The sequence below is a fragment of the Eschrichtius robustus genome, chromosome 17 (assembly GCF_028021215.1).
Source record: "Eschrichtius robustus isolate mEscRob2 chromosome 17, mEscRob2.pri, whole genome shotgun sequence".
NCBI classification, from domain to species: domain Eukaryota; kingdom Metazoa; phylum Chordata; class Mammalia; order Artiodactyla; family Eschrichtiidae; genus Eschrichtius; species Eschrichtius robustus.
In genome coordinates this window covers 70736510-70876368 of record NC_090840.1, presented here as the reverse complement: position 1 = coordinate 70876368, position 139859 = coordinate 70736510, and the positions used below count along the sequence as shown (strand labels likewise).

The 139859-nt window shown below is 44.5% G+C and overlaps 2 protein-coding genes across 3 annotated transcripts; both read left to right on the top strand.

Moving 5' to 3' along the window:
• The first annotated feature begins 19595 nt into the window (after positions 1-19595).
• ANXA13 (annexin A13) lies at positions 19596-73996 on the top strand. Its single transcript, XM_068525651.1, has 12 exons — positions 19596-19627; positions 20978-21100; positions 41838-41913; positions 53827-53921; positions 57010-57180; positions 59900-59933; positions 60032-60111; positions 61741-61809; positions 62221-62322; positions 66760-66835; positions 70517-70629; positions 73576-73996. Exons 1-12 carry the CDS (start codon positions 19613-19615, stop codon positions 73693-73695), a joined length of 1074 nt encoding a protein of 357 aa, XP_068381752.1. The 5' UTR covers positions 19596-19612; the 3' UTR covers positions 73696-73996.
• Positions 73997-104391: 30395 nt separating this feature from the next.
• Positions 104392-113883, top strand: KLHL38 (kelch like family member 38). 2 transcript variants are annotated; one of them, XM_068525728.1, is made up of 4 exons: positions 104392-104514; positions 104978-106570; positions 111411-111516; positions 112864-113883. In XM_068525728.1, the coding sequence occupies exons 2-4, from the start codon at positions 105218-105220 to the stop codon at positions 113151-113153; spliced, it is 1749 nt and encodes a 582-aa protein (XP_068381829.1). In that variant the 5' UTR covers positions 104392-104514; positions 104978-105217; the 3' UTR covers positions 113154-113883. The 2 variants fall into 2 exon arrangements, with proteins under 2 accessions (XP_068381829.1, XP_068381830.1); XM_068525729.1 differs by lacking the exon at positions 104392-104514 and having other exon boundaries at positions 104743-106570.
• Positions 113884-139859: the final 25976 nt, after the last annotated feature.

Below are 139859 nucleotides of genomic sequence, written 5' to 3'. Positions count from 1 at the left end.
TGATTTCTTGTTTATTATCTGTCTCCCCAGCAAAAATACAATCTCCATGGAAGAAAGAACTTTGTCTCATCATCAGTCTATCCCCAGTACCTAGAATCATGCCTCACACATAGTAAGTGCTCAATAAATGCCATTGAATGTATTGAATGAGTGAATCAGTTATGTGACACCTGAGCTCTTCCATGTCACCTTCTTGGTTAAGTCTTCCCCAACCACGTTATTTAAAATTGTAACACATCTCCAGTCCTTCTCAGCCACCTCCCCTACATTACTTTTCTTTATAACACTTATTAGCATCTAATATATTTAATAATTTGCTTAGTTTTAAAATTGTCTCCCCTATCAGACGTGAAGCACCCCAAAAGTAGGAACTTCTGTCTGCTCTGTTCTCAGCCTTGCCCTCAGGCTTAGAACAACACATAGTATTGAATGAATGAATAGATGTTGCATAGGGAGCAGAATTCTCCTAAAAATCCAGATTTGGGGATCTTCTTGAAAATGTGGGAAATCCCACAGCATTGGACCCCCTTCCCCACACCAGTCAGTGGAGCTGATGACAGGCTACCCGGCTTAGACAGAACGTGGGCTTTCTCAGGGCCACGTTCTCCACCACCCCTACCTCTGTTAAGAAGCTGTCAGTTGCAAAACCCATCTCACTTGTACTTTGTTTATCTCAGGGTAGAGAAATATTTCTCTAACCTCGTCTCTGTCGAAACTGAAGGAAATGAACGCTAGACTGGAAGGCCCAGCCGTCTATTCTCACTCACATTATAGACTTCAGAAATACCAAGACATTTAGAATTCCCTAAACGTGCCACACTCCTTAATCCCTTTGGGTCTTTGCATGCAGAATGCCCTTGTCTGGAATGCTTTTCCTCCTTCTCCACCTGAAAACCTTCTCATCCTGACACTGTGAATGGAACACTGAAGAATCGGGAGGTGACAATGGAGAGGTGAGAAGAAGCACGAACATATGGGACCATTGTCCTCTACATTAGGGAGTTTCTAGGATTTTCTTCTACAAGTGATAGAAAACAACATAAGAGCTGTCTGTTTTAGAGAGAAGCTGAGAGATCCTTTGCCACGTAGCCTGGGAAATATGAATATTATATATTTATATAATAAAGAGAATGTTATGTTTCTGCCATCTGAAGTCAGTCTGTGTTTAGAACATTTGTGGTCTGACGTGGCAATGAATACTGTTCCAATAGCAAGCCACGTCACCTCAACACAAAGGCTGAACAATTGTAATCGTTACAGTGCCCACTAGGGGCTGATCTCACACAACATTTCTATACCTACAACCTAAGTTCTACACTTCCTCATTTATTGACTTTTATCCAAACCATTCTCTGAAGCCTCAAAGTCCTTGAAATTCTTTCTCTAATTTGTCTCCAGTATCTGATAGCACCAAATACTTCCTTGGAAACTGATGGAGTTAGGACTGCTGAGCAGTGGTCCAACTGAGGTTTGTACAATCTCAAGGTCACCATTAAGCCTCGAGTTTTGTGCTCCTTGGTAGCTCTGGTAGACAGGATAAGTCAGTCAGCTACAAGGCATGGTTTATCCTTAACTGAACATATTTTCACAATAGCCATCATGGGGAGTAAAATCACATTTTGAGTGAATAGGATTTGTGAATTCTACAGTAGGTATGCAACTTAATTTTTTAAAAAGAGGTTGGACTAGCTGGAAAAATAACTATAGAGGTAAAAGGGACAAGGTTATGAAAGCCCAGAGAAGTGAGGAGGTATCTGGAGAGTTTCTCTCATTTCTCCCCCTTTACCTCATCAAATCAGTTAATTTAAGTAAGTGGATAAGATACAGAATAAAAATTTTAATGCCATTTTTTTTTACTGGGGGGAGAGGGTAGTTCTAGGAGCATGAGAATCACCTGAGAAGTTTTTTAAACTTACCAACATCCAAACCTCACACCAGAGCAATTATATCAGAATTCTTCAGTTGGAGCCCAGGTAATGCATGTTTTTAAAATATTCCCAGGTGGCTCAAAGCACAGCGCTGGCAACCATTTCTCAGGCCTCTTTGGGCCTCAGGTACTCAATGAGCACTTGTTGAAATGAATTTGTAAAATGAGGAGGTTAGCAAAGATGACTGCTACTGTCCATTCTAACTCTACAGCTCAATAATTCCATGGCCAACTATAATATAATTTTTTTCATATTAAAAATAATCCCCCCAATCTAGACTTTTCTGTACGAGAAATAAGCAGGCATTTATTCAACACTGGTGTAGACCGAGGAAGTAATTTCTCTACCTCTTGGTAACCGTTGGGAGAGCCATGAGATAAATGAAGAATTACATGCTATTGGACTAATATGCAAATTATCTGAGTTTGTGTTACACATATGGTATGGGTCCATCTCAGATCTTTTTAGCTCATTTGGGTATATTGTCACAGTGGCTTAGAACTTGGCTGAAATGAAATATTTTTTGTCTCCTTCTACACTGTGTCACTCAAACTTTACACCTTTAGCAACAGGTAATCTAACTGTCCAACAAGAAATACGAGTTTGTCTACTAGTATAATCTGTGATCAAGGATTAAATGAAGTATAATAGGACTGTTTCATGACCTCTGTAAATGAGATCTCAGTGAGAGACAGGATATTTTCTTGGCTCCCATTACAACTGATTCCAGGAAAATGGAAATTGGCTCTTTCTTGGCCCAGGTCTATGTAAGCATTTGTTCTCTCACTTTACAGAAGTAAATTCTCTTTCTTTTAGAATTTGCAAAGATTGAATTCAATGTCATTAGTGACCATATCTTTTTAGAATTTGTATAGCCTCAATGCACAGTAATTTCTTTCTTTCTTTCTTCCTTGCTTCCTTTCTCTTTCTTCCTTCCTTCTTTTCTCCTTCTTCCTTCCTTCCTTCCTTCCTTCCTTTCTTTCTTTCTTTCTCTCTCTCTCTTTCTTTCTTTCTTTCTTTCCTTTCTTTCTCTTTTAAAGGATATTAAAAGCCAACTGAATCATGTACCTGGTAAAAGGTAAGCCCAGGAAAGCAAAAGTCAGGAAAAATTAATTAAAAAGCCACTATCATCCACTTGCCTTTGAGCAGATAAGGATTATTACAGAGAAAGACAAAGTCAAGGTTCATCTTTTGAAATAAAAAAATAGGATTTTTGAGTCTAAGACAGTAGTCTTGAAAGCCAGGCTTTGTTGAGAAACAGTTTTCTGAATTAGTTTATTTTAGTTCCCACTGGCATATCTTGAGGAGAAACAGGGGAGAAAGATGAAATCTTCAAGGTGAAGCATAGCTGAGTAGAAACCATTGCCCCAATGAGATGGCTGTATTTAAACAGGAAGAGACCGAATTAAGAGTAATGTATACCTGAAATTAACACTATTATAAACCAACTCTAATTTTTTTAAAGAAGAGTGTCTTAACTGGTAGATTTAAGGCCACACCCCCTGCACACACACTACCCTGTGGGGTGAGAGTGTGAGGACAAACTGATCCACCTTCAAAAATAAAGCAGCTATAATATTATTTGTCAATGTGAATGGTCATGTATGAACATTCTCAACCCCAAAACAACTGCCAGCTTTAATCGGAGCTAAGACTTCTTTTCTGCACAGAAAAGATAAGGAGCAAGACTGAACTGGAGGGCTAGTCCCTGACTTAATTCGATGCAATACAAAGAGGAATACAAGGATGGGTACAAGATGATAAGTGGGTCCAGTGGAAAGAAGTGGTTCTTCTGATTATGACTTCTGGAAGCAATCGTGAAGGAGGTGACTTTTTTGTTGGGCTTTAATGCTCAGATAGATCTGAAGGGATTGGAGGGAAGGTTTTGGCAGGCAAAGAATGGTATGGGAGATGCCATGAAGGCCAGGGCACACTAAAATAAAAAGGATTAGGTGATGCTCTTGCTAGACTCTGGTGTCTAGTAAAATTTAATGATTTAATGACCAGAAAGCCCTACCTGAGAGAGGATTTGTCCTTTCATAGCTCTTCAATGTTTTATGATGTATTAATACATCATGAACATAATATTGATCACTGTATTGAAAATCCTAACAACCATATTCAAATATAGAGAATGGACATAATTTATAATCTGTCCTATTTTTACATAGAACACCACCCACAAAAAAAAAAAAAAGAAAAGAAAAGAAAAAAAAATTCTTGATGTGATCAAACACCAAGTCAGGGAAAGAAACATGTACTGGCTTAAAAATCTAAAGAGACTGAGGTCACCTGTCATTTCTTGCCAAGTGTACAGCCACTGGATTCTAGAAAAATGAGACACTGGTTGTTCATTTTATAAGTAAGCCACAAAGTTAAAGATTCACCACATACTGCATTAAAAACCAATAGCTGGTACAAGCTGGTACTGTGTATTTATCTGTGATATGAGAAACGAGACACACCTGCTATTAACGAATAATGACATGATACTGTGGAAGACTACCTAGGAAAGCATACCAGAGCGGCTTAGTCATATCATTTACTCTTGCTGGGCTTCTCACTGAGAGACTTCAGAATTCTCTAGGCCAGGAGTTCTCAACTGGGGGCAATGTTGTCTCCAGGGGACATCTGACAATGTCTGGAGACATGTTTGGTTGTCACAACTGGAGAAGATATACTGGCATCCAGTGGGTAGAAGCCAGAAAGGCTGCCCTAAAATGCATAGGATAGTCCAACACATACACACAAAAAAGAATCACCTGCTCAAAATATCAATAGTGCCGAAGTTGAGAACTCTCCTTGGCACGAAAATGAGTACTCGAAAAGCATTCACCCCCAAATTTCTGACACCAAATCCTAAATCAGTTCTGCAGATTTTTGGTGCAATCATTGTACAGGAATCCATATCCACCCTAATATATGCAGTTGTCAGGTAGAGAGTAGTGGCATGAATTCAAATCCTCACTTGACTATTTATTGAGTGAACTCTCGTTTAACCCCTTTGGGCCTTAGGTCCCTATCTGTAAAATGGGGGAAATAATAGTAACTATCTCATAAAGTTGATGGGATGTTTAAGTAAATAAACAAATGTAACATTCTTAGAACACGGTCTTGCCCATAACACTAAATAAATGTAAAATTTTGTATTATTAGTGTTAATTTTATCATCATTATCATCATCATCATCATTACTTGGCATAAAGAGAAATGTAAAGATTTTCATTTACCTAGACTAATTTCCAAAAATTCAATTTGAATAATAATTTTATTATTTCCAATATCATCTAAACTACTATTTACTTAAGATTTTTCTTTAAATTGTCACACTTCGCACTCTTCATAAACTTTTCCTGTCCTTTGCAGGTTTGATATCTTAACTGTATCTTCCTAATGCACATAAAATAACGCCATGCTATCAAAGCAAAGATTTTGTGTTTGACATAAGATCATCTCATGTGTCCTGTGCCCCACTGGTAAACATGCCACAGTTAGACAGCCAACCCCTTTCTAATGGACTTCTGTCATTCATTTGGCTGCTCACCAGCAAAACATTTTATTAATCTTGCTGGAGGCAGAGTCCACCTCCCATCAAAGAAGTTATAAATGCCAATATTCCCTTTCCCAGCTGCCTTTGCAGCCGAGGCATGAGCACGTGACCTCAGCCTCACCAATCAGACGTGCTCGGGCCGGAGTGTGAATCAGGAGCTGCTGACGAAAAGAAGCAGGCATGTGTCAATCTTCTCAGTCTCAGCAAGATGAGCTTAAGTGGCTATAGTGGCATGCAGCCCTGGGAGACTGAGGTGGCAGAGATTCTCTCGCTGACCCAAGATTACGCAGTATTGAGTGAATTCCCAGAACTGCAAACTCAAATGCTAGAGGGACCAAGGCAAGTAAATGAGCAACACGAGCCAGGTCAGGGGGTAGGGGGGACGGTGCAATCTTGAGGTCTCATATCCTCTTCTAACATGGGTATCTACTGCTCGGTTCCAGCCATTGGTTTACAAGTGGAGCTAGAAGCCCGGTACTACTAAAAAATCAGGTCTGATTTTTTGAGAGAAACAGGAACTCTGAATTTTATGTGGACTTGATGGGCAACCAATTCAAACACACAAATAAACACTCACCATGTAGGGCATCATTGATGGGCACGTGCCTGTGAGCCGGCCGGGGTATTCCTAAATCCTCTCACTTCTAATCTCGCCTTCAGTGGAAGGGTTAATGAAGAGAGAAGTTAAAGCAGCCTCTCTATATCCCTGTAATATTTGTAAGACTTCAAGTAGCTGATAATATTAAGTAAAAATATTAGTAATAATACTAATAAGTAGTAGTATCACTTATTACTTATTAATATTATTAAGCAGTAATAATAACTGTAATATTAGTAAGACTTCAAGACTTCCATATTTTCTACTAGTCTTCCACGCAGAAGCCTTATTCCCTGAATACAACACAGTTCCATGTCTGTATTTTGTTCATGTGGTTTCATCTTCCTTTAACAGCCCCACTTTGCCTGACTCCTTTTCCTTCTAGACCCTATTCAAGGCTCACCTCCTCCTGGAAGCCTCCCCTGGTTTCCTCTCCCACTTCTTCCTCCCCCACTCATCCACCTTAGGTTAGGTAACCCATAATAGGAACAAGGATAATGTTCCAAACATTTAAAAAAAACAATGTCTTTGTACCAATTCTCTAGAAAACAGCTAGACAAAGCTTACCTCCTAACAGTCTATCAGAGGGTATAATCCCAGGGCAGCAAGAGTAAGGGGGAAATAATCGGAGTTGGGAAAGGACAAAAAACAAATATAAGATACTATGTTCCTAAGCAGGCCACCACTTCTCAAGAAAACACAGTTGGTTGCTAAGTCCTGTGTGGTACCTCTCAGATGCAGTATGAAACTGCTGTACCTCAAAGCAGTTATTTGGGTGATAGCAGGGGTGAGGAATCCATATTTTAGCTCCTTCCTGTCTTCAGCCTCCCATTGGTCAAAATGTGAGCCGTGGGCTGGTGACGTCCCCACACCAGAATGAGTGTCCACGTGCACACAGATCTAACAGTGGTCCTGCCTCGCCCGTGGCACTTCCCCATCATATGAAATGATGTGTATGTGCTTTTTTCAACAATTACATGACCAAATGACACCAACAGCATCCTTATCACTTACGTCTTTAGCATTTACATATTGCCCAGCACACAGGAGGGAGGGAGGTGAGTTTGGTTTAGGTCGGCAGATATCTGTAGAATATCTAGAGGTTGTCAAGTGGAATGAAACCCAGAGGTGGGTGATAACCATGCTGAAATACAAAAATCCATTTTTTTGGCTGTGTGGCTTATGGGATCCTGGTGCCCTGACCAGGGATCAAACCCCGGCCCTCAGCAGTGAAAGCTCGGAGTCCTAACCGGCCGGCTGCCAGGGAATTCCCAATACCGCAGCTTTAACGGGCCTTGTATTAGTCAGGGTTCTCCAGAGAAACAGAACCAATAGGATATATAGATAGTTATATATGAGAGGAGATTTATTATAAAAATTGGATCACTATATATACGAGGAGATTTATTATAGGAATTGGTTCACACGGTTACGGAGGCCAAGATGTCCCACAATCTGCCATCTGCAAGTAGGAGAAGCAGGAAAGCCCGTGGTATAATTCAGTCTGAGTCCAAAGGCCTGAGAACCAGGAGCTCCGAAATCCCAGGGCCGGAGGAGATGAAGGAGAGCAGGAATTGGTTCTTCCTTCACCTTTTTTGTTCTATTAGGGCCTCCGGAGGATTGGATGATGCCTGCCCACATTGGCGAGATTGGATCTTCTCTACTCAGTCTACTGAACCAAACACTGATCTCTTCCTAAAACACCCTCACAGACACACCCAGAAATAATGTTTTACCAGCTATCTGGGCATCCCTTTCCCCAGTCAAGTTGACACAGAATTAACCAGCACACCTAGCAATCCAAGATGCATGGGCTTCTGGCCTTGCTCTCCGTTCCTACACCTCCCCCCCCTGCCTCTCCCACCCCCTCTGGCCTCTCAGGCATCTAGATTCTCTTCAGGTACCACATGACAATCTTACCTTGGGTGGTGGCTCTGGATAAAATGCCACCAAATTTTAAAAATCTGCAGTGTATATAATACCTACCATTAGGCGCCTGAGGTTTTACTCTTGTTGATGTTGAGTGATGTTCACACGCCTATACAATGCAGTTGACTTTTCTACAAGAAGGTTTTTGTGTATTTTTTCAACCAAATAAAAATGTTCCTTTTAATGGTCTCTATTGTACTAATTAGTTTTAAACACTTGCCCTCAGTAGAGTTTCTCTCCACCCCCAGAATTCCCCTGATGACACAGAACCAACAGCAAATGAGCATTTTTACATAGAAAAGGAGTCTCCACCCGTATGGAATTTTTGTATTTATTAGGGGGTAAAAAGTGCCTTTTGCAATTCTCTTCACATTTCATTTTGTGCATCCACTTAGCACATAATTATTCTTTGTGTGTTTGTTTGTTTTCTCAGCTATTTACTAGACATCTGGCTATATAGCACCTGGCTAGATCTCTTCACTCACTGATACTTTAAAAGGCTTCATGTTTTCTAGCCATTTAACATGTACCCCAAAAGTAAACTGCAAAATTTTCAATTTTCTCTTCTCCAGGGGCTAATAAATATACAAGTGGGATTAAAAGGTGGATTTTAAAACATAAATTATGGAAAATAAAATAAGTCACTGTATCTAAATTATGAATTAAACTCTTAGTAATGCTTGATTCCACTTATTACTTTAAGAGTCCTATCTCTAAAAGTAGTCTTGACTATCAGGAAAGATAAAGAAACCTAGTTATCTGTTAAAAAGTGACGCACAAAGTTCACCACTTCACCCTTTTGGCAACTACATTTTGAATGGCATATTGGGCAGCAGGTGATTTATTAACTTTCTGTTGTATTAATTACTTATCTGTTATCACTATGCATGACATGTTACAATTTGCTACAGCCTTTCTTTAAAGATAGTTTGGGAATATTCATGAGATCTGAAATGCAGGCTGAAAAGAAAGATTTTTATGGAACTGCATGACTTAGTCTACCTTTTGCCATGTGTAGTTCATCAAATAAAGCTTAATCAGACTGCTAAGAGGAGCCCACACAGGCTGTGGTCCTTGGGAAAGCAAAGGGCCTCAGAACAAATAACTTTCAACATGTACCTTCTTTACAGAAAGTTCAGGCCTTGAAGTCAGCCAGTAATATAGAGCCAAAATATGGGGGAGTTCAAAAGGCTTGGAACTCTTATCTCAGGCATCGTAGTCATAGTGTACCCTTAAAAAGTAAAATTTAATTTATAACGTGAGTCAGGCTTTAAGATGCCATAAAAGTAACAGGAGTTTGAAAGTGGGGATTTTGCATCTTGCTACTGACACTGCTTTGCCCAGAATCATGAAATGAAGAGTCAGAAATAAAAATATTCTTTTGCACATCGACACAGGCAATGTTAGCCTTGGGCAAATTTTTGGAACAACGATGAAAAAAGTCTTTCATTGGTGTTAATACGTTTTAATAAGAAAGGTCTCCATAAATGGACCTAGGTGGAATCACAGAATCAAAGTCGTCTTAAAACAGAAGGAACTTTACAAGGTACTTGGCCTAACCCCCTTGGCTTTAGAATTATAAAAAGGGAAGCGCATAAAGAGGAAGGAACTTGGGTATGGTCATCAGATAATTACAGAGACACGGGATGGTGTGGGGCATCTTGTGGCCGAGGTGACCAAGGAGACCCACATGTCCTGCGTGACCTTGTACACTGCCACCTGCTCTAACTCACTGCAATCAGGCCAACTCTGATTCTAATCAGACTTCTTTACACAAATGAAATTATATTTACTAATTAAAAACATTAAATTAATTAAAGTTTATTATTAATTTGTAATGAAAAAATAAAACCATCTGAGAAAAGATTGCTTCTGTTCATGTGATATGTATATTCCTGAAAACCTGCAAGGTTAATGTTTACAATCAAATACAGTCTAGATACTTGTGCTCGCTTCATATGACTCCCAGGGGTACTCAGCATAGTTAACTGCTTTCTTTCGTGAAACCCTCTCTTATCTTGCCTTTCCAGCCACCACATTCCTCCAGTTCTCCTCTGCTCACAGTCATGGAGGCTCCTTCTCTGCCACCCGCTCTTCCTCTGTCCAGCAGGTGAGCATTGGCACAGGTAAGGCTCAGTCTTGGGCCTCATTTCTCTTTCCTTCTCTCTCCTTTTCTCTCTCCTCACACTCGCTATCAATAATCTCCCTCTGGGTCTTCCCTGGTGGTGCAGTGGTTAAGAATCCGCCTGCCAATGCAGGGGACACGGGTTCGAGCCCTGGTCCAGGAAGATCCCACGTGCCGCGGAGCAACTAAGCCCATGCGCCACAACTACTGAGCCCAACTACTGAAGCCCACGCGCCTAGAGCCCGTGCTCCGCAACAAGAGAAGCCACTGCAATGAGAAGCCCGCGCACCGCAACGAAGAGTAGCCCCGGCTCACCACAACTAGAGAAAGCCCACACGCAGCAACGAAGACCCAACACAGCCAAAAATAAATAAAATAAAATAAAGTTGAATTAATCAATCTAAAAAAATAATAATCTCCCTCCAGCTTATGACTTCACATATGCCAACGATTCCCAAAGTTTTCTCTAACCCAGGCATCATTCATGCCCAATTGCCAGTCTGCCATCGTCACCTGGGTGTCTAATAAGCATCTCCAACTCAACATGACCAAAGCCAAAAATCTTGATGCCCTGCTGGGAGATCTTTTCAATCCACCCCAGCCTTCCTCACCTCACATCTGGGAGAGACATCCTTGATTTTCCTTTGCCCTCTGTCCCCACATCCAATCCATCAGCAAATCCTCTTGGCTCCACCTCCAAACCCGAGCCCACCTCTAAACTCCGCCTTTGCATCCAGGCCAGCTCCATCGCTCACCTGCTCAGCTGCAAAAGCCTCTTCACCTATCTCTTCTGCTTTGCCTCCCTGGGATCCATCACGTACACACAGCAAGGGCTATCTTTTAAACGCTGAATCGGATCGTGCTGCTCTCTTGTCTAAAATTCTTCAGTGATTTTGCAGTTCTCTACGAGTAAATTCCAAATCCCTCACCACAGCCCTCGAGGCCCTGCTCCATCTGATCTGCTTCTCCCTTCTCTCCACTCAGCCCACTCTCCCCACCCTCCCCTCCAGCTGCCACAGGACATCTTTCCTCTGCTATTCAAAGGCACCAAAGCCTTTTGACCTCAAGACCTCTTTTGGCCTAAAATCGCCTCCCTTTGTCCTTCAAACGCTGTCTGTTCTTCAGGGCTCATCCCCCAGCCCCCTCCTCCTACTTGCCTCTTCTTCCTGCCCCCTGACAGGTGGCCTCCCCAACTGCTCACCCTCATATCACCCTGTTTCTTTCCTCACAGCCTCGCACTTTTCACAATCTGTAACTATGTTGTTTGCGTCACTGTCTAGTCTTTATGTTCTCTCCAAGAGAATGTGAATTCCACCAGGGCTGGGACTTGGTCTCGTCACCACCAACCCCCAGTGTGAGGCAGAGCCACTGGCATGTAGTAGATACTCAATAGATTATCTATTTCACTCATGAACTAAGTAGTGGATTAGTATGCGCTAATTCACCACACTTACAAGAACGGTCATGGGAAACAATTTAAGAATTACAGAATCATTCACATGCACATACTTCATCTGTGGGTATGTAGGTGAGAATTCCAGCCTTTCTAACCTGCACTGGTTTAAAGTGAGAAAAACATGCGCGTGCACACACACACACACACACACACACACATATTTCCAGCCAAATCATCCATTTATTAAAGGAATATTTGCACAAATTAAATTCCTGCTCAAGAAATTTTTCCATCCCTTGGGGTTTGTCATAACAAAATCTGGTCTGTGACAGACAGCTTTCTAAGGAATTCCTTCCTCTCACTCACTGACTCACCAAATACATGTTGTAAGTCAGCTGCCGTTATTTCCACATGACAGGTGCCATACAAGCTCCGGATACAGAAGGGTGAAGAGGAGATGTTCGCTGCCCTATTCCAGGGCGAGAACATGCAAACAGAGAAACAAATAAAAACAATCCAGCGGGGTGAGGGCTGACCTGGAGGAGACAGCCTGCATCCCACGATACTACACATGCATTTGTTTTATCTCGTTTCTTTTTTATCACTTTCTCTGATGAACCGTCTGACTTCTCTGGTGGGCTCTTTCTTTTTACCACCCACCAAATATGCTTTCTGAGCCCCATCTTCAGCCTTCTATTCCCTTTCTCCATGCTCGGCCTCTGCACATCTCCAGACGCTAACACCCCCTGGGTGGATGGCTCCCTGACCTGGCTCCATCCCTGTCTTCTCAGCCAAGCCCAGCTCTTCTTCCTCCACCTGCCCTCTGAACTCCTCTCTTTGGGGGTCTTCTGGAACCTTGGCTTCCACGTTTCCCTGCTAGAGTAGCTCCTTCCTTGGTTGCCCTATTGCTAAAGGTCGCCACCAAGTCCCAGTCACTCCCGTTTGAAACCTTGGTTTCAAGTTTTCCACTTGCTACTATTCGAGCGCAGCCATTCTCATCCACATCAGCTTTCCAAGGTCGCCTCAACTCTCCCCCTGTCCCCTCCACATATCACACTCCCGGTCACCTCCTGATCATTTCCCAAACAGCATTCACCACCTCCAGTGCTGTCCCCCGTGCCCTTCCCCCACCCCTTTCAAATCCTTGCCACGTCACAACCCCCAGGGTAAGGCTCATGCCCCCAGGAAGTCTTCCTCATCCCTTTGGGATAGTCATTTACTACCTCAAGTATATCTTGGCTTCCAACTCTACCTTTTAATATCTATCCTCTGCAGATAAATTTTCAGTTCCAGGAAGGCAACCGCTCTGTTTTTTACCTTCCTTTCTTCTGCCCCGTGGTGCCCAGCACAGCACTATTACACTCCTCCCTTAGCGACTGATACATATGTGTTGATGAGTGAGTGCTGGGTTCTGAAATCCTGCAGTATAGACCGAAGGTGTTTCATCTTCAGAGAAGCACTGACAATGGAGCCCTGTCAACCAGTCAGCACTGAGGCAGAGCTCACAGGGGCAGAGGCTACAGGATGGAGCCATCAGAAGAGGCATGCTGCGCGGGTACCTGGGCAGCTGTGGAAGGTGCCGGGGGCAGTGGCCAACCACAGGCAGATCAACCCAAGGGGAGGCACAGAAAGCTGTACCGGAAGAGAAGGTTCCAAGGGAAGGGCACTCTGCTCCCCTTTTGGGGGCTCCAGTCAATTCTCAGCCTCTGAGAGGGTTCAAAACATTCTGGGCTACTATTTCCACCTCCTCCTCCCATTCTCACAATTTCTCCTTTTTCCCTTTTCTTTCTCTTCTCTTACTCCCATTATGCCTTCCCTTTTGCCCTTCTGCAGTGGACATCTCTTGCTTTGGCCAGCCTACCATCCATTCACCCTCTTTTTATTAAGAGCACCCCAATTTTCTCTGGGTGACCAGCCCTCCCCCACTCTCAGACCTCATGGTTTGGGTGGGGTTGGCTCCTCTCTCAGCTCCAGAGGTGACGTGAAACCCACTCCTCACAACCTCCCTCCAGCTATGGTGGTCAGTTCACAGATGCGTGTTGAGTCCCAATTTGGGCCAGAGAATCGGACCAGGACATACAGTGAAACTTACAGGAAAGGAAAAGCTCTCATGTTCTTTTCTATAGCTTTGGAATTGTGAGGATGAAAATATGAATCCGCTGGCAGCCATTTTGCCTGTGAGAGGGGGGGATCCCTTTAAACAGGGAGAAAGCAGAACTGAGAAATGGAGAGAGCCAGTGGATCCTGGGGATATAGTTTGAGTAGCTGTATCCAGCTATGCCTGAAGCTAACTACTTTTTCCAGTTATACAAGCCATTAAATTCCTTGTTTGTTTAAGCTTTTGTGAATCAGAGTTTTAGTCACTTGCAACCAAAAGAGTCCCAACATACCTTCCTAAATCCAACTGTTCGTAGTATTTTAGGTCTGGAAGTAAATGTAGAGAGGAAGTCCAACTCTTACATTTACTTAGTTGAAACCCAAGAACTGGAGACTGTGACTCTGATAGTTGTACCAGAGACCAGCCTAAAATTCAGGTCTTTGCTCTCCCAGAGCTACGGTTTATTTTTTGGTTTTGGGTTTTTTTTTTTTGCCACAAAATGCTACATTAAATCAAGGTGTTTTCTCTTATGTAGATGCTTTATTTCTCCAACCAGAACATAAGCATCTGGCTGAGGGAGCTGTGTCCTAAATTTTTCACACGCCCTGCAGCTTAGCATGATGTCTTACATGTGGCAAATATGCAATAAGTCCTTGTTAACCAATTAGTGAGTTAAGAAGGTATTTTGATCTGTGAGAGTTTTGCTTTTATGCTTACAAGATGAAATGTGTTACTTTCAGGGTTTTTACTACTGAAAAAAATTTGGAGTATGAAAATACAGTTGTTTTCAGCAACTATAATCATTTCCTGCAGATTTTAGTCTTTTTGTCTTAATCAAGCAAGATTTATTAGCATCTACATTTATTATTTAATGTAGAGAAAAAAAGTATAAACAAACATGACAAAATATTAACTTTTTTGCTTTTGTTTATGTGGAAGAAAATAGCAGTCCAGGGACTTCCCTGGTGGCGCAGTGGTTGAGAATCCTCCTGCCAATGCAGGGGACACGGGTTCAATCCTGGTCTGGGAAGATCCCACATGCCACGGAGCAACTAAGCCCGTGCGCCACAACTACTGAGCCTGCGCTCTAGAGCCCGCGAGCCACAACTACTGAAGCCCTCGCGCCTAGAGTCCGTGCTCCACAACAAGAGAAGCCACCACAATGAGAAGCCCGTACACCGCAACAAACAGAAGCCCCCACTTACCACAACTAGAGAAAGCCCTCACGCAGCAGCGAAGACCCAACGCAGCCAAAAAAAAAAAAAAAAAAAAAAAAAATCAGTCCAAAAATCAACTATAATTTTTGGGTTCTAATTAAATTACACTAAATAAAGAAAATACTATTAATTCTCCCTGCAGAAATAGATATTAGGCAAGTGTTCAACTTGATGGTTATATTTAGAAAATCAGCATCTGTGTATTTTTGTTATTTTTAATACTGTATGGCTACAATATAATCTGAAATACTTGTTTGTATTATTATCATATGAGCTTTCACCAGGGTATTTCTAAATGGACGTTTTATTAAATACAAATTATCCAGCGTAATGTATTTGCTCTGAGAATCATAGCAACTGATGAGATTCTCTTGTTTGTTTTTTGAGATGTTGCATTAGTTTCCTAGGGCTGCCATGACAAAGTGCCACAAACTGAGCAGCTTGAAACAACAGAAATTTATTCTTTCATGGTTCTGGAGGCTAGAAGTTCAAAATCAACATGTTGGCAGGGCTGTTCTCCTTCTGAAATCTGTAGGGGAGAATCCTGCCCTGCCTCTTCCTGGCATCCGATGGCGGCTATCAGTCCCTGGTGTTCCTTGGCTTGCAGCTAAATCACTCCAATTTCTGTCTCTGTCATTGCAAGGCCTTCCCCTGTGTGATGGAGTCTTCATATGGCATTTTCCTCTTCTTATAAAAACACCAGTTATAGTGGGTTCTGGCCCATCCTAAGTACCTCCTCTTAGCTTGGTTACATCTGCAAAGACCCTATTTCCAAATAAAGTCACATTCAGAGGTACTGAGGGTTAGGACCCCAGTGTGTCTTTTTTTGGGGGGGAGGTGAGATACAATTTAACCCATAACAGATATATAAGTAACATTTTTAATAAGTGTTAGAAACTTAACCTTGGTGGGCTAAGAAGGAAAGACTCTCCGGCAAGATTGATTTCTGACTTGCTATTGAGACACATAAAGTTAGGAGATTAGAACTTTGGCTGGCATCACCACTTTGAGAACCACCAAAATCCAAGAGATGTAAATAAACAGGCCCAGTCTAATAAAGAAAGATGCAGCACCTGTAATAATTTAGAATCACTAAATATTTATAAAGATACCAAAAACATAAAATCCCCAAACCCCTCCCATCACCCCTCTTGTGCCCTCTATTCCCCCATCAAGTCTGCTCACTCTTCTTTCCTAGGCAGTTCTTTTTCTGCCCTCGGGACCTCCAGCTATGACATCCTTCCAGTAATGGCCTGGGGTCATAGGAATTCCCCCTTGCTGCTGTTGCTTGGAATTATCCCAGCCACCTCCTCACACCCCCATGGGGAAGGAGAAAAGGATGAGATGATACCAGAAATAGTTCTGTTTCAGTCAAATCCAAACTTGACTGTGGGTACATTTAAATCATCAAGAGGTGGCTGTAGTGGTGGTGATCTAGAAAAATAAGAAGGTGTGTCAGCTTCTTCCTTGGCCTCTAAGCTTTCTATCTTTCACCTCCCTGGAGCCATAAACCATATCTCTTCTTGATGAATTTCCGGTGTTCAGTAACTGGGCAGAACTTATCTCCACACTGAGCACTGCACGTCAAATTGCCCTTGTTCCTCCTGAACTTTGAGCTTCAACAGCCTGGGGTGGGAGAGGAAGGGAGGGAGGAAAACTGTCACTGATCAAGGGTTCTAGGAGGGGTTAGTGACACAGACATAGATTCCAAAGCCAGCACGGAGGTAGGGCAGGGAAGATTTGGCCCTGAGAAGTCTGGGGCTGGGAAAAAGGAGGTAGTGAACTATAGAACGCAAACTAGACACTAAAGGCAACGTAATCATGAATGGTCAAAGCGTTAGTTGTTAACTTATATCTTCTTGCCTTCTGCCCCATTCCACTGTCAGTACCCAGAGGACAGCTGTGTCTTGTTTACCACTGTATCTCCAGCACCCAGCATCCCACCTGCCACACAATGGACTCCAATCTCTTTGGCCATCTTTCATTTCCTGTAATTTGCAAAGCCCTGTCCTATTTCTGAGGTGTAGCACAAACTAAAACATCTGACCTGGAACACTTTCTCTTTTCAAATGATGCCCTTCTTCTCATCCCTTGGTTCACAGCCTAAATGTTAGCTCCTTGAAGAGTTCTATCTCTATTTAAAGTAGATTATACACACTCTCATGCACACGAGCGTGCTCGTGCACACACACTTTAGCTTCCATCACAGCATCCTGTTTGGTTTCTCCATAGCCCGTACAACAATTCGTAATGATCTGTTCTTTGTATATCTCCTCCACTTGGCTGTACATTCCAGAAAGAGAAAATTCATATCCCTTCTGTTCACTGTTGTAGTCCCAGCAATTAGCCCATCCAAGAGACGCAACAGATAAAGGTTAAAGAACAAAAGAATGAATATATAAGCAGAAGGTAATAAACCTGTAAGAATTTTCATACCATGTTACATGGGAAGGTAGCATAAAATAAGGATGGCATCTTAGACCAGAAGAGGAAAGATGGATTAATTAATAACTATCTAGGATCGATTGAATAACCAAAACTAAAGCTGAATCTATTTCTTCCTTATTCTACATCAAAATCAATTCCAAATGAATCAATGATGTAAACCTTAAAAAATGAAGTCGTTAAAAAAAAAAAAAACTTGAAGAAAATGTACAAGAAGTCCTAATCATCTTAATGCAGAGACTTTTTCTAAGCAAGCCAAAGAAGAAAAGATAGATATATTTAAATACATAAAAACTAACACTTTCTTCACACACATATATGCACTCAAAACATCAACAGAGACAAAAGATAAATTGGGGAATTATAACTGTTATGCTTGACAAAGGCCTGTATTTTATTATATATATTATTACAAGTGTATAATGAAAAAACTAATAACTCAAAACTAAAGGACAGGGGCTTCCCTGGTGGCGCAGTGGTTGAGAATCTACCTGCCAGTGCAGGGAACACGGGTTCGATCCCTGGTCCGGGAGGATCCCACATGCCGCGGAGCAACTAAGCTCGTGCACCACAACTACTGAGCCTGTGCTCTAGAGCCCGTGAGCCACAACTACTGAGCCCACATGCTGCAACTACTGAAGCCCACGCACCTAGAGCCCGTGCTCTGCAGCAAGAGAGGCCACCGCAATGAGAAGCCCGCGCACTGCAATGACGAGTGGCCCCCGCTCGCCGCAACTAGAGAAAGCCCGCGCGCAGCAACACAGACCCAACACAGCCAAAATAAATAAATAAAAATAAATAAATTAATTTAAAAAAACAAAAAAACCTAAAGGACATAAACAAGCAGACCACAGTAGAATTCATACAAACAGCTTTTTAGGATCGGGATATATAATTTTAAGAATATCAAAGGAAAGGAATGTAAATTAAACAGTGAGATAACCATTTTTTATCTTTGAAATTGGCAGAAATGAAAAAGTTTGAAAATCTTCAGTGTTGGCCTTACGTGGAGAAAGGAGCACTGGCGTATTACTGTAGGAAGGTATACACTTTGTCTTTTGAAAGTCAGCCTCGTGGGTCAGCTGGTCTTTGAAAGTCGTTCAGCATTTTTATGTCTGTGCATAGGACAACTTGGCAACATCTCTCAGAATTTTAAAGCATATACACTTTGGCCAGCTATTGCATTCTTAGATTTTATTCTACAGATAAACATGCACACATATGCAAAGATGCATAAATGAAGATAGTCATTCAAAAGACCCAAATAACCTAAATGACCTTGAATAGTGGACTGATTAAATAAGGTTTGGTTCATACCCATAGTAGACGAACACGCGGCCACGGAAAAAGAAATGTGCCAATGTCTTGTATCTATTTAGTATATGAAGCCCAGAAGGCATGGAACAGAAGGCAATGTACCAACCCATTTGTTGAAAAAAAGCATAACCAAAGATAGCTAGGCAGATAAACAGACAGATAAACATGGCTGTGTATGCATACCATTTCTGGAAGGACTCAAACCTCAGAGGGCAGGAACTGAGTGGTCAGCAAGCTTACTTTTCATGGAAGCTCTTCATATTATTAGGGGGAAAAATGTACCATCTGCACATATTACTTTTTAAATTTAGAAACTAGCTAAATTATAAAAATGATGTTAGCATAACTCAATGTAGCCTTCAAAAAGATCCTTTGTAACAATAAGGGTGATGTTAGTAAAATAAGAAGATTTTTCAGTCTTGTTTGTAACAATAAGGGTGATGTTAGTAAAATAAGAAGATTTTTCAGTCTTGTTTGGTTAATGCTTTTATCACTCCAAGGTATAAAATCTTAGTGAAAATGTACACTTTTTTTGGCCACACCATGCGGCTTGTGGGATCTTAGTTCCCCGACCAGGGATCGAACCCATATCCCCTGCTTTGGGAGTACGGAGTCTTAACCACTGGACCACCAGAGAAGCTCCTAAAGGTATAAAATTTTAAATGAACACCTAAAATAAAAAAGAGTAACTCTTTCAATAATCCAGGAGTGAGAAAGGTTTAGCCCTTTAGTTGTGAATAAGATATTCAACTTGAAAAGCCAACACTCGATTTATTAATAAATATTTTAGTTTTAAAAGATGGCCAACCAAGGCAGCGTGGGCAGGTTAAGATCATTTGTAGCTGCTGCCACTCCCTACCCATCCCCAACAATGTATTCAAATGCAATGCCAACGGTTACTTATTAAACTCAAGAGATATTATGCCCTGGGAAAACCATTATAAACTTGGCCTGTAGGAGAACTGATCTCTTAATGAAATACAGGACAACTATCTCTGAAAAAAAGAAAATGGGCAATCGCCATGTAAGTATTTATTGCTTTCGGGAATCAAACCAAGTTCTAATTTTGGTTAGCATGTGGAGAAATTTAAACTATGAAATCATGATTGATACTTTTATACTTTATCATTGTGATCACTCCTAATTGTTGGTTTTCACAACAGCAAACCATGCTTTCAAAATGCATTTGGAAAATATTTTTTCTCCATTAGTCAGAAATCTCTTTGGAGGCGTGAAAGAGAAGTATTCAAAACAAGGTGGTAAACAGTGCCTTGCAGAGAGCAAGCAGTTAAAATAGTATTTAAGGAATGTATGACTAAAGGTGTTAGTTTGCAGCAAAGCTGCACAAAGCTTCATAGACTGTGCCCATCGGGTGTTTTGGGAATACAGGCTCATGTTGCAAATATCAGTAGATAAAGATACAAGTACTCTCACAAACCTATACAACTTGGATTGAAAGGTGAAAATATCCCAGTATTTTTTCTAAACAGCACCAAATGACCAGATATTTGCAAATACTCACGGAATGGATTTAATATTTTACTTTTTCTGAAATGTCTAGGCTCATGTGAATAGCATGTCTGTAAACTATTAATGGCTAAAAACTGACAAAAATACTACCATTTGGAGCTAACTATGCACAAGGCAGGTCGGAGTTAAGTCTTGATTTTGGGGTTTTTTTACAGTGAAAAAGGTATACTTAAAGCTATGGCAATAAGAATTTTAATAAGGTTTTGCTGCACCTAATGTGGTTTCCCACAGGAAGACGGATTTATTGTGTGTACACTAGGAGCGAAGAGAATAAAACTCCAAAATTTTCTGCAAACTGGAACTTTGTTAATAAGATTTTCTCCTTTGCTCTAAATCAAACTTGTGCTCAGATGGTTGCAAACCTATAAGCGTTTTCTTCGAAGAGGCATTTTTAAAATCATCTGTAAGTAGCATTTTCATACTAGCCAAGGTTATGAAGCTTCCATTTAGATTATCTTTCAGAGAAACTGAAACCGACTTTTAAAATACTTCTGATCCTGGAAAAAATTTTTAAAATAATAAAATAAAATACTTCTGATTCCGGGCTCCCTGGTGGTCCAGTGGTTTGGACTCCAAGTTTCCAGTGCAGGGGTCATGGGTTTGATCCCAGGTCAGGGAACTAAGATTCGGCAAGCCGTGCAGCGCAGCCAAAAGAAAAAAAAATTTTTTTAATAAATAAAATAAAATACTTGTGAACCATGCAGAGGACCTCAGGAAAAATCATTGGCTCCTGCTTTAGCAGCTTAAGAGGATGTCTGCACCCCTTGAAAGTCACCCCTTGAAAGGGGCAGCTGGCTTGTGTGAGTGGTCTAGCATTTTATGTATTTCTTTTTTGAATCCCCAGAGCCAATCTTACTCCCTGTCAGAAGGCAGTCAACAGTTGTACGAAGGGCAGGCCCAACCCTCAGCAGCCGTGCAGCCTCTCAGCCAGCCATCAGGGAGTGGAGAGCCAGAGTTCCATCAGCCTGTAAGCACTTTATTTTCCCTCCAAATCATAGGTATGACCAGGCTTTCTCATGGGCCCATATTACTCACCAGTGACTTGTTATACTGGACCCTCTACAATCCTCTGGTCTGAAAATGTCACCATCAGGCATTACTTCCAAGCAGGGAAATTTTTCCCTAGAAAATGTTTGTTATAATATTTGCAGCTAAGGTAAAAATGTAATTTAGGAACTCAGCTTCCCTTCCCAACAGTGTCCTCTTAATGGTGTCCTGGAACAGAGTACATGATCCTACACTATGCCCCTGTGACGCTGTAGAAAATATTAGTGGAATTTAACATGTGCATAAGGAATGAATATGTTCTAAGACTGTGTTTCTAGATGAGTAAATGCAAAACCTTCTTAAAGGACAAATTACTGCATTAGACAATGATTTGAATATGTACAAACTTAAAACTACGATGCTTATAGTTTTAAAGCAACTACGCAACCAAAACAAATTTGCAAACTAAATGCTAGTAAAATTCAAGTCCATGATGTGCAAAAGTATGTTATTGATTTAGTGTAATAGATAATGTTATTTTGCTGAGATTAAATGTAAAAATGGCGCAGATTGCTATAATGTGGTTTTTCTGAGTTGCAGCATGTCTAAAATATGATGCAGTGTGTGACTTCTTAGTTCTCCTGTCACGTTTCTCTATCCAAACTACTGAGAAACTTTTGTTTGTAAGACTCCCTGTAAGACAATTGGGCCTTCTCGTGGCTAAAATGCAGGCTTTTTATATTAAACCTCCCTCTGTTCTCTGTTCTTTTACCATGAGCTTGTAACAATTAAAGTATGGTTATTTGGCATGCTTTTTAAACAGAAACACAAATGCAGACATTGAAATCATGTGCTAGCCCCTGCTCACCCTGATGATCCAGTATGCTTTATATTTGTTTTTATATATTAGTTATTATCAGCACTAAAGACACTATATAAAAAGCTTACTAGGAAGGTTGAATTCCCAAAAATATGTCCACAAACCAGAGTCCACAGATATCTGTTTGACAAATATTGCTCTAAAGCCAATAGAATGTTGGCCAGGAAATTACATTTTCCAAGGTACTCTGATATGGAATCCTAGCCAATTCTGAAAACTGAAAAATTACTTTTTTTTGCTTTGTGCTTTCCTCCAATCCTTTTGCCATCATTTTTTGAACTCAAGACATAGTCTTTGTGCCTAACCTATTTGGAGCAGTAATAACGGACACTTGGATATTATCATTTGCTGAAACACAGTGTTCAGAGTTTGCTTAGCCTGGAGGCCATGTCCCTGTGCTCAGTGAGCTCTGTGCAGAGACAGAAAAATAGATCCACAGGAAAAAGCTTGGGTTCAGCCAGATGACTCTTCTATTCTACTGTGTGAATTGTTTTCAAGAAAATCACCATCTAGAGGAAAATAGAATATTGACACAAGAGTGAGATGACTTTGCCATAAGAGTGTGGCTATAGGTGGCAGAGTCATAGACAGGGAGCAAGATCTAGGGGTGCCATGGATAAATGTGGAAATAATCACAAACTCAAGAGGACTATTGATTTCTGGAATTCTTTTTCCAGACTAATGAACAGGTGCTAGAAAGGACTGCTGCCTGGTTACTTACTCATAGTATGGACCCTGGGCTAGCAGCAACATCCACATGGCCTGGGTGCTTTTAGAAATGCAGAATCTCAGGCCCACTCAGACCTACTGAATCAGAATCTACATTTTAACAAGATCCTCAAGTGATTCCCATGCACGTTAAAGTCTGAGAAGCAATGGACTGGGGAACAAGTTCTTAAACTTGGCTGGGTGTTGGAGTCACCTGGGGAGTTCTAAAAACCACTGATGCCTGAGTCCCACCCCCAGAGAGTCTGAATTAATTAGTCTGGTGGTTGGCCTGGGCGTTGGGATTTCTAAATGTTCCCCAGGTGATGCTAATGGGCACAGAGTTTGAGAAACAGTGAACTGCACACCACGATCCTGACAAGACTAGCTCAGCACACCGCTGATGAACGAAGTGTCATTCTGAGGGTCGGTAAATGAAAACCAACTTGTAAATGTTAGGACATCTGCTCAGCGATCTGCCACAGTGTTTGTCAAAATGCCACGTTTATGACTCACTTGTGCTAATATTTAGCCAACACAAATATTGTCTGAAATGGAGACTAGTTTGGGACTCGTAGCAGGAGTTCCGAACCAGCAAGTTCAGACGCAGGTGGATCGGGAACACCTGGGAGCTACTTGACAGATGGGGACTAGGTCCAGATCCCTGAGAAAAGAAGGGAGGCTCTAGAGATAGGTGAGAATGTGTTTGGGAATTTGAGACAAAAGTAAGCACGGCTTTAACCAAGAGTGTACATTCAACTGTGATCCTCAAACTCAAAGAATCGCAGTGAACCCCAAGCAGAAACAAGCCTAGACCATGCAGTAGTATCTCTCCTATCAGGAAACCTTTTGTCCCAGAAAGTTAGTCCTTCGTATCACCACCATCCATAAGAGGGAACAAAAATGGCTTCTGATGCGAAAACATGACATGCACTAAAGCGTGTCATACCTTTATGACATGAAATAAAGAAATATGAAATATTCTTTGAAATAAAGAATATGAAATATTCTTTGAAATAAAGAAATATGAAATAGAGAAGCATACCTTCTCTATTTAATGACAACTCACCCACTTAAAGTCTAGCTACATTTTTGGCACAATTACACAATCTGGGCTGTGGAGGTTTCTTGGCTATAATAGATTAAAAGCAGTCATTTTAAAGAGGTGCGGGGAAAAGGCTGGCAAGGACAAAACCACTGACAGAAGGAAGAACATGCAAACTGAAAACTTGACCCAAGAACTCTAAAGTTATAGGAACCCAGGGTCACTTCGTGTAGGGGATGGATTCCAGCGTATCCCAGCGCACCTGGGCAACTCTGCTCTCCAGCACGGCGACATGAATCCAAACGCCCAGCAATGACGGGCATCGCTGAAGGTTTAAAGGGGCCTTCTGACATGATGAGGATGATGATAATAAGAGACATTTTTCAAGTGCTTGCTGGACTGTGAGCAGTTCTGAGAGCTGGGGTCCTAATGTAGACGCATGGGTCTACTATCAGGTATTCCTCAGTGCAATAGTTCCACATGTGGCCCCCAGACCAGCATCATTAGTATCACCCAGGCTCTTGTTAGGAATGCAAATGATCAGCTGCCTACCCCCAGATCTACTGAATCAGAAACCCTGGGGGTAGAGCCCAGCAATTGCCGCTGAAAAAGCCCTCCAGGAGATTCTGATGTTCCTTCGTGTTGGAGAACCAGTGTTGAAGCAAAAGCCTCTCACGGGCCTCACTAGAGCTGTGCCCTTGCTCTGACCACAAACCATCCCCACCACTCAGCCTGCCCAGGTGCCCTGACCATGGCATTTCAAGCCTTCTTAGCCCCATGCCCTCCTCCTGGGCTTCTCACGCCAAATGCAACCCAGAGAACTACCCCCTTCTGTGCCTTCCTCCACCCCGAACCAGGCCTCACACTCTCCTGCCTCCCAGCTTAGAGCTGCACAGTGAACTGGCGGCAGAAAGGCAGGAAGCCACTCTCCATCCTCTCAGCCAGCTCAACATATTCTTTTAGAGAAACTACCAGAATCCAGGTACTGTTTGAGGCTCTGGAGATAAAAAGAGGAATACGATAAACGACCACAGTCCATGCCCTCAAAATAGCTCACAGTCTGGTCAGGAGGCAAACAAATAAATAATTATAATGACGTGTGGTGGATACACTAATAGAAACGTGTCCATAGTAACAAGGTTCAAAAGTTGGACAGATGGTACCTCCCAGGCCCTTCCCTCAGAGAGCGTATCTCCTAGTTATTACTTTAAAATGTATATCTCAGAAATTTAAAAAAAAAAAAAAAAAAAGTTGGACAGAGGAGGGAATGATGCCCTGTGGGAGAAGTGAGAGTAGAATAGGGTTTCTAGAATGGAGAAAGGCATTCTTTGTAATGCAGGAGCACAGAGAGGTCCAGGAAGGCTGGTGCTGCTGGTGAGTTGAGCTCCAGCCCTGCCAAAGCACTCAGCACATCCCACAGCAATTGCCTGGGCAGCTGCTACCCTGTCCCCCAGGCTGTGAGCTTCTGAGGGCAGACGCTGTGTCTTACTCACTGCTGTAGCTCTGGGGCTTGACACATAACAGGCGTTCCATACATATTTTTGATAGAAAGATCGATGAGCAGGGACAGAGACAGGAGACAAGACTAGACAGGTGCACAGGGTTGAGGCCCGAAGTCCCTTGCATGCCATGCAATGTGTATTGGTTTCCTAGGGCTGCTGTGCAAACTACCACAAACTGGGGGGCTTCAAACAATGGAAATTTATTCTCTCAAAGTTCTAAAGTCTAGGGACTTTGAAATCAGCATGTTAGCAGGGCCACACTCCCTCCGAAGGCTGTAGGGAAGAAGCCTTTCTTGCCTCTTTCAGACTCTGGTGGCCCTGGGGCACTGCATTCCTTGGCTCCTGGCAGGATAACCCTAATTTCTGCCTCCATCTTCACAGGGCCTTCTTCCCTATGTGTCTCTATGCTTTCTCCTCTTCTTCTAAGGACACCAGTCATTGGAATTAGGACCCTCCCTAAGTCCAGTATGAGCTCGTCTTTCTTTTTTTTTAAACCACCTATAGAGGTTTGGCATTCTTTCCTTATTTATTTATTTATTTATCTTTGGCTGCATTGGGTCTTTGTTGCTGTGCGTGGGCTTTCTCTAGTTGCCTCTAGCGGGGGCTACTCTTCGTTGCAGTGCATGGGCTTCTCACTGCAGTGGCTTCTCTTGTTGCGGAGCACAGGCTCTAGGCGCGTGGGCTTCACTAGTTGTGGCACGTGGGCTCAATAGTTGTGGCTTGGAGGCTCAGCAGTTGTGGCGCACGGGCTTAGTTGCTCTGCGGCATGTGAGATCTTCCTGGACCAGAGCTCAAACCCATGACCCCTGCATTGGCAGGTGGATTCTTAACCACTGTGCCACCAGGGAAGTCCTGAGCTCATCTTGAGATCCTTAACTAATTACATCTGCAAAGGCTCTATTTCCAAATAAGGTCACATTCTGAGGTTCTGAGTAGACATGAACTGGGGGGACACTATTCAACCCATTACACCAAGGAAATGGTGCTTTATTGCCTTAAGCTAGTAGTGGTTTTTAAACTTTGCACAACAGATTCCTTTGGAAGGCTTGTTTAAACAGAGAGCTGGGCCCCATCAGCAGAGCGTCTGATTCAGTAGACACTCTATGGTGGGGCCTGGGAATCTGTATTTCTGACAAGTTCCCTGGTGATGGTGATGCTGCCGGTGTAGGCACCACACTTTGAGAACCACTACCTTAGGCAGTAGAGAAGCCCTAATCGATCTCAGACAAGGGAAGGACAAGGTAAGCACTGCCTTTTGGATGGACCATGCTGGAAGCTGGGGGAGAAAGGTCTGCAGAGAAACATGACCAAAGGCAAGTAAAGCACTTGAAAGTCAGCACTTCCAAGGAAAGCACTTGAAAGCCTGGAGAAAGATGATGAACCCCTGCCCCCAACTAAAACAGTGACGATGGAATTGGAGAGACGAGGACAGATTGGAGGGTCAAATCGACATAACTTGCTGACTGACAGGATATGGGAGGTGAGGGACAAGAAAGACTACAGAGGGACTCCAAGGTAACTGGCTTGTGCACGCAAGCGGATGATGGTGATGCACCCGCGGGATGAGGCAAAGTCCGCAAGGTGAGAGAATGAGTTTGGTTTGGGGATCTGTTGAGTTTGAGGTTTCTGTGTTCCACCTGGGTTTAATGCCTAGCAGGTAGCTGGATCTGGAACTCAAGAGAGAAGTCTGGGATTGAGGTAATTTGTGTGGATAAATTCTGTTTTTTTGTCTGTTTGTTTTGTTTTTAAGTTAGTATGTATTTGTTCACAGACTACGGGGCTCACAGTGGCTTAAACAACAAAGACCTTTAATGATTAACCCTAACAGGAAGTCTGAAAGGAGGGGACTCTAGGGCTGGTTCAGCAGTTCAGTCACGTCATTAAGGACTCAGGCTATGTCTGCCTTTCCATTCTGCCACCCTTGAGGTACTGGCAACATCTCCCCTCCTGGATGCAAGACAATGGCCATGTGTGTGTTCAAGTTAGTAATCTCACACGATAGGGTCACAAGCAGGAAGGAAGGGGATGGAGAAAAAAAATGTCTTTCTCTTCTTGTACCAGTCCCCTATCAGTGAGGAAAATCTTTTGGGAATGCCCAGGCAGACATCCCTTTCTATCTCATTGGCCAGAATTGGTCAAAAGCCCATCCTAGACCAATCACTGGCAAAGGTGAAGAGGATAGTGATGGATCATGATTCATCCCCAGGGCTGGGGAAATCATCTTGTCAGCTAGTGTTCTTTCCCTCTCTTTCTCTCTCTCTCACACACTCCTTTTCTTTCCATGTCCTAGCCTCATTCTCTCCTACTGAAAATGAGCTTTTTCTTTTCAATGATGGGGGAGGCAAAAGGAGTTGATGAGAGGGAGGCCTGGCCACAGATAGTTCAGGCACCACAGAGAGTTCCATGGCCTCACATAACCCCAGATTAACTACCCCAAGGAAAAGAGTTTTCTCTAAGCATCTATACATACAATGCCAGGGAAAATTCTGATTGGCTGAGGTATGTGCCTACCTCTTTGAATATCACTGTGGCCAAGGTTGGCCTTACCTATCTATCGTTAGGGATGGGCAACATTGCTTTATCAGTATTGCTTTCTTATAGCTATTGTTTTTATTAATATTACTACTACTACTTCAACGACTATGACTACTATTGGATAGACTGAAATAGAAAGAGAATGAAGATTTGAAGATCAGATGGGAAGGCAGTAAAATAATTCACCCTGTCAGTGATGGAGATTTGGATTGTGGCGGGAATGAAAAGGAAGATAAAAATGTTAAGAAGAATTTTAAAGAAATAATTAATAAGTTTGGATCCAATGCATATTGCAACTCTCTTACCAGGGGGAAGAATAACATTCATTGTTTTGATTCTGGAGGAGACAAAAACTTGCTCAAAGCAAATTTAGCTCTTTCACCTTGTTTCCTTTTCAGCAAATCTGAACTTGTTCACATACTGTTGGTTATGCCCTACTACACAGCACTATTCCATGCTGTAACGGCTCAGCTCAGCCCCCAATATTTTCACTTTTCAATTCCATCTGCCCAGTTATCATTGACTCTGGAGGATGCCAGAGTATACTAGCTTCCTTTTTTCCTGTAAGCAATGAATCCCAAGTTCATACTCTCACTGAATTGGCAAAAAACAAAAGAAAAGAAAAAAAAAAAAAAACCAGCCTTTGGCAATAGAAGAAGGAGATGGATAATTCTTTTCCAATGAGAAAAGTGCTTCATTTTTCATAACACTTGAAGGCATGGTTCCTTTCACAGTTGAGAAATAGTCGTCACCTCCCCATCACCACCTTTCCCTCAACTTTTGTTGAGGCAGTACAGCAGTCATTGGATATCTAGAGGTGTAACCCTCTTCAGAGGTCTCTAACGCCCCAAACAATCAGTGGACAACCTCAAAGCAGACATTTTCCCCAGGACACAAAATCTGGTTTCAAGACAATGCATGTTATTCTGCCTCTAGAAGAAACTCTGAGTTGTCCAGCCCAACACAGTACTGAAGGGTCCCCAAGAATGAGCCAACTGGGGCTGCCAGTGAGGATGTGATGCAGACAAAGAGGCAGGGGGTGATGACAGACTTCTCCCTTTGGACCCACTTTAACTCAAATTCTTCCTCCTAGTTACCTTATCCCAGTACTCGTCTTTCAGATTTGTCATCTGGGTTCCTTTGAAATCAAATCAAAGAGAGAAAGTCACCATGGTCCACTTCTAATCCTCCCTTTTAGGTAACCACAGCAATGCATTCTTTGTGACTGGGGACCTTGCTTTAGCCAGTACCTATGTACCATTTACCACTAGAAGCTCAGCCTTCTCAACACCTTAAAGTAACATGTTGACAGAATTGTTATAGCCATTAGATCAGGGCTGTAGACCCTCCACATATCAGATTTTAGCACTATTGGCACTTGCAACCAGATAATTCTTTGCTGTGAGGGGCTGTCCTGTGCCCTGTGGGTTGTTTAGCAGAATCCCTGGCCTCTATGACTAGACACCACTGACACTCCCCTATTTGTGACAAGCAAAAATGTCTCTGGACATTGCCAAATGTCCTCAGGGAGGCAAATAGCTCCTGGTTGGTTGAGAACCACTTCATGAGACACAGACCTTAAATGGGAAAGCTGGGCTAGTGGGCAGATGTCCCCATAATGTCTTTATCTGGCTGAATTTCCACCAGCAATGATGCATTCCTGCCCCTCTGGTCTAGGCTCTCCCTCACACTGATTTGTCTCTCTTATCACAGGGTAAAAGCCAACTCATCTTGAAGCTTGACCCTTGTCCTCCTGTTGATGACAATGGCAGCTGAGAGGTGGTGGTTTTCCCCCAAAAGGCTGTTAGCTCATAAGTTAAGTTCTGATGGCCAGAATGCAAAGGGCCTCCCTGCAGAAATACCCAGTAACAAGGCTGCTAAGCTACTGGTTTTCCTGCCTAGATGAACAGTGCTCATCTGGAAAGACATAATCATGAGTGAAATAATCAGGAGTCAATTTGCTCACCTCTCCTCTGGGTGTAGCCCCCAAAAGGGCTGCCCCAATAAATCTTCCTCTACCAGAGCTCAGGGCATGGTAGGCCCATCACATTGTTTGCATTTCTGAGTATACTGCCAGTAACTTTGGAAACAATGGTACCCACCACCTCGAAGAGCCTTAAGTTCACATCTCGTTAAGGTCAGGTCTCAACCCCATAGTCACCTTTGATGGTAAATATCACATTGACATGTATAACCCAGACAACATAGCCTAAGGAAGCTTGTCTTTCTGGAAAATGACCTAACTATACCAATCTTCATTAAAAGGTGTTCTTAAAATGCCAACATAAAAATAACCCCAAATTTAGGAGAAAGATCACTTTTTTAATCTAAAAAGTTTCACTTATTTTTCAGAACACACAGCATATGTAAGCATATATCATATTGAGATCTGATCCAAGGGGATGTTTTTTCTATTTTCAGCCTTAGTTGACGAATGATGCAAATATTTGTACCCATTTAGAATGATGGCCAAACTATTAATAGTCATACCTGTCACTTTATAACTGCATCTCTGAAAGGGTGAATAAACAGCAGCAAAGAGCTCCCTGTGTTCTCAGCACCCTTCAAAGGTTTCCTAACACACTTTCCTAGCTATCTTGTCTACATCCTTGGCTAACAGACTTCAAAAGCTGATCCAAGTGAGAATAGGATCTAAGAACGGAGGAATCAGCTTTGTTATCAGTCAGTGAGACCATGGTGACCATTAACTTTTTGCTCTGACCAGCATTTACGTAGATTTTGATTTAAAACCAAAAAAAAACAAGACTTTTAATCAAATTTATTGTTTCAAGGAAACCATGCCCAAGAAGCAATCAACTTAATTAAACAATATGCCACTAATTACCCAAGATTCATGTTTAAAGATGTGAATGACCCCTCTATTGTGTTTCAAATTGCCCATCAGTGTCTACTAAACGTATCTGTGGAAATGTCACCAGGATATTTTCTGGCTGAATTCAGTTCATTGACTTTAAATAGTACAATACTTTGCATTCGTGCTAACTGGTTTCAAAGTACAAATGAGTGACCAGTTAGAGGTGAAAGAACATTGTCCTGAGAGAGAGGAGTCCAGTTTTTTCCATAAGCAAGTAAGTGACCCTGGGCAGATGACTTAACCACCAAGCCGCAGTTTATCTGTAAAATGAGGGAATTGGATACATTGAATAATGTTTCCCAGACTTCAGACTTAAGTGTGACCTTCTTGAATGTTGCCAGATACATGTGCCACATGTTGTACTAATAGTTCTAGTAACTATTTTCTTAAATCCACTCATCTTTTTGACACAAATTTAGCTTAAAAAGAAACTTTGTATTAGTACCATAAATAGAAAACCAATATCATTTGATGTTAATACAGAAAGTGAGTGTATTACATTCGAACTAAACACTATCGCCAGCCAAAGGCTCAGATCCTGTCACCTGTTTTCTGATAAAAAGACCTTTTGCATGAAATAGAAAAGGTGTTTGCAAAGTAACTATTTGAGGCTTTCTGGACCACACAGCCTTTGTTGCAACTACTCAATTCTGCCATTGTAGTGTGGAAGCAACCACTGACCAAATGTATATGAGTGGGTTGGCTATGTTCCAATAAAACTTTATTTACAGAAACAGGTGATGGGCTGGATTTGGCCTCAGCCTACAGTTTGTCAACCCCTAGATTGGAGGAGTATGAAAGACATACTATTACCTGGCAAAGACTGACTACTCAGAAGAATCTAGAGAGAATTTTATTTTATTTTATTTTTTTAACATCTTTATTGGAGTATAATTGCTTTACAATGGTGTGTTAGTTTCTGCTTTATAACAAAGTGAATCAGCTATACATATACATATATCCCCATATCTCCTCCCTCTTGCGTCTCCCTCCCACCCTTCCTATCCCACCCCTCTAGGTGGTCACAAAGCACCGAGCTGACCTCTCTGTGCTATGTGGCTGCTTCCCACTAGCTATCTATTTTACGTTTGGTAGTGTATATATGTCCATGCCACTCTCTCACTTCGTCCCAGCTTACCCTTCTCTCTCCCCGTGTCCTCAAGTCCATTCTCTACATCTGCGTCTTTATTCCTGTCCTGCCCCTAGGTTCTTCAGAACCATCTTTATTTTTTTTTTTAAGATTCCATATATATGTGTAAGCATACGGTATTTGTTTTTCTCCTTCTGACTTACTTCATGCTGTATGACAGACTCTAGGTCCATCCACCTTACTACAAATAACTCAATTTCGCTTCTTTTTATGGCTGGGTAATATTCCAATGTATATATGTGCCACAGCTTCTTTATCCATTAAAAGGAACTCCTTTCCCAGTTGGAATCTAATGGGCTTTAATACCTTCAGTGTTCCATGTCACTCACTTTGAAAAACGCTTGGTTGAATTTCTACCCTAAGAATCTATGATAAACCTCTTCCCTTTATCTTTTGCTCCTTGGATAAAGTCTAGGATTTCTTACTTGTATAGCTCTCAGTGTATATATTTTTTAAGTTGTCTTTCTCATTCACTGGGATGTCAATGGGAAAATTCCTTATTTTTATCAGACCAATGGTTCTCAACCCTGGTTGCACATTAGAATTATCTGGAGAGTTTTAAAAATTCCTATACCTAGTATATACCTATATCTTAATGATTCTGATCTAATAGGCCCAGGATGTGACTCAGTCATTTGTGTATGCTCACAATTGGCTGTGGCAAACTTGCAAAGTCAGTCCCAGCCACGGTGACCAACTCTCCCGGTTTCCCTGGAACTGGCCCAGTGTTAGCACTGAAAATCCAGGATTTCCTGGGAAATCCTCGACCTTTGGCAGTCAGACAGTTGTTCACCTTAGTGCCAGCCCACCACTGGCAGAAAGTCCTCGACTCTCTCCAAGAGGGTCAGGAACAGTTTCAGAGAGGAGATGCGGCGTCAGCAAATTTCCTTAAGTAGACCCATTCTCCACTGTTGCCCCCAGAATCAATGGTGGGCAACCAGGTGTTTAAAAAATGCACAGGCACGAGGCTCCATGCTGTCAGTCCCCAAGCTTCTTTGGCCCTCTGAGGACTCAGGTAGGACAGTGAGGAATCCAGCACAGCCTCTGTCCTCTGCCTCCCCCACCTCAGACTGATAGACCCCTTGCTAATAAGACAAACCGGCAGTCATTTTGCATAGATTCTGTCAGGTAGGGAGAAGTGACCTTTTACCTGTGAAAATGTTTGACAGTTTGTCAGGCTGGAAAGCAGTCACCCAAAAGGAGCAAACATCAGAAACTGGCCATCCTGCTGGCCTCATGCCTCTTCAGTCTTCAAAATGCCTCCGCTAAAATGCAACTCCCTGGCACACTCTGGTCCTCGAACGACGATCCCTATGAACTAAGGGCAAGATGCTTTAGGGAAGGGGGAACTGGAAGATTTGGGATGAGATGGGGAGAGAAGGAGGAAGAGTCCTGAGAGCCTGTTGGAGAAGGTCAGAAAAGCCAATCCCTCACTGGCCAGCTCTGATCACCATATGAGATCTCTCTGCCCAGTACTCTCGTCTTTTTTTCCCCAGCTTTATTGAACTACAATTGACACATAACATTATGTAAGTTTAAGGTGTACAATGTGTCGATTTGATACACTTATATATTGCAAAATGATTACCAGCATAGCATTAGCTAACACCTGAGCATGGCACTTAGTTACCATTTCTTTTTTGTGGTGAGAACATTTAAGCTGCTTTCTTAGCAACTTTCAAGCATATAATACCGTATTATTTAACTATCATCACTATGCTGTACATTAGATCACCAGAACTTATTCATCTTATAACTGCAAGTTCGTACTCTCTGGCCAACCTCTCCTCCTTTCCCCTAGTCCCTGGTAACCACCATCCTAGTCTCTGTCTCTATGAGTTCAGCTTCCACATATAAGTGGTATCATACAGTATTTGTCTTTCTCTGACTTATTTCACCTAGCAGAATGTCCTCAAGGTCCATCCATGTCACAAATAACAGGATTTCCTTCTTTCTCGTGGCTGAGTAATATTCCATTACATATAATATATTCCCTTTCTCCCTTCCTCCCTTCCTTCCTTCCTTCCTCCCTCCCTCCCTCTCCCTCTCTCTCTCTCTCTTTATTTCTTTCTTTCTTCCTTCCTTCCTTCCTTCTTCCTTCCTTCCTTCCTTCCTTCCTTTCTTTCTTTCTTTCTTTCTTTCCTTCCTTCCTTCCACCACATCCTCTTTATATATTCATCCATTGACAGACACATATGTTGTTTCCATATCTTGGCTATTGTGAATGATGCTGCAGTGAATCACATTGTCTTATTTTATCTTCCTGAGATTCTGCTGGGTACAGCAGGTATTAGTCCCAGTTTACAGAAAAGAAGCAGAAAACATGATTCTATTTGACTCAGAAGGAATATTGGGAGCAGAGTTTGACAGTAATGCCTCTCCTGCACACACACTTTGCCCTGAGAGAGGCTGTCCCTTTTGCCTTGCAAATAGTGATAACTGGCTTTCATTTTTCATTTCTCTTCCTATTTTCTCATCATCAAGAACACTTATCGACCCTATGGTCATGCAAGTGGTCCTCAGCTTCCCTGGTCAGCAGACAAGTCACAGGTCTCGACTGGTGTTTCTACTAAAAAAACAGCATTCTAATAGTTGAAATGAGCTTTCTACCATTAAATTTTTTTTAATAAATAATTTTGACAGGAACAAAAAAATGGTTGATGAGAAGTCAATAGTAGAGTTTCTGTATCCAGACTGTGTAGGTTTGAACTCCATTACTTGCTAGCTGTGTGACCTCAGACAATTAATTAACCTCTCTGTGCTTTGATTTCCTCATCTGCAAAATAGGAGGTAATAATACCTACTTCATAGGGTTGTTGTGAGGACTGAGTGACTATACGTAAATTGTTTGGACCAGCGCCTGGCACTTAGTAAGTACGTTATATTCGGCTGTCATTCTCAATTTGAAGTGTTTCCCCCATAAATTTCTCTTAAACTCTTAGCTCCTGCTACTACTTCTCTACAAGTACAAAATCGTTTCTGATTTAGGACAGAATTATGTAATCAGCTATTTTAAAGTTGCCACACAAGGCACCATGTCAGGCGCTCATTCAACACTCAGCAGGAATCAGGTCAAGAGGGAAGGAAGTAATAAAAATAACGCTGAGCCCTCACCACATGCCAGCATCCTGCTAAGCACTTTTGATCCATATCCTTATAACAACCCACAAGAGATAGATACTATTATTACCATCTTTCAGATGGGAAAACAGAGACTTAGAAACGAGAAGGAGAGAAATAGCATCACGCCAGATTCAAGGGTAGATATCTTGGAACAGGGGGGTTACCTAGGTGATCAGAAAGAAGTCTCTCTCCCAAAATGAACCTCAGTATCCCCAACTCCATACAAGGCAAGTTTAGCCCAAACGGCCAATGTTAACTCAAGTACCATTAACTAGCATGGGGATGGTCATTGCTAACGATGAGGAGAATACAGGCATGTCTGAGCCTCTCCCCAGCACGGCCTTCATTTTGCTCCTGTTTAATAAGACCAGGCCATCGCCTAGTTCTAATCCTGGCCCTCCTTCTAGTCTCCCCAGCCCCCCTCCTGATTCCACGTCAGCTCAAACAGTAGCCCTCTTTAGATCAGTGTACAGCTAGCCCTCTGCTCCCCAGCATTTCCCCGGAGACTTCCTGTTTCAGAGTCTGGATACTAAGCAACCACTTTTAAATATTTACCGAGGAGACTGCAGCCAGACAAGCCTTCTGGGGAACAAACAATCCAAATGCCACTCCCATTACAATTTGATATTATTTCAGAGTTTACAAATGACCCTTACATCCTTATGTCACCCAGCATCCCACCTCCTACGGGCCACCCACCGTGTGCTTACTGTAATCCGGCACTGTGCTACTGCATCCCGGACACGACTGCATCCAAACTTCACGCTACCCATGAGCTGGTGCACCTCCACTGTGAAGAGGAGACAACAAAGGCTCGGAGAGATGGGTCAGCTTGCCCAAGGTCCTACGACCAGCAAGAGGCAAAGTGTAATTGAACACAGTAGGTCTGACTCCCAAGACCACATTGTATCTTTATGTGACATTGTATGTCACATGTAGATCAATCATGTTTGTTCTGCAGCGGCGCTGTGACAGGTCATAGTAAGCACACATGTACACAGACCCAGAAAGCATCATGCTGTAGTCTCTCCCTGGAATATCCTTTCCCCCACCTCCGCCCCTCCTCTTCCCCTTTTTTTTCTGCTTGCCTAACTCCTACTCGTCTTTCAAGAACCAGCACACATGTCAACTTCTCCATAAAAATTCCTCTTTCTCCTCTCAGCTACTGGCAGCCAAAGTGCTTACCATACCATAACGCAATTGTCATTGATCTATTTCCATGTTAATTTCTCTGAGGACTAGGATTCATAGACATTGAGTACCCCCCCCCCTCACCTGGGGTAGTGCCTGCCACGCAAGAGATGTTCAGTACTTGTTTGTTGAAGGAAGAGGAGGGAAGAAAAAAAGGAGGTGGAAGGAGAAAAGGGAAGAAGGAAAAGGAAAAAGAGAAGGGAGGAGAGGAAGCAGGGGAAAAGGGAGGAACTGTTCAGAGGATAGTCTAATTTGCCTGCTGTGTATTGCTTTTTAATGAATTCACATGTCTCTCGTGAGACTGTATATTCTTATTTTCCAGTCTTGATGTTATCCAAGTAGAAGATCAGGTCACCTGATCAGGTCCTAGCTACTGATGAGCAGGAGTGTATTTAAATACGGGTGTCCTCAGGCTGGGTGACCCACCTGGAGAATTTTGGTTACTACATAATGTATAGAGCCACGAGTCTGCAAACACATCCCTCAGCTAACTTTTTCACACACCCCATCCCCAGAGTTTGCTGTGAGTTGGAGGCAGATTTCTTGAAACCCCCTTCCGATCATAAGAGTTAAGCCTTCCTTGAACTGTACTGGGTCAGAAGCCTTTGAGCAGGTGTCTGTTGCTGCTGGCCCTTCTGCCTGGGGGCATCAGATACAAAGCCACGCTGCTTCCTGGGCCGTTGATGGGCTGAAGCTGGCACACCCCTGAGTCATTTCGGAGTGGGTGTTTTCAACATTCTTTCTGCCCAGGTGACACTGCTTCCTAGGCTCCTAAAATTTCAGTTTATTTTCTCTGCATCCTCCCTCCAGAAAAAAATGGTTCATTCGTTTCCTTGTTTTAAATGCAAGAACACGAAAACACAGAAAAGTGCCACGTAGACGCACTAGAAGGAAGAAGAAAACAGCAAAGCTCCCAGCGTAGTCGTGCACCAGGCAGTGCCCTTTGCAGAGTCAGGAGTATTCGTTTCATCTTGAGCCTGACACACCAGCACGATGGCCAGCACTGCACCCGCCTTGTATCTCAATGGGACCCTCACACCCTGGGGTGCGAATTAGCACACTGGCCAGAATGTGGTGTTGCGGTGTCAGCCCAGATCACCTGGACTCCACAGAGCCTGAATTTTTAACCATTTTACTGCCCTGGGTGAAATGCATGCGTGGATCCCAACTGCAGGTGATGAATGAAAAACTGATCCTCAGAGTGCCATTTACAGGCTGAAAACCCCTCAGGCAATATTCTGGAAAGGTCATCATTGATCTGCCTTCAACAAATATTGTTTACATTTATTGAGCACGTGCCCTCTGCTAGGCTTCATTTTAGATGTTTTGCATGAATGACTTCATTGAAACTCTCACAAGAGACCTATGAGATAGGGGATATTATTATCCGCATTTTGCCATGAGGCAACCACAGCACAGAAAGATTCCCAAACTTGCTCAAGGTCACAGAAGTAATAAGCAGTACCGCTGGGATTCAAGTCTAGTCTGACTAGAAACCTATGTTCTTAAAGTTGACTATTATATCCTCTGTGGCTACCTATTATAAACATGATGTCTGGGGCATTGCGAGATAGGTAACAGATGGATAGATGGATAAGATAGATAGATAACTAGATAGATGATATATAGATAGATGATAGAATCTCACAATATCAAGTTTGGAAGATGTCTGTATATTTCTATATGTATACCTTCCAAATGTGTCAAGTCAAAATATGCAGAATCAAAAACCTAAATATCACTACAAGACAAAACCCAAGAGTTGGCCCAAAGCAGCAGAGGCAGGACTAGCATGCCTGTGGTTCCTCTAAATATCTGGCACTGGAAATGTTATCTCATGCAAGCCTCAGATCTCAGAAGGCAGACACTGCCCCCATTTTACAGATGAGGAAATGGTGGCTTAAGAGTTTAAATGGCCCAACTTTACATGACTGCTGAGGGGCAGGACCACATTCAAACTTAGATCCACGTGGGCTCAAACCCAGACTCTGTAATCATTTTTATTAACATCTAACATCATGTCTTTTTTAATGTGTCTTCTGAGTGTCAATGCAAATGCTGTTTAAAAAAAAAACAAAACCAAACCAAAAAAAGGAATGTTGCCCCACCTCTTTTACGCCTTGTAGTTGAAAGCAGGTGGACTATCCATGTATTTGCCTCAACCCTCACAAACTCAACCCTCTGTCCCCATCCTGGAGTCCCCTGCACCCCCATTTTGTGTCTGACTCACATTCCCGCAGACCTGCTTTATATGGAAGTTCTGCTCAGTGGCCTCAGGTTTCAAACACAAAATCTCCTGATGGGCAAACAGGCCCGAGGCCCCGAAGTCAGCTGCCTGGCCCACTAACAATGAACAATGGAGGTGGAATGTCCTCTCCGTGTATATTCCCGAGAAATTCGTTACCCAGATCATCGGAACAAGCCAAGGACACCCCTTGCATCAACACTGGCCATCGCTGATGAATGCATCCATTGTAGACACAGTCCCAGCCATGCCGAGGGGAAGATTCCTTCCACACAGACTGTCTTCTTTTTCTCTCTTTCCTTTTTAAATCACATCACATGATTCCTTCCCTCTGACATCAAATATCCTGCTGTTACTAGGAACAAGATGGAATTCTCTTCTGATAAGGAAAGCTAACCAACATGGCTAAGAGTCATTCATTCCTAGAAGGGGACGGTGACTTCAACCTGCCCTGCTGAGGGTCATGCATCTGATATAGACTTTTACGCTGCATTATTTGTAAAGCAAAAAAGGAAAAAATTAAGTCTCAATATCATCTTTATTCCTAACATGGGGTTCTACACTCTCCCACTGCACCCCACGCCACCCCACCAGACATTACTATTATTTTGGACTAAAAGACATTTATTTTTACTCATTTTTTGGCCTTGGATAAACAAACTGGACATGTTCGGAGGGTCCTTTTCCCATCCCTCCGCTCTTATAACTCTATGATATTTGTATCATGGAACCATCTTGCTAAAACAGAGAATGGGGAATGTCATTTCATACCTGTCAGTCAGACAGTCCTGGTTCAAGCCCTGGCTCCGATTCAGCTGTTACCTGGCCAGGTGATCTTAACCAAGTCTCCTCATGGCTTCTGCAAGCCCTGACAGCATCTTTGTGCAAACGAGGAAAAAGTATTCCTCTGGGGAGAAGCAGCCCTGCCAGCACAGAGCTTGGCAAGTGTATCCCCAGCAGGACCCAGCTCCCACTGCCCTCAGGCTGGGCATAACCTGAACAGCCATTCACAAGTTCACAGCCATTCTCTGTTCCAACTTGTCAGTTGTGAAGTGGGATGGATAATAAGTCCACCAAACTCTTGCACCGATGAGGCTAAAATGACACACAGAATAGTTTATGAAGCCTGTCACGAGATTTCTGCTGCTCCGGTTTAACTCTACCTCACTTCCTGAGTCGCACCTAATACTCCTGATGAAAAGCAAAGACACAATTTACTTCTTTGAGATTGCTACTTCCCACACTCCCACACCCAGAGAACCAGCTCTTTTAGAATGTGATCAAAAGGCAGGGTGGGCTTGGTCAGTGTGCAGCCTGTGCAGCTGCACAGGGCCCCACACTCAGAAAGGCCCTGCTCTTCATTTAATGCTCTGATGTCACCATCCTGAAATTCTTAATCATTTTTGAACACGGAGCCCTACACTTTCATTTTCCACTGAGCCCCACAAATTACGTCTCTGGTCCTCCCAACAAGCCTTCAGAAGCACCAGATAGCCTTCTTACAGCCCACAAAAGATTGGGAAAGGAACATGGGACACGCCATAGCTCCGCCGAACATGAAGGCCCCAGTCATAATTAGAGTGTGAGGCAGGATGGTGCACGGGACCCAAGAGCATGAGCTTTAGGAGGCAGATTGAGCGGGTGCAAACCTGCATCCTGCAAGACCACAGACAAATTCCCTCACCTGCCTGAATCCAGGCTTCCTCCTCTGTAAAGCAGACGACAAATGCCTACTCTTCCCTGTGAATAATGAAGAAAGGTCTGTCAATGAAGAAGTTGTCTAGCACATGGCGGGTGCTCAACAAATATGAGTCCCTCTCCCAGCTTGTTTCGGGAATAGATACTTCAAGATGGGCCAATGGACTACATTCCAAAAGGCAGTGGGGTGATAGGGGGCCCTGAGATCCCTTTGGCTCTTAAGATTATATGATTCTCCATTAACCACAACCTACAAGCCAGCCTTCCTCCAGTCCATAGTTATTCAACCTCAATCTTTCCCTCTCTCTTTCTGTCTCTCTCTCTCTCTCTCTCTCCATATCTCCACCCTTCTTGTCTTTGCTTTGCTTCATTCTGAACCCATGCTTCCTTCATGTAGTGGACAACATGGCTGCCAACAGCCCTAGACTCACACTCTGTTGGCTTAGCAAACCCAGCAGGGAGAGACATCTCTCTCTCAATATCTATATATCAACCCAGGGAAAACTCTAATTGACCCTGCTTGGATTACATCCCCACTCCTGAACCAGTCACTAGTGCCAGAGTGACAGGGTGTGTGTCCACCCAAGGGCAGGACGATGGGGCTCAAGCTTCGTGACTGACATCTCCCGTGAGACCACATGAAATGGGGGAGGGGAAGTCCCCCAAAGGACATAGGGATACCAGGCAATACCAGGATAAATGCAACTCGTCCTCTGTGCTTTATGTGGTTTACTGCTCATTCCCAATAGGTACCCAAAGAAATGAAAGGAGGGACAGGGAAATTGGGGAGTGTAGACAGTAGCACTTAAACCAGCCTTCACTGAAGGATGGGAAATAAGTGACATATGTCATCAAAGACCATCTCTGTGAGGAAAGACAAAGAACTGAGAAAACACAGGGTGTGTTCAAAGCTACTCGTTGCATGACTGCAACTAACCTCACATCTTTAAATTTTTAATAGCCATGCATTGATTTTTATGCTTACCTTTTGTTTAGGCAAGCAACACTGGTTTTCCACTTCAGTGCTAATAGAAAGTTTCTTTTTGAAAAATAACTTTAAGCAAAAACAAAGTAGGTCAATTGAAAGAAAAATAATAAGCAAATAATAATAATGTAGACGTAGATAGCTGTGGACATTCAGTGCATGTATTATGCCAATGACTGAAGTATGGGAAACATTAATATATATACAGAACTTTTTCTCCCCAAGGAGCGGGAAAAACCAATAACTCTGCTATTGCTGGTCCATAGGGTTATCTCTGACAAACTAAATATTATGTCTCTCATTGTGTGAATGGTAAAGCTTGTAGCCCAGATTGTCAAATGGATCTGTAATAAGATCCTAGAATCCTCAGCTTCTGGTCGACAACACCTATTCTCTAGACATACTGTGTCTCATGGCGAAGGTTGAAAACCAGCATTCCAGGACATTGGCCCACCGTATTACTCTCTGTTTCAGAGACAGACACACAAAGGTGGGGTTGATATGAAAATCACTTCTGCCAGAGCTGGCTGGGCTGATTGTCCTTGAGAACAGAGGGGGCCATTCTCCGTGGTCATCCATGTCCAGCTGGCTCCAGGGAGTACCAGCCATCTCTCTGGGGCCAGAGTTTCCCCAGCTGATTTCCACATGTACCCATGTGTAAAGCGGCAGCTGGTCCCTCGTTTGGATGTCTGCTTGGTCTTCCCGTTAGCTGCCAACTTCAGCCAGAGATAATTATTAAATGCCTGTATTGTCCACTCAACCTTTTCAATTATTTTTTTCTAGGCCAAAGAGAGAAGTCATCAGGGTTTTGATGTTGATCGAGATGCCAAAAAGCTGAACAAAGCCTGCAAAGGAATGGGTATGAAAGATATTTTGTTTGCTAATTTACTACTGAACTTGATTAAACTTGATCTCATGTCCAACTTTCCCACGATCTTAGGAAGATGACCTCCCACTTATCTCGTATCTTCCAAGCTAAGTTGATCACTTTTAAGGTTCCCTTTATAAAAGTTCTCAAAGTTATAAGCAGATTCTATTACTTGTCAGGATTCAACATAATAGCTAGAAATTTAATATTATGACATTTAATTTGAACTTGAGATGGGGGAAACTTCATGAGAAGTGTCGTTCATATGATTCTAATGTCATCTAAACCCTCTGATGCCTTTTATGAGAGGTGGTAGGGAATCAGGGCTGATGAGAACTGGATTAGGGACCTGGAAGCTGTATCTACGAGCAGAGCAAGTGGAGATAAAACTGTGGCCAAGGTTGAGAATCAAGGGGCAACACTGGAGCAACTATTTACATCCAGGCCTAAGTGCATGGCCAAGGATGGGAGACTAAGCAAGAGATCAGGAGTAAGGTAGACCCGGGAACAAGGGGAGATGAGGGAGGGAGCATCTAGGGCTAGGGCCATGAAAAGAGGCTCTGGAACCCAAGGAAGTCACTGATAAAACAAGGTTCTAGTCCCAGAAGCTTGGAAGAAGGTGGAATTCGAAGCTCAGATAGAAGGATTTACCTTGAGTGGGAGGGGGGAGGGGAGGGAGGGAAGACTGAGAGCAGAAATAGATACATTCATGGGTGTTGTAAGAGGAGAAGGCTGAAGGTGGTCATGCCTAGTAATGGGACATGGCTCCATGAATGTGAGGCAAAGATATCTGCTAAAGACATGGGTTTGACAATGGAGTATGGAGTTTGGGTGATAATTTGGAATACTAGCTCTTGAGTAGAAAAGAAGGCAGAGGTGGCCAGTATCGACTTCTCATGCTGAGAGCACTACTGAATAAGAGAAGAAAAAGGAGGAGGCGGAGGAGGAGGTCAAGGAACAAACTTACCTGCCTTCAATGGTATCTTAAGTTCTGGAACTGTACAGAAAAAGCAGCTTTACAATAATAGGTAATGTTTATTGAACTCTTTTGCCATACATTTTACATGCATTACTTCATTTGACAATAGCAAACCTCATTTAATCCTAATTTTCCAAATGGTTAAAGTGAGGCTCAGAGGGGCTAAATGACTTGTTCAGACTCACACATCTAGTGATTAAGTGGTCAAGCCAGCATTAAGCCCAGGCAGGAATTAATTTCCTGCTCTTGACCACCAGCTGATGACCTTCCTAGCTTAGGGCAGCTTTCATCTCCATGGGGGCCTTCAGGGCTCTTTAACACACATCTCACATTCACTCAACAAACCAACAAACACTTATTAAGCACCTTCTCTGGAGGGTCATGTGTGACATGTTTAGGGACCTGCACTTTATTCTGAAACAAGGTGGAATCAAGCAAGAATTCATCTGGAAAGCAACATAGAGAGTTGACTGGAGGACGGTGGGAAGGGAGATAGGGGGACAAGTTAGGAGGTGACCAGGGGACAGATGATGAGGCTGCTAGGCAGTGAGTACAGACAAGAAGGAAAAGATCTGAGGTATTAATGGGCAGACACCACAGGGGTTGGTCACAGATCATTCGGCGTGCGAGGTAAAGTGAGAAGTCAGAAAGAACCCCCAGGTTTCTGTCTCAGGGAACGAGACAGGTGTTATCATTCATCAAGAAAAGGAATATAAAAGGAGCCTCTAGTGTTCTGGTGAAAGTGTAGGTCTTACTTTAGACATGTTGAATTCAAGTGTCTGAGAAAATCCAATGGAATGATCCACATTAGTAGAAATATGTCTAGAACCCGGGAGAGAGATGTAGACAGAGACGGTAGACTTGGGAGACACCAACACGTGGGTGGTGGTTGAAGCTATGGGTGAGGATGCGCTCACCCAGGATGTCTGTGTAAAGAGAGGAGAGATGCAGGAAATCCCAGCATTTAAAGCAAATGTAAAAGTAAGACTGGGAAGGAGTGGCCAAAGAGACAAGATGGGAAACAGGAGAGAATGTGTCTCCAGAAGTAAAGGGAAAAGAGAGTTCCCAGAAGAAAGCAGTGGGAAACAGTATAAAACCCTATCCACCCTGAGGTCAAGTAAGATGAGGAGTGAGAGTTGGATTTTGCAGCTAAGAATAAATTGACCATCTCTGCCAGAGTGGTTCTCAGCGTACAGCTGGACGCAGAAGCCTCATTGCCCTTCACGGGGGTGAGAATGGGGATGAGGTTCTATCCCATCAGAGAAGAGAGAGGCTCACAGCTGATGGAATGTTGAGGTGAGGGGAGACTAGACACATAAAGAAGGAGTCCACTGAAGGGGAGAGCTTGTAAATACAGGAGGGAAAGGGGGTTGCTGACAAAAACAAGATTTTAGAAAGCCTGGAGGAGGGGGAAATCCAAAACACAGATATCAGGATTGACCTTGAATGGGAAGAGGCAGTGCGACTGAGAGCTGGAATTGATACATTCATGCGGGTAACAGGGGCAGAACGTTGAAGGAGCTCTGGCCTGGCAACGTGACATTGCTCAGTAAGGTGGGAGGCGAGGTTATCTGCTCAAAGTGTTGGGTCTGACGATGTAGTATGAGGTTTGAGTGGTGCTTTGGAATAGACGTTGAGTAGAGATGACCAGGAAATGACTGCCGATCCCCCGTGAGGTCTCCGTTGACTAGAGAGACCACGATTTCACATTGGCTCAGCCCACACGGCTCTGTGATTTTCTCCTGCAGCCTGAAGGCAGGACAGGGGAAATGGATGTTAGGTTGACCCCAGGTTTGCTGATCCAGGGATTCCAGAAGAACAAGAAAGTGAGGGCATTTGAGGGGGCAGTAGCTTGGGAGAAAAAAGATAGAGGGACCAAGGGGCAAGGTTGATTAATTTCCTCAACTTTATTTTCTTACATCTACTGGGGAACTTTTAATATTCTAGGCGTTGAGCCAAGCACTTTATATATAAAATCTCATTAAGTTATTCTCACAAAAATCCACTTTTCAGATGAGGAAAGAGGCTGTGACAAGTTAAGTAACATACCCAAAGCCACAACCCTGTAAATGGTGAACACTGGGATCGAACGAATTCCTATCATTGCCTGAAACGCCACCAATTTAGACACCACAGCTAAGCCGCCTCGGCCACACAGAGGCAGTGGGTGGGGATAGGGCTGAGAAGACATGGCTGGTAGGAGTCATCTCAGTCCACAGGCTGTTTTATTAAATTTTCCTTTTTCTTATTGTGCTATAATTCACATATCATAAAATCCACCCTTTGACAGTGTATAGTTTAGTGGCGTTTGGTATATTCACAGGATTGTGTAATCATCACCTCTAATTCCAGAACATTTTCATCACCTAAAAGAAACCCCACATAGATTCACAGCCACTCCCATTTTATCCTCCCTTCAGGTCCAGTCAACCACTGGTCCACTTTCTGTCTCTATGGATTTGCCTATTCTGGGCGTTTCATGCACCTGGAGTTATACAATAGGTGGCCTTTTGTGTCTGGCTTCTTTCACTTGGCGTAATGTTTTATGAAGACAAGTGCCAGATTTTTACTTAGAGGTAAATTAGTAGATTTACTTTCCTAGGAAAATAAAATAATTTACTTAGAGGTAAATTAGCAGATTTACTTTCCTAGGAATGGGTACTGTGGTAGAATAAAGATGGCCATAAACTCTTTGTGTGACTCCAGAGAGAAGAACTGGGATCCACAGTGGAAGTTCTAGGAAGACATCTTTTGCTTCTGTATAAGGAACTATCTAACTATAGAACAGTCTGCCTTGCCCAAGAAATGCTGAAGTCCCAAAGGAGCTGGGGTGGGAGACAATCTGGTAGGAAAGTGGTAGAAGGGATTTCTACGTAGTAAGTATTGTTGAATAAGTGGGTGGGGTGGGGCTGGAAATGAAGGATGACAAGCAGGTTGCCTGGTTTGGGGGCATCAGAGGAAAGCTCAGCAGAGGGGAGCTGGTCCTTGCTCACATCCTGGCTAATTCTGTATTTGGACAACAGCTGTTGGGAGGTATGTTTGCCTGCAAGTGTCAGGATGTTTATAGTTCTGAGCTGTGCTGAGCGGCTGAGCCAGCCTCACAGGTGTTTCCCTGCTGCCTCTCAAGTGAGGGCCTGGCATCTGGATGTGGGTTGGAGACAGGAGCTGAAGTGGGTGTGGGAATGAGTCAGCTGTGGTTTATGATAAATCCCCAAGCTCTTAGCCACCACACAAGTTTAGTTCACTAAGCACAGATGGAGCACCTACTGAACGCCAAAGTCATGCAGTGTTCTCCTCCCCCTCCTTTGGGTGTGGCCACAAGGTGAGGCCATTCTTGTGCTGATGACTGTTGGAGAGCCCCTTCTAGGTGCCAGGCTCTAGGCTGGGTACCACACGCACGTCACCTTGTGTAACCCTACCAACAACCCTGTAAAGTTGTACTATAATGACAACAGAATGCCGAGGCTCAGAGGTTAAATACTTGCTCAGGGTCAACAAGATATGAGATGAGGGTAGGGTGATTGCAACCGAGGGCCATCTCGAAAAGATATCATTTGGATGAAGGTCTAGAATTCCCACCGCTACTAATAAGAGCAAGCCCAAGCAAAATCGTACCATTGGCAAAATTCGTCTGCAAGACCGTGCACCTATCTTGTTGCTATAGCAGCCCAAGGCTGCGAGGTCTGGATTTAAATGTCTAGGGCCATGCTGTCCAATAGCCACCAAGGTGAGGCATACAGGTCACTTTTAATATTTTTTAATATTTTAATATTAATATTAAATATTTAATATTAATTAAATATTTTAATATTTAATATTTTAATAATTTTAATATTTTTCTCTCAAACCGCTTTTTTTTGTTTTTGTTTTTTTTTTTTGGCCACGAGGCACGTGGGATCTTTGTTCCCCGACCAGGGATCATACCCACACCCCCTGCATTGGAAGCTGAGTCTTAACCACTGGACTACCAGGGAAGTCCCCATTTTTAATTTTTGAGAAGCCAAATTTTTTTTTAAATGCAGGTGAAATTAATTTTAATTATACTTTAGCTAACTCAATACTGTATCAAAAATATCATTTCAACAGATAGTCAATATCAAAGTTATTCATGAGATACTTGACGTCCCGTTTTTTGAATTAAGTCTTCAAAAGACCGTATGTATTCTACACTTACAGAACATTTCAACTTGACCAGCCACGCTTGAGTCCTCAATAGCCACATACACGCACTGTATCAGGCAGAGTGAGGTCAGAGGCCCTAGGCATCAAAAAGATTACGTGCGCTCCTCACCCGTTCACCCACCTATGCAAGTCAAAGTAATAAGAATGCTGTACCATAAAATAATATTTGATTCTTACAAATAACATAAAACTGACAAATTTCCTTGTTTGCGGTTTCTTTGGTACCTCTGCTTTCCTGGCTCCTAAGTACCTGCTTGGTCTGGGTCTTGGTTAGCCCAGAACCCCTGACGCTGACACTGTCAGGCCTTCCTCTCAGGGCTCCATGCCCACCCTGTTGCCCCCATCCCAGCAAGGCCCTTCTGAAGATGACGTCTTAATCCGATAGTGTGTGGACCCCAACATTCATTATCCTCTCTGAAATGTAAGAGGATGTTTGTCATTCTCCCTCCGAGAAACACAGAAACAGGGGCTTAGAGGGAAAAGCTTCTATGGAGCTGCTATGGGGTGAGACGGCTGTGGCTGGCTTTGGGGCCTGCTGGGAAGCGGCTCACTCACTAGGCACCAGAGTCCCAGGGGTAACGGGGAGCGGACTTCAAACCCAGAGGTCCCCACCCTGCTGAAACTCAGCTCTGTGTGTTCCCAGAAAATGGCTGGAAGAGCCAAAGCCAGGAGGCCCTCCGGCACTCCCGGGGCTGACGGTCACCCAGTTCTGACCTCTACTGTGTAATTACTGCGTCAGATGAACAGTCAGAGCTGAGGTTCCTTCTTTTCTCATTTTTTAAAAAAGTCTTTCCCAGAACCACTGGGGACTGGCCCCAGTGCCTCAAATCACTGTAAATGTTTACAGGAAATTGTTCCACTGCACAGACTGCTTATATGACACACATACTGTGAAATGTAAAGTGAGGTCACCGTCCGGTAAATCGCTTCTCGGCCGGGTAGTGGGAACAGCTCCCTGGATGAACCTGACACCCGGACTCAAAGGGCTCAAGAGAAATCCAGTCAGTTCCAGGCTCTCCCCCACCTCCAGGCTGCTACTGGGACATCCCCAGACTGCTTTGCTCTCTGCTCTCCTTTTAAAAGAACATTCAGGAAGGAAAGTCTAAAAAACCTTATTTTTAAAATTTTAACTCAATTTTCCTGAATTATGCAGATATGGGTTGACTATAGCAACAGAGTAGAGGATTTCCTATTGGTCCCTGCTACACACAGGCCACCTGAGTAGCACACACAGCTTACACGCATGCAGAGACCAGCTCCATCATAATGCAGTGCAAACCTCTCTATGCATGCATTTACACATTCGTTCACTCAGCAAGTCAAGTCTGATGAAGACTGAGAGCCTTCTCTGTGGATATTGCAATGAGCAAAGCCCCCTGCTCCCGTGGAACTTGCAGTGTGGGGTGGCAGAGACAGGACAGAGGAGGAGGACAGGTAATGTGAGGGACACCAGCAGGTGTCCCAGAAAAGCCCAGAGAGTTGAGTCCTGAAAGAAGAATGGGAATAACGGTGAGGAACAAAGCTAAAGGTCTTGCAGGCAGAGGGAAGAGCCCAGGCTATTATTCTGGATTTGAAGGGGCCTAGATGGAAAGGTTTGAAGCAGAAGAGTGAGCAGGCTGATCTGCTCCACAGAAAGGTCACTCTGGAGACTGTGAATGCTGATTGGAAAAGGTAAGAGTAAGACAGGAACGCCATCTGGGGATCAGCGCTGGTGAATGATACGACAGAGGTGAGGATGGAGAGAGATGGGTGGGTCTGAGGGCTACCAAGGAGGTGAATGGTGAGGTCTTCGTGGTGACAAGTTAGATGTGGGGCGAGGGGAAAGAAAGAGCCAGGGGTGAGCACCCGCACCCCTCCATTCCTGGCTGGCACAATACAGCGAATGGGCCACCTGGGAGGCAGGAAGCCTCCTTCCAGAGATGACAACTGTAAGGATAAAGGTCTGAGATGTGGAGGCCCTAGACCTGGACTGGAGCAGCCCATGTGAAAAAAAAAAAGTTGGGGGGCTGGATTCAGAGATTTTTTATGAGAAAAAGAAATCTCTCTTGAGGTGAGATTTCTGGCACTCCGTGGTTAAAAAGAAACAATGTCACAGAGGAAGTAACTGGATACACAGTACGCAGGTGAGGCTACAGGAGGAAATGAAGAGGAAGGACAGAAATAAGTGCTGGAAGTGAGCCGGAATGAGGCAGGCAACGAACGCTATTTTTGCAAGTGAACTCATCCTAGAATTTTCTGTTTCTCCAACTGGAATCAGAGAGCTAGATCTTCCCGGAACCGTAAAGGTGGAACTAGTCCTTGAGACCAGGTGAACAGTCCACGGACACAGAGCTGGTGGCTATCCTAGGAGCAGCGCACAGCTCTCTCACCCCTGGGTCAGAGCAGTCTTTCTAAGTCCCAGCACTGGCTTTCCAAACGTGGCATTGAGGGCTGGGGCCAGAGTCGGGGCCAGAGTCAAGCACTTGAAGTCTTTGCCAACACCCCTTTTTCCTCCCTTCCCCATCTCCAGCCAGCTCCCCCTTCATCCCTTCCCGCACCCTTGACCCAGATTTTTCCTGTTCCCAACCCGTCTGTCAAAATGCATCTGCCCCGTATTTTGTTCCTTCAGGATCCTGATCTCTCAGCGGAACAGGAGCCAACGTACAAGTCCAACTAATTCAGTTCCACTGAAAAATTGCCAAGCATGCTATTTACAGGCAGCAGACACTGAGAGGAGGGCTAGGAACAGGCTAATGCAGGAAATCTCCAGACTCTGGGCTGTGAAGGGGGTTTTTTTAATTCCTTTCTTGAAGTCTTGAGATACTGCTGAGGACAGTGGATGGACTGGCTTCCTAGGGCTGCCATAACAGAGCACCACACACTGGGTGGCTTTAAACAGACATTTATTGTCTCTCAATTCTGGAGGCCAGGAGTCTGGAACCAAGAAGTCAGCAGGCCATCATCCCGCAAGGTGCTAGGGAAGGACCGTTCTATGCCTCTCTTCTAGCTTCTGGTAGCCGCAGGCGTTCCTTGGCTTGTAGATGCATCACTCCAATCCTCCGAACTCACATGGAGTTCTCCTGTGTCCCTTCACACCGTCTTCCCTCTGTGTGAGTCTCCCTCTGGGTCCAAAGTTCCACTTTTTATAAAGACACCAGTTATATTGGATTAGGTCCCACCCTAATGATTTCATTTTCACTCGATTACTTCTGTAATGACCCTATTTCCAAATAAGGTCACATTCTAAGGGACTGGGGGTTAGGACTTCAATGTATTTGGGGGAGACACAATTTAACACATAATAGTAGGTGTCCCGCGACAGCCAGGTTACAAGAGAGGAGTCAGATGGGAGGTCGGCCAGTGCCAGGATGGACAAAGTGATAATATTCGAACAGAGCTTTATTATTGTCTAGATACGAATTTTCAGAGTCTCTGTCTCATCCTCTCACAGCCCCTATGCGATCAGATTGTCATAACTTCCTTCTCCCAGAGAGTAAAAGTGAGACTCGGGGCAGCACTGCCCAATGGAAACATAATGCAAGCCACACATGGAATTTCCAAATTTCCAGAAGCCACATTTTTTAAAAAGTAAAAAGAAACAAGTGAAATTAATTTTAATAATATATTTTGTTTAAAGACATTAACACTCTAACAGGTAATCAATATAAAAATTGAGATAGTGCTTCCCTGGTGGCGCAGTGGTTAAGAATCCGCCTGCCAATGCAGGGGACACGGGTTCAAGCCCTGGTCCGGGAAGATCCCACATGCCGCAGAGCCGCTAAGCCCGTGCGCCACAACTACTGAGCCTGCGCTCTAGAGTCCGCCAGCCACAACTACTGAAACCCACGTGCCTAGAGCCCGTGCTCTACAAGAGAAGCCACCGCAATGAGAAGCCCGCGCACCACAACGAAGATCCAACGCAGCCAAAAATAAATCAATAAAACAAATAAATTTTTTAAAAATTAAAAAAAATTATTGAGATATTCTACACTATTTTTTTACACCAAGTCTTTGAAATCCAGTATGCATTTCACAAAAACACATAACTATTAAAACCTTAAACGGTCCTAAAATGATCTTTCATTCCTTCAGTGGTACGCATAGCACCACACCCTAGAAGAGCAGATCTGACAGGCAAGACGGACCCAACAGCCCCACTCACCCAAGGAAGACGGCAGTAAGTGGCACCTAATAGTACACACTACCTTTCAGTGACCACTCCCTATGGCCTAGGTACCAGGCTTAGAATGTCACATACATGCAATCTTATGTATATATTATATATATATATAATCTGATAAAATCTTACATAACACGCAATGACTCTAGAAGTATATAAGCAATGTTCTTTAGAGGAACAGCGGGAGCAGAAAATGTTTCAGGATTTCGGAAAGTGCCTGACCTACTGACAAATGTGGTTCAGGTAAGGTGAGTGAGCCTGGGGGTGTGTGTGTGCAGAGATGGGTCTAGAAGAGCAGTTTGAGACCGTACTGCAGGAAGTCTCAATGCCACATTAAGGAACAATGATTTAATTCTGGAAATCATGAAGAATCACTAGAGGTTTTAAAATTAGGGAGTGAAATAAGCACACGCATACTTCCAAATGATGATTCTGATGACAGTGTGGAGGGCAGGCTGCAGAGACCAGAGCCTGGTGTCAGGGAGACTGCAAACAAGCAGGGCCTGTTAGGCAGTGGCAGGAGGAATGAAGAGGGAAGAGTCATCTCGTAGGTGAGACAGATGGGACTTGGCGGTGTCGGAAAATAAAAGAAACGGAAGGTAGGCCCTCAAAAGTGACTTTGGATTTTCTAATTCAGGTGATGATGCCACACACTGAGATGAAATTAACAGGGTGGGGAGCGGATTCAAGGATAGACGGGATGAGCTCAGCTTTAGCTACATGGGGAATTGAAAGGCCTTGGGATCTCCATGGGAAGCTGGCCACAGGCAGCTGGAAATAAGATCTAAACTCAGGAAGGGTAAGGGCTAGAGGTGCTAGTTTAGGATTCATCAGCCAAAGGGCAATGGTCACGGGTTGGGGTGGGGGGAGTGATGGCAATTAGCAAGGAGAACTGGCAGCTGAGTGTAGAGGGCAGGTAGAAGAAGAAGGGCTGATGGAGGATGCTGAGAGGAGATGGTGGAGGGGCTGAAGGGAGGAACGGAGGACAGAGCTAAAGCCCTCAAGCAGAGAACAGTCAACAAATTCCAATACTGCCGAACAGTAAGGTACATGCGGGAACTAAGAAGAGGGTCTGAGCTGTGCCTCAGTTTCCTCCTCTGTAAATACGAGTTTGAGCCAGAAGGCTTCTGATGCTCCTTCCAGCTCAGTCACTGGGGTGACAGCCCAGAGACAGTGGCCTCAGCACAAGCCTTGCCTGGATCTGAGGCAGCCCTGGGGCACTTGGTCATTTATGCTCCCCGGTGTCCCAGGACCCATGTGCACCTCAGGGCAACCATGGACCCCTACTTGGATTTCATTCTCCAATAGCCTTGTCTATTATCACCCCATCTTATAGGTGGGAAAACTGAGGCTTGGTGAGGCTAATTATTTGCCTGATGTCATACGGTTTAAGGGATTTGAATCCAGTCCGAAGAAATTGAATTCAGGGTTCGCTGATCAAATAGTCTTTCTCACTCTCACACCTGCAACACCTGGGTCATCTTTCCAATCCTGTCTCCAGGTTCAAAAAATGATACGCTCCCCTTCTTTCTTAGTCATTATTGTTTCAGTACTGATCAAATACCTACAATGAACAAGTATTACTATGAGCATCAGGGAAAAAATCGTTTTAGAAAGAGTGTGATTCAAAAGAGTTTAAAGGGTAACTGCGCCTCATGCTCCCAATTAGGACTTTTCTCCTGAGATTAACAAGTTTATGGATGGGCTTGATACTATAGCAATTTGGGTCTATATCTTAATCTCTTCCACTCCATTTTAAGTACCTGCAGAACAAGGAACATACCATATTTTTTTTTTTTTTACTTTGCTTGAGGTATAAGTCACACACCATACAATTTACCCATTTAAAGTGTTCAATTCAGTTGTTTTTAATGTATTCACAGAAATATGAAAGCATCACCACAATTTAGAACATTTTCATCACTTTAAAAAGAAACCTCCTACACTTTAGCTATCACACCTCTGCCCACCCCCTCCCCAGCCACTATTCTACTTTCTGTCTCTATAGATTTCCCTACTCTGGACTTCCATATGAATGGAATCATAATATGTGGTCTTCTGTGATTGGCTTCTTTCACTTAGCATAATGTGTTTAAGGTCCGTCCCATTCATACTGTAGAATGTATCAGTACTTCATTCCTTTTTCTGGCCAAGTAATATTCCACTGTATGGATATAGCACCTTTTAATTATCCATTGTCCACTGATGGACATTCAGGTGGTTTGCACATTTTGACTATTATGAATGATGCTGCTATGAACATTTGAATACAAGTTTTGTGTAGACCTAAGTTTTCATTTCTCTTGCATTTATGCCAAGGAGTGAAATTAAGGAATAGACCATATTTGTTCCTCTTTCCACTACAATGCCTAGCATTGTGCTTCATGCAGTGTGAGGCCTCAGTGGATATTTGTCAAGTGAGTGAAAAGAATACAGTTCTCAGCATAAGATATTAAAGCCAAAGGGTCCACCTAGGTTCCACCAAAGCCTGTGACCACCACCCTGGCTTCCCCAGATTGACTAAAATAAACGTCCATCTTGTTTCTTGCTCATTGTGATTTTGTCTCTTTCTCCTGCACTTCAGGTACTGATGAAGCCACCATCATTGAAATCCTATCAAGCAGGACATCGAATGAGAGGCAACAAATAAAACAAAAGTACAAGATAACGTATGGCAAGGTGATGCAGAGGGTCCTCGGCCATGTGCACACGGCCTTGGTCTTGACTGTCTCTTCTGCTTCTTTGATCTTCCCAAGACAGTGAGGACTATCCTTAAAGCTTTATTGAGTTAGCCCAAGAGAAACAAAATGAAACAACTATTTAAAACTTTAATTGACTTCAGAAAAACTGAAATGGCCTTGTTAACAGCCTGTAAAATCAATATTGGTTAACTCATTATTTTTCCAATTGACTTCTTTTTAAATTGATTCCTCAGTCTTTTTTTCCCACTCATTTGGATTAATTCCACATATTAACTTATAGATAGGCCAGGGATTTGAAAACCAGTTTTCACAGGTGGGTCTTTATGTAAGAATTCTTCATTTATTCAGGTGTCTTCAAGAATGATATATTCTTCATAAGTGATTGTTACAAAAACTAAAAAACGAAAAACCAAAACCAAAAAACCCTCCATTTCGTTAAGCATCAACGCCTTTTTCTTTCTTTGCATATCTTTTCTTTCATTCTTCTTGCTGATGGTGTTACATTTAGAAATCGTTAAGAATGCATTAGGCTTTCTGTTTTCTTTATTAATATAGCATGAACACGATTTAACATTTTCTTAATGTCATTAGAATTATCAGTTTGCCAAATAAATATGAATTATTATGCTGCATTCTAATCCAAATTTATACTTCCTTTACAGTTTCAATAACTCTATGTATAAATAGATATAGAGGTGGATTTTCTTACTTATTTGTCACTGGGGAAGCAACAATCTCTCTAGGCCTTGGTCTCCTCACAAATAAAATGAAAATGGTAATTTGCCTCCTTTCTCAGTTTCCTGTGAGAATCAAGCAGGGTAATGCTGGCACCTACCAGTAAAGGGGGGCTGTGATAGGTATGATTGTTTCCACCTTACAGAGGGAAAAAGTGGAGCTCACCTGTTTAAATGACTCATGCAAAACCACACACTTAGTAAGAAAAAGAACCAGCACTCAAATCTAAGTCTTCCATCCCCAGGGCCAGCCTCCACTCCTGAAGAATCCATTGCCATGAGAGGAGCTATTTATTTATACATTGAACAATCCAGACAGCTGTGCTTTTGTAGTTTTTCTGCTTCCCTCTTCACAATCAGGCTTGTCAATGTCACTCATTGATGACATTGGTGAAAATAAGTGAAGCTTCAGTTCAGCTGCATTTAATTGAATTGTACGACATTGAACTTTCATCCTTGTCAGCGTGCCTGACTATAGCATCCTCTCAAGTGCTGTGTCTACTCATATCCTACCGATATGGAAAGTCAGATACAGGCATCTTAAGCTTTGGTGTAAAATAAGTGTAAATGGGTTCAAAGTGAGGACTCAGGGGCTCTGTTAAAGTGGGCATGCTCTAGCAAAAAACTCCGCAATACCTACATCTGCCAATCATTTGCTTACTTTCCAATTCTCAGCCGTGTTTCAAACAGCTGAGACTGCCAAAGAGGTGATCGAGAATCATACCACAAAGCTAGAAGACATTAGAGACAATCAAATCTAAAGTCAGCTGAGCTCCAAAGAGAATAAGTATCCCAAGGTGACACAGCTAGTTAGCAGGAAACCAGGATTAGAGCCGAAGAATCCTGAGCTGGCTCCTAGGTCCAAACAGAATGTAAACACACAAGGATTTGTTTTCATCCTTGTGACGTACGAGAGCAGGCAGCTGGGATTTCTCTTCTCTACGGTTCTATATAATGCCCATCTGACTTGAAAAAATATTTCCAGTCTTCAGGTGGATCCACACCAGAGGACTGACCAAAGGCCTGTCTTCACAAGATCAGGGTTAGATGCAGCAACTGCCATGGGATGGAGCCAGTAATATCACAACCTGCTATTAAGACTGCAGATCCCAGGGCCTTGAACAAAAATCTTCTGGGATTTTCCTCCCAGGCCCGGAGCTCAGAGGTTCATTTGAGAAATAGTTGATTTGCCTTCTCCCTGGAAGTTCCTTTCAACATGAAATAATAATAATAATAATAATCACTTATTGAACATTGAAAATGTGCCAGGCACTGTGTTCAGTGTTTACAAGGATTGTCTTATTGAATTCTCCCAACAACCTTAAGAAGTAAGTCTTATTATTCTTCCCATTTTTCAGAGAAGGAAACTGACAGTTGATGAAATTAAGCACACTTCCTAGGTCACAGAGCTACATGACTGTGTTGTTAGACATCATGCCATGGTGCTGAGTAGCCAGGCCCACCCCATGCTGTAATTTGGTCTATCGGCTTCCAGTCTGACCCACACAAGGCTGTCTCTGTGTGAAGGTCCTGCTTTGAGGTCCTTCATTTAACTTGGGACACTGATGACTCTAGTTGGACTGAACGCCCATTCTTGACGCTTTTCTCATTAAACCATCAGGTCGGAGGGAGACAGGTAGGAGTAGGCAGTTCACCTGTGATTAGAGGGGGCGTGCCCAAAACAGGATGCCAGTGAGAATTTCATGTACTTCCCTTCCCCCACCTGAGTTCTTTCCCACGTGTGTCCCTTTCAGAATTTAACAAAATGCCAAAGTGACTGTGTATCAGGTTTGCCCAGGACAGTCCCTCTTTATTCCTGTTGCCCCCCTGCAATTATTAATAGTGCCCCCCCCCCTTTCACTGTCAAAAGCATCCCAACTTGGACAATGAATGATCTGGTCTCCTAGAGATGACAAACCTGTATTTCAGTCTTCTCTAGCCAAGTACTTGGAGATGAGTCCTTTATCTTACTGAGGTTCAGTCCATGGGGATAATGCAATACCTCTCCTGCCAGGGCTGTTGCAGGGATCAGTGAGGAAGCTCTCTGAACCCTAAAATATTCTGCAAATGCTGGTTGTTATTATGATTCATCTTTGGGGTCCCCAGCCCTGAGCAGGGGATCTTCCCTCTGCCTCTCTGCCAGCCTTGGCAGAAGATGGATGGGCACTTGGGTGACGACTGTCCTCCAGAGCAGGTCACTCATGCCTGCAGAGCTCCAGTCTAGATTGTGCCCCGTGTGTCCACAGCAGGTGTCCTGCGGTGGGGAGAGCAGACACCTGTCCCTCTGCTCTCAGGACGTTCCCAGACAAGACTCTCGCTGTCTTCCCACAGGACCTGGAGGAGGTGCTCAAGAGTGAGCTGAGTGGAAACTTCGAGAAGACAGCCTTGGCCCTTCTGGACCACCCCAGCGAGTATGCCGCCCGGCAGCTGAAGAAGGCCATGAAGGGCCTGGGCACGAATGAGGCGGTGCTCATCGAGGTCCTGTGCACGAGAACCAATAAGGTGAGTCCCAGCCGAGCCCTGGACCAGCTCCCAAGGGAGCGTCCATATGCCCATCAGAGATGGTTACAGCAGCCAGAAGGGAAAGTCCTCCCTGCATTCCGCCCACGGGGTGAGCAAGTGTCTGGGCAGAAACGCATCCACTTGGTTCACACTGGAGAGATCCCTCTTCCAATCTTCTGATGGTCAGTCTTGGTGTTGCTGCTCCTGGCTTGACAGGATAGATCCTTCCAGAAGCACAGTGTCAATCCAGCTTTCATTTTTCTAAAGAGATGCACAGTTTTACATGAAGGAGGAAAGTTCTACTTTACCCTCCCAGCCTGACTTTGCGGGTCTCCTGGCACAAATAATACAATAACAGTCCAAGCATGGCTGCATCTAGCGGAGAGCACAAGAACAGGCAGGGGGGTGGGTGGTGTCAGGGGGGTCCCAGTGAACACCCCTGGGGCCACCACCACTTCCCCAGAGGTTTCTATGTCCTCTATCCTGTCCTCCCCTGGTCCCTTGGGCACATGCCACCATTTCAGGAGCTGAAAAGGACATTTGTTAAGGCCCTTGCAGAATCCCATTCATCTTTGGTTCCAGAACCCATAAGGGCCAAGGACTTCATCAGGAGAAAAGAGGGCCCACAGGTCATTATTTGGAGACCCCCTCCCTCTTCCACAACACCCATCACATAGAATGGGGAGGTCCAGCGAGGAAATGCCAGGAAAATCCAATATTCTTGAGGCCTCCGGGTAGGAAACAGAAACAGCACTTGGAGCAGACGGCGAGGAAAACCGCCACAGTGCTGGGACACTGAAGTGCCATTTAAGCCCCCGAGTGCCTACCACCTGGGCTGCTTCCTCCTGCTCAGCCTGTGCCGTCCATCCACGTTTCCTGAAGCACCAGCAGCCTCCACGCTACAGCTGCAAACCCCTTTCCTGAACATCCCTGGACTTCTTCCCAAAGGATAATAAAACCCCTCCATTTGGGGAGTTTCCGGTTAGGATTGTGCCTTAAGGGAGGGTTAGCACAGGAGGGCGGCATCAGTTCAGTCCAATAACCACACAACTCTCCTTACTCAATATTCCTATCCTTTCCAGAAGCACCAAAGTCCTAGCGACCAGGAAGCCAATATCTGGGCAGCCTGCCTTGGCAAGAAGGTTAATTCAGTCGTTACTTTTCTAATCACACTTGCCTACACGAGGTTCACCCTCAGCCTAATTTCTTTCAGGTCCTGGTCTCAAACAATGAGCAAGATCTTTTTTTTTTTTTTTCAATCAAATAGATCTGACAGTAAAAAGAAGAAAAGCAGGGAGAGAGCAGGCCCTGCGTTCAGGCAGATCCTGAGAGTGGGCTGGAGGGAGGAGAAAGGGGAGGGGGCTGCAGAGTCACAGGTGTTCGGCCCCCACCTGCTTCCTCCTCTCTCCCACCCACCAAAGCAACATCGGCCTGGCCCTCATCTTCTATCGCTCCCACACCCTTCTCCCCATCACTGCCCGATGACTCTCATTTTAAACAGTTTATGAGAGATGCTGTAGGGAAATGCCTGCTCTTATACGCTGCTGGTTCAAGTGTAAACTGAGGCAGCTCCCAAGTGGGTCAAGCCATTGCAATATACAGCCATACCTTGTTTTACTGCGCTTCGCTTTATCGCGATTTTACAAATAGCATGTTTGTGGCAACCCTTCATCGAGCAAGCCTCTCAGCACCATTTTTCCAAAAGCATTTGCTCACTTCCTGTCTCTGTGTCATATTTTGGTAATTCTCACAATATTTCAGACCCTACACTGGCAGAAAGATGACGACTTGTTGAAGGCTCAGGTGATGGTTAGAATTTTTTAGCAATAAAGTATTTTTAAATTAAGGTATGTGCATTGTTGTTTTAGATATAATGCTATTGCACACTTAACAGACCACAGTAGAGTATAATCATAACTTTTGTATGTACTGGGAAACCAAAAGATTCATGTGACTCACTTTATTATGATACTCATTTTATAGGGGTGGTCTGGAACCAAACCCCTCAATATCTCCAAGGTGTGCCTGTAAAGCAGTTCTTCCTGGCACACACCCTAGAGAGAGACTTGCACTCCTGTACACAGCAAATTGTTTACCGAGTGCAGTCTTGTCTGAAGTAGAGAAAAATTGAAAACAGCCTAAATGTCCATCAATCAGAGGCTGGCTAAATAAACAGGGGCTTACTGTAGGATGGAATATTTTGTATCCATTTAAAAAAAAACACTAGGTGACTAACTAATGTACAAGCATAGCTGAACCTCCAAAACCTATTACTGAGTGAAAAAATAAGGCAAAAAACAAACAATATGAACAGTATTCCACTTTTTAAACACATACACAAAACAGTTCTATATATTTGCACTAGCACAAACATATGTATACGAATGTAAAGGGAAAATATGCACTGAACTTCTAACACTGGCTACCTGGGTGGGGAAGGGGGAGTGAGATGGGGTGAGGGGGTAGTGAAAGAAGATGTTAGCTTAGCTGTAATGTTTTCACTTTTAACTAAGGATGACATATGCTAAAGGATTCCACACAGCTAGGGACTTGCTCTAGGCCTAGACCTTGACTTGTAGGGACAACCCCCTTTGTAGGAAGTCATAAAGGCATTCTGTATCCAGAGACAAGCTCCTGCCTCTTCCCTTTGCTTGTCTCTGCCTATATTATTGATTAACCCCACCTTGGAGTATTGATTTTTTTTTATTACCTCTCCTAGGAAATCATCGCCATTAAAGAGGCCTACCAAAGGTGTAAGTGACCGTTTGTTCTGACTTTAAAGAATGTTCCTTCCAAAATACCTCTGGGAGACTAAATCTGCTTTCTCTCCTCCTTTCTTCTTCCCCAAAAGTATTTGACAGGAGCCTTGAATCAGATGTCAAAGGTGATACAAGTGGAAGCCTAAAAAAAATTCTGGTCTCCCTGCTACAGGTAAAAGTAAAAAGGTCTAACCTGCTTTATGATCTTGGGAAACAGCCCTTGGTAGCATGGGACCATGATGAAAAAGGCAATTTAGATGATAAACATTTCCTTCTTTTATTAAAAATGTTACTGAGGGATCATCAACCTGTGTTCTGTCAGCCCAGCTCTTGTGAAATCATTCAGTGGGGATTTTGCCCATCATAACAATCCGCCTAGTCATTTATTTGCAGTTTACAATCCCTTTTTGTTCGTGAGTTATCTCATTAAGCATCACCACCTCACTTGGCCAGTGAGGAACCTCTAGGTGTACACACAGTAAGACACAGCTTACGAGCAAGAACCAGCCCATCTGACCCCAAGTAGGGCCCTTTTCGTGACACAACTTACTTCCAGGATTCACCCCAAGTCTAGGCCTGTAAGAACTGCTGCAGGGAGCTTGGCCTGGAAAGCAGGGCTTTAAGAATTGGCCCTGCTAGGACACAGCCCCCGCGGCCCCCAGCCAGATGGCATCTGCACTCTCATTGACACACCCATCTTTGTGAGCTTTGTGTGTTTCCTCTGCTTCATTACTCTCGATGTGGAGAGACTGAGAGCAGAGAATACACAGAGTAGGCTTCACCTGTAGCACGAAGAGTATATGAGTGTTCTCCTGCTGTATAACAAATTGCCGCAAACTCAGCAACCTAAACTATGCAGACCCATGATCTAGCGGTTTCCATGGGGCAGGGGTCCTGTTACGGGTTAGCCAGGGTCTCGCCAGGCTGAAATCAAGGTGTCGGCCAGGGCTGCCATCTCATCTGAGGCCTGGGGTCCTCTTCCAAGCTCACTGGCTGTTGGTAGATTTTGGTTCCCTGTGGTTGTACGACTGATGTCCCTGTTTTCCTGCTAGCTGTCAACCAGAGACCACTCAGCTCCTAGAGGCCATCTGCAGTTCCCTGTTGTGGCCCCATAGACAGTTCAGAGCATGGCTATTTGGTTTCTTCCAGGCCAGCAGGAGTTCATGTCTCTGACTTCTTCCATCTCTGACCTTAAAGAGCTCACCTGATTGGGTCAGACCTACCCAAGATAACTGATTAGGGATTTTAATTACATCTACAAACATCCCCTTTGCCATATAAACATAATATGATCACAGGAGTGGTATCTCAGCATATTCACAGGTCTTACCCACACTCAAAAGAAGGGGATTATACAAGACTGTGGTCCACTTAGGTCATCTTAGAATTCCACCTGCCACTAAGGGCTTAGGTTAGACCTCCAAAACTTTCCATGACCAACATTCAGGGCTCTTCAGGACTGGGACCCTGAGAAGTGAAATTTGATTTTTTGGAAGGAAGACTAATAGTTTCCCAACAGACTCATTCTAGGGGACATCATGAGGTTTCTTAGAGGTCAGTGGGGTTTGTGAGTGACCCTGGTTTCTACCAAAAAAAAAGGAAAACTGTGTTGTCACAGAAGCTACTCTGTTTATCAGTTGTGCCCAAGAGATGGCAGCAAAGAGCAGCATTGCCACTTGGCCAGGTTTTGTCTAGATTCAGCCCACCCCTCTGAAATCACCCCCTTTTCTAGGACTTTCCCTTTTTGTTTTCTGTGGTCAAGCAGGAACTCAAGTTAATAACAATGTGTTGATTTTTCTAGGCTAATCGCGATGAAGGAGATAATGTAGACAAAGATCTAGCTGGTCAGGATGCCAAAGATCTGTATGACGTAAGTATGCAGATGTGCCAGTCTCTGCAAATTCTTTTTTTTTTTTTAATTAACATTATTTTCAACAACTGTTACTTTATTTTACGTGAATTGGAATTACTTGGGAAATAAGAATGATCTTTAAAATATTTTTCATATATACAGTCTTCATGAACCTAAAAGAATTGCTTTTTCTATTCTTATATTCTGGGGTTAACCACCTCAGATCCATTCTGGAACAAGGGAAGGTATAAATCATATAAATATGTGAGGTATACTTGTGGGTTAGAAGTTTAAAGTGCTAGATCGATCAATGTGGCTTAGATTCAGTGCATATTTTATTGTTTCCTGTAAGGGAGGCCTGGTCACAGCTCTGTTTATTCAGTCTTTTTGCAAAAGGCTTTTTCAAAATGTTTGCACTCGGCCCTCTAGGCAGGGGAAGGCCGCTGGGGCACGGACGAGTCTACCTTCAATGAAGTCCTGGCCAAGAGGAATCACAAACAGTTACGAGCCACCTTTCAAGCCTACCAAGTTGTAAGTGATCCAGTACTAAGGCAAGGAGTTCACACGGAAACTGAGTCTCAAGTTATTTCCAAAAGAAGCCGAGATCTGGGATATGGAACTGGGCGGCAGGGGGCGGGGTGTCTTTTACAACAGTGGTTCTCAATCAGGGGTGATTTTGCACCCCCAAGGGATATTTGATAATGTCTGGAAACACGTGGGGTTGTCACAACAAGGTGCGTTGCAGGGAGCAGCACAGTTGGCATCTAGAGCGTCAAGGCCAGGGACGCTGCTGGACATCCCACAGTGCACAGGGCACCTCCCACAACAAACAGTCATTCGGCCCCCCGTGCAGCGCTGAGGCTGGGAAACGCCGCTTTGCAACAGAGGCTAGGGAAGCAGGGGAGTGTCAAGTTTAGGAGCAAAGCCCTAGAGTCAGAGGGTCCAGGTTCAAATCCTGGTTCTACCACCAACAAGTATCCTGATGTCACCATCCTCATTTGTATAAACAGAGACCGTGAACATCAACATCCCACCCTCATGGGGTTATTTTAGGTGTTAAATAAGATGAATATAAAAGGCTCAGGACAGTATCTGGCATGTGGTAAGCTTACAAATGTTTGCTGTTACTATTATTCCAATTGACAGTTGGGCTAACAATATCTACTGCTCCCAAAACAGATACGATAATACCTCAGAGATACACTCTTGGAAAGATGTGTATCAGTTACTTTTATACAATTATCTTTTTTAATCTAATGATAATTTTAAGTCAACGAGGTGAGTTAGCTATTTCAAGGCACTTAGTGGTTAGTCCTTCCCTGAAAATCAGTCTTTAATTGCAAGAAGACTTCTGTGGAATATCAGATTTTTTTTGGTCTCCTATTTTATATTTGTGGAATGCTTTTAACTATTCAAAGTACATCTGTGCCCTGTGTCTCATTTCAATTTCACAAGAATACTGTAACTCAAATGTAGGCTGAAGAGCCATTGTAACCCACAACTGCTGGAGGAGGAAAATTTGTTACAAGTAAGGAACCATCTGTAACTTATCAGGACCACACAGCAAGTCAGTAGCAGAAAGTGGATGAGAACTCCAAGATTCCCCAGCCTGAGCTCCTACCTCAGCTACAGCTGGCTGCTCCTCACTCAAAATAGCACTTCCTATGTGTTGCCAGCAGATGAAAAGACAACAAAGCTTTGGAATTTTATCATTACTGTATATAAGCCCTTAGGGCCCTCTGCTTTCAAATCCTGCCCAGAGTCGTGATCAAAGGCAGCTGACCCTGTACTCCCCTGGCCCCTGGGCCTGGAGCTATGTAGACTGAGCTGGAAGCCTTCTCCATGACCTAGACCCTCTTCCCATAAGACTGGGGCCATGGATGGAGTTTCTGGGGTGGCTGTCATTTGGGATCACTATAGAAACACACATATATATGTGTGAGGGGGTGTGTGTGTGTGTGTGTGTGTGTGTGTGTGTGTGTGTGTGTGTGTGTGTGTGTGTGTGTGTGTACATGAACTACTGACTATCTAAGGATACTCCCTAGGCCGATTGTTCTCAAAATTAATCCCAAAACAGCAGAATCCGTATCACTTGAGACAATGTTTAAAATGAGAATTCTTAGTGCCTGCCCTGGACCTACTGAATCAGCTTCCTTGGAGTTAGGGTCCTATAGTCTGTGTTTTAACAAATCTTCCAGATTCTGATACATGTTAAAGTTTAACAAGTCTGCTCTAGGCTACTAGCTGTATGGCCCTGGGCAGGTTATTAAGGGTTCTGTGCCTCAGTTCCCCCCGACCGTATAATAGGGATAATAATAGTACCTACTTCACAGGGTTAGTAAGGATTAAATGAATTAACAGATTTAAAGCATTTATTGCCTGGCATGCAGTAGGTGCTCAGTTAACATTAGCAGTTGTTACGAGTCGCCTTATGTGAACCGATAGTGTCAAAAAACAGAGCTAAAACTCAAATGGTCAGTAAGATAATCAATTGATCTGATAATTCTTTACATGAAACCAGCTCTAAAATGCTACCTATTCATCACTCCGAAAGCCTTGTTGGAACATTGTTCATCTTGATCTTTATCATTGATCTTCTGAGTTCATCCTGATCTTGGGAACCTGGCTCCATAAATTTTCTCATGGTCTCTGGCTAAAAGCACTAAGATGCTAGGGTCAGATCAGTGAAGTGTATCATACGGCATAGGTTGTCCTGGCATAGAGTCGAATTTTTATTTTTGGCCCAAAAACTCAGGTTTTTGCCCTTAATCTGCCCTCTAAACCTGAGTCTTAACTGTTGACACTCTCAGAGATCCCAGCCCAAGCAACAAAGCTTCCCCAACTCTGCAGCATCATGAAAGATTATTACCGTCCCCAAATCTACCAAATACGAAAGGCTTGTAGAGTTATAAAGTTCCCCAAACATAGCTCAGCATAAATTGTAGGTACACATACCCATAGCCCCAGGTCACTGCCTCACCACCACACCCCTCACCACTTCTCCCCTCCCCTTAAAGAGTTCCTAAGCCCATTCCAGAACCTTTAGCCCTTTCCCTTTAACTGCTATAACCAAAGTCAGAGTGCACAGGGTTCTGCCGTGGGCACGCTGTCAGTTTGGGGCATTGGTTTTAAAAGAAAGAAATGTGTCTCCTATTCTTCTAATAATCTCCCCACAGGCAATGTTACCTGGTAAACTAGAAGCCTTTGAGGCTTGTCTGGAATCCACCCTGGCAACTGGTTTTTGTACCGAGATCAGAAAACCTGGTTCTGTCCAAAGAGCCCCCCTAAGAATTCAGTGTTCCGATAAGTGAGAAGCTTTCCATTTGCAAAGGAGCATCTCAGTAGCTTGGGCCAGTGGATTGTTTTCCATTTGTGTTCAATGGAGTCCCTGGAGGTGCCTTGGTAGCTACCAGGAGGGAATGGGGGGAGGAGGTAGGTGGAGAAGAAAGGGCAATGCCGTCCCACTGTATCTCATGAATAGTGCCCCCCAGAGTTGGGCAGCGAAGAGACTCTGAGAGGGCGGGAACCTGGCATTACCGTCTGGGGCTGCGCTAAGGAGCCCATCTCCCGCCTCCCCAGAACAGCTCTGCTTTCCTGCTTTTATCTGTTGTGTAGGCTGAGATGCTACAGAAAATTTAAAATCACTGTTCTAGCCCAGTACTAACAATAAAAATGGAAAGTGGTTTAATGTGAGGATTTTTTTTTTTTTTTTACTAAACACAGACCTGTGTGGGGAAAATGTCCTCTTGAAACACAATCTCAGTCTACACAGCAAGAACCCTGTTCACGGGAAAAGTGAGAGCAGTTTCTTCTGAAACACCAGCTCTCACATCCAGCCCCCAACACCTGAGAACAGCTAAGAAAGGGACTGAAAGCCCCCCCAGTCCAATCCCCTGCTTATCTAGGTCGATTCCACACCAGACCTCTAGATGGGCCAACTATGATGAGGAGATCAAGCGACGGGTTCCATTAAATCTGGACCCTCCTTCCCCCCACATCTATTGTGCTCGTATCACAAAGAATATGTTGTTTACCAGTGTTTTCAGAATAAACTACATAAACTCCACTGGCATGTCCTCAAAGGCCCCAATTATTTATAGACTCACAATTGTGTCATATCCTCAAGAGATAATTTCTAAGAAAGAAGTTTCAGCATTTCTAATGCTTAATTGCATTTCCCAAACCCAACCAAAAGTTCTCCTTTCTCTTTATATGCCTGCCCTGAGCTTGGCCCACGCGGTACTTGTGTTAAGCGTGGTCACAATTTACTCTGAACTTCAGCTCCTATAAATATTTGGAAGGAAACCTAATGTGTAATGCTGTGCAGAACGAGCTGGCGGTGAATATAAGATCATCTGGAGTCTCCCCAGAGGGAAAGAAAGCAGCACTTGACGTGGTCAGCCCCTGGCTCCCAGCCCAAGTAGCCCCACAGTATCAGACACATTAGACCAAGTCCTTACCGTGAACTTCACCACCTCTCTTCATGTCGCCCAAAGTGTAGGTGCCCGAGCTCCCAGTCTCGGTCCACAACGGGGGAAGGTGTGGGAGATGATTATAACCACAGCCTCCTGGAAAACTGGAAACGGAAAGAATTTTTATAAACACATAGGAAACTCAAGTACGATAGAAACGTAAAGAATATTGTTGCAGTATTTATTCATTGTTTTTCCACTCCCTGATTTCACAGAGGAGGAAACTGAGGCTGAGGGAGTGGTCCTGATGGGGGTCACATCCATTAGGGGTCAAATCGGGACTAACTCCTAGGCCATGAGAGTCCCCACTCGAATGGCGGGCAGCCATCCCCAGCCCTGCAAGGGCTGAGGCCAGAGAGGAATCCCAGAGTTCCTCTGGTCCTTGCGTGACCAAATTTTTTTTTTTTTTTCTATTGCTTTTTGTAGAAGAACAAGCCTCAAGTGCACCAAGGCCAAAAGCAAAACCTGGACTAACAGCTGCACTTTCTTTCTCCAGCTCATTGGCAAAGACATCGAAGAGGCCATCGAAGCAGAAACGTCAGGAGATCTGCAGAAGGCCTACTTAACTCTCGGTAAAGTAAAGCTAGGAAAGCCCCTGACTTAGGTTGGGCTCCCTGGAACCAGACTTGGAGACAGAGGTTTGTGTGCAGGAAGCTTTCAGGGAATAGCTTGGGAACCACACACCTAAGCAGCATTGGGAAGGGAGAGAATGAATGTGATGCAGCTGCAACAGGAGCTGTGCTGGTCCCCCAAGGAGGCCTGAAGTCAGGATGTCCAAAGTGGAGGCAAGGGGACCAGGCCTTCACACCCCACATCAAGCAGCCGTCTGGCTGCACCCAGGGAGCATTTGCAACCTTGGGGAAGATAGCTCCCTCTTTTGACTCCTAATGGATATGACCCCAGTCAGTCCCTCCCTCCTGAGAAGGGACTCAGCCCTGAGCAGCCAGCAGGTAACACTTGGCATGACTGCCTGCTGTCCTGAAGACAGCAGCTGGGGGACCTACCACAGCATCCACGACAGTCCCACTAAGATCATGGAGCCCCGAGAGCATCCATCAACAGCCTGGGACCATTGTCTAGTCTCGTGGGGCAGCATGCGGTTCATGTGACACACACTCAAAAGCACCCAGGTTCGGATCCAGGAACAAGTTTCTGCGGGTGCCTGATGGCCCAAGGGTGACCTTTTCCACTTGGTTCCCTTCAACATTGGAATGAATGAGGTCTGTGTAGAAAGCAAGGCGGGGGAGACTAGATCAAGGCCGTGCCAAGCAAACGCCAGGCATTTCTCTCCAGGTGTTGCCCGTAGACAGGAAATAACAGAGAGATGGGTACTGGGCTGTGGCTGGCAGGCTCCTTTCTCATTTTTGCAAGCCCCGGAATGAAGGCATTGTCCATTGTCCACACGCCGGTGGCGAGGAGGCCAGGGCAGCAACCCAAATGGCACGAGAAATGGAGAGAATATCCCCAGAAGAAGAGGAAGAACCAAAAAAGCAGCCCTTGGAAGCTAAAAAATGTGCTCTCGCTGCCAAACTCTTTTGTTTTGTTTTTTTGATGGGATTTTGGGGGCAATGTCAGCAATTGATTTTTTTTTTTCCACCCTCATTATGCATTCAGATTAGCAGGTCTGCTATTGTTATAGAGGCCTGGACATCCTTAATGTCACTCCTGTCCCACGATGGATACACACAGATGACTGTCCTTAGGGCTTTAAGGATGAGTGTCTTAAGTAAACGGAGAGATCTACTCATGGCCCAGCTACAAGGCTCCGAACCCTTTCTGTACCTGCAGTGTAAAGAAGCAGGAAAACGCCAGAGTTCAGTCAGAAGATTAATACTAATTCTTATTAGTATTAAGTATTAATGGTAATAAAACCATTCAACCCTTTAACATTTACTTAGCACCTGCCTGGGCCAGCAGTTGTCCCAGGCGTGGGGATCAGAGGTAAATAGGTCCAGTTCCTGTTCTTAAGAAGCTTCAAACTCATGGCAGATACACACAAATCAACAGACTGAGCTACAGTAAAGATAAAACCAAAAACAATCAGAGCAAGGCAGGTACAGAGGAAGGAAAGGACCCATCCCTGCAGTTGGGGGACCATGAAATGCAGGAGTTGGGTGGACTCCACTGGTAGCAAATATAAAACAGATTAGAAAAGACCTTGAAAAGGAACCACACAAAGAGTGGAACATGACTTCATGACTAAATTCTCTACACACTCCCCACCCTATTCCCGCCTAACTCACAAAGATACCAGTTTGCCACTAAAATTGAGGAGGAGGTGTTATGAGACCAAACGGTTCCCACCGCTTGCAGCCTCTGGAGCAGCACTTCTCAAAGTGGGGTCCGTGGACCCCCTGCATCAGACTCACGTGGGGAGGCGTGTGAAAGTGCGGTTTCTGGAGGCCCATGCCAGGTTACCCACTTAGAACTTCCTGGAATGCAGCCCAAAGCCACACATTGACAAGTTCCTCCCGTGATCACCTTATGCTCCCTGGAGTTTGCGAACCCCCGTTCTGCAGGCCAGGAGGAGCAAGAGACACCGCGGGGTGGCTGGCTGCCCTTCCTCTCACACGCACGAAGATCTTTACTCCCGCATCCTCCCAAGCTGGCCCCACCCAAACTTTTGGGGTATTCCTGCCGCTGCGAACAACAAAGGTTGTTCACCAGGCATAGACTGTATACGGTAGCAAAGTTTCTCCTCAAAATATCAGGAAGAAGGAATGTCGGGGGGAAGTCACTGGTGTAGGGACCGAACGCACTGAAGTTAGACAGACGATCACTGCAGCGTCAGTTAGTACGAGTGCACAGGACGGGGTCCCCGGGAAAACGTTGTGAGGCCACTAGCTCAGAACGTCTGGGGGTGTGCGTCACAGCGAGTCTCAAACACGCTGCTCCCCAAATTGCCAGGTTCACACCCCCCCCCCCAATCCAGCAGCTTGTGGATTCAGACTCCTGGGTCTGGGCTTCTCCGCTGACACTCTGGTGGCTGCCACATGTCCTATAAAATAAGGAGACAGACCCCCCCCCCCCAACCTAGACTCTGCTTTCCTAATTCTGTTCCTCCCCCTTCCTTGTCAGCATTCTATCGGCAATTATCTAGAAGACAAGAGTTCTCGCTGCAGGACATACTAAGGATGTGCATTCCACACTTATGCTGAATGTATTACTTATTATTTATCACTAACATCAAAAATGTTAAATGTTCTAGGTAAATGTCAGCAACATAAACAGTAAAGGGTTCATTCCCCCAAAGTGTTAGTCCTGATGGACCCTTATGAGCCTTGGAGGAGGGGAGAGCAATCATGATCTATCCCCAGGAGCAGAGATGCACCCCATCCCCTGATCGGTGAATAGAAACCATACTTTGTTAATCTGTGGATTAGATCATACTTTATTCATTTCTGGCTGGGGCAGGGCCAGAAAAGAGCAACTAGCAGCATCGCAGGAAGGTGCTCTGTAGACAGGATCAAACATTGCATCAAGCCCACATCCCAGATGGAAAACTAAGATGATTGTGGGGACCTTGGAAAAGATTCAGAGATGAGGCTCACAAACAAAACCCAGTGAGGGACTTCCCTGGTGGTTCAGTGGGTAAGACTATGTGTTCCCAATGCAGGGGGCCTGGGTTCCATCCCCGCTCGGGGAACTAGATCCCGCATGCATGCCTCAACTAAGATCCCATGTGCCACAACTAAGACCCGGGGCAGCCTAAATAAATATTTTTTTAAAATAAAAAATAAAACCTAGTGAGGAAAAACAAAAGAAAGGAAGGTTGTTTAGCATGGGCAGGAGGGCCACGGTCCAACTGAGCGTATCTTCAAGATTACAAAGCTTTATCATGGCAAGGTTGCCAGCCAGTGCGTGTTTCCCCTCCAAACCCAACTCCGACATGAGATTCCTCTTAGAGATGAGAAGGCATTTCTGCTGGTGGGAATCATGTACTTTACAGGGAGGGCCTGAGGATGGTCACAGCGCTCCTCCTCCTCCCAAGGGTCTTCAGGGAACAGGAGAGGTTCTTACGTGTCTGAAGGGGTTTTGGTTGAAGAGTCCAGATGCCCTGACCCCAGGGGAATCTTCCAGATCCCATTAGCAACAGTGTGAAGTCTGCTCCTTTCAAACACCCGCCTCACAATTCCACCAGCTCCAAGGGCAGCCAGCTGACACTCTGAGCCAGCTCTGTTCCTTCCGAGGGTCTCTGGGTCATTCCACAAAATGTGAACACCTCACGTTCTCTCTCCCTTTGTCCTGCCCAGTGAGGAGTGCCCGGGACCTCCACGGCTACTTTGCTGACTGTCTGTACAAGGCCATGAAGGGTGCAGGGACCGACGAGGAGACCCTCATTGACATCATCGTGACCCAGGCGGAGGTAAGACGCACTCCTTGGGCTCCACCTTCTTGTTTTGCCACCACTAATGTCATCTACAGGTCGTTTCTAGTAAGAGCCTATTTACAGAAAGAGTAAAACAGAGAGAGCCCTTGCCTTCCCAGACTTTGCAGAGGACAGTGTGCTGTGCTTCAGTCTGTTTCTTTTTATAAAAATACAGTAACGATAGCGGCTTCCATTACTGTCATCTGTGGCTCTGGAGAGCTTGGGGTAGTGTGTGGAGGGAACCTGGAGGGGCCATTCCGGATAGGGCAGCTCCATTTTAAGGAAGGTAAAACAGACACTCTGAAAGGTGAACAATGGACTAGATCAGCCAAGCAAGTAATTTCCCGACTCCTGAGCTAAGCCTTTATTTCCTTAAACACACCCCAGAAGCACAATTTTGCACGAAAAACCACATCAGTACAAGACAATGTTTCTCAACCTTTTTAAAATTAGCGATCGCCTACCCTCACCTCCAGGGAGCCTTCTTAGACTCAGTTTTTTCCTGTCACTCCCTTCCAAGAAATGTTAAGACGGCATACACTGTATATCTGTTTATGTTCCCTATGTACATACGTAGTTAATTTTACACAAAAAGATTAAGATTTTTTTTCACCCTCTAAGAACCAGTTTTTGCCCCCATTGGGAGCAATATCGCCCCCCTTCGAGAATGCATGAGTATAACAAAGCCACAGGGAGAGGAGTGGCCAGAAGCTTGGGAGCAGCTGTCAAGACTCATATTCAGAATACAGGGCCACAGAGAGGAGGAATTACAGAATAAATGGGAAATGGCATTTCATCCACAGCAGAGAGGCCTTGGAGAGTGAAGTGGAACTGGGCACTTGAAAACTACAGACATCTTCCCTCAGAAACCTGTTAAATGAGGGGGAAAAGATACCAACCCAAATTCTGGCCCCCAGCTTTTTGACAAATAATACTTAACATCTGACACTGTTTTGAAATATAACTTAGCAACACAACCATTCTCTCGTTTTTCTTTCTATTCCTGGAATCTCTCCTCCCCCTCTTTCTCCTCCTCCTCCTCCTCCACAATTCATATTTTCCTCTCTCTCTTAAAGCCCGTTTCTTTTTTCTCCTCCCCTCTCCCTCCCCCAGTCTCTCTGCCACTCTCTTTGTTTTATTTTGGTTGCTCTGATTCTCTCTTTCCCTTATCTCTCCAGGTCTCAGCCTTCTCTGTCTCTCTGTCTCTTAGTAACTCACCCCGCCCCCAGCCAGAGTCTCTGGAGATCCTACGACACTCCAAGGGGCAGGTTGGTGACAAAGCCCAGCAAGGCTTCTAAAGACCCCAGGGGGCTGGACCACTCCGAGGGCTCCTCAGGGTGCCATATTCACTCCAGCATGCATGAGCTGTAGCGTGTTTATTCCAAGATGCTCTGTCCTATCTCAGTACTGACCAGTACTGTCCTGGGTCATCAGTACTGGGTCTCAGTACTGTCCTGGGTCATCTCCACATGGGGACCATTCCCTCGGAATGCTTCCGGCCCAGCCAGATATATTGGCCAGATCCCCTAATCCCCCAAAGCCACCTGGTACTAGAACAGAGCCCCGTGAGCCCCACCCCATCCCTGCACTGACCCACCCCCCCCCACTTCCTGCCCCTCCCCCAGCTGAGCAGCCTACCAGCCAGGGGAGCAGGGATCACAGCCCACCCGCCTGATGCAGTCTCCCTCTTGCACAGCATCCACTTCCAACAATCCCTCCCTCTCCTACCCTCTCCTGCTCTCATCTTTCTCTCTCCTGTTGGGCCCTCTAATTGGGGCAGGAGAAGAAAAGAACCAGAAGCTTGAGCAATGGTTTGTGAGTCTCTCAAGAAAGCAAGATAGAGTCTAAATTAAAAACAACGATAACAACAAAGCTAAAAACAAAAAACAAACAAAAAACTCCTGGTTAAAGAGAGCTCTGTGCTTCTTTTATGAGACTTACTGTGTTCTTTCTGGAATTGTATCTTCCATGGTGCAAGCGTTATCTCCTTTACTAGGTGGTCAGAATCTTCAGAGCAGAGCAATCTTTTTATTTACTTCTTCTGAGTCCTTTCCCCACCTCCAGCACCTAGGTTTTTCAAGCTTTTCAATGAATTACAGTTGATCCCTGAACAACACGGATTTGAATGGTGTGGGTGCACCCATATGCAGATTTTTTCAGTAAATAACAGTACCTGTATTTTCATTTTATGGATCTTTAAATTAACTAAGTGTGGGGAAAAGTTTGTGCTCCATTAGAGATCACAATATGTAGAATCAAAAGAACTAGGGTTTGAGGCCTGATTCTATCCAAACTGTTTCAGCTTCCTGCCCTTGGGTGAGTCATTGATCAAATTCCTTTGTTTTTGAGGCAGAGATAGCAATACACAGATTCTAGACTGCACGGGGGTCTGCGTTCCTAATTCCTTTATTGCTCAAGGGTCAACCGTAGATTCAAAATAAGTCCTAAAAATTGATAATGAATTGAATCTTGTTGTTTGGCACTAATATCCTTGCTGATCAGGGTACAAGAGAAAAAAAAAAGGTGTCATTACAAACTGTGTTCACAATTTTCTTAACCTTATACTAAGAGTCAGCAAACTGTGGCCTGCAAGCCAAATCAGGCCCACCACCTGTTTTTGTACAGTCCTGTTACCTGAAAATGATTATTTTAAAGTAACTGTAAAAAACTCAGAGGAAAAATAATATTTTTGTAACACATAAAGTCATATGAAATTCAAGTTTCAGTGTCCATAAACAAGGCTTTACCGGAACAGACACACAGACACTGAACTCAGCTTTCCTATTCTCAGCCACGAAATAGGAAGAATAATAACTCCAACTCTAAGGGTTGCTTTGAGGCATCAATGAGCAAGTGAGAATGATGTGCTCGGAACAGTGGCTGCCTTTGTTTATGGTGAAAATGCTATAAATGTCCCAGTTGCTGTTGTCATTTCTCCTACAGGTGAACCTTCAGGGAATAAAAGCCAAGTTCCAAGAGAAGTATCAGAAGTCTCTCTCTGACATGGTTCGCTCAGACACCTCTGGGGACTTCCAGAAACTGCTGGTGGCCCTCTTGCACTGAACCGAGCCAGCACAGCAGGAGCACAGGGAGGAACCACCTTTGTCAAGAGCCCCTCCCAAACCAGATTTGCAAATGCCACTCCAGCACGAAACACCCTCAAGGGTCCTGGTTTATTTCCTTGGCAGCTTGAGCCATGCGGCCAGGGCAAACTGTTTTAAGTTAAGGGCAGCAGCCTCAAGACGCTTGACTAGATCACCCTGAATGCTGGTTTAGCGAGTATCTGGGCTGCCTCTTAATTTTCCTTGAGGGTAGTCACTGAATGCTTTCTAAGCACAGATGAAATCCGCAGTTGATGAAAAACTATGCATTCGTAATAAAACATTTAAAAGAATATGTGTCACGCAGGGATATGTGTGTTCTGGGTAAAGAGCAAATGGTTAAAGTACAAGAAAGACAAAAGTAAGCAATTCATTCATTTTCCTTCTGTGTGCTCAATTTCAAATCCTCCATGTTAATTGAAGATGTGGATTACACCTACATCAGCTGCTTTTCCAAAGACTGGGTTGATTCGCTTTGGTGTTTGTCCTGTAAATAAATGACTTGTGAAATCTGAACATATTTGGAAAATGCAAACAGTTACATTTATTAATAATCACCAAGGACAGTCACCAAGGCCAGTGGCAAGGAAACAACTGACTTGCCTATATGAAACGTAACGAGAGGTAAAATTCCCTGATCTGCTACCTGGTTTAAATGGTTTTTCTTGCTTCTCTAGACATTTGAGCCACTTGAGTCTTCCCTCTGACCTTCAAATACAATTAGGCTGGGCACAGTGCCAACAGGATCAAGGTTAATGGTCTGACTCTCAAATGGATTGATTCTGTACCAAAAGCATCTCTGTTCCAAGGTGTTTGTCTCATAGCCATGTGCTGCTACACATAAAGGGGTCTGTCATGAGAACATAGACACTTTGGTCCAATAATTATAGTTATCGTTCATTGGATGATTATTTGTGCCTGGCACTGCTAAGTAGCTTACTTTCATACTTAATTTTCCCAGCATCCCTATGAGGTTACTATTACTCCCATTTATGAGCTGAAGCAACTGAGACGTTAAGTAACCTGGCTAAATTCATTCACAAATGACAGAACCGAGATTTGAATTCAGGGCTGGTGGACTCCAGAATCCATCCTAGTAACCACTTTTCTTGGAAAAATAACACAAAGTGCATGGAAATGGGTCTGTATTCATTCACCTGCTTAAGTTCCTACTATTTGCCAATCACTGTGCTGGGCTCGGAGGATACAAAGATAAAGAGAACACTGGCCACACCTTGGGCAGTTCATTCCCAGGCCAGTAGTGTAGACGGATGCCTCCAATATTCATCAGACGCTGTAAGTGCATTGATACAGGCATGTAAAGCTCTCTACCCATGAGTAAGAAGAGGGAACACAGAGCTCTGCCTGGCGGAACTGGGGAATGCTTTACAGAGATGCAGTTGTGCTGGGTTTTGAATACATAGAAACTTTCGAGAAAAACAAAGAAAGAAGCACATGTGTAGAGGCTTGGAAACATGAGGGAGCAGGATGTGTTCTGGAGGCGCTGAAATCCATTCTCCTGGGGCATAGATGTGGTGAAAGGGAGGAGAGGGCCCGGGGGGCGGGTGATGAAGCTGCAGAAGAGTATGTTTGGGTCACATCAGCCGTGGTTCTGCCTTCAAAGTGTGAGCTTGGTCCTCTGGGCAATGGTGGTCATTGGAGACGTTTAAACGAGTGAGAACATGATCAGATTTGGGCCTTGGGAAATCACTTTGGTGGTGTAATCAACACAGAGCATACCAGCCCAAGCACGCTGTGCTGTGTCTTTCTAGTAGCTGTAAAAGCGTGATCAACAAATTAAGAAGTTATGTTAACATCTGCATCCCCAACATACCGGTTTATCTACCTAACAACAGACACTGCTGTCATTACGAGCTTTAACACGTAAAATGGTTCAGTGACAAAACACACTCATGTTCACTTGCTGTCAAAGCTGGCCTCGTGCTTTTAAAAAACAAACAAAAACAACCAGTTCTTGGGATCTGAGCTTGTAGTAAGGACAGAAAAACAAACCAGTGGACTGAAAAGAGATCTATTAAAAACAGCCATCCTTTGAGAGTGTTGAAGGCCATGACTGACATGGCGAAGAGAGGAAAGGGATTTCACAGGGGAGGAAACAGGCTGAGTAAGATGGAGAAGCAAAGTCATTTGCTCAAGGTCACACCCAGGAAGAATCAGGGCCAGAATTCAAACGCAAGTCCTTCTGACTCTGATGCCTGAGCTCTTGGCCAGTTAGCTCACGTGCATGCGTGCTTTCTCCAGACCTTGCTGCTCCAGGCACCTCTCTGTTGCTCACCACTGACAGGCAGAAGCCAGTTTCCGCGCTTGACCTGGGGGCTGCCTCACAAGAGGACTCCCCTGTCTGGTCTGTCCCCAGAGTGTCCCACCCTCCCCGTCCTCATGGTCAGGAATTTCCTCCTTTTCCCTTCCATACACCCCTGCCCGGCCCAGGCTCCCCCTCCCCTCTCCCCAGGCCCCTACTCTCAGAGGGCAGGGCCTGCCTGGGGATGGGGAAGGAGGAGAGGACAAAGGTGGAAGGAAGCGGGGAGAGCAACCCTGCCCTGTCACCCTCCCGCTGCACAGCCCTGTCCCCCAGCCCACCCACCCACTTCCCCCAGGGCCACTGGGGAAATCCTAGCTCCTGCCACCCGGGTGTTTGGGTAGGTGGGGAGGGGGTCTGAATCCCTCCTCCAGGGCTGCATGGGGAGAGCAGGTCCCGTGGGTGCATGTGGTAACTCGCCATCCACTTCCCCATGAAATTCTGTTCCGGACCCTGACTGGCTCACCCCCGGTGACTCACCTGGCCGTGGCAGGTAAAGCAGACTTAGGGACGCTTGCCTGTGGGAACCACAGCAGAAGCTGAGGTTCCCCTTGAGGAGCAAAAGGAGTCCCTCGACCAGTCACGGGCGTTCCAGCCCCCTACTCACTCCTCCCAGCAGCTCTGGGAGCCCCATGTGGTTCCCCTCATGCAGGCCCCCCCCCGCCAGTATTTGTGGGTCCCAGCCCGCCTCCCTGTCTTTCCCTTTCCTAGCCCTGTCCTGAACTGTGAGGGGCCCATGGGGACAGTGCAACCCACACGTCCAAGTGCTGTCCACAACCCTGTCATGGACCCTCGGGAGAGGCCGGGTCCTGCCTGGAAGCCAGCTCAGGGCCCTGACAAGGGCAAGGTCTAGAGAAGGGGGTTCAAGCTGCAAGTCGGTGTGTCTCTTCGGCCCCGTGGAACACCCCTCCCCCCCCCCCGCCACACGGAGGACTGCAGCCAGCGGAGGACATGGCATCATCCCCGAGAGAGGGGCCCAGGGCAGGGAGCCCTTTCCACGTGCCATTTTGAGTGGCACTCGTCACTTTCCTTCTTACTCTTCCATGGCCTCCTATTTCTTCTCCTTTCAGGAGATCAGGGCCGGCTCAGGCTGCTGGTACCCTGCATGGGCCTTAATCACATCAAAGGGGCAAAATACCCGCCTCCACCACCGCCCACAGACTGCCTTCTGCTGCATGGTGACACCGCCTAACCAGACTTCTGGGGCCTCAGCCTTGAGGCAAACTGCGCTTTGTCATTTCTCTCTTTTTTATTCTAGGCTCTTCCCTCACCCGGACTCAGGATCGCCAAATCCAAGGGGCTGGAGGGCAGCTGTCTCATTCCTATTCCAATCACTCAATGAGCATGAACTGAGAATCTGCCGGGCACAGGGCTAGGCGTTGAGGACCCAAAGGTGAGCCGATCACACCTGGTCCTGCCCTCACAGAGCTCCCTGCCCAGGGGGAGACAGACATTTACCAAGTAAACATACCGAGCTAGAAAATCATCACAGGTTGACATGACATGTTTGTTAATGTTTGATTGATTATGCTATTGGTCGTAAATTTTCTGACTTAATAAAGCTCAAGAGTTTTTGCAGTAAAAAGAAAAGAAAAGAAAAGAATCACAGGTTACAATACCAACCATTAAAGGAATGAAGTGGGTGCTGCGATGGAGGGTGATGGGGGCTGGGTGGGAAGGAGGGAGAAGGGAACCACGTTAAATGTAGCAGCCAGGGCCCGCCTCTCAGGGGAGGGAGGATTGAGCATTAAGGCCTAAGGAATAACAGGGACGCACCCATATATTAGGTGGAGGGGATTTCAGGCCTAGAGGACAGATCAGGACAACTTGGGACGACGTGGGAAAGAGCAGGGGTGGTCTCGGAACCCCTGGATGGTCAGCGTGAACGAAGGCAGAGTGAGGGGCGGTCAGCAAGGCAGTTAGGGCCTAAATGGAGCATGGCCTCACATGGTAAGGTGTCTGGGTCTTACTCCAAGAGTGCCTTTCCCGTGCGGGAGCCCCACATGCAGGCTCCAAGGTTTCACCTCTTCTTATCCTCATGGTTCCCAGTATGACTGGGATGGAGTGGTGGAGCGGTGGTATCACCCATGCACAGTCCCAGATCAGCCCAACCTCTCTCTTCTCCTGGTTGAGCTTTTCTAAGAGGATTTTGGTGTCCTTTCCCACAAGGTGACTTCATCAGAACCATGTGACATATCAGAGAGTTTCTAGAAACACTGGATTCCACTGGATCACATTGAGAGGTTGTGGTATGTTGGTAAACGTTTAAAAATTAGCTCTCTTGGGGGAGGGGTAGCTGATCTGTAGCATTTGCTGATTTCCATGGTGTAAATACTCCCACCATAGCCAATTTCAAGCTACTGATATGATGTCACCGAACACAGTGTTCAGAAAAGATGAGAGTAGCACACCTGTATACAGTCTTTCCACCATACATATACAAAAGACGTAAATAACTTCAAGAGCACAGGTGACAGTAAAATGTAGTAAATAATTAGAAAGTAATAAATTTTGAGTATCTATTACATTTTTATCAATATAATTTAATTGTAGGTTTACATAATTTAATTTTTAATAATGACTATGATTAACACCAGCTCGTCAAATTCATGAAAAATTAACAACTGGCTCCCATGAACCCATAGGAGCTGATGCCAGCGCTCTATTTGGTGTGAGTTTCCATCCCATTTCTTCCAGGGGACTCCCGAGACGATGTGTACCCTGTCCCCAGGTACCTGCATAAGAAGTGATTATCCTGAACATTGTTCCCCCAGGACAAACTGTTGCTACCTACCATACGTTTCAGGGGCACAATGAATGGTTGTGTATGTTGTCTACTGCACAAGGCTGCCTGGTGGAGGGGATGTTTGGGACCTGAAACCCAGCCCTAGTCCCTCCATCAGATTTCGCCTGCAGGACTACAGCTGCCTAGAGAGGGCGCCTTGCACTAATTTTCACCGAGGTACCGTACGGACTGGTCCTGGAACTGTAAGTAACCTATTTTACCTGTGAGAGGCCATTCAAGAGACTCTTCCCTGGACAAAATGCCCGTTACCAGCTTCTTATTCTAAAAAACATTTAGATTCTGCCCCTCTTGGCATATAATCAATATAGCCATATAATCGATCCCTGTAAATCTAAGGAGAGTGTTTAAAAGTGAAGATTAAAAAGAAAAAGGAGACGAGAATAACGGTCCAGAAGAGGAGACAGAGGTTATATCACATATACGGAGATAGATGGTGGAGCAGAAGAGGGATACCCAGCTGCCTTCAGGAAGATGTCAGCCCAATCAGAGTTAGATGTGTCAGCCCCCAGAACACGCCACCATCCTCACCCAGAGGGCACTGGGTCCCTGCCCCAGCAGTGCAGAGTCTGGCTCCTGCAGCAGCAAAAGACCGATGCACAGGACTCCTCCAGGCTGCAAACTAGCTATATCTCAGAGCACACTACCGCCCATAAAAATGCCTCAGATAAGCCCCCAGAAACTAGATAAGTCAAGAAATAAGGGTGCCACGAAACCAGAAGTGGTATTCGGCTCTCCATACCAACAAGCAAGAACTGCCACATTGTATTCAGAGAGATGTCAAGGCTGCCTGCTTGTGCCACTACAATTTCTTGCATGACCAGGGCATAGAGCAATGACCACTACGTTAAGAGAGGGTCAAGAGAAAGAAAAGTGGGTGGGGTGGGGGCAGGGAGAGAGGGTTTCAAAAGAAACTTTTTATTTTATTTCTTTCTGTAAATTTTAGGTTTACAGAAAAGTTGTAATCATATTACAGAGAGTTCCCATATATCCCACGCCCAGCTTCCCAAATGTAGCACTAATATGGTACATTTGTCACAACTTATGAACTAATATGGATACATTATAACTGAGTAAAGTCAATACTTCATTCACATTTCCTTAGTTTTTACCTAATGTCATTTCTCTGTGCCAGGGTCCCATGAGAATACCACATTACATTTAGTTGTTATGTGTCTTCAGGCTCCTCTAGACGGTGACAGTTCCTCAAACTTTCCTTGTTTCTGTTGACCTTGACAATGTTGAGGAGTACTGGGCAGGTATTTGGTAGAATGTCCTTCCATTTGGGTTTGTCTGATATTTTTCTCATGGCTAGACTGGCGTTATGGGTTTCTCTGGAAGATCACAAAGGTAAGGTGCTATTCCCATCACAGCATTATCAAGGATACAAGGGCACAAGGGTACATGCCATCAAGGTGACTTAACACTGCTGACGTTGATCTTCTGGCTCAGGTAGTGACTGTCAGGTTTCTCCACTGTACTCATTAAGAGGAAGTCACTGTGGCAAGACGGGAATAGAGACACAGACCTACTAGAGAATGGACTTGAGGATATGGGGAGGGGGAAGGGTAAGATGTGACAAAGTGAGAGAGTGGCACGGACATATATACACTACCAAACGTAAAATAGATAGCTAGTGGGAAACAGCCGCATAGCACAGGGAGATCAGCTCTGTGCTTTGTGACCACCTAGAGGGGTGGGATAGGGAGGGTGGGAGGGAGGGAGATGCAAGAGGGAAGAGATATGGCAACATATGTATATGTATAACTGATTCACTTGGTTATAAAGCAGAAACTAACACACCATTGTCAATCAATTATACTCCAATAAAGATGTTAAAAATAAATAAATAAATAAATAAATAAAAATAATAATTAAAAAAAAAAAAAAAGGAAGTCACTGTGCATGTCCCATACTTCAGGGGCAGAGAGTTATGTTCTACCTCCTGGAGGGGGCAGTAGCTACATTATTTGGGATTCTTCTGTTCAGGTTTGTCTGTTCTCCCCCATTTATTTATTTATTCAATAATTCATTTATATCACTATAGACTTATGAATACTTATTTTGTACTTTGGGTTATAATCCAAGACTATACTATTCATTTTGTTGCTCAAATTGTTCCAGCTTTGTCTATTGGGAGCCTTTTCAGTTGGCTCCTGTGTCCCTCTGACATACCCCGTCACTTTGCTTCTTGAATACTTCTTTCATTTCTGGCACTATAAGACGCTCCAGGCTCATTTGGCATACTCCCTTCCCCAGCCCTAGAATCTGCCATTTCTCCAAGAAGCCCGGGTCCTTTTATGGGAGAATGATATTAGCAAACAAAATCTGGGCACTGGGTGTGCTCATTGCTTCTAGGCCCACTCCGTGGACAGAGCTAGGAAATATAAGTGTATATACTAACCCATGTATACACACGTATCTACATTTATACGTATATGTAGGCAGATGATATAGGTATAGCTGTATAGGTATAGATGTAGATGTAGACATAGACATAAATCCACCTGTATCTACATTAAGTTAGACATGAGTTCATACAATGTCTTCAGCTTTCATTCAGTACCACGCGGTTCATGCTAGTAGGATATCCGACATCTTGAAAACGTCACAGTGAGACAAGAGAGTGGGAGGGAAGCTCCTAGAAAAAGGAGCCATGGGGGAAGAAGCAAAGAAAACTACACAGTGCCCTGCACGTGCCACTGGTTGACTGTATTTCCATTTTGAATGGCAGAGTTTGTGCCCAGACCTGGGGAGAAAGGGTGGTCCATGTCTGAATGGTCCTCCACTACCAGGTACCCAAGGAAATACCCTTAGGTTCTGAAGAGAATGCTCCATGGCTCCTCTGTGACCAAACCAGAAACACCGAAGTCTTCTGTTCCCAAGGTAACCAACTTCCAGTGAGTTCAAAATGTGTTCAGCCAACACTGATACCATGCAAAGGAAAGGGAAATGAAGACCATCTTCAGCGTTAGAATGAAGAGACAGTGGGTTCTTATGTCAGTCTCTTCCTGAAAATGATTGTTTTCCCCCTATAAGTATAACTTTAGGATCCCTTAGAACACGGATGCCTCAGAACAAAAGAGGCCCGAAGTAGTTTTAGACTCTGGGCTAGAAGAAAAGAAGCACTGGTTTTGAATCATTCCTCACCGTGAGTAATGCGGACCAGGATGATACGACTCACAAACCAAAATGGACACACTAATTGGCTGAACTCTGAACCCAACCCAAGTATTAATTTTTTTTTAACTACACCGAAAACAAAATCAAAGCTGTTGTTCTTAAAATCCTACCAAACCAGTTCAAATTAGAACCAGTCTTTGGAACTGGTAGAGCCAGAAGAAAAAAAGAATTAGAAAAGCAAAATCATTTCCATACAGGTATTTCATTCAAGTGTCTGGCACATACAAATGTGCACTGTATATGTATTTCTATCAGTAGGAGCTCTTTTAGATGAATCTCACTTAACCTATTTGCCAGATTAAGTAACATGCCCCATACTCTCTATAAAGTCTATTGGTGGAGGTCCTGGATGCTCTAAAGGCTGGTGGCTTGTGGGGTGCTGGGTAGGAAGCCCTCCCTTCTGGTGGATCGTGCATTTTGCAAGAGTGCATTGTATTTGTTCCCTAACCTGTCTATACCTATTGTACTCACTATTGTAATTACATAATTTAATTCAATATTAAATAAGTCGATCAACCATAAGTACAAAAGGAAAGACTTCCTGTTTCTATGAAAGCTAAATCAAATGCTTTGGAAAGACTAGATAAAGGTGTGTTGCATTTAAAATAAAAAGACTGAACGACAACACTGTGATGCCCATCAGTGGCTCATCTGCAAAGAAAAAGTTTTCAGTAAATCAGTGTACATTTGAATGCTTTATATGAAAAATAAAATTATGTATGTTTCATTGTAAGGATTCTCTACTTTTGGCTTAAATAAAATGTCCAATTGCCCTTATCCAGTGTGGCAGATAAGCGGGTTTCCATTCTGTACGTATCTTTTCTTCCTTCTGAAACACCAATTTGTCTGTGATGATCACACAGGCTTTTCTTCTGGTCAGAGACTTCCAAGGCACCACCACTGCCTCCTCTGTCTCTGGATACCTAACCCTCTGTGCAGTGATTAAGAGCAGGGAGGGGCTGAGGAGACAGAAGGACCAGGGAGAGGCTCCAGGCGGCTCCATTCACAGGCTGTGCTGTTTTGGGAAGCCACCTTGCTCTCCTGAGACTCAGTTTCCTCATCTGTAAAATGGGGGTGATAACAGTCCAGAAGCTTCCCTACTTAAGGACCAGAAGCAAAAGAGCCTTCATAGATGAGAACAATACACCTCCAGGACAAACAAGGTGACTGCCTGCTAATAAGAGATGTCTTTAGAGGTCACTTACTCAGTGCCATCTGGAGTTTACCAACAACAACAGCAACAACCTTGTTCATGTATAAGCGGAGGAGCCGAACCTACCTAGTAGGATCTTGGTGAGGGTTCAATGAGATTACGTTATCAGAAGCCCTTAGCACAGAGATGGACCCATGCCAAGAGCTCCCTATATACTGGATAAGTTTTTGTCTAGCCAAGTCCCCGATTCTCTGTGCTAGATGGCCATGACCCCTGAAATGGAATCTCAAAGCAGTCTATTGCATGAGGAAGCAAATCTAAGTTGCAAATGCCAGATGGATTCAGGAACCCCACATTTTCCCACCTGGACTAACAAGACAGACCGGGGTGGTCTCCCCACCTCCAGTCACGTCCCTTCTCCAGGCTATTTCCCACCCCACAGCCAGCATTGCAGTTCTCCTCACTGCTCTCTCCCACACTGTCCCCAGGCTCCCAGAAGGGTTTGCCACTCTCATACCTCAAGCCTTTATGCTTCCTCTCCACGGGGATGTCCAACTAGCATCTCATACTAAATGCATCCAAAGAAAAATCTTGATCTCTCCCACAAGACCAGTTCCCTTCCTGGTCTTCCTGATCTCAGTAACCACTCCCCGCTACCAAGTTGCTCAAACCAAAGTCTCTTTGTTTCCTTTCATCCCTCAATCCTCAAGGACCATGGAGCAGAGTCCGGTTAGTTCTATTACTCAAAATATCTTCGACTTTCCATGTTTTACCACCTCCAAAGCTCTCACTCCAAGTCAAGCCTCCAGCCTCTCTATCCTGAATCCCTACAATAGCTTCATATCTGGGTTTCCTGCTTCCCTGGTTGCTTCATCTCTGACTCCTTCTGGAACCTCCACTCTCCCCCCCTCATTCACCAGGCACCAGTCACACTGGCCTTTTATCTGCTCCTCAAACTTGTCATGCTTCTTCCTGCCTCAGGACTTCTGTACCTGTAGTTCTCTCCACCTAGGACTCCCCTTCTCCCAGACCGCCCCGTGATCCGATCGCAGTGTATGTCTCCCCCTCCAGAGGCTTACGCCAGCCATCCTAACTAGTCCCATTCCCATCACTGCCCTCAAAACACACCCAAACTTTCCCTTTAACATTGTCTTGTATTGTCTTCATAACCGTTGTCACCATCCATAGTTATCTTATTTGTTTACATATTCATTGTCTACACCCCCCACCAGAACATAAGTTCAAGGAGGGCAGGGACTTTTCCTCTATTATTCACCACTGTAACCCCAGCACCTAGAACAATGTCTGGCACATTGTAGGTGCTCAATAAAATGTGGTTGAACAAACGAACACCTAACACACCATTTTCTTCTTCCCCTTTTCCAGCCAACTTTATCCTTTGACTTCCAAGTTTCCTTTCTGTTGCAGCATCACAATCTTGCCTTGCCTGCCCCACCCTCACGTAGCTAGTCTCCCCCCTCTAAGCACTCCCTTTTACACAGTTCCATCACAGCACTTAGTGTATTATTCTTCATCGTTCTTTGTCCATATCCCCAACTAGACCAGGAGCTCTGTGAGATGAAGGACCACATCTTCCTCAGCCTGCCAGCCCCAACACACACTGCAATTCTCTGTATCTCTCACCACCCTGCCAGCCCTGACCGCTAGATTATTTCATATCTAATCTTTTCCTCCATCCTCTTCTCTATCACAGTGCTGCCTTTATAGCACTTATCATCACCCCAAGTCATCTCATCTCTAGTTATTCATTTATTTTTTCTGCTTATCTATTGCCTGCCTTCCAAACTGTATCCCTAGTGACTAGAACAGTGACTGACACATAGTAGGTGCTCAATAAAGATCCGTTTACAAAGGGCTCATTCAATGTGTTTGTTAAATGAAGGACTAATTAATCGATTAGCCACCATGACCACTATAAATCTCGGGACACCCAAAGAACAGGGAGATTCGATGCTATGTTTACAGCAGTTACTCATGGTTTCCAAAACAAGACACATGGACATGATTCATGAAAATCACATTGTGAAGCAAATGTTTGTGAGGAGAGGGGGGAGGAGAGGGGAACGGGGCGGGCAGACACTTGGCTAATGAGCAACATGGTCTCGAACTGCTCCAGGGCATCTGCTGCCTGAATGACGGACTGGTTGCTTCTTTTGTTTGGCATTGAGACAGGAGCAGCAGGTCTCTCTGCAGCTCTATTAATTCTATGCCAATTAGTCCAATTAGAAGCAGGTCTATAGATTAATTGCCCAGATGTTTGATTTCTTCAGAGGTCACATGGCATACGCAGCCCAAGAAGATTAACATAGATCTTGGCACACAGAGGATGGAGGAAGGGATGACACTCAGCAAAACAGGTCTCAAAGGCAAGTTCTAAGAAGACTTAAGGGAGTTTCAACAGCCCCTTTCCAAGAGGGAGACCTCAGGTCACCTGCCTTCTCCAGGCCCCTCAACCTGGGCCAGCTGGGGAGTAGGGACATGAGATTTGCTGGTGACGTCGGCTTGGCATCTTCCATGTGACATGCAACGAATATCAACCATATTAAGTCACTCTAGGTCCCCAGCATTGCTGAAGATGCGATAAACAGAAGTTGGGCCATGCGGCCACCACAAGGGCAGCGAAAGTGGAGGCTGGAGCTGAGCCAGCAGATGGGGCCAGCAGAACAGAAGCCAGCTCGGGACTGCCAGCCACCAGCCCCCAAAATAATGTTTGGTCAGGATGACATGTGAGACCTGGCTAGAACTGGTCTACCCCAGTGGACGGAAATGTATGGCTAATTCCAAACACGTTATCACACATACAAATGTACCCAGGAACCTAGCTGGCTGCACTTCACCTCTGGGCAGGGTATCTGTAAGGAAGAGCAAAAGAAGAGTTACTGGTTTCTACTTTATGTCTTATTATGAATAAGATAGGCCAGTTAGTCATTCCTGAAGTTTGTAAGAGACGTGAGTGGTATCTAGCACAGTGCTTTCCACCCTTGGCTGCACAGTGGAATCGCCAGGGAAGCTTATAGAATGCTGAGCCTGGGCCTCACCCCAAAGATTTGGATTTTACTGGCCTTAGGGGTGCAGCCTGGGAATTGGGAATTTTTTAATTTCCCCAGGGCTTGAATGGGAAGCCAGGATGAGAACCACTGCCCTAACACAGCTACAGATTGAGAGGCTCTGAAACCCAGCCCCTGCCTTTACCCATGGACACTCCCCCAAACTCCCATCACCCTCCGGACTCATTTTAAGCAAAGAGGAAAGGGAAGGACCCCTCACTGACTCCTGTCACAAAAGGGCCCTTCTGGGGACATACAGTGTACCTCTATACAGGCTATATTGAAGTCCTCATAATTTCCTATAAAATCCTAATTCCTTAAACTAGAATTCTGAGCCATCTATCTACCTGCTCATGCATTCCTCCAACAAATACTCTTTGAGCATCTGCTATGGACTCAATGTTCTTGCTTGCATGAAGATTTCATTCCATTAGGGGAGACAGAATAAACAATAAGATGTCACAAATAGAATAATTTCATTAAACAAAAAAGTGTAATAAAAAATAAAACAGGGTGATATGACATAGAGAGACAGGTGGGGGGACACAAGCCACTTCAGGTGGCCAGGAAAGGTACTTGTGATGGTGTAACATAAGCCAAGTCCTGAACATTGAGAAGCCAGCCGTACGACTACCTGAGGGAAAAGCAAGTGCAAAGGCCCAGCTTCAGTCTCCTTGTAGGCCCACTTCAATTCCTCTGCTGTCCCACTGGGTGTCACCAACTCCCCCACCTTTGCATTTTGGCCTTGTCCTACCAGAAATGCCATCTTCCAATCCAATTCTATGACTGCTCAAAGAATCCCCTCCCCTCTAGAAGCTTCCCGGATCCAGTCCCTTCCTCATTCTGACCGCTCATTACCTCACCTGAAATGCCTGGAGATGCCTTTGATAAATCGCAATGGGTATAAAAGCATAAGGCTTGATTATTACTATTCATACCTCCTTAGCCTCCTGCCTGATTTGCGTTGAATCATCACACCCTTGATTTTGTGGTCTTGTTGTTTCACCTGGGTACAACTGGTCTCCTTCCATGGGATCGTTGGTCCTTCTGGGCATAAGTCAGGTTTTCTGCTCCTTTGGTATTCCTAGTTGCTCCCCAAACAGAGCTAGGCATTCATTCATAGCCCCTGACCAGAGCTCTTTGCAGGAGGATTTGACTAGGTTGGCAATTCAGTGCTTGTTTGAGTACAAGAATTAATTAGTAAGCCTTGCCTCCAAACCACAACCTTCATTCTCTTTTGTAGTAGCATTATCTCCATTTTATAGGTGAGAAAGCCAAGGCACAGAGAGATTAGTAACTTGCCCCAGGTCACACAGTTGGTAAGTGGCAGAGCTGGGATTCAAACCCAGGTCTATCTGGTACCAGATGCTGGACCACACTGCATGACATGGTCCTGAGAAGAACGCAGGTCAGTAGTCCCAGTCTCAACTTTTCAACAAAGAAACTAAAACTCATAAAAGAATTAACAGAGGTAGCCTGGTTCATAGATTGAGTTGGTGCCAAAGCCAGGGCAGTTATTCATGGCTGTGGATGCCAAGGCCTCTGGGCTTCTGCTTTGCCACATCCCTTCAGAAAAGTCAAAATTCTGGTTGGGATTCAGCCGAAGTATCAGATCATCACTGTGCCCTCTACTGAATTTCAGTGCTGTCAGGTTGCTGCTGACAATAGATGAAATAATGAAATGGTCCGTGGGCAGAGGGCCAGAGAATATGCATTCACTTTAAATAATATTTTCTTTCTTTTTTTCCTCTGTTTGGACTGCTGGAATGGTGGAGATGGGGAAGGACAGGAGTAAGAAGCTAACATTATCCAGCACCCCGAGCAAGTCACATGACCTCATCTGCAGTTTGGGCTTAATGAACGGTTGCCAGAGTTAGCAAATGAAAAGACAGGATACGCACTTAAATTTGCATTTCAGGCAGTGAGAACATATTTTAGCATAAGTATGTCTTGCTCAATATTTGGGACATACTTACACTGAAAACCCTACTTAACGAAACCTGCCTCCCAGGATTATGGTGAGGATTAAAGAACACACAGGACATAAAGCGCTCATAGGTACCTGACTATGGCGAAGGGGCAGCACTAGGTCTGTTCAAAGACTGCTTTTTGTCCTTTATATAACAGCTGGCAACACACCCTGCCCTGGACCCTCATGCAAAACAGAAAAATGGCCACCATGGATTATCGGCTCACAGTTTAATAAGCAAATTCACCTGGAGAAGACTCTGCTCCTTTCAGTAGGTGAGGCTTTCTTGCTCTGTCTTTGCTCCCAGGGAAAACAGGGTGAAAGGGTAGAATCCAGTGGCCAAACCTGGTAAGTCCAGAAAAGTTCCTCATGAGAAACAATAATAGAAGAGATAAAGGGTTAGCAGTTTTGCAAACAGAAATAACTTAGCTAAGCAAGAGGAGAAAATGAGGTGGGGAGATGGAAGGGGGAGGGGTGTAGGTGGGGAACAGGGCCTGGGGAGAACACATGAAGAAAACTTGTGGGAGAATGTCAAGTGGGAAAGGCCTGTTGCGCCTAAATCAGAACATCTGGGCACCTTGTATGAGGCATGGGGAGGATGGGAACGTTTCTCAAAGGTCCTCAGACAACCTCAGGCACAGCTGCGAGGCAAACGAGTTTGTCTTCAACACCCTTTCCTCCGCCCTTTCAGCAGTAACTCCAGGTCTGGCCACCCCTCTGCCCAGTGATCCCCTCACATCTCAGAAACACTGTTCTAAGAAAAGCACCACCTTCATCCCCCACGCCCTCCCAGGTTCGGCGCTGTTCTGTTTACTTGTCCAAAGTGCTCCTTCTCAGACCCCAACCCTTATGTGACAAACTAACCACAGGGCTGGAACATTCTTTCTAGGGATAACTCACATTTGGTAACATCTTCTAGAATGATCTTTTTCCCTTCTCCCCTGCACTTTCCTCCTCATTGTTGTCTAATTTATTACCTGCTCTAATTGGCGGAAGGAGTGCTTTTTAGGGAGAAGAGAGGGTTACCGTGCAGCCTGGTAAAAATGAGATCTTTGTGTGTCTCTCCAAATACATTCCATGAGCAGGGAAGACAGTAGGTGTGCAGTAGGTGTTCAACAATTTTGTGTTGGGATGATTTAATCAATTAGTGTGCGCTGGTGACTCTCCTAATTTCAGAAAAGATCATCCTCATTACTGTTCTTATGCAATCATTTCTGGAGGGAGATCCACTAACAATTGGGAATCTCAGTCGTGTCATCAGTTGCCCATCCCCCGTCTCTATAATGTTCTACTTTGGAACACAGAAAGTTTCCCTTCAGGCACTTGTGTTGAAGAAAGTTCTGGAGATGACAGTGGGAATGATGTGCACATCTTCCAGGTAGAATGGCAGGTTTCTGATTGCTATTATTACCACCAATATTTTGCAATGCCTTTGGGCGACCGACAATGCACTAGGTGTTATGAAAAGTTTAAATAGCAGACTCCCCGACCTCCAGGTCAGGTCTGAAACTCCATGGCCTGTTCTGGCCTGCCCATTGGAATGGGAAACACAAGAAGATACTTCCTACTTCCTTACCCAAAGCCCTGGGGAGTTGGGCAGGCTTTCCTAGCAATGGGGGTTACCAGATCAACTGTGCTGTCTTTGCTCACTCTTTTTTTCTATCTTTTGATTATTTAGGTGTAGGAGAAAGTAAAGTGCTGACAAGGGAAGCCTTTATCCAAAGGGCTCCTGGAATCCCTGGTAGGTTCTGAGGACCGAACCTCAAGAACAATGTGTGAAGCTAATACAAAACAGTGTCTCCCTGGTAGCATCTATTTCCCATCAAAAATGATTTACAAGGAATGGTGAACACTCACCACAACCTCAGAAAGACAGGACTGATTACAACCCAATATCAGAATCAACTCAATATCAGAAGCAGACACGATTGGCTTGTCAGGAACAGTGAGTCATCTATTCATGCTTTATCTCATGAAAGAGAGGAGATTCAATTCTTTGAAAGTCAATAAAGAGAGAGTTCTTTTCTTCTACACTCCTGCTCCTTGACTCAGAGACTAGACTAATCTTAAAACTGACCAGCTGTCCTCTATTACACAAGTGACATCTTTTGAGGCAGCCAGAGTACAGCTTTATACACACACACATGCACCCCCCAAAATCTTTCTGTATCCTTTTAGAGACTACAACTTTCAAGCAACCAATAGTACAAGATGTGGAAGACGGTGGGGAGAGTCCCTGCCAGGGACCCTTTGCATCCTGAAGGTGGAATAGAGTTGGTATAAATCAAGTTTTGAAAGATGTGGGGAAGACAAGAAGAGCCTGTTGGGGCATTTTTTGGACAGTTGGGGTTATAGGTTTTTTTGCATTGCAGATAGAAGAAAATCACACCTCAACCCAACAGGGACAAACTTTGTGTATGTCACTAACCCTGGGAATGGAGCTAGGAAGTGGGAAGAATAATCAGCCATCCCTCCAACTATAGATGTAAGAAGGATATTCAAGTAGCACCCAAGGGGATAGTTAACCATTCCAAAGGCAAGCTGTATAGTCTGTTATTTGCCCATCCCTGGGTCTGGATTAATCTTCTCATTCAAAGATGAATACATAAAGAAAAGAGACAGACTGAAAGTATACTGCAGGACATGAAAAGAGAACACCATTCTGAAGACTCAAGAGTATGTCCAGAAGAAATTTTTTCAAAAACTTCAGCGTCAATAGAAGGAAAAATGACATTCCTTCTGTAAAACTGGCAGAAATCCATTATGATCATACTGAGACAGAAAGAGAGCTAGAAGAGCTATGGGATTATTTTGGAGGGATAAAAATGCAATAACATATTTCAATTCTGCATTAGAAGCAGCAAAGAGGAAAACTAACCATATGGAAAAGTACACCAGTGGTATAAAGGGTAAATTTGGGTGAATATTATAGAATGCAGGGACAAGCAAGTAAATATTTTAAAAGAAATAATAATTTAAATAAGGAGGCCAAGTTAAAAGAATGTATCTGTGTTGTTCATGAAGGAACAAAACTGCAATAAAAGTAATAAAGATATAATTGAAGAAAAATTTCCTGGGCTGAATAAAGTCTGGAATATACAAATCAACAGCCATGTTTTATAGGCAAAATTTATAAAAAGAACATACACTTGGACATATCCTGGAAATGCTTTTAATTAAAAGAATAGAGAAAAAATTTTAACAAACAAAAAAGGATATAAATCAGTCAATTCTCAAACTTCTACTCTGCAGCACTGCACTTTTTCCAGGATAAAATGGGTGGTTTTCAGAAAGTTTTGATGAAAATAATTTTTTATTTATTTATTTTTAGTTAATACATAATTGACATATAACTTTATATTAGTTTCAGGTGTACAAAATAATGATCTGATATTTGTATGTATTGTGAAATGATAACCACAATAAGTCTAGTTAACATCCGTCACCATACATAGTCACAAATTTTTTTTCTTGTGATGAGAACTTTTAAGATCTATTCTTTTAGCAACTTTCAAATATGCAGTACAGTATTACTAACTATAGTCATCATGCTGTACATTACATCCCCATGACATTTATTTTATAACTGGAAGTTTGTTATGAAGAAAAAAATTCTTGACCTAAACTATTACACCTAGTCAGAATGTTGTCCGTAGATGGTAGGAAACAAAAAGAGAATCTTAGATAAGGAAGGATTCAGAAAAATGCACCTCTCCCATATTCTCCCTAAAAAAATTCATATCAATGAACCCCAGTTAATAGAAGGATAAGTCAGAATTAAGCATTTGAGAATGGGGAAGTTGTGCCATAAAAGAACTGGCAGTGAAAATGTAAATCAGCTAAGTATGGAGCTAAGTCTAAATAATTGTTGTAAATATGATTTAAAAGCAAATAATAAAGCCATTCTTAAAAGACAAGCTATAGTATATGAAATAATTTGATGACAATAATCTGGGCCTTAAATTCCAGGTTACCTTTACAAAAACCAGGGAGATATAAGTAAAATGTTTCCAATTCTTTTTCTTATCTAGCAGGGAGTCAAAAATATTCTTTTACTTTTGATCATTAGAAAAACACAGATTAAAAAATGTTTTGGAAAACTTAAAAGAAAGCCACCAGTAAAAATATAAACAGTCTGGGCTTTGCTGAACCAAGATGGCGGAGTAGACGGACATGCTTTCACTCCCTCTTGTGAGAACACCAGAATCACAACTAGGTGATTCACAACAAGCATCGACAGGAAGACACTGGAACTCACCAAATAAGATACCCCACATCCAAAGACAAAGGAGAAGCCACAATGAGACAGTTGGAGGGGCGCAATCACAGCAAAATCAAATCCCATAACTGCTGGGTGGGTGACTCACAGACTGGAGAACACTTATACCACAGAAGTCCACCCACTGGAGTGAAGTTTCTGGGCCCCACGTCAGGCTTCCCAACCTGGGAGGAGGAATTCCTAGAGAATCAGACTTTGAAGCCTAGTGGGATTTGATGGCAGGACTTTGACAGGATTGGGGGAAACAGAGACTCCACTCTTGGAGGGCACACACAAAGTAGTGTGTGCATTGGGACCCAGGGGAAGGAGCAGTGAACCCAGGGGAGACTGAACCAGACCTACCTGCTAGTGTTGGAGGGTCTCCTGCAGAGGCGGGGGGTGGCTGTGGCTGTGGCTCACCGTGGGGATGGGGACACTGGCAGCAGAAGCTCTGGGAAGTACTCCTTGGAGTCAGCCTTCCCAGAGTCTGCCATTAGCCCCACCAAAGAGCCCAGGTAGGCTCCAGTGTTGGGTTGCCTCAGGCCAAACAACCAACAGGGAGGGAACCCAGCCCCACCCACCAGCAGTCAAGCAGATTAAAGTTTTACTGAGCTCTGCCCACCAGAGCAACACCCAGCTCTACCCACCACCAGTCCCTCCCATCAGGAAACCTGCACAAGCCTCTTAGATAGCCTCATCCACCAGAGGACAGACAGCAGAAGCAAGAAGAACTACAATCCTGCAGCCTGTGGAACAAAAACCACACTCACAGAAAGACAGACAAGATGAAAAGGCAGAGGGCTATGTACCAGATGAAGGAACAAGATAAAATCCCAGAAAAACAACTAAATGAAGTGGAGATAGGCAACCTTCCAGAAAAAGAATTCAGAATAATGATAGTGAAGATGATCCAGGACCTTGGAAAAACAATGGAGGCAAAGATCGAGAAGATGCAAGAAATGTTTAACAAAGACCTAAAGAATTAAAGAACAAACAAACAGAGATGAACAATACAATAACTGAAATGAAAACTACACTAGAAGGAATCAAGAGCAGAATAACTGAGGCAGAAGAACGGATAAGTGACCTGGAAGACAGAATGGTGGAATTCACTGCTGCAGAATAGAATAAAGAAAAAAGAATGAAAAGAAATAAGACAGCCTAAGAGACCTCTGGGACAACATTAAACGCAACAACATTCGCGTTATAGAGGTCCCAGAAGGAGAAGAGAGAGAGAGAAAGGAACCGAGAAAATATTTGAAGAGATTATAGTCGAAAACTTCCCTAACATGGGAAAGGAAATAGCCACCCAAGTCCAGGAAGTGCAGCGAGTCCCATACAGGATAAACACAAGGAGAAACACATCGAGACACATAGTAATCAAATTGGCAAAAATTAAAGACAAAGAAAAATTATTGAAAGCAGCAAGGGAAAAACGACAAATAACATACAAGGGAACTCCCATAAGGTTAACAGCTGATTTCTCGGCAGAAACTCTACAAGCCACAAGGGAGTGGCATGATATTCTTTAAGTGATGAAAGGGAAGAACCTACAACCAAGATTACTCTACCCGGCAAGGATCTCATTCAGATTTGATGGAGAAATCAAAAGCTTTACAGACAAGCAAAAGCTAAGAGAATTCACCACCACCAAACCAGCTCTACAACAAATGCTAAAGGAACTTCTCTAAGTGGGAAACACAAGAGAAGAAAAGGAACTACAAAAACAAACCCAAAACAATTAAGAAAATGGTCATAGGAACATACATATCGATAATTACCTTAAACATGAATGGATTAAATGCTCCAACCAAAAGACACGGGCTTGCTGAATGGATACAAAAACAAGACCCATATATATGCTGTCTACAAGAGACCCACTTCAGACCTAGGGACACATACAGACTGAAAGTGAGGGGATGGAAAAAGATATTCCATGCAAATGGAAATCAAAAGAAAGCTGGAGTAGCAATACTCGTATCAGATAAAATAGACTTTAATATAAAGAATGTTACAAGAGACAAGGAAGGACACTACATAATGATCAAGGGATCAATCCAAGAAGAAGATCTAACAATTATAAATATATATGCACCCAACATAGGAGCACCTCAATACATAAGGCAACTGTCAACAGCTGTAAAAGAGGAAATTGACAGTAACACAGTAATAGTGGGGGACTTTAACACCTCACTTACACCAATGGACAGATCATCCAAAATGAAAATAAATAAGGAAACACAAGCTTTAAATGACACAATAGACCAGATATATTTAATTGATATTTATAGGACATTCCATCCAAAAACAGCAGATTGCACGTTCTTCTCAAGTGTGCACAGAACATTCTCCAGCACAATCACATCTTGGGTCACAAACCAAGCCTCAGTAAATTTAAGAAAATTGAAATCATATCAAGCATCTTTTCTGACCACAACGCTATGACATTAGAAATGAATTACAGGGGAAAAAACGTAAAAAACACAAACACATGGAGGCTAAACGCTACGTTACTAAATAACCAAGAGATCACTGAAGAAATCAAAGAGGAAATCAAGAAATACCTAGAGACAAATGACAATGAAAACACGACAATCCAAAACCTATGGGATGCAGCAAAAGCAGTTCTAAGAGGGAATTTTATAGCTATACACGCCTACCTCAAGAAACAAGAAAAATCTCAAATAAATAATCTAACTTTACACCTAAAAAAACTAGAGAAAGAAGAACAAACAAAACCCAAAGTTAGCAGAAGGAAAGAAATCATAAAGATCAGAGCAGAAATAAATGAAATAGAAACAAAGAAAACAATAGCAAAGGTCAATAAAACTAAAAGCTGGTTCTTTGAGAAGATAAACAAAATTGATAAACCATTAGCCAGACTCATAAAGAAAAAGAGGGAGAGGACTCAAATCAATAAAATTAGAAATGAAAAAGGAGAAGTAACAACTGACACCGCAGAAATACAAAGCATCCTAAGAGACTACTACAAGCAACTCTATGCCAATAAAATGGACAAGCTGGAAGAAATGGACAAATTCTTAGAAAGGTATAACCTTCCAAGACTGAACCAGGAAGAAATAGAAAACATGAACAGACCAATTACAAGTAATGAAATTGAAACTGTGATTAAAAATCTTCCAACAAACAAAAGTCCAGGACCAGATGGCTTCATGGGTGAATTCTATCAAACATTTAGAGAAGAGCTAACACCCATCCTTCCCAAACTCTTCCAAAAAATTGCGGAGGAAGGAACACTCCCAAACCCATTCTAGGAGGTCACCATCACCCTGATACCAAAACCAGACAAAGATACTACAAAAAAAGAAAATTACAGACCAATATCACTGATGAACATAGATGCAAAAATCCTCAACAAAATACTAGCAAACAGAATCCAACAACACATTAACAGGATCATACACCATGATCAAGTGGGATTTATCCCAGGGATGAAGGATTCTTCAATATATGCAAGTCAATCAATGTGATACACCATATTAACAAATTGAAGAATAAAAACCATATGATCATCTCAATAGATGCAGAAAAAGCTTCTGACAAAATTCAACACCGATTTATGATAAAAACTCTCCAGAAAGTGGGCATAGAGGGAACCTACCTCAACATAATAAAGGCCATATATGACAAACCCACAGCAAACATCATTCTCAATGGTGAAAAACTGAAAGCATTTCCTCTAAGATCAGGAACAAGACAAGGATGTCCACTCTCACTGCTATTATTCGACATAGTTTTGGAAGTCCTAGCCTCGGCAATTAGAGAAGAAAAAGAAATAAAAGGAATACAAATTGGAAAAGAAGAAGTAAAACTGTCACTGTTTGCAGATGACATGATACTATACATAGAGAATCCTAAAGATGCCACCAGAAAACTACTAGAGCTGGTCAATGAATTTGGTAAAGCTGCAGGATACAAAATTAATGCACAGAAATCTCTTGCATTCCTATACACTAATGATGAAAAATCTGAAAGAGAAATTATGGAAACACTCCCATTTACCACTGCAACAAAAAGAATAAAATACCTAGGAATAAACCTACCTAGGGAGACAAAAGACCTGTATGCAGAAAACTATAAGACACTGATGAAAGAAATTAAAGATGATACCAACAGATGGAGAGATATGCCATGTTCTTGGATTGGAAGAATCAACATTGTGAAAATGAGTATACTACCCAAAGCAATCTACAGATTCAATGCAATCCCTATCAAATTACCAATGGCATTTTTTACGGAGCTAGAACAAATCATCTTAAAATTTGTATGGAGGCACAAAAGACCCCGAATAGCCAAAGCAGTCTTGAGGGAAAAAAACGGAGCTGGAGGAATCAGACTCCCTGACTTCAGACTATACTACAAAGCTACAGTAATCAAGACAATATGGTACTGGCACAAAAACAGAAACATAGATCAATGGAACAAGATAGAAAGCCCAGAGATAAACCCACACACCTATGGTCAACTAATCTATGACAAAGGAGGCAAGGATATCCAATGGAGAAAAGACAGTCTCTTCAATAAGTGGTGCTGGGAAAACTGGACAGCTACATGTAAAAGAATGAAATTAGAACACTCCCTAACACCATACACAAAAATAAACTCAAAATGGATTAAAGACCTAAATGTAAGGCCAGACACTATAAAACTCTTAGAGGAAAACATAGGAAGAACACTCTTTGACATAAATCACAGCAAGATCTTTTTGATCCACCTCTTAGAGTAATGGAAATAAAAACAAAAATAAACAAATGGGACCTAATGAAACTTCAAAGCTTTTGCACAGCAAAGGAAACCATAAACAAGACGAAAAGACAACCCTCAGAATGGGAGAAAATATTTGCAAATGAATCAATGGACAAAGGATTAATCTCCAAAATATATAAACAGCTCATGCAGCTCGATATTAAAAAAACAAACAACCCAATCCAAAAATGGGCAGAAGACCTAAATAGACATTTCTCCAAAGAAGACATACAGATGGCCAAGAAGCGCATGAAAAGGTGCTCAACATCACTAATTATTAGAGAAATGCACATCAAAACTACAATGAGGTATCACCTCACACCAGTTAGAATGGGCTTCATCAGAAAATCTACAAACAACAAATGCTGGAGAGGGTGTGGAGAAAAGGGAACCCTCTTGCACTGTTGGTGGGAATGTAAACTGATACAGCCACTATGGAGAACAGTATGGAGGTTCCTTAAAAAATTAAAAATAGAATTGCCACATGATCCAGCAATCCCACTACTGGGCATATAACCAGAGAAAACCACAATTCAAAAAGACACATGCACCCCAATGTTCATTGCAGCACTATTTACAATAGCCAGGTCATGGAAGCAACCTAAATGCCCATCGACAGATGAATGGATAAAGAAGATGTGGTACATATATACAATGGAATATTACTCAGCCATAAAAAGGAATGAAACTGGGTCACTTGTTGAGCCGTGGATGGATCTAGAGACTGTCATACAGAGTGAAGTAAGTCAGAAAGATAAAAACAAATATCGTATATTAACGCATAGATGTGGAACCTAGAAAAATGGTACAGATGAACCGGTTTTCAGGGCAGAAATTGAGGCACAGATGTAGAGAACAAACGTATGGACACCAAGGGGGGAAAGTGGCGGGGGGGGGTGGGGTGGTGGTGGGATGAATTGGGCGATTGGGATTGACATGTATACACTGATGTGTATAAAATTGATGACTAATAAGAACCTGCTGTATAAAAAAAAAAGATAACATTCTTTTCTCCCAGTTAAAAAAAAATAAAATGAAATAAACAGTCTGGAAAAGGCAAACAGTCTCCAGTGTCAGTCTCTGTCAGGAAATTCCATTATTCTTCTTCTCTGCTTTTCCTGATAAGGGCAGGGGAATAAGACTTATCCCTGCCCTCAAGGAGCTACAATACAGAAGAGAGGTGAAAACACGTTATTAAAATTCAGCCTGATGTGAGAGCTTTTCAAAGATGTGTGTATAAAATTCCCCTTTGGGGGTGACCCAGAATTCATGGTGGGAGGGGAGTGAGGTGGGAAGGAGAAAGGTTGAGGAAGGCTTCTCTTCAGAACACTTAAATTATTAACTTGTCTGTCTACCAGATTGTGAGCACCGCAAGAGCAGGGACCTTGTCTTACTCAATGGATGAATGGATAGATGGATGGATGATGAATGGATGAATGGATAAATGGATGATGGATGTTTGGACAGACAGATGGATGGACCCTTAGTTAATCAGACCAATTCAATTGGTCTTGCTCAATTCACATTTCCCCTAGGGATTCTAATTAATCCTACTTCTAAAGGATTAAAGTTCATCCTCCCAACAGACCTTCCTCTGTAGGTCATCCACTTTCTATACCACAGCAGCAGATTGCCAAACTATGCCTCAGTGGCCTAGAGAGAGTCATGTTCCTGTTTAAATTCCTATCTCCCCATCAGGGAGTGCCTGCCCAGGGGAGCAGAGACGCCAAGGCAGTGTATTATTCTTTGTGACTCACAGTGCTAAAACAGGAGAATAAGAATGTATCCTTGATCATATTATTTCTTTATTCCTGATTTGATTTAGAGCCCAGAAAGCTGATTTGTGGCATAAATGATGTATGAAGTCAGACTTTAGTTTGTGGGGAGAAGTGGGACCAGACAGCCGGGTTATGTACCAACCATCCCCTAGCAGTCCTGACATCATCTCTGTCGGCCTTTTTTCCCCTTGCCCTCCCTGGGGGAAAGAAAATATGAAGATATTTTCTGGCAGTGGGACAGGATGGAGGAAGAGTTGGGAATGCAGTCATTTGCACTACTGGCCTAGTAAAATTAGCTAGGCTTTTAGCTCTCAGAGGACAGTCGTCATGGCAACCCCAGAATCAAGGAGCAGGACGCCTTTTGGCCATTGTCTGGAGCACAGAGTCCTTATTCAGCTTTCCACAAGCTGGTTAAAAAAAACATACTCAGACAGATAGGTACAGACGCCGATAGACAGGCACTCACAGACACAGAAAAGTTTTAAAATCACATAGCAAGGGGCAAGTTCCTTCCTACAGCTTTTGATGATCCAGATCACTGAAACGGTATTTGTCTGCTCCTCAGCTTTCTCCTGCAGCTGCAGACTGTGGGAAGTGGAGATACTCTGATGCCATCAGAGAACAGTCTTCCAGGTCTCAAGGAGCTGTCCCAAAGCCTTTAAGTGTACATAGGTCCCTTCTTGAAACACAGGTCCTAGGAACTGTCCCAGCCATGGTTCACTGGTTAGTGTGAAAGTAACACCTTGCCTCGAAGGGTCTTAGGAGGACTGGACATGTGTGATATAGCACATTTTGTGGCTTCCTTGTCTGTAGTTGTCAGACGTGAGGCTGACCTGAGCCAGCAGCACTGCCCTTCCTGGATGGGAATCCAGGCCTAGCTCACCCAGACAGGAAAGAAACCGAGGCCTCCCGAGTCCAAGCAGCCTGTAATATCAATGCAAAACTCTATGGGGAAACTGAAGCCTTTCTGAATTTACTTAAAAGGGCAAAATAATAAAGAGTACCAGCTGGCAGCTTGACTGGTGTTCAGACCAGAGCCTCTGGCTTCGGGCCAGAGATGTGCAGAAGCTCTGATGAGGCCCCTTTGCTGAGGCTCAGCCCCTAGCATTCCCTTCTCTGGCCTTTTCAGGGCACAAACCACAGGGTGAGCTGAGAGAGGCACAGCTCAGAAGTCACCTGCCCATACCTTCGTGGCCAGGTGAGAAAGTACAGAAAGGTCAGGTGACTGGTCTAAAGACACACAGCCTGTCCATGGCAGAGTCTGGACTGGAATCCAGGACTCCTGAAAGCTGAATAGGTAATGAGGAACATAGCAATTGCTCAGGGCAAAGGAAACAGGTAGAGTGAGTAGGAGACTAAATTAGATGCTGACAACTGGGCACCAGGACCTATTGGAATCTCATGAGGTTATTTTCAGAGTAATGGTATAATACTAACCACAATTTACTGTGAACCTACACTGTGCCAGCACTTTACTAGATGTTTCTCATACATTATTTCTCTGTGACAAGGTTATCCCCATTTAATAGATGGAGAAACTGAGGCTGCAAAAGTGGTTACCAAAGGGGAAGGGGAGAGGGACAGATTTGGGGTATGGGATTAAGAGATACAAACTAATATTATAAAATAGATAAGCAACAAGGATATATTGTATGGAACAAGGAATTATAGCCATTATCTTGTAATAACTTTAAACGGAGTATAATCTGTAAAAATACTGAATCACTATGCGGTAAACTAATATGACATTGTAAACCAATTATACTTCAATAAAAAAAAGTAAGCTACCTGCCCAAGACCACATAGATGCTGAGAGGAAGTGTCAAGATTCTCCCGAGTCTTCATGCCCTCGAACCCAGACTCTTGACTCCTTATGACACCAACTTTCATCACAAGGAGAGGCAAGGAGCTGAATGTCCTCATTTATCTTAAGTTCCCATATGTTCAGACCCTAAACTAAGACATCTCCCAGAGAAGGTCAGGACATAAAGTTAAGACAAAGAACATAAAACTTTGGGAGACAAATAGATTCATGAATTGAAAGTAGCCGGCTGGGGTTACATGCTATGGGTGATAGATACGTTTTTTGGATTGGGCTTAGTGTTATACGTGTGTGTTTGCTAGGAGGTAAACACCAAGATTATTTGTGTCTTTTCCTGATGTTTAATGTAGAGCCAGAATTCTCCTAGTAGGCCAGGCCAATGGAATGGGGCCTGTCTTTTTTAAACTTTAGAATCCAAAGGATTTATTAAAGTTGGTCAGACATTGAGGCTGCACACCAGGGCTCGTCTGAAGACTTGACAGGGCTGGATTCCAGAAGGTCTAATTAGTTAGAAAACGTAGGGGAAACCAAGATTCCTGCCAATGGGTGGCGCCATGTTAGCTGCCCTCACAACAAACTCTTGGCTTGCCCACTGGCTGGAAGAGAAATAATATAGTCATTTCAGAACAATAAGGAAGTTATTTTTTCCTTGTGCTGACTCCGAGGCCAAGGACTAAAGCACTAGCTTTGGAGTTGAGAAGACCTCAGTTCAGTTCCCAACCTTGAACTTAACTCTTGCTCTGTGGTATAAAGCAATTATTTTACTTTTCACTTCATCATGTTATTGGATTTGATCAAAATGAGGGACATCCAGGGCTGCTCCAGAGCACAGTTTGCATTGCAGTCTAATGGACATGCACCAAGCTGTACATGGCAGCCCTGCTAAACTTATACAGCAGGTGGGGCATGAAGGCCACCCAGCAGAGCTCCCTCTCTTTCCCTAGTCTCCATTCTGTTATGCTCAATTCAGGAACTATATATAATTCACCCTCTATGTGTCAGGCACTGTGCTAGGTGCTGGGGATAGGGAGACAATTAAGACAGTTTTTGCTGTCCAGACACTTCCATTCTAACAAGAGGGACACAAACAGGCAAACATAACTGCAATGAGGGTATGAGGCATGTACGATTGGAAGTGTGCAGAGGGTGTGGAAACAGTACAGAGGAGTACTGAGTACTGAGAAGGTCGAGGAAGACTTTCAGAGATGCTGATATACAAACAACATTTGGAAGGATGAATAGTAGTTCAGACGTGAAAATGGAAAGGACAGCAAAGGGAAGAGCACATACAAAGGCCCAGAAACGCCAACAGAGGGACCTCAGGCCCTTTCAGGAATTTGGCTGCTTGCTCGTACGTCCCCAGTGCGGCTCAGGAGCACAAGAACAGCCACCAGCTCTGAGAGCTGTACAAACAGCTGCTCTCTCCAGCTCCTTGCTTGTACCTCCAAGGGTCTCTGACCCACTTGGCTCAGATCTTTTGCTCCTAATTCTGGCCTCCAGGCGCCTGGCCCCAGTGACATGGGATGGCTATGCTTTCCTGACCTTGATTTTCTTCTGGGCGTGATCTACTCTGTGATCTGCCACTATGAGAGACACTCCCCCTCCCACCATGCTCTGTGGTGCCCTAAAGGCCAGCCCAGCCCAGCCTTCCCAACAGGGACCAGACACATACAAGGATCTGCAAGTTGTCTGAAGGAGCTAGAGTGAAAAATATAAGTGGGACAAGGAAGTGGCAGGAGACCAATATGGTTCCTGCTAAAGAGTATGGATTTGATCCTACAGACGAGGGAGCCACTGAAGGGCATGATGCAGTGGTGGGGGGAGCGTGGAGACTGGCAGATTCTGATTTGTCTTCTTCAGGGTGACTCTGGTGGTGACGGGGTGGATGTACTGGAGGGAGAGACAGGAGCAAGGGGAAAAACAGCGCAGGAGGCTGTTGCAATAGTCCAAGCAAGACTTGAGCAGGAGAGAAAGCTGGGCTTCCCTGCCATTCACTGCTGGTACCTCAATCGGGACCTCCCCGGAGACAAGGGCAGGACAGACCTGGGGTCCCTTTAACTCATCCTGGTTGTTCTATAACCCTCCATCATGGTTCTAACTCTTACATTTGAAGGCTGCATCCTACTCCATCACCATCATTGTTCTCCTCTCCTTCTTCCCCTCCTCCTCCTCCTCTCCCCTCCTCTTCCTCTCCCTCCTCCCCCTCCTCCTCCTCCCTCTCCCCTCCTCCTCCCCCTCCTCTCCCTCTTCCCCTTCCTCCTCCCTCTCCCCTCCTCCTCCCCCTCCTCCTTCCCCTCCTCTTCCTCCCCCCCCTCTTCCTCTCCCTCCTCCCCCTCCTCCTCCTCCCCCTCCGCCTCCTCCTCCCCCTCCTCCTTCCCCGCCTCCTCCTCCCCCTCCTCCTTCCCCTCCTCTTCCTCCCCCTCCTCTTCCTCTCCCTCCTCCCCCTCCTCCTCCTCCTCCTCCTCCTCCTCCCTCTCCCCTCCTCCTCCCCCTCCTCTCCCTCCTCTTCTTCCTCCCCCTCTTCTCCCCCTCCTCCTCCTCCACTCCCCCTCCTCCGCTTCCTCCTCCTCCTCCCTCTCCCCCTCCTCCTCCCCCTCCTCTCCCTCCTCTTCTTCCTCCCCCTCTTCTCCCCCTCCTCCTCCTCCACTCCCCCTCCTCCTCTTCCTTCTCCTTCTTCTTCCTTTCATTCTCTCTCTCTCTCTCCCACCCACCCCCCTCTCCTGGAGCAACATATTTTGCCTCCTTTCTCTAGCACAAGCCTCCCTGAAGGGAGAAAATGGAAAAATAAAACAGAAAAGCAAATCTGAACTATAAAAAACTAACTGAAGAATAGTCAGCAGGGGCCTTGTGAGAAGCAGGTATGACCCACAAGACTACTTACTGCCCTTGCCACTTTAAAACAGAAGCCCCTGTGATAAGGAGGATCAATAAAGGTTTGGTCTTTCCCAAGTCTAGAAACTCTGGGATGCTCCACAAATATTTAAAACAACTTTCATCACAGACACCATCACCTTGGAGCCTGGAGGAGGAACTCTCAGCCCTCTGCAACGATCCTGCCAGCAGACAGTAGGAAATAGAGACCCCCTAAACAACACCCTTGGGCCCATGTTCTGGCTTCCCTGTGACCATCTGCCACCTTCAACTTGCCCAGGACTATCTTCAGTGACTTTCCCTAGGTCACGGCAACCTGTTTACAGACATCTAGAATTCCCAGGCACTTTTAGGACAAGGGACTCGGGATGTGTCCAAGTGGGCAGCAAAGTCTTCTCTAAGAGAAGCCGTTCCTCCAGATCTATTTCTGCCGATGTAAACACTTGCCAAAGAAACAAGGCATGTGGGCATGCGCCGGCACTGCAGGCCCTCGGGTTGCTGCAAAAGGCAACTGGAAAGTCACATGTCATAACAGTGGAAAGTACATATGCAACTATTCTTAGCCCTGGAATGTATACACTGTCTCCCTGCCCAGCAGTTCTTTCACAAAGGTCTAGAAAACTGTGAAAGTACCTTCAGCATAAACAAGTCCAGAATTCTCCCAGGACAAATTATTTGCCAACTGAAGGAAAGGGCTGGGTTTATGGTTTCATTTGGAGCGAGAGGTGGAAACTCTCCGGAGGGACCAGCCGGAGCAGGTATCGGTGGATGTCACTGCAGCAAAACAAGGTAAATAGCTCGAATGTTTAATTCTTCTGCAGGTAGACGGACAGCCAGATGTCATCCAATAAACCTGTCCAGGGTATTGTTTGGTCTCTGCTTTCTATTTATCTCATTTTAAAAACAAAACCCACAAGACTCTGTGAAGTCATGCTTTAAAAAAGAAAAAAAAAATCTCAAAGGTCCACTTTCATCCCTCATTTCTGTCTTGTTACAGAGGCCACACCCCGAGAATGACATGGGGAATGACTAACACCCAGAAAGATGTTTAGATGAGCTTACTAAATAACAGACATGCTGAGAATCTGGAAAAAGGTTCACAGACTTCTGCTGGTCAAATGCACAGACTGTCATCTTGCTTCAGGTTAACATTTCAGACCATGTGACCATTTGCCGCCTTCAACTTGCCCAACTTATCCAACCACCTTCTCTTTTTTGTTGTTTTTCTTTTGTTTTGTTTTGTTTTTCTCAGATTGTCCGCAGATGCTATTTGCCTGTTACCTTTTAGAGTGATCGTAACCAAAAAAAAGAGGTGTCAGCTGTGAGGCCCACGCCACAGGTGGTCTCCCTTTCTGATCTTCCCTGAGCCATATTCTTGGCAATACCCACAGGCGTCTTGGTGAATGGACATAGGTGCTCTAAGTCTTGGAGCCGCCGCAGCTAAACCCTCCAGCACGTGCTCCCTCTTGGGACTTCTCCCCATCTTTGTAGGATGGACGAGGAATCGCCAGATGGGCTGCTCTTCAAAGACCATGACTTCTCCTCTGACTTGTTGAGGCAGCTCAATGGCTTGAGGCAAAGCAGGATCCTGACTGATGTGAGCATCTGCGCTGGGGCCTGGGAGGTCCCCTGCCACCGCAACGTGCTGGCCTCCAGCAGCCCCTACTTCAGGGCCATGTTCTGCAGCAACTTCCGGGAGAGCAGCGAGCCCAAAGTCCAGCTGAAAGGCCTCGACTCTGCAACTCTAGAGCGGATCATCCTGTATGTGTACACGGGCGAGGCGCACATCACAGCGGAAACCGTCCTGCCCTTGATGGAGGCCGCCTCCATGCTGCAGTACCCCAGGCTGCTTGAGGCCTGCTCCTCCTTCCTACAGAGCCAGCTGGCCCCCAGCAACTGCCTGGGCGTGATCAGACTCTCTGAAATCTTCAGCTGTGAGACCCTCAGGAAGAAAGCCAGGGAGGTGGCCCTGACGTACTTCCCAGAGGTGGCCGCATCAGCTGATCTGAAGGAGCTCCGTGCCTTGGAACTGAGAGACTACCTGGGAGATGACGGGCTCTGTGCGGAGGAGGAGAAGGTGTTCGAGGCCCTCATGGTTTGGATCAAGCATGACCTCCAGACCCGGAAGCAATACATGCAGGAACTGTTCAAGCAGGTCAGGCTGCAGTACGTCCACCCAGCCTTCTTCTACCACTTCATCGCCAACGACGCCCTCCTGCAGTCCTCGCCCCCCTGCCAGACCATCTTGGAGACAGCCAAGAGGCAGATGTTTTCTTTGTACAGCACCACCAGTGCCCCGGACCTCCAGCCTCTGTGGCATGTCCCCCCAAGAAACTCTTACCAAGACTTCCTCATCCTCTTGGGTGGAAGGAAGGACAACCAGCAGACCACCAGGGACGTCCTGCTGTACGACGGACAGACCGGCCAATGGCAGAGCCTTGCCAAACTCCCGGCCCGGCTGTATAAGGCCTCGGCTGTCACCTTGCACCACAGCGTCTACCTGCTGGGAGGCATGGCGGTGGGCACGGGTAACAGTGTGCCCAGTCCCAAGGTCTACATCTTCTCCCTGAAGTTCAATCAGTGGAGGCTGGGGCAGCCCATGCTGGCAGCCCGCTACTCCCACAGAAGCACCGCCCACAAGAACTTCATCTTCTCCATCGGGGGGATTGGAGAAGGACACGAGGTCATGGGCTCCATGGAGAGATATGACAGCATCTGCAACGTCTGGGAGAGGATGGCCAGCATGCCACTGGGGGTCCTCCACCCTGCAGTCGCTGTGAAAGACCAAAGACTCTACCTTTTTGGGGGAGAGGACATCATGCAGAACCCTGTGCGCCTTATCCAGGTAAATGGTCCCTCCCACCATGGCTACACATACACACACACGCACACACATATACATACACAAATACACGCATATACACATGCACACATATACACATACATATACACATATGTACATGTACACTGCATACACAAGCACATACATACATACATACATACACACACACACACATACATATAATACATACATATATGCTTGTCAGTTGCAGGGGAAGGAAAAAGGAGAGGGGGAGAGAAGGAAGGAAGGAAGGAAGTTAGTTTAATTTCAGCCAGATTTTATCCATTTATGAATTCTTTTTGTGTAAGATTAATACATACAGAGGTTCATCAAATACATCTAAAGGTTCTACCTAGAACACATCGAATGCCAGCTAGTGAAGTCCTATAGGAATATTGCAGATGCTTCTAACCAAAATCAGTAAGGCTTTAAAAGAAGACTCCCAAGCACTGGTCCATAGTCTGTTACCAAATCCCCTGGAACCTGACCTCAGATCTGCTGAATCAAAACCTCTATGTATGGGGTTTTGACATTTACTGTTTACAAGCGTTTACAGGGGATTCTAAGGCACAGTCAGGTTGTGGAACTCCTGCCTTAAATGACAGGTGGATGCTAATGTCACTGACCAGCTCTCTGAGAAGTGTGATTAATAAAGATCAAAATGTCAGAATATTGGGTGTTTTCCACCTTGACACAAGTTCTAATCTCTGCAGTTCACCTAGATATGAAAAACTTCAAGCCTCTACGTGATATATAAAGATAATCAAGGAGGCCCCTGAGATCTGCTCTGTTCATTTAGAGGAGTTATATTGGGTGCTAACCACAGAGAAGGCCCTGGGGACATGGACATGAGCAGTAAATCCCACTTACCCTCCAGGAGCTTACGAGACAACTGCAATTCAGATGCTGAATAGAGGGGTGCTCTAAGAGCATAAGGGGTGCCCTAAACCAGTCTCGAGGGAATCGGGGAGGGTGTGAGGGTTCAGGGAACTTTGGAGGGAACTCTGTGAGGTTGGTTTAAGCTGACTTGAGCAGAGAGGCAGAGGAAGAGAGGAGGCAGGTGAGGATGAAGAGTGAAAGAGGAGGAGGACGTACAGGGCGGACAGAGGGCTCTGACATGGACAGAGGTGGGCGGGCAGCTTCCCTGAGCAGGTGAGCCTGCGTCTGGAGCAGGAGTCACACTCATCTGCTGAGGGAGGGGTGGCGTTCCCTGGTAAGGGAACAGCTGGCACGAAGGCCCTGAAGCAGAAAGGGGCGCGGCCCTTCACCTGGAGGAGCCGAAAGCATGACCAGGTTGCAGCAAGTCTGTGCGCCAAGGCGGAGCTGGGGATGGTCAGTCCCCCCATAATCTCTCTCAGCCCCCTTCCCAAGCCACGCAAGCAACCCCCTCCACCAGACTGCTGCCCCTGAGACCCTCGTACAGAAATTCAAGAACATTCCTGGGGGGATGAGTGTGGAGATGAGGCTGATCTGGCAGGGCTTTCCAGGCCTTGTCAAGGAATTGGGGTTCAAGCCTAAGAGTAGCAGGGTAGGTGAAGTAGTCAAATTTGCATTTTTAGAATTTCCTTCTGGACGCTTTGTGGAGAAGGCACTGGAAGAGGCCTGAGTGGACAAAGGAAGGAGAGTTGGGAGATTCTTCTAGAAGTCCAGGCAAGGGATGATGGTGGCTCAGACTAAGTTGGTGCCAGTGGAAACAGAGAAAAGTGGTAATTTCAATGCAATCCTTTTCTTGTTTTTCTCTTTCCTTCACTTCTCCAGCCGATATTGTCAACTCTTCCCTGACCATCTAGGCAGATTCTAAGTCTGTTCCAAATCCCACTCATTTACTTGAGCCAAGGGAGACATGTTCTGTTCCCCCTCCAAGCTCTGGCCACACAACACAGGTATAATAAAGAGCTTCTGTGTAAAGCTAGAGCCCCTCCTACATTTTTTTAAAACTATTTTTCAAAATAAAGTCAACAACTATGTTGATGATTTCACATTACAAAATTGATACCTATTCCTAAGAATAAATACAAAGCTCACAAAAGCTTTTAAGCTACCTCATCAAGAAGTGCTTAGGACAATTAAACAAGCTTAAATAGCCAAAAACCAAAAACCAAAACACTAACATGTGAGTGATTCTTTTACACTGCAGTCACGAGAAGGGGAAAATGGGGAAAGTATTAATTTGGAAGCTCTTCTTATCTACTTAGCATTAGCTTTGTAATGGAAATTATACTCATTCAGATATCGTTTAAGATGAATGCTTGGGGTTACTTGATGGGGTAGGTTGGATTTTCAAGTATAGGTTCAAAGATTTCTTCATCGGATGGTTTATCTGCACGCAAGCATTCTTTTTAAGGACTAGACTGCCATGGCTTTACTGTGCAAATTGTGTGTGTACTGTACCTTTCTACCTGGCCTTCTTTCTACCCCTATTGTTGGGTGGCGTTAAGCAAATCCTTTACCATAACAAAGTATCACTTCCTCCATGGGTCAAAGACCATCCTTTGTTGTCCTTGCCTCATCCTCTCTGGCGGTATGGTGAGGATTGTAAACAAATGTTTAATCTATTTTTGAAACCATCCCCAAAGCTAACAGAGAACAGAAAGCCAGGAGCCAATTACTCAAGTAAAATGCAACCAGTGTTTGCTTTTCCTCCAAGGATCTCATGTTTCCCAAGAGTGTTCACTACATATTTGCAGATGAAACCATGAGGCTTGACAGCCATTGTGGTTGCCCCTGTCTCTAGCTGTGGCCTCCTCTATGCTTCACCAACTTTAAGGACTGACAGAGACTTCAAGAGGGCTTCAGTCTTGAAAGTCTGCATCAAGAAAGCCACACTGAAGAAAAGGGAACCGTCCTACACTGTTGGTGGGAATGTAAACTGGTACAGCCACTATGGAGAACAGTATGGAGGTTCCTTAAAAAACTTAAAATAGAGTTACCAAATGATCCAGCAATCCCACTCCTGGGCATATATCTGGAGAAAACCATAATTCAGAAAGATACATGACCCCAGTGCTCATTGCAGCACTACTTAACACTAGCCAAGACATGGAAGCAACCTAAATGTCCATCAATAGATGAATGAATAAAGAAGATGTGGTATATATATACAATGGAATATTATTCAGCCATAAAAAAGAATAAACTAATGTCATTCACACAACATGGATGGACATAGAGATTATCATACTAAGTGAAGTAAGCCAGACAGAGAAAGACAAATATCATATGACATTGCTTATCTGTGGAATCTAAAAAAAAAAACCAAAAAAAAAGATACAAATGAACTGACTTACAAAACAAAAACAGACCCACAGATATAGAAAACAAACTTATGGTTATCAAAGGGGAAAGCTGGGGTGGCAGGGGGATAAATTAGGAGATTGGGATTAACATATACACACATATATAAAATAGGTAACTAACCAGGACCTACTGTATAGCACAGGGAACTATACTCAATATTTTGTAATAATCTATAAGGGAAAAGAATCTGAATTCAGTTATATATATATATATATATATATATATATAAATAGAACTGTATCACTGTGCTGTTCACCTGAAACTAACACAACATTGTAAATCAACTATACTTCGATTTTAAAAATCTATAAAAGGGACTTCCCTGGCGGTCCAGTGGTTAAGACTCCACGCTTCCACTGCAGGGGACACGGTTTTGATCCCTGGTCAGGGAATTAAGATCCCACATGCTGCGGGGCACAGCCAAAAATACAAACCATCAACAAATATCTTTAAACACTACTAATACTGAAATAAAAGCAAATTAAAATAGTAAATGCTTTTTTTTAATCTATTAAAAAAAAAAAAGAAAGAAAAGCCACATCTCCATGGCCCCAAGCAGAGCCATGAGTGTGGTGGATAAAGGCATGGATTCTGGGTTCAATCAGACCAGCTCTTCTACTACGCTAGCTGTGTGACCTTGAGCATGTCATTTCACCTCTCTCAGCCTCAATGGTCTAATCTGGAAAATAGAGGGAAGTAATGGTATCTACATCATAGGATGGTTGTGAAGATCCAATTTGGTAAAATGATAAAATATAAGGCCTTCAATATGGTGGCACAAATATTTTGTACAGAAAGAATTTCCAGTCAAGAATATTGGAATATTTTGTTCCTTCGTTTCTCATATGAAGTCCATCCTATATCTCTTGTGCTAAATTCTGCCAGTAATGAACTAATTGGCATTAGACATTTAAACTTTAAACTGAGGGATCTAACAGGAGCACGTGTTCTGGGAATCATGATTTGCTACTCTATTTCAGACCAAGGCCAAGGAATCCTGCCTCCACCTCTTTGCTCTTTCTTCCTTTTCTCATGCTTACTTTTTTCTAGGATTCTAATGACTTTAAGGCATGACCTGCTGTTCAAAAGCCTTCCTCCTTTAACCCCAAATTTATTCTTGGCCCTAAGAGCCTCTCGGATACACTGGAACATTTAGAAATTTAAACATGAGCCAGAAATAAAAATGATTGAAAAATCACTGGTTTTACGCATGTCCAAGTTGCTCCATTTCTCATTGAAAGGAAAGAAATGTCCCAAGCAAGGTAAGCAAACACATACTACAAACACTTAACTCTCGGTCCATTCCATAGACACACAGCCACTGAGCTCACAGGGCCACATAAAGACCAATTTCTGGGAACATTTTTCTTTCTGTTATTTAATTACATTTTGTTTACTGATAGTAAGATAACTACATTTTAAGAACCGGGAAAAAAAGTGAAAAGAAAGAGAAATCACCGCCCTTTCACCCTCTTAATTACTATTTCTATCTTTTAAAAACGTTATCACTTTAAAATGCAGTGCCGTGATTATATTCCTCTGTCAGGTTTATCACATTTCCAGAAACACGTGGTTCAAAATGGAGACGAGAATGATCAAGAATGTATGTGCGCCTGCCGTGGTACTTGGGGAGCGGATTGTCATCGTGGGAGGTGAGTTTTAACAGAAGATCGAGAGGCTGGACACGAACTTGGCAACTCCCATGGGAAAACGGTCACTGATGTTTTTCTACGAGACAGTCTTTTTTTATAAATTTATTTATTTATTTATTTATTTATTTATTTATTTATTTATTTATTTTTGGCTGCGTTGGGTCTTCGTTGCTGCGCGTGGGTTTTCTCTAGTTGTGGCGAGCGGGGGCTGCTCTTCGTTGCGGTGCACGGGCTTCTCATTGCGGTGGCTTCTCTTGTTGCGGAGCACGGGCTTCAGTAGTTGTGGCTCGCGGGCTCTGGAGCGCAGGCTCAATAGTTGTGGCGCACGGGCTTAGCTGCTCCGTGGCATGTGGGATCTTCTTGGACCAGGGATCGAACCCATGTCCCCTGCATTGGCAGGTGGATTCTTAACCACTGCACCACCAGGGATGTCCCAAGACAGTCTTTTTAAAAGCGCATAACTGAACCACTTTGCTCTACACCTGAAACTAACACAACATTGTAAATCAACAATTCCCCAATATAAAATAAAAAATAAATTAAAAAAAAAAATTAAAGTATACCCATCCAACTAGGGGAGTGTGGATGACTTGACAAAGCTCTTTTCTCATCCAGAAGTTTCTCCCTGTCAAACAAGGAATGAAATAATGAACCTATTTCACAGAGTTGTGATCATAAAATGTGCTCATCTATCTAAACCACTTAGCACTATCCCAGACCCGGGGCAAATACTCAAAAAAACATTTACTGTTGTAAATAAGATTAGCTGCTAAGGGATAATTTCTCTGTAATTGTAGTATAATACTATGGTTAAGAGGGCTGGTTTGGGGGTCAGATAGACCTGGGTTCAAATCCTGACTCTGTCACTAACTGGCTGTACACTCTTAGGCAAGTTATTCATCTCTTTGTGCCTCTGTGTGCTGATCTGTAAAATGGGGATCAGAAGAGTACCCACCAGATAGGGCTCTCGTGGGGACCCACTTCTGAGTTCCCAAAGGCTCCGTCTTGGGATTGTTAAAGCTCTTGGATGAGCATACGAGAAAGATGAAAAAGCTAACGAGGCTGAGAAGGCCACTGGAATCTCTGCTCTCAATCTAAGAACGAACGACATAAGTGTTGCCCTCACTTCGAGTTAAGATGCAGAGACTGAAGTCAGATGGATCTGGGTCCAAATCCCAGCTCTGCCACACACAAGACCTTGGGCAGGTTACGGAAACATTCCACGCTTTAGCTCAGAGGCCAGCCTCAGGGTTAGGCGATGACAGAGATCAGACAGGTCCCCGGACCGCTGACCTCCAGTCCCAAATAAGCATCACTGACCTTGTCGATATGCCATTTGGTTTTCAGGTTACACAAGGAGGATCCTTTCTTATGACCCTCAGTCCAACAAATTTGTCAAATGCGCAGACATGAAAGACCGGAGGATGCACCACGGGGCCACGGTGATGGGGAACAAGCTCTACGTGACGGGTGGGCGGCATCTGACCACAGACTGTAGCATCGAGGACTCGGCCTCCTTCGACTGCTACGACCCTGAGACCGACACCTGGACGTCCCAGGGGCAGCTGCCTCATAAGCTCTTTGACCATGCCTGCCTCACTCTCCGGTGCATCCCCCACCCCTCCACCATCCCCTGAGGCCCACGAGAAACTGAGAAGTCATCTGTCCTAGTCAAGATGCTCTTGTTGCAAGAGACAGAACCCAACTCCAAAAAGCTTAACCCTGGAAGGGTGCAGGGAGAGCTCACAGAACGGAAAGTTCCAGAGCCTGGAGGCCTGGGACCAAGCATACGGTTGACAGAACACTGTCTCTCTGTCTCTGTCTCTATCTCTGTCTCTGCCTCTCTATCTTTTCTCTCTCCCTTTCCCTTTCTCCATCCCTCCTTCTCTACCTCATCTCTGTTAGGCTCTACTCTACAAATAAGCTTCTTTATCCACACAGTGTGAGAACAATGGCAACTGATAAATCCAGACCCACACTCTCTAGCTTGGCATCTTCGGGAAAGAACTTTACCATTATCCATATAATAACTGCCTCCCAAAACGATGCTGATTGGCCCTTTTTGAACTCCATGCCTCCCTCTTGAGCCAATCACTGTTTCCAGATTGTGCTACTAGAGTTGGCTTGTCCTGGGTCATGTCTCTACGGGCAGAGGTGGGGTTAATGGTTGTCATTGACAACCTATCTGAACTGCGTATAATGGGATAGAAATGGTTCCCCAAAGCAAGAAATAAATGCTGAGCTGATTAAAAACCACATCTTCCCAGAACATCACAGAAATTCAGAATGAGAGGGCAAAGACACCCAAGAGGGTTTCTGGAAGCACTTGGTCCAGGTGGCAGCAAGAGCAATTGCCATGACTGTGTTTCTCTGCATTCTAGGATGTAGTGCATTGGAATTCCAGAAGAGTATGTGAAACTCAGTATCCAGTGTTTGCAAAATTGTCTGCACCAGCAGAATAAAGTGTGTTTCTGGTGCCAAATGATGTTTTCCTCTAGCCTCTGTGGAGCAGTAAACCTACAGAATTAAGCAAGATTTTCAATTTGGTAAATGTTATGAGAATTGCTGTTCTGAGGAAAGCCAACAAATTCCTTCAGAGATTACAGCAATTACGGCCCTTCCAATGCCAGGGCTGACTTTCCCTACGGCCCTCTTTGTCTCAAAGAGCCTCCCACACTGGCTCAGTCCCAAACTCGGGAATTAACTGAAGCTGCTAGCACATTACAATCACCTAGGAAGATGTTTGAAAATGGGGCCACGCCCCATTCGGGATGCACAGACAGGGATTCTCAGAGGTGGGACCAGAGCTCTGTGTTTTTGAAAAGCATCCCAGATCATTGCAATGTACGTGCAGTGAGGTCGAGAACCGCCCCCCGCTCAGCTGCGGGCACAGAAGACCTTCACCTGCTGGTCCCATCCCCATCCTGGCCTGGCCCCCCACCCCCAGCCCAGCAAGGGAGGCGAAGTCCTCTCCCCACCTGGGATGAGTGTTGCCGCCCTGAGCCTGGCACCACGGTGCCCCCAAGCTGACGCCTTCCTCCCCGTCCAGCTCTCCACGTCCACGTTCTGGACTTTTCCTTTCTTCCTAGTTTGTATTTTTTGCGCTCTTTCTCCTGCTGGGGTCTGAAGCTCTGCCCTGCTCCCCAGACCACTTGGTTGTGGTCCAGACACCCTCCCCAGATGATCATCCTGGATGCTGTCGCCTGAGCTGTTGGCTGGCCTGATTTCAGCCTCTTCTCTTTGTTCAGGCTCTCGATCCCCCCTCTCCCTGAAACTGTACTTGTGAAAGTGACCAGTGACTCCGACAGTGCCTACACGGCAGCCCATTTTCACTTCTTGTCGGACTTGACCAGTCGGCAGCATATGACCCACTGACCCTCTCTCCATCCTGAAATACCTTCCTCTCGGCCTCTGGGATACCACCTTGCTCCTGCTTCTCTTTCTTCTCCCTGCAGTTCATTCTCGTCTCCTTGTTTCCCTGGCAAATACGTGGTGGCTGACTCACCCCCGTGCTCAGTCCTGAGAACGTTTTTGTATCTACTCTCACTCCCGGGGTGCATGAGCTCTCCCAGCGCATGGCTTTCCACACTGTCCCAACGCTGCTGACTCCGGACTCCACTGCTTGCCCTACGTCTCCACATCAGTGTTAAGTAGACACCTCAAACTAAACATATTCAAGGTCACTCTTTCCTCTCCAAGACAACTCCTCCCATAGGCTTCTCCACTCTGGGACAGAACAATACCTTCTCCCAGTTTCTCAGGCCCAAAGCCTCAGACACTACTCTTGGCTCTTTCTCTCACACTTCACTCCGTTTGTTCCAAGAATATGCAGAGACCGACCGCGTCTCACCACCCATAGCTCTGTCTCTGGTCCCAGCTGCCATCTTGACTCAGCTGGACCATCACCGTCATTTCTTCACTGGTCTCTCTGCTGCCACCTTTGCCCCTGAACCTCTTCTCAACACGGCAGCCTGTGTGATCTTTCACACATATAAAAAGTAAGTCAGAATAGGTCATTCCCCTGTTCCCTCCAAAGCCTTCCCAGCTGTCTCAGACCACCTGCTGGGAACTGCAAGCTTGCTCACCCACCGGCCCTGCCACCTCTCTGTTCTCGGCTCCTGGCCTCATCTCCCACCATGTACCCCTCTCCCTCAGCGTTAGCCTCCAGCTCACACGTTCCCAGCAAGTCTCCACTTTCTGTTTCCACCCTTGCTGTGCCCTCCACCTGAAAACGCTGGCCCCAGTTCATAACCACGTGGTTCGCTCCCTAACGTCCCGCTCAGAGATGGCTTCCCTGACGGCCCTCATCTGATCCATCAACAGGTCCTGTCCGCGACACCCCTGAAATAGACCACGAATACCTCCAGCCCCTCTGTCTTCAGTGCGGCTTCTCTGAGTGCAGCCGTCCTCACCTGCTACCAGCCTCCTAACAGACTCACTGCTTCCACCCCTGTCCCTCTGAGCCTTCCTCAAATAACAGGTATTCTTTCTAAAACACGGACCTGATCGTGTTACTTTCCTGCTTAAAATGATGTTGAGTCTTCCAGAGACATTTGCCCGAAGCCCCCAATCCTCCAACTAGCCTCTAGGGCCTTCCATGACCCAGCACCTGCCTATCTCTCTGCCCTCATCTGTTGCTACTCCTCTTCCCCACCCCCCACCCCCGCAGTCATCTCTGCTTCAGTCATCCTTTATTAGCCCCCCTCCTCTCTCTTGCCACAGGGCCTTTGCACTTGCTCTTGCCCCTGCCTGATACACACCTCTCTCACCTCTTCACCTAATGTAATTTCAATTTATACCTGACACTCCAGATTTAAAAAGTCACTGCATCAAGGAGGCCCTCCATGCCCCCTGCCGCCCCAGCCTGGGTCAGCTCTCCTATATGTCCCCTTTGAGACCCTCACCCTATTTGTGATGACTTGATCATCGTTTTCCCCTCTAGAGTCTTACATCTGTCCTGTTTTCCTCTGCATTCCCAGAGCCGGAGCTGGGCTCAGTGTCAGACACATGGATCGCAGATCCTCAATAAACATATGATGAGGGGATGAAAGAATTAGTATATGAACATGGAAGCTGAATCAACACTGTCTCTGGGATCTCCATCTCAAACTCAGAGGTAAGTCTGTGTAGGCACTAGTTTATGCCCCGTCAAGCCCTCTGCTAAGGGCGACAGTCTGTCCTTCCCTCTTTCCCTCCCTTTTCCCCTCTTGAACTGAGTCTGGCGAGTCTGGTTGGCACGGCCTACCTCGGTCAAGCCTGCAGGGTAAAGGGCTTTGTCCAGAGGGCACTATTTGCCTGGGAGTCTTGCCATCTATAAACTCCTTCTGTGGCCTCCAACAGTCCTTCTGTCAGAGACTTGCTAATGCCTTGACTTTCTTTTCCCTTCGTCTCAGTCCAATATTTAATAAGCTGCCAGAGTTTGTGGCTACTCAGAACTTGTCCAAGTCTCCCTGGGGCACAGAAGAACTATGTAAATTGTCTGCTGGGATTTAGAAAGAAAGATGGCACCAGAGCCAAACACGTTCGGACACACATTGCAGGCCAGCTCGTGCATCGAATCAGATGCATCTGTGACAGGTGCATTCACACACCTGGGCATCCTGAGGGCCAAACCCCGTATCTGAACTGGGCTGCAAAACGACCCTCAGGACACAAGGGATCTTTTCCAATCCGCTGAGGATAACCTCAGTCCAACGAAAGACAGAGAAGGTTTTGGCACAAAGCTTCCTCGGTCTCGCTGGCTGAGGGGAGAGCCACAGTCCAGAGCTGAGGTCAAAATATATTTAGCCGGCAGCAGTTAAACTGAAACATTTTAAGTAGAAAAATGTCAACTAGCCTGACTAATCATCTCAACAGGCAACAAGGGAAGGGGGGAAAATGAAGCAGAGTGAGTGCTAAGCAAGAAAACATTAACAAAAATATCAAACACCCTGTCCCAACACATACCAGTGAGCAGGAGGGGGGCCAGCAGAGAAAACAGCATCAGAGGAAAGGAACTGCAGCAGGGGAGTGGTAAGTGGGGGCGCTGGAGGCGCTGCTAGCTTCAGCATTGAAACATGCCCCTCCCAGCCCCAACTCCCAGCAGGCATCTTGGAAGAAGGTCTGCTGTGCTGAGGCCACAGTGCATCAGGCCATGCACTGACCAGGACAGGGCCAGCAGACGCTGCACTGGCTGTCGCCTGGCAGAGCTACATGGCCCCAGCGGGAGAGAGTTGCTGGCATCCTGGCCCCATGCAAACCCTCCCTGACTCTCGCCCCACGAGCAGTGGTGGCTTCGAAGGTGAAAGCCGACCTGGAGCCTCCAGTCTCCCCTCCAGGTGGTCTCCTTATGATCCTGCTTCATCCTCTTCTGCATCCATTCTGTCTAGTGAACAAGAGCAAGTCCCAAGTATCCACATCTTAAAACCAAAGTCCCGAGGTAGACTGAATTTACCTTTGCCACCTACAACAAAAATCTGTAACGTCCCAGAGGCAAGGGCTGTAACTAGCTTTATTCAAACACGTTCTCAGGATCTCTGACACCACCCTCCCCACCCAGCTCCAACATGCCCCCGTGCCTTTGCACATGCTACTTCTCCTGCTATGATGCCTTCCCCAGCGCCACCTACTGAACTCTTACTTTGCCTTCATCTCCTCCATGGAGCCCTTTCCAACCTTTCTACCCACCTCCCTTCCCCCCTTTATTCCAGCTCCTTTCACATTGCAGCACCACAGAGACCTGGCAAATGGAAATGAAAGGGGAGCTCTTCATGGAGGCAAAGACAGACTCTCAGTGCCCTAGAAACCCCGGGCCAAATTCAATCAGCACTTGGCACACAGACAACGCTGACATATTTGTGGAATGAATGAGCGGCTGCACAAACGAACGGGTCCTAAACACCACTGGGGTGTCCATGCTGCTCTGGGTGAGAACAAGGGCTTAATTATCAGACGCACTGGGCTTTAAGTCACGGAGGACCCCCGATGGTGTGTAAGCTTTAAAAATTATTATTGCAGAATGAAAAGCATAGACTAGAGTAGTATGTAATACGGTGGGGAAGAAAATTACACTGATTTTTACCCCAAGAACACTATTCAAAAGAGCACAGCTGACGGCCTTCAGATGATCCAGGTCCCCAGAACTCTCTGCATGCCTTCTGTCCTCTTGGATCATTTTTCAGAGAATCCTCCCTCTCCAGTCACCTGGACTTGGAAGGCATTAAATCCGTTCCCAGCTTCAGGGACCCCCGATGACCTTCCCTTGCCAACAATTGTTTATTAGTGGAAGCAGCATGTTGTGCTGCAGAGAACACAAACGTGGGAGCAAATGAGACCTGGGCTTGGATTCGGGTTCTGCCACTCACTGGCAGTGCAACTTTTGACAGGTTACTTCACCTCTCTGAGCTTCAGTTTCCACATCTGGAAAATGGGTGCATTTTTATCTACCTGAGGGATTATTTGGAGAATGACAAGAAAGATGACGACAGTTAACAGTACAGTGTCTGACATTGAGTGGGCAGTGAACACGGCCAAGTTCCTTTCTCTTCTTCCCTATTTGGTCCTTCTCCCTGTCCTCATTACTGGCTAGTCTGCACGTCCCCGATGAAAAACTTCCCTGAGAGCCCACTTTGACCAAGGAAGAGCAAATAACTCAGACAACCCTGAACAGCCTCTCCCCTCTGGCTGCCACGGCTTCTCACACCTGAGGATCTGATTCCTGCATCTTGCTAACTGGTCCTCCTCTGAGAGCACTCTTGTCTTCTTCATTCATTCACTCATAGACTGTTATGCATGCAACAAATACTGACCAGAGACCCCTACATGCCAGGCACGGTGGTAAATATGGGGGTCATGGAGTGAACAAGGGGGTGAATGAGGCTCCTGCTGTCACCAACCTCACAGACTGATGGAGTTTTCCCAACCAGATGTGCTCAAACAGGGAAAGGATGGGAGAATGAGGGCAACACTCTGACACTTCCTTTAGGACTCAGCTCAGACACTGTGTTGGTTCCCAAGGCTGCCATAACAAACTACCACAAACCTGGTGGCTTCAAACAACAGAAATTTGTTCTCCCACAGTTCTGGAGGCTAGAAATTCAAAATCAAGGTATCGGCAGGGCTGGGCTCCCTCTGAAGGCTCTTTCCTCATCTCTTACAGCTTCTGCTGGCTCCTGGAAAACGTTGCCATTCCTTGGCTGGTGGCTGCATCGCTCCAATCTCTGCCTCTGTCATCACAGGACCTTCTTCTCTGTGTGTCCTTCTTGTCTCTTATTGGACTTTGGGCCCACTCTAATCTAGTATGATCTCATCTTGATCCTTACCTTATCACATCTGCAAAGACCCTGTTTCCAAATAAGGTCCCATTCTGAGGTTCTGAGTTGACATGAATTTGGGGAGGAGGCACTATCCAGCCCACTATAGATAACATCTCCCCCAAGAAGGCATCCTGATGAGCCCTCATCGCCCTCTGTCCCAGGCTGGGCCACCATGACACCGACTCCTCCTCATCTCCCCATTTCATCAGGGGCATCTCGTGGCAGGGATGAGAAGATACTCAGTAAATGTGTACCGAGCTGAACTAAACCATATCACAGGGACTAGCAACTCTTTAATGGATTCCAAGGTCAATGTATATGAGAAACAGCTTCCGAGTAGCTTCCCAGAAGTCCAAGGTGAGCAACGTTTGCCAAATGCCAATCAAGAAGGAGCTAGGGTCCATAAGGAGAAGTCCAGGGTCAGGCATGAGAAATGATCTAAGAGAACTAATCTGTTAGCATAATGTTACCACAATGTCTTATTCTCGGTCTTGCCAACATAAGCCTTTGGGGTGACGTCGTGAGAGGCTGCACCTTAAAGCAGAAGCCAGTGCTGAGGGTGCTGGAGGGAGGGGTCTGGTTTCTGAAATGTCAGCTCTCATGCAGTCTTACAGGAATTCTAGGCTCCCATTCAAACACCACGTCATTCTCTTCATGTGGGGAATTGGGGTTTTGTTTTCCCTAAAGATAGGCACAAGTCTCTTTTCCTCTTCATTTCACTTGTTTAATTAAGATTCCAGGCCCTGCGGTCCAGAAATCTCCAGTAACACTCCCAGGAGAAGCTGATGGTCCAGAAAATGGTGCTTTGAGGACAGAGATTCAAGAATTCCAGGGGTCTGAAATACGCAAGCACAGAGGCAGGTCCTATTCGAAATCAGAGGCTATCTCTGCAGTTTCCCCAAAGGACCCATTGGCTCTACTCACATTCAGAGACAAGAGGCCACCTCACGGCAACTGCAAAATCAAAACCCTCTGAAAGGGGCTGGAAGGGAGGCAATGTGGAGACATCTATACTCAAGATAAGGCCGAGGAGAAAATGGTAGAATTTTTCATTAGCAGAGCCTCTGAGACACTTCTCTTTTGTGGAGTATTGGAGAAGAAAACAGAATTAATCCCCACTTTGGCTATAGATTTATTTGACTTAACTTATCTGAAGGGCAAAACTAAGAATGCTAATGGATTTGAAAGAGCCCAGATAATTCTCCACTTGAGACTGAGACCACTGGGGTCTGTGCCCATGGGTGCAACGATTAGCCCTCAGAACATTTTTGCTGAGTGAAGGAATCCATGAGTGATGATGACTAATGTTTATTGCCCAATTGCTAAGCACCGTACCCACATTACCTGGTTCAGGTATCACAAGAATCTTCCAGCATCTCCTCAGCACCCTTCCTGCAACCCTATCCAAAACAGCCTCCACCCCACCCACTGCATTATTCTTGCTCACACCTTGTATCTTCCCTTCATACCTTTTATCATAATTATTTGTTTTATTTGCTTTCCTGAGTTTACTTAGTTGACGCCCTCACCCAAATGGAAGTTCCATGAGGACGGAGAACAGGGCTGCCTTGGTCACATCTGTTTCCCTGGTTCCTGACACAGAGCAATCAAAACAGGTTTGCTGAACGAATGAATGAATGAACGAATGGCAGTTGGGCATTAGGATGCAGCACAAAGGAGAGAGAAGGTAAATTTTTAGAAGAGCATGGTGGGGGGGGACCCAATATGAGGAAGGAGTTAACTGGCCCTGGGGAAGGCATGTTCTTTGTCCAGGTGAGGGCTATAGGAAGATCACTCTGCAGGCAGCCAGTGGAAGGATGGAGAAATCCAGAGAGTTTATTTATTTATTTTATATATTTATTTTTGGCTGTGTTGGGTCTTTGTTGCTGCACGTGGGCTTTCTCTAGCTGCGGCGAGCAGGAGCTACACTTCCTTGCGGTGCGCAGGCTTCTCATTGCGGTGGCTTCTCTTGTTGTGGGGCACTGGCTCTAGGCACGCGGGCTTCAGTAGTTGTGGCACGCAGGCTCAGTAGCTGTGGCTCGTGGGCTCTAGAGTGCAGGCTCAATAGTTGTGGCGCACGGGCTTAGCTGCTCCGCGGCATGTGGGATCTTCCCGGACCAGGGCTCGAACCCATGTCCCCTGCACTGGCAGGTGGATTCTCAACCACTGCACCACCAGGGAAGTCCCCAGAGAGTTTAGATGGGCTGCTATTCCCAGTCCCTGGGAGGGATGATGAGTTCTGGTCACTAACATGACAGTGAGGAATAAAGGGAGGGGAGGACATGTGAAACAAGATGGCAGAATCCATGGGGAACTGGACACTAATTGGATGCAGAAAGGGGAAGAGGTGGGAAGCAAGGAAGAGAGAGTGCACAGTTGCTAGCCTGGCTGACCCACAGGATGCCTGTGCCATCAGCAGAGAAGTGCAGGACAAAAGCAAGGGGAAGTATGCCATGGGGCTGCCAGCCAGGAGGTGAAAGCCCCGAGACAGGTACAGAGGCATCCCATGTCCAGAGCAGTGTCCCCTGCCCAGGGGCTTGCACAAGCTCCATGGATCTGTAATCTTGCCTATAGTCTGTCTCCCCCACTAGATCTTAGGGGCCTATCTTTCAGAACCCCTTTTGAAACTACCCAGTCACCACTGAAAACACCTCTGACAATGGCTTGTGCGGTGACCTTTCGCATCTGCAGAGGAGCCTATAAGGCAGTTTCTGAGTGGACGAGAGCACAGATGGAGCCAACGTGCCTGTCTGTGTGGCCCTGAGAAAATTAACCAACCTCTCTGTTTCTCAGTTTCCTCATCTCTAAATTGGGTATTATGATAATACACCTGCCTCCTCATAAGAGTTTTTGAGAGGATTAACTGAATTAATATACATAAGTGCTGTCTGTAGGTTAGCCATTATTACCATTTCTGTCCTTAAATATAATGCACTGCAAAGAGCCATCTGTAGCTATGTGGCCTTGGGGACGTCTCTTAACCTCTCTGAGCATCCGTATCCCCTTTGGCAAAATGGAGATGATGACGCTATCGCTCTGTAGTGGGTTGAATCATGGCCCCAAAAGATAAAACCTTATTTGGAAAAAGGGTCTTTGCAAATGTAGTTACATAAAGCATCTCAGGATGAGATAATCCTGGATTAACTGGGTGAATTGTAAATCCAATGGCAAATGTCCTTATACGAGAAAGGCTGAGGGAGATTTTAGACACAGAGGAGAAGGCTGCATGAAGACGAAGGCAGAGACTGGAGCTGCACAGCCCACAAGCCAAGGATGCCTGAAGCCATCAGAAACTGGAGGAGACAAGGAAGAGTCCTCACCAGAGCCTCCGGAGGGAGGGCAGCCCTGGCAACAACTTGATTTTGGACTTCTGGCCTCCAGAACTTGAGAGAATACACTTCTGTTGTTTTAGGCCATCAAGTTGTTTCAGCAGCCAGAGGAAACTAATACACTCCCTCATAGGATTGCTGCAAGAATTAAAAGAGGTAACATCCATAACGTAGCTGGCAATCAACAATTCACAACAATTATTGCTATAATTTACCTCCTTTCTCTGGACCTTCATCTCCCCACCTGTAAAATCAGAATTTAGATGGGATAAAAATGTCCAACTTTTTGCTACCTTGTGCCGGCTCCTTCACCCCTCAACTCCCTCACAAGGGAGGTTGGGACCATGTTAATTTCTCGTCTCCCTTCTTCTCCCTTCTGTCTCTCATTCCAGGGATCCATGACAGACAATGTCCCCAAATGACAGGTCTTTACATCTCTGTGCCCATCACGGAGGATGGTGGGCACTTATCCTCATCTTCAAACTGGACGTGATGATGAGACCACAGAATCCTGAGCAGTCACCCTCCAAATCTTCCAACATGAAAGAAGATCCTGGGCAAGTCACTCAACCCCACTAGGACATGACTGCCCAGAGTATATTTTAGGAATTATAATATTCTCCTCCTTCTCAGGGCTTGATGAGGAGGAAGCACTTAAGATGACCATATCAATGTCTAAAGCAAAAATAGTAACCACGAATGGTGGGAGTGCTAACAGACATAAAAGTAAAATGCACAATGACATTAAGAATGTCAGTGACGTTTAAAATTTAAATTTACAATGACATTGTAAATGACAACTATAGCAGAAAGGATGGAAAGAAGGAGATGGCGGTGCTTCATGGGTGTACTGGATGGGGACCTCTCACCAGACTATGCAAAGAGGCCCCTTAACTACTCTCCCTGGCTCCATTCTCTCCTCTTCTTACTCTTGCCCTGCCACTCAAAGTCAGGATTGGAAGGACACTCCTAGCCGAAGTGCAGGAGCAATAGATCCATTTATCTTTCTAAAAAGTAAATCTGGCCAGATCCCTCCTTTTCTCAAGTCCCTTCGAGGAATTCAAACTCCACTTCCATACCCATGAGGTCCTTTGTATGTGTAAGAATATTTGTATGTGTAAGAATAAACAGCCTCGGGGCTTCCCTGGTGGTGCAGTGGTTAAGAATCCGCCTGCCAAGGCAGGGGACACGGGTTCGAGCCCTGGTCCGGGAAGATCCCACATGCCGTGGAGCAACTAAGCCTGTGCACCACAACTACTGAGCCTATGCTCTAGAGCCCGCGAGCCACAGCTCCTGAAGCCCGCGCGCCTAGAGCCCGTGCTCCGCAACAAGCCACTGCAGTGAGAAGCCAGCGCACCGCAACGAAGAGTAGCCCCTGCTCGCCGCAACTAGAGAAAGCCCGCGCGCAGCAACGAAGACCCAACACAGCCAAAAATAAATAAAATAAAATAAGTTAATTTAAAAAAAAGAAAAATAAACAGCCTCCGCTTGATTAGGTAACAAGTAACATGGTAGCGGAGGTCCCACCCAAAAGGTACTCAGTGAATGCTAATTTCCTTGCTGCCTCCACACTCCCTACTCTCTTCAACTGGCCAGAAAGAGAACTCTCTTATTTCCTATTAACAAACAATGCTTAGCTATTAGCTGTAGCTGCAGATACATAGAAACAGAGACTAAATAGATCTCAGATTCTTGGCCACTCGCTCCCCATCCTATAGGGACACAGTGACCTGCTCTTTTATGCCAAAGGCACAGGACATGCTTCCTACAAGGGCTCAGTCCCAGTGAATGTGGTCAAAGCCTTAGATTCTCAAGAAGTTTTCAAGGAAATATTTTTGCCCTCAAAATTGCCTCCTTCTTTTTATCTAGAATGATGATTTATTTTGTTATTCAGTGACTGAAAATTCATGAAATTTTGTGGTTAGAGCAAAAACGTCACACATGATTCCATATGTCCATGCAGTGGGGCTGAGAAAATCTGACAGTGAAAACCACCGTTTCTTCCCCTAGAGTTTAAGGGCCTCCAGCCTCTTTTTTTTTTTTTTTCTTATAATATTTTATTCCCTTAAAAACATTGCTCTAAAAAAATCATTAGATACAAGGCTCTATAAATAAAGACAATGATCAAAGCACTGTATTTTCTTAGATTAGTTTCAAGATTCAAATTCTCAAATGCAAATGTAACATTTCCGAGTCATGGACGCAGAAGTAGACCTGACAGACCAGCTGGTCCAATCCAGGGAGGCAACATGGAGAAATGGAAACAATGGCGGGTCCCATGAGAAGCATCCAAGGACCTGGATTTGAGGTTCAGTTCTCCCTGCACTAGGCATAGGACCTTGGGCAGGTCACTAAACAACCAAGTCTTGGCCTGTAAAACGGATGAATCTCATCTGCCCAGCATGCTTGAGAAAATCGTGATAGTAAATGGAAAAGCTGACAGTGCTCTATACTGACCAGGGATAAATATTCTCCCACACTCTTCACTCTACCTCTCTGGACTCAAGGCCCATTTGGCCTGGGGAAGCAAGAGTAAAGGGATAATTAGAGAAAGCCATGGAACACACACGTGTAACCAGCATCTGGATTAAGAAAAAGGATATTATAGCACCCCAGAAGGCCCCTTCACACTTTGTTCCACCATTAGACTTTCCAGGGGGAACCACTATCCTGACTTCCAAACCTCATATTAGTTGTACCTATTTATGAATTTCATGTAAATGGAACTAGATAGGTTGAACTCGTCTACATGACTTCTGCTCAACATTAAGTTTGTGAAATTCATTCACATTGTTATGTGTAATTATAACTTGTTCATACTTGTTGCCTATAGTATTTAACTACATGACAATATCACAATTCATGTATCTGTTTTACTCTTGATGAACATTTGTGTAGTTTCCCATTTGGGGCTATTATGAACACCCATGTGCATGTCTTTTGGTGAACATTTGTGTGCCTATCTGTTAACTGTATATCTACTAATGAAATCGCTGGGTCACGGGGTGTGCATAAGTTCAGCTTTATAAAAAACTGATACAGCCAATCAGTTCCCCAAACTTGTTGTACCAACCTCTACTCCCACCAGCAGTGTATGAGAGTTCCAGTTGCTCCACATCTCAACAACACTTGATACTGTCTGTCTTTTTCATTTTAGCCATTCTGGTGGGTTGGAAGTGGCATCACATTGCAGAATGATATTTTTAAAGTGTAAACCAGATTATGTTTCTCTGCCAATGGTTTCTTTCTGCAAGCAGAATAAAACCCAACTCTTCAACCTGACCTATAAGGCCTTGGTTACCTCTGACCTTCTCTCTGACCACTCACTCTACTCACTATTCCTCCACTCCACTACCTTTCCAATCTTCAGATATGCCAAGGTCATTCCCAACTCAGGTTCTTTATATTTGCTGTTTCTTCTGTCTAGGAAGTTTTCCTCCAGATCATCCCATGAATGACTACTTCTGGCTCACTCATACATTCAACAAATACTACTGAGTGATTATCAGGTTCCTTCTCAAATATCACCTCCCTCCAAGGATCCTTCCCTGATTACCATCAAATGTAGTCAAGATTACTCCACCACCACTACCACCACCCCACGTTCACTCTCTAGCCCCTTATCTTGCTTTATTTTCCGTTTAGTACTTATCACTACCTCCCATTTCCTCTTTTAAGATTTCTGCCTTATCACACTAGGATATAAACTAAGAGCAGAGACAGTCAGTGTATCTTCAACTAGAACAGTGCACACAGTAACTATACAATAAATATTTATGGGATGAACAGAGAATGAAAGGGAAGGAATTCACATAGCCTTCTCAAAGATAACCATAGAATATTAAAGCTAATGGAGCCCCTTCTATGTTTTTCTATCTTACTCCCTCCCCGCCCCCATCCCACTTGACTGATAAAAATGAAGCTCAGAAAGATAAAGTGGATTGGTCAAGTCAGCAGCAGAAATGGAGTTTGAATCCAAGCTCATGATTTCTAGTTCTAGTATACTATTCTGCCTACAAGAACAGGGGACAAAGTCTAATCCCATTTGAATGAATCTCTAATTATTGAATACTGGACATTAGGAACTGATTCAACCTGGAGAAGTCCCCTCTCATACCATGAAGGTAGACAACACATCAAGAGAATATGACACAGGAATCACTTCTGGTTTCCCCCCAAATCATCTCTGACCTTGGTTCAGAGGAAGAGGATGACACTGAGAGGGTAAATATGGACGAGGGTGGCTCTGAGTCTACCTCCCATTCTCTCAAGAAAGGAGAGTGAACCATCTTGGCAGGAATAATTTCCCTGGGCTCCAAGGGCCTGAGATCTACCAGGAGATCATGCCCTACCAGGAGATCATGGCCTACCGGGTGAGGGCCCTGTCTCACGTGCTTAGTTTGGGTGAGAATCAGGTTGTACCACAACGCGAGCCTCAGGGCCAGTTGCATAATTGGATATGTAATCAGTACCTTCAAGAACTTCAGCCAAAAACACTCCTGACACCACTTCGATCTTGCTGAATCAACTCCAAACCCCATGACTGGATGATTCACTGGTCTCCTCTGGGGTCATGACTATCAGGTGCTGACCCAGGAATGAGAACTAAATTCATAAAGGGAAAGATCCACTAGTTGGAACTCTGGTTTTTCCAGTGCTTCAACCTACTGCTCCTTGGGTTTCCAAGCAGTGACGGAGGCCATGTTGGTCTCTTCCTCATCAATCCAAATAAATGGAAGATAACCAGAGACCAACTAGATAAGATAGGGAGCTACCGTTTGGGAAGAAATCAACCTGGAATGATTAAAAAAACAAATACAAAACCACAACCTCCTATCACAATTCCAAAATCCAAAAACCTCTGAAAACTGGGTTTTTTTTCTTTTTTTAATAAATTTATTTATTTATTTTTGGCTGCATTGGGTCTTCGTTGCGGCACACGGGCTTTCTCTAGTTGTGGCTACTCTTTGTTGCGGTGCGCTGGCTTCTCATTGCGGTGGCTTCTCTTGTTGCAGAGCACAGGCTCTAGGCGCACGGGCTTCAGTAGTTGTGGCACACACGCTCAGTAGTTGTGGCGCACGGGCTTAGTTGCTCCGCGGTATGTGGGCTCTTCCCGGACCAGGCCTCGAACCTGTGTCCCCTGCCTTGGCAGGTGGATTCTTAACCACTGCACCACCAGGGAAGTCCCTGAAAACTGGGTTTTTTGCTTGATTGTTTTGTTTTGTATATTTGCAGCAAATTCATCTGGCAGCAAATCCTGAGAGCGAAAACTGACATGAGACTATTTTTAGCCTTTATTTATCCTACTTTGGGTGCATACTCATACATTTTGATGTAGAAATATTACCGTTTGATTTTGAGGTGCTGAGTCAGACCCCAATGGAGTGATCGGAATATACAGTATATTGTACATCTTATTACTTTAATGAAAACTGAAAAATTCTTAATACCAAAACACATCTTGCTCCTAAGATTTCAGGTAAGCATGGCAGACCTGTAATTCTTCAATTATTTGTTCTGCACAAAAAACTAGGCAGACAGTATTGTCCTCATTTAACAAATGAATAAACGGAGGCTCAGAGAAGTTATATGACCTGTTATCTATCACTGAATAACAAATTACTCCAACACTTAGTGGTTTAAAACAAAAATAAACATTTATTGCTTCACACAGTTTCCGTGGATCAGGGATTTGAGTGTGGCTTAGTTGAGTGGTTCTGGTTACGGGCCTCTCATGAAACTGTAGTCAAGATGTTGACCAGTTATCCAGCGTGTTTTATCTGAAGGTTTGACTGAGGCTGAAGGATCCACTTCCAAGACGGCTCACTCATATGGCTGTTGGCAGGAGGCTTTGGTTTCTTGTAACATGAATCTTTCCCTAAGTCTGCTTCAGTACCCTCCCAATATGGCAACTGGATTCCCCCAGAGCAAGTAACCCAAACCAGAGCAGGATGAAAGCCACAATGTCTCTTATGACCTAGACTCAGAAGTCTCATTCCATCATTTTCATAATATTCAACTGGTTACAAAGGTCAGCCTTTCAAATATGAGGAAGAACTACATAAGGACATAAATGCCACCACAATTATATAATATTTTGTTTATGTTTTACAGATAAAGTCTAAGCAACTGGTCCAAGGTTGCATAGCTCATCAGATGCAGAATAGGACTTGAAGCCAGGCTGACCAGTTCCAGAGTCCATACTTTTAACTGTGACATGATAATACCTCCTTCAATTTACTTGACTGTCCTCTAATATATTGGACATATAAGTAAATTCCGATTTCTTGTTACTATAAATCATACTGAACACTTTCCACATAAACCCATATCTCCAGCTCCTGTTCTTTTGTTAGGACAAATGCCTAGAGGCAAAATTGCCAAGCCAAAAGGTATGAACTTTTTTAATCCTCTTGACATATACTACAAAAAATAATCTCCAGAAAGGAAACACCAATTAACAAACTCAGTGAAAGTTCCTGTGAATGCCTGTCTCACTACATCCTTGAAACAACTGAATATCATCATTGTTTAAATCTGTTAATTTTATAGGCTATAAATACTTATACTGATTTGCATTTCTTCATATAGTTATTATTACTATTTATCTGCACATTTAGGAGTTTTGGTTGTAAGCAATAGAATTTGACTAATTTAAAGTTTTTTGTATCGAAAGAATACAGGTGGCTCATGGAATTAAAAGGAAGGTTGGAAAATATGGCTTGTAAAGAAAAGGAGACCAGAGCATGCCGAGGGCTCTAGGCAACAGGAAGGGATGGATGGCCTTAAAGGCCACAATCACTGGAATGAGTCAATTTCAACATTCTATCCATCCTTGGGTCAAAGAGCCCAAGCCTGAATCATGTATCTCACCTTGGGTAGGGCAAGGCAAGGTGCCTTGATTCAACCAAGACTTAGAGATTCAAGCACTTAGTGGGGGAGAGGTAATTACCCAGAAGTAGGTAAATTGCTATTACCCAAAGAAGGAATGGATCCTTTACAGCTAAAGAGCAATAAATGTCTACTACAGGGTTCAACTTGATGGCTCCCAAACCCATGCTGTTAAGTTAAAAATTCTCTGCTCCTTATGCTGGTTCACTGTCTATTTTTATTCATTGGTCAAGTAAAATAACTTTACTTTGTTTTTAACCTAAGAAGTTCAGCATCATTGGAGCCCCCACCATGGACAAGCCAGGGAAGAGTTCTCTTTGGTTGGGAGAAAAGTCTAAAAACGTAGAAATGTGGAGATACGACGCCTTCAACTTTGCCAAGTAAAATAACCAAGAACAAAGGGATTAGGCCTGCTCTGGTCTGAATGTTTGTGCCCCCCCCCACCCCGCCCAAATTCATATGTTGAAATCTCAATGCCCTATGTGATGGTATTAGAAAGTGGGGCCTTTGGGAAGTGATTAAATACTGAGAGTGGAGCCCTCATGAATGGGATTAATGGTTTTATAAAAGAGACCCCAGATTGCTTCCCAGCCCAATTTCCATCACATGAAAATTGATGTGACGAGAAGTTTGCAATCTAGAAGAGGGCCGTCACCTGACCATGCTGGCACCCTAATCTTGGACTTCCAGCCTCCAGAGCTGTGAGAAGTAAATTTCAATTGCTTATTAGTCACCCAGTTTATGGTATTTTGTTAGATTGAGATAAGCCCTTTACCAGGGGTTGGCAAACATTTTCTGTAAAGAACCAGACAGTAAATATTTTAAGGTTAGAGGGGATAACATTCTCTACCACAACTACCCAACTCTGCTGTTGTAGCACAAACGTACTCAGAGACAATAAGGAAACAAATGGACCTGGTTGTATTCCAACAAAACTTTACTGACAAAAATAGGTGGCAAGCAGGATTTAGTCTTGGGGAGGGGGGATACTTTCCTGACTTTGTCTTTAAACCAAACAACAACAAAATGCATAAATGCTTCTGTTTGTGGTTATTTTAATGCTGGCTCCAAAACAGTAACATTTCTCCTGTGGTTTTAAAGAATTTACCTTCAGATGCCAATATTTAGGACAGTGTTCACTTGATTTATCACCTGCATTTTAACTATAAATTACTTCAGGTGATTTTGGCTTGGAGAAAACATGAGAGCAATAATGAACTATTTGGTAGGGACTCAATATCCACCTCAAAATCAACTTCGCTATCCATGTACATGGGGACAAGCAGATGTGTTTATTCATTCAAGAACATTCAACATGCATTTACTGAGCACCTATTATGTGCCAGGGACTGAGGCTAGATACACAAAATACACAGGCCCAGGCCTTAAAGAGTTTAAGCCTGGTGGAGAAATTACAGTCTAGAAAAATAATCCATAGTTGTTGAGTGTTACTCTAGTGGATAATGGATGGGTGTTACAGAGAACTGGAATCAGGTTTGAAGAGCTGTAACTGACTGAAAATGGAACAGGGTGCCTCATGGACAGGTCAGAAGAACTCCAGCTTTTCGGGATAACCAATGCCCAAGGCCAATTCCTAATGTGGGGTAAATCTCAGACTGTATAGCTCTGTAAGATTCTATAATCACCAGATATCCCTTGGAGTGCCCGCAAGATTTATAACAATTCCCCCTTCAGTGGGTGTCCTCCTCAATACGTCATGTTGAGCTCCCAGTGGCTGAATCTACCCTATGTTCTGATGCCTGTGTTCATGACTGATTGATCCAGGGGTTGACAACTGACCCAAGCAGGGTACAGTAGAAAGTCTCCAAAGCTGGCCACCATTGATTCCTTTCCTCCTTCTGTGCACATGCTACTCCTCACACCCAGAAGGGAAGTCTATTTCGCCTATGCTTGAATCTGGGTTGATCTTAGTGAATTTTTTGACCAAAGGTAATAGCAGAAGTGATGTTGTCTGACATCAAAGGCTAGGTCAGAAGACCTAGTCCTTAGTCCTTTGTAACATTTGCCCTTGGAACTCAGTTGCTATGCCGTGAGGAAGTCAAGCAGCCCCATGAAGAGGCTCACATGGCGAGAAACTGAGGTCTCCCCATTGATGGTCTGGCTGAGATCCCAGCTGACAACCAGGAACCACCTACTAATCATGTGAATATGCCATCTTGGAAGTGGATCTTTCAGCAGCACCAGCTGATGCTGCATGAGCTACGTCGCTGAGCCCTGCCCAAATTCCTGACTCGTAAATCATGAGATGAAATAAAATCATTGTTTGAAGTCACTAAGTTTTGAGGTACTTTGTTACTCAGCAACAGATCATTGGAACATGAGCCAACCACAGTCTTTCTCTCCCAACAATTTGAAATTTCGGTTGGAGATAAACAAAATATTGGAAATTTTAGGAGCTGAGTCTCATTAAAAGCAACCCGTGGTGTGCATTAGAATCACATGGAGAAACTGTGTCAAATGTAAAGTTCTGGGCTACAACCCTTCCCCTAAAGTTCTGATCCAGTCAGACTGGGTAGAGCTTAGGGATATTTTCAGCAAACATTGTACGTAAGCATCCCAGGTGCTTCTGACGTCATGGACTGAAACCATGATTTGGACACACAACTTAGAGGAACAACACACACACATCCACTTAGATTTTCCCTCCCCCTGTGTTGCCAAACTGGCCTTGACTTGAGCCCCTGGCAATCCAGTGTTAGCTATTTGTAGCCTAAAAACTGGTTGGATCTCAAGGTTAAGAAAAGCCCACGTCAATAAAAAAACTCAGTAGAGGAAAGGTGGTGCTTGAATCCTCATGAACCCACAGTTCACTCTAAATTGAACTTGAAGACTTAATCATCTTCCTAATTTTAGAATCCTGAAATATCTAGGATTGCAAGATTAAAGACCTCTTTAAACTGCAATGTGAAATGTGTTCTGGTCCTTGCTATATTTTTTTCTCCAAAAGGCAAATCTCATCAGCCACCTTGGGGATTCTTCTGGATTATATCACAGACAACAGGATTCTCTCAGTAAGACAAGCTGGCTGTGACTGCCAATATCTGCAGACAGAATTTCAAAGGGCTGGTCAGTATGTGTGAACTCTGGTGAGGCGATTGCTTTGGGGGAAGATTTCCTTTGAGGAGCTCAGATAGGAAAGCTGATTTACAGGCACTGGACTCCCACAGTCCTGCTCTAGTTAGACATGAATCGGGTCAAGGTCTGTGCGTTCTTTGCTGCTTGAAGGTTTATTTGGGAACAAGAAAAAGAGAGAAAAAAAAATCTTTGTAAGTTAAGTTGGTGGACTATTCACTTTTTCCCATAGCCTGTCCAAAGAGGCAAATACTATGTAAATGAGTATTTGATAAGACTCAGAGTGACAAGCCTGGAGTTCTCAAATATGGGGTCAATGCTAGCAAACTTGGAAAGCAGGTGACATTTACTTCAGCAAACTTCTCCCAACTCTGTGTTTCATAATACCTCTCCTTGCTTTACCCTCTGTCTTCATATTGCCCTTCTGTTCCTCAGTCTTCCCCACACTAAGGTTCCCCACCTAAAAGTAGCTTCTTTAGGAAGTAACTTAAGCTCCAGAAGTGTTTTCCTCCTCTTTCTTCAATCTGCCCACCCCTCCATCAAAACACACCTTTCCCAATATCCATGCCCTCTGGACCCTCCTCACACCTCATCAACCTGATGAGTCATCCTTCTGGCAGCACTAAGTAGGGGAGAATTTTTATTATTATCCTTCACGTTTCAGTTTTGCAATTTATAGGAAACTGGAAGAAGCAATCCCTTGGGGTAACTAGTAGTTAAAGCTTCAGGCTCATAGCAGTGAGACGATAGGGTTTAAAGCAATGCATGGCTAAAGAAGATATGATATGCGTGTGCGCGCGCGCACACGCACGCACGCACACACACACACACACACACTGGAATACTACTCAGTCATTAAAAATAACGAAATTTTGCCATTTGCAGCAACATGGATAGACTTGGAGGGCGTTATGCTAAGTGAAATAAATCAAACAGAGAAAGACAAATACTGCATGATATCACTTATCTGTGGAATCTAAAAAATGTAACCAGTGAATATAACAAAAAGGAAGCAGACTCACAGATACAGAGAACAGACCAGTAGTTACAAGTGGGTAAAGGAGAGGGGGAAGGGGCAAGATAGGGGTAGGGGAATAAAAGGTACAAACTACTAGGTATAAAATAAGCTACAAGGATACATTGTACAACACTGGGAGGAGGACCAATATTTTATAAAACTATAAATGGGGTATAACTTTTAAAACTGTAAATCATTATATTATATCTAGTATATAAATACTTACATAATATTTTACAGCAACTATATTATCACTTTTTAAAATGTTTATAGCAGCTTTATTCATAGTTGCCTAAAAGTACAAATAACCCAAATGTTCATCAACAGAATGGATAAAGCACAATATACATATATCATTAAGTTCTAGCCACATTAAGGAAGAAACAAACAACTGCTCCAGGCTACAATGTAGGTGAATCTCAGACATAATGAGCAGCGTATAAGTCAATTTCTTTAAAAAAGCACTGAAGGAGAAAAAAAAAGCAGTGCATGGCTCCTTCTTTGTACCAGGCAAACTTAGAGGCTCAGGGGAGTTGCAGGGTCCTGGGTACTGAGGAAAAAAGAGTTCATTCTTAAATGAGGGTTTAATTGAATACGTTTGGATTTTTGGAATAAAAATGACCTCTCCTGTAACTTAGAATCTATTTATTCTTCCCTGTGCAAATTAACAAAGCTTATTTTTAAAATCTGGAAAATAAAACCAACTCAAAAATTAAATTTAAAAAAAATGGAAATCTGAAACTCACCCTCCCAAGGTTCTACTGGCTGACTCTGTGGCACATTTTTGTGGGCAGTTTACATTCAAGGCACGTCACAGCCCTCGGCCCTGGCTCAGCATGGAGAAGGGGGCACTGATCAGTCTGTCTGACCAAAGCTAATTTCCCAGCTTGTCTACCTTGGATCCCAAGATATCCACTATAACTCTATTTTCACATGAAAAAAATCCAGACTAGAAATCAGAAGACCTGACTTGTAACCCAGGTTCTGCTGCTAAACATGGCGTCTTGAACTTAAGAGAAAAATGAAGAGTACAAACCTGGGAAATTCTCTTCACCCTAAAAAAATCTAGGATTCCAAGATTGAAGGTCTTTGTTTAAAATACACATTAACTCCCTGAAAAGAGTGACACATTAATCATCTACTACCCACTGCCCCTTAGCTCAAAAGAGCTTCCCAGCTTAGCTTATTCATCTTCTCACAGGTCCTAAAGGAAGCCACAGAAGATGAGTAATTTAAAATAGGATGATGAGAAGGGAAAGTTCTAGAATATGGAGGCTTCTCAAGGGAGGAGAGGAATGTGGTGGGAGACCCTGCTGGAGCAGGGGAAAGCATAAGGCTCTGGACCCCCATTGTGGAGGCACCGAAAGGAAAGGGAGGCCGTGGACAAGGCACAACAGAACGAATTTTGTCCATTTCACATTTTTTCCCTTGGCTGGGGCTAAAGAAAAACTGCAAAAAGTCCATCATAGTGAAAGTGTTTTAGACCCTTGTGGATGCTTATTAAATGGTAAATAACTCCAGAAATAATGATCCTCAGGAATGCTAGTCCCATCACTGCCCTGACCCAAGTCAAAATAAGTGCTTTCTCTCCTTTTCGAGAAATGAGACTCAGCTGATGTGCGGTCAGCGGGGGTTAGGAGGGGGAGAAAAGAAGAAAATAACCAGCAGTTGCCTTTATCAAGCATCCGCTCTGCACTAGGCGCCGTGCTAGGGTCTCTCGCTGGACGTGACAAATCTGTCGAGACGAGATTTATCATTCCCATTCTACACACAGGGGCCACTGAGGCTCAGAAGAGGTCCCCTTGCCCAACATCACCCAGCTGTGAGGGGCACAGCCAGGATTTAAACCCACACCTGGGTGACACCAAAACCTCTACGCTTTCTACAATGACCACGGACAATGAGTTTTAGCAAGTGAGTTTTAACTTTCCACTTAAGTGATAAGCAAAGTAGTACTAATGATTAACATCCAGTGAGGGCCCATTATTTGCCAACCACTGTGCTAAATGCCATCATTTATCATGACATTTAATCCTCACTCTGACCCGATAAAACGGCTAATATTTGCCCATTTCACTGCTGTGGAACCCGAGGTGAAGCAATTTGCCCAAGGACACATGGTTAGATAGCAAAGATTGAAGCCAGACAACTGGACACCAAAGACCGTAATCTTAACCACTGCACAGAGCAAACTTATCTCAGTCCAACCCCCCCATAAATAAAAACGTGTTACTGCTCAGTGTATTAAGAGGGATGAAGATAGAGGGGATTTGAACTACGATCCAAGCTGTTGACAGATCCAGAAATCGCTCTTTGACAGCAGCTTGGAGTGACTGAGGGGTGAATGTTTTCAGAGTGACAGCCCTGCCCCCAAAGCTATTCAGGCCCCAAACAAAACCTTCTCTGTGTCCCTGATGTTCTTAAAGAACACAGGCCAATTTCAACAGTCCCGGACAAATGGCTGCCATCGTACCACAGCCTGCGGAACAGCACCCTGACCCTCTCCTGGAAAATGGTTCTGGCATCTTTGCAAAGATGGGAAACCGGAGTGAGGAGGAGAAAGGGAGGAGAGGTAAAGTGTGGAAAAAGCAAAACAAAAACCAGTGTCCACGTATGTAAAATGCAGAGGGAAGCTGAGCTAATGAAAGAACATATTTCCACAAATGGAACCAAATATGTCTCACAAACTCTCTCGGCCTTACAAAGGATTAGCTGCTAAAGGACATGACCATGGGTACCACTCTCTGTTTACAAGCTTCTCCTCCATGCTGCATGGAGACGTGACTTTCCGTGTCCTCACTGAAGGGCAAATTATCTCCTTACCTGAGCTGTGTAAACCCAAACAATTCCCGGAGTCTCTAGGAGAGGAGTCAAGGAGCAAGGCCTGGAGGGGCACTGGCTGTTGACACACGTTCACTGTCAGCTGAGATACGTGTGTCTTCAAGAGTTTTCCCACCACAAACAACTAGCCTGTATGCTTCAGAAAAGTCGGTGTCATGAAAGACAAAAAAATAAAGCTGAGGAACTGTTCCAGATTAGAGGAGATTAAAGAGGCATGATGACTAAATGCAATGAATGATCCTCCACTGCATTTTGGACTGGGGGGGATATTGCCACAAAGGATATAATTGGGACAACTGGCAAAATTTGAATATGGAGTTAGCTAACAGTGTTTTACCCTAAAGTTAAATCTGAACTTGATGGTTATGCTGGCGAAATGCAAATGGACAATGGCCAGACCATATCTTAAAAAAACTTTGACCCACAACCTGTAGCCACCTGCCCAGGAAACCAACCCCTTATCTACAATAAACAGCTCAGGTACCCAGCCTGCTATAAGTCAGATTTGCAGGAAGTCAGATTGCTCTCTCTAGTGACAATGCGAGAAGCTAAACAATAGTTCTGTGACAACTGGCCCCAAATGGCCAGGACTTGATTAATAACTGACATCTTCCCTAAATTTTGTTCCTGTTTCCAACTTAGGACCAACCAGAGAAAGTCAATCATGCACCCCTAACCAATCACGTGGATCCCCCGCTTCTAGTTAGCCCGCCTCCAGCATCCCCATGCCAACAGCCTCCAAGCAGTGCATACCTGAAGCCTTCCCTTTTCTCCACTATAAAGCTTTCCCAACTCCTCTGCCTTTCTTTGCATCTCTTTCAAAATTCAAGTGATGGTGACCGACTCCCTTGCTATAGCAAGCTCAGAATCAATAACCTTTGCTTTTTTCATTTGGTGGCTCTTTGTTTATTTCCACAGTTCTGCGGTTATGTGAGAGAATGTCCTTGTTCACGGGAAATATGCGCTGAAGTGTTTAGGAGTAAAGGGGTTTCTGAACATTAGTGGTTCAGAAAAATATATATACATCTAGAGAGAGAGAGAGGGAGTGATAAAGCAAATGTGGTTACAAGTTAACCATTAGTGAATCTGGGCGAATGGTGAGAAAGTTCTTTGTACTCGTCTTGCAACTCTTTTGTAAGTTTGAAATTATCTCCAAATAAAATGTTTTTTTAAAGTGTCCCCCCCAAAAAATAAAATAAAAAAATAAAGTGTCCCCAGCTGACTGCTTACATCCTGACCAGACAGACCACACCTGTTCAGCTAAGATCTCAGATGATGGACTCGTGTCTTGTCTGTGTCACTTTATCCACCTGCTCCCCTTGCAGAACCACAAAGGCAGAAGCCAGGGCTCTCTCGACCCGACCCCTGAAGAGCGATCACACATTCCCCACACTCACACTTTCCTAACCCTCTTTGGCAGTGATCTTTTTGGATCGCTGGCTGTGTAGAGAATCAGAGTGATCTCGAAGTCCCTTCTCCCTTCTTCCCTGGGCCAAGGGGCACAGAAGAAGCAGGATGCTCCTCTCATTATCAGCCCTCACATGTACCCTGGGCCTCGTGATGCAAATGGCTCGTGAACTGAAGATTGCAAGGATGTTTGGAGATTGGCCATCAGTTTCTTAAGGCTAAGCTGAATTCTTGGAACTGGCAGGACTTAACTATTACATTCCAAAGCTGCTGTATATGACTGTTCCCTAATCTTGCCTTCCTCCTTTTCCTTCTTGCAAATTACTGGGGCTCCCTCTTCTTTATTAAGCCTCTCTTATCCCTTCACCCAATGGCTCCTAACCTTGGCTACACGATGGAATCATCTAAGGAGCTTTAAAAAGTACTGATGCCGGGTCCCGTGTCCCAGAGACTCTTATTCAATTGTTCCAAGGTGCAGCCTGGGATTAGGGAGTTTTGTTGTGTTTGTTTTGATTTTTAAGTTCCCTGGAAGATTCTAACGTTGCAGCCAAAATTGAGAACCACTGTCTAAGGCATTGTCAAGTACATCTACAAAGCTCTTCTCCCCCAGGTTTCCCATCTTTCTAATTACTCTGGGGAGATTTCCGATCATTTGCTCAAACCTCAACGAAGCTCCCACATAGGGGGAATTTCCCTGAAGTGCTTAGAATTCACTTCACAAGAGTGACTTATTTGAAAATCTTTCCCCAGCAATGAATTAAAGAAAGATGAGACACGTGAAAACCTGCTCCAGTTAATAACAATCAGAGGTAACCATCCTCATTTCCTATAAATAAACTCACCCAGCCTATATTTACGGGGCAAAAACCCCAGCGGCATCACAGCACACAGCACACATCCCCTTGTGACTGCACAAGCTCTACAAGGCAGAAAACAACAGACCATCCATCCAGATGTAGATATAAGATACCGAGAATACGTCGGGCAAAGCTATGATGAAACTGCACCAGATTTACAGCAACAGGTGGTGGCCTCTCCTAGCAGGCGTGTACATGGTCATCCAACCTCTCAGTCACAGGAAAGAGAGAACAAGAAGGTCCTGCACCAAGAAGTCTGTTGAAAGGTCTGTGGCTTGGATTCCAAACAGGGGGGCCTGGAACAGGCTGGGAAGGCATGCCCTTGTGCAGTTTTCAGTCCAGATATTCAGACTTATGAAGGGGGCTTCTAAAAATAACTTGTCTCTCTCTCCTATCCCCTGCTTGGCCCAATGAAATGAATTTTTGTGGGTAGGGCCCAGGCACTGGTATTTTTAAAGTCTCCTCAGATAGTCTAAGGTGCTGTCACTTGACTTCGAGTGTCACCTCCACGTAGAATCCTCTTGTCTCACCAGTCAGGAAGGACCCTGAGTCCCCAGGCACCCTGAACCGGGTTCTGGAGCCATATCACTTCTCTTACCCCCACCCCTTAAGC

Bases quoted from the DNA above. Each gene is read 5' to 3' on its own strand.
- ANXA13 (XM_068525651.1), top strand. The intron at 41,914-53,826 runs GTATGAAAGATA...CCTGCACTTCAG, and splicing joins CAAAGCCTGCAAAGGAATGG to GTACTGATGAAGCCACCATC. The intron at 66,836-70,516 runs GTAAAGTAAAGC...TGTCCTGCCCAG, and splicing joins GAAGGCCTACTTAACTCTCG to TGAGGAGTGCCCGGGACCTC.
- KLHL38 (XM_068525728.1), top strand. From the start codon at position 105,218: ATGGACGAGGAATCGCCAGATGGGCTGCTCTTCAAAGACCATGACTTC. The intron at 106,571-111,410 runs GTAAATGGTCCC...TTCCTCTGTCAG, and splicing joins ACCCTGTGCGCCTTATCCAG to GTTTATCACATTTCCAGAAA. The intron at 111,517-112,863 runs GTGAGTTTTAAC...TTTGGTTTTCAG, and splicing joins GCGGATTGTCATCGTGGGAG to GTTACACAAGGAGGATCCTT.